The 134,915-nt window shown below is 39.1% G+C and overlaps 5 protein-coding genes across 6 annotated transcripts; 4 read left to right on the top strand and 1 right to left on the bottom strand.

Moving 5' to 3' along the window:
- The first annotated feature begins 21,636 nt into the window (after window positions 1-21,636).
- On the top strand, window positions 21,637-27,633 carry CCNG1 (cyclin G1). Of its 2 annotated transcripts, XR_001412707.1 has the most exons (8): window positions 21,637-21,837; window positions 22,488-22,751; window positions 23,859-24,112; window positions 24,718-24,796; window positions 24,879-24,977; window positions 25,221-25,415; window positions 25,496-25,712; window positions 26,086-27,633. XR_001412707.1 is itself a non-coding variant. In XM_014948119.1 (7 exons), the coding sequence occupies exons 2-6, from the start codon at window positions 22,488-22,490 to the stop codon at window positions 25,410-25,412; spliced, it is 888 nt and encodes a 295-aa protein (XP_014803605.1). In that variant the 5' UTR covers window positions 21,637-21,837; the 3' UTR covers window positions 25,413-25,415; window positions 26,086-27,628. The 2 variants fall into 2 exon arrangements, 1 of the variants encoding a protein (XP_014803605.1); XM_014948119.1 differs by lacking the exon at window positions 25,496-25,712 and having other exon boundaries at window positions 26,086-27,628.
- Window positions 27,634-28,381: 748 nt separating this feature from the next.
- Window positions 28,382-32,821, bottom strand: NUDCD2 (NudC domain containing 2). The gene is made up of 4 exons (XM_014948120.1): window positions 32,575-32,821; window positions 32,311-32,359; window positions 30,869-31,020; window positions 28,382-30,370 (listed from the first exon to the last, which is right to left on the bottom strand). The coding sequence occupies exons 1-4, from the start codon at window positions 32,761-32,763 to the stop codon at window positions 30,287-30,289; spliced, it is 474 nt and encodes a 157-aa protein (XP_014803606.1). The 5' UTR covers window positions 32,764-32,821; the 3' UTR covers window positions 28,382-30,286.
- Window positions 32,822-36,816: 3,995 nt separating this feature from the next.
- On the top strand, window positions 36,817-56,189 carry LOC106891288 (hyaluronan mediated motility receptor-like). Its single transcript, XM_014947738.1, has 23 exons — window positions 36,817-36,855; window positions 37,595-37,783; window positions 38,703-38,803; window positions 39,261-39,484; window positions 40,462-40,560; window positions 41,169-41,245; window positions 42,089-42,169; window positions 42,909-43,097; window positions 43,400-43,486; window positions 44,017-44,117; window positions 44,507-44,581; window positions 44,843-45,021; window positions 45,838-45,986; window positions 46,296-46,510; window positions 47,118-47,234; window positions 48,017-48,175; window positions 49,803-49,955; window positions 50,094-50,193; window positions 50,421-50,597; window positions 52,445-52,525; window positions 53,995-54,075; window positions 54,980-55,168; window positions 56,085-56,189. Exons 1-23 carry the CDS (start codon window positions 36,817-36,819, stop codon window positions 56,187-56,189), a joined length of 2,967 nt encoding a protein of 988 aa, XP_014803224.1.
- Window positions 56,190-56,827: 638 nt separating this feature from the next.
- Window positions 56,828-65,807, top strand: HMMR (hyaluronan-mediated motility receptor (RHAMM)). Its single transcript, XM_014948125.1, has 12 exons — window positions 56,828-56,925; window positions 57,650-57,724; window positions 57,986-58,164; window positions 58,981-59,129; window positions 59,439-59,653; window positions 60,261-60,377; window positions 61,160-61,318; window positions 62,947-63,099; window positions 63,238-63,337; window positions 63,565-63,741; window positions 64,259-64,421; window positions 64,731-65,807. Exons 1-12 carry the CDS (start codon window positions 56,849-56,851, stop codon window positions 64,748-64,750), a joined length of 1,584 nt encoding a protein of 527 aa, XP_014803611.1. The 5' UTR covers window positions 56,828-56,848; the 3' UTR covers window positions 64,751-65,807.
- A 3,978-nt stretch (window positions 65,808-69,785) lies between these two features.
- On the top strand, window positions 69,786-79,301 carry MAT2B (methionine adenosyltransferase II, beta). The gene is made up of 7 exons (XM_014948126.1): window positions 69,786-69,934; window positions 71,046-71,240; window positions 72,148-72,262; window positions 72,551-72,703; window positions 75,379-75,572; window positions 76,486-76,599; window positions 77,658-79,301. The coding sequence occupies exons 1-7, from the start codon at window positions 69,872-69,874 to the stop codon at window positions 77,826-77,828; spliced, it is 1,005 nt and encodes a 334-aa protein (XP_014803612.1). The 5' UTR covers window positions 69,786-69,871; the 3' UTR covers window positions 77,829-79,301.
- Window positions 79,302-134,915: the final 55,614 nt, after the last annotated feature.

Below are 134,915 nucleotides of genomic sequence, written 5' to 3'. Positions count from 1 at the left end.
AATCGCACCTTGCTCCTCCTGCCCCTCCATTTATTACTGGAGATAATAACACCCCTTCTCTGAAGGAGTTGGGAGGAGGAATCAGTTGGCTATTTTAAGGTAACCAGGTCCCATTATGCCATATCTGGAGGTAGTTTTCATGCTTTTAAAAAAAAAAAAAAAAAGAAAAAAAAAAAGAAAAATCCCACATGCTCATTTTCCAACAGCATTTAATCTATATACTCCTGATGCTCCACTCATCATATAATAGGGCTCTTCTGGGAAAAGATGCAAAGAGTATAAATGAAGTAGCCATACAAATCAAAATTAAAATGCAGTATTATAGAAGCAACTGGCATATCAATTTGAAAACAAATGAGAACCCAGCAAGCCATCCTACTGCAAACACATTAATATATGCTATATATCCACTTCACATTTACATATCAAGGAAAGCCAAAGAAACTCTAAGTTTCCTATGATTCTAAGTGTTGAGAAATTGTGATGTCTACCCCAAATGTTAAAGTAATTCCTTTTACTTCCATCAAAATTTTGTATTGACTGAAAAACTAAAAGTTTTTGAATAATGTATTTCAGTTAATCAACATCATAAGTTATTTTCAAAATTGCTTAAACATAATTCCTACAGGTTTTTTTTCCTAAATGTTGTTTCTAATACTGATTCATAGAGGGACAAAGGTGAAGTCATTTAGTAAACCATACATGTCTGCACAAGAGAAGCAAGAGCAAAAATAGAAATATTGAAAGAAGAAATCAAGATAGAAATTTAAACCCAAACATACTCACAGAAGAAATATCACATTTGAGATGAGGTGTGTGGTCTCCCCAGTGCCTACATCTTGCTTGGGATTACCTTTCTCTTAATTGTGAAAAACATTATGAAATTAGTTCTGTTTCTAGGACTGTAAAACCTTTACAGTAACACTGAAGTCCAACAAAAACAGAAGACAGCACAGGAGAGTGAACTTCCCAAGGGATGTTTTGCTTTCCAGAAAGTCGTCCCTCTGTGCAAGCTCCTCTGAAAACATTTCCCCACACACACTCTTTCACAATACAGAAAGAGGTGCTAATGTACTCTGTCTCCACTTAGCACAACTATAAGCATAAGTATACATAACTTCCTGGGAACAAACTGTAAGCTTTTTAAATTTTTTTTATTTTCTAACGAGGAGAGCTAGTCAATGAAGTAGAATACTTCTCGAATTCTCATGCCTTTTAAGAACTCAATAGCACTACAAAAGTTTCATAGCTTTTAAAAAGACAGTCGCCTTCTGCAAGAAATTATCTCCTTCTGGAAAATACCACACTTTCATAACATGAATTGAACCAAACACCGTTTCTGGCTTTGGTAAGAGCTCCTCTGTTTTCAACAGTGAAGTCTGATCGCTCCATATGTCAGTACCAGAGACACTCCACTGATCAAACAGCACAAGCATCAAGTGGTGTACTTCCCACACAGCGGAAAACTTTCCCTTAACATGAAGTTGACATGGCATTCTGTCCCTGCCCCCTCCTCCCCAAAGGTAAACTCCCCAATTCCTCTGGCACACACTTACTGCTTAACTGAACAATTTGTGTGTCAAAATAAGACATCAGTCTCTTATGCACAGCATGACAGCATTGGTTACTGCTGGTACCAACAGTAACTCCCAGCTTTCAGTTGGATGCTTGGTTGGAGATTTATACCAAGGTGGCCTCATCTGGACCATCCCATCCCACAGCTCCGTTCTGTGCCTGTGCAGATGGAGCCAGAGAGCTCTACAGGCAGCGCATGTCAGCAGCAGTGATCCAATTGCCTGTCCAAGCACGACTGCATAAAACAAAAGCTTCTCTGCCAGAAATGTGGCAGTATCCATAGTTTTTCCTGGTTGAAAGTTCTTACACATTCAATAGCACACTGCACTTTTAGTGGACAACTCTGAGCAAATGGATCCGATCCCTTCCCCGTAATTAGGTTCACTGGTGTACAGATTTCTATACCTTAGAGAAATACTTTTCTTCCCATACAAAGAATTTTATCAGAATATAGCACCATACATGAAAGGATTGGTTTATGTACATGGACAAATAAAATATTTGATGTTACCAAATGTGAGTAAATTTGGGGAGATTTTGGAGTATCTACATAGTACTTCTAAAGGAATTTAATCTATTCACCCGGATTTAGCTGTAAAGAAAAAAAATAGATTATAGTTGTACTCAGCTCTCCGGTCTGTATTACTGTATTTATAAACATAGAAGACTTGATTGTACAACCATACCCATTTTTCAAAAACCAAAGCTCAAAAACTTCACCAGCAGCCATATGAACTGAGCTTTTCAAGTCCACAGTGAAATAGGAATCCCTACTGCAAATAGTTTATTTTCAATTATTTTTTTAGATTAGTGAGATAATCCCTATTTTTAACTTGATATTTCAATAAAGTTTTCCATTGATCTCAGTTTTCCAAGTACACTTGAAAGCTTCTAAGAAACAGCAGTAGGCTGATTTTTAATTTTGCTTTCTTGCCACTTGAGTGGATTCAAATTCTATGAGGCAAAATGATATTTGGCAGCAAATGACACAAGATGCCACTTGGCATCATACACTGATTTTTAAACAGCAGCTGTTGGAAGGCTTAAAACAATTTCTTTGTCTTATTCTATGGTATCCGAAATACAGGTCTAATTTGTTAACAACTCCAATACTAGAGAGAGAAAGCTAGCACATTAAAATCTCCATTTTCTCTGTTCAGACGACATCGATTACATGAGTTCGGGCAAAGTTCAAAATATTGCAGGGTATTATGTCTGAACATGAAGATCTACTACATGATCAAAAAAAGCTACAGGCAAGTAAAGCTTCTACAATTCAGTGACTTATGATGGTCAGTTTAGTAACTAATGCAGACCTTTAGTCCACTGCAAACTCAAAGGAGAAATTGATCAACCTAGGTTATACCATGAACACCATTTAAATCAGTATATTTGACTTGGTTTTGTCTAGCCCATATAAGCACTTATTCTATTTCAGGCGACCTGCAGTGCCACTGAATACTATGAATATTATTTTCATGCTTCCCCACCCACCCTCACCTTTCACTATTCTGTTGTCCTCCCTTTCCATCTCAGTGACTTCATTTGTATGGCAGTTTTTTCTAATAGCTTTACTGATGCTTCTAGACTGTGCAAAATGCTAAACAAAGCAGAACAAACAATTTAGGTGCTTGGAATACCTTTAGGAGGACGACACAGTTCTTTATAAAGCATTAACTAAGCTCCTGAACAGTATTTATTTTGCAGATAGATTATCACTATGGTCACCGAATTCCACAAGATCCAAAAGCCAAATCAATAAGCAATAGTGAAGCATCTACAAGGAAGACCTTTTCTGTTGAGGGATCCCTCACTCATTGAAGAGTACACAACCAGAGTTAGGAAAGAGATGAATGGAAATTAATACGTTAAAGCAGTGCTAGTTCTTCCTTACATTTGCTTCTGGTAATCAAGAAGCTTATAAGGAAGAGAGAAGAAAAAAGTAGAGCACACCTTCCTGTCTTCCTCTGGTACTCCAGGGAAGGATCCATCATTAGGCACTGAAGTGGCCAGAAGTAGAACTGCCTAACATCTCTTGTTATTCACCCATAATACAGTGATGAAGGGGTAGAGTTTTTCACTTCTATATTTCACCAACATAGACATTGTATCATTAAAGTTGAGACATTTAGAAAAACAGTAACGGAATTTCGTTCTGAAGATCCAGAAGGACCCAGTATTAGTACATTCTTCACCAGGGATGTAGAAAAGACCCATTCAAAGCTCTACTTTAGAGGTGTCCAAATAATGTAGGGTTCAAACCAAGTTCCCCATAACTTTAAGTATAGAAGTAGAGCATGTGAGCTAATGATGGTAGGGATCTCTCCTTTGAGTTCTGACCAGAAGCAACACCTTGACTTTACCAAATCAAGCTTTTGGTGAAATCGGCCCATCCTAAGATGAGTTATTTCGTCAAAAGTTTCTTAACCAGTTCTCACCCACTAGTTACACATTTAGTTTCATAAAGGCAAATATATATTTTTTTGCTGTTGATACACCATACAGCTTCAGCATCAAAAGTCTTATTTCACTCAAGTAGCTCAAGTCACTTCTTAGCATGCCTTCACAAAACTGCCTAGTAGCTCAACACACACATTTGAGCACAATTCATTTTCACATTAAAAAGTGAGAAATAAGAGCCTGGCAGTCACAGTTTGCATATACAAGAAACAAGATTTATTTCTGATAGCTGACAAAAAGGTAGTAGGTTTAATAAATGCATAGATTTCAAGTTTAAACATCACTAAACAAACAGAATGAACCAAAACTGATAACCAGTTCAGACTGGCCAAACATCCCTTCATCTGTGGTTCAAAGTTATACAGTTGTTATGGTTTGGGGCTCTGAAACTATCCAGATCAGATATTGTATTAAAACACTGACTCATAAAAAAAAAAAGTGGATAAAAAAAACCAAACAAAAACACTTTGTGCCTACAAGTGACTGGAGTCCCATTGCAACTCAGGTCTCCAGGTTACAAAATAGAAGCTGGTTTCTATTTAAAAGAACCCCAAAACTACACTGGAATGTTTACTGTCTGCATCAAAAACTCTTGCTCTACTACTTTGCATTCAAAAGAGGCATAAGAGAATTCATCTACTCAAAGGTCTGTCCAAGAGCACTGAGAACTCTCTCAGGTCCATCTCCTATAATTACTTCTTTTGAACACTAACCAGAAAGCCTGGCTCAGACACAGTGCGCTGAACAGGACATGGAAGAGAGATCTGGGATAACTGCAGAGGGGAACAAGTGCAAAACAATCTCCATGTGATTATATATTCACCCACTTAATAGCAAGTGCCTGTCTGCTTTCTCTCAGAGAAAATCCCATCAAGTCCACAGTTTTTAAACCAATAAACAGCACATTTAAGTTCCATCATTTTTCACAGAACAACATCAAAAAGACCCAAACAAAACATTGCCACACATGCACTGTACAGAGCTTGTGCTAGAGGGAGCTCTCAAGTGTTACATAAAAAAAAAAAAAAAAAAAGTGGAAAAAAAACCCAAACAAAAACACTTTGTGCCTACAAGTGACTGGAGTCCCATTGCAACTCAGGTCTCCAGGTTACAAAATAGAAGCTGGTTTCTATTTAAAAGAACCCCAAAACTACACTGGAATGTTTACTGTCTGCATCAAAAACTCTTGCTCTACTACTTTGCATTCAAAAGAGGCATAAGAGAATTCATCTACTCAAAGGTCTGTCCAAGAGCACTGAGAACTCTCTCAGGTCCATCTCCTATAATTACTTCTTTTGAACACTAACCAGAAAGCCTGGCTCAGACACAGTGCGCTGAACAGGACATGGAAGAGAGATCTGGGATAACTGCAGAGGGGAACAAGTGCAAAACAATCTCCATGTGATTATATATTCACCCACTTAATAGCAAGTGCCTGTCTGCTTTCTCTCAGAGAAAATCCCATCAAGTCCACAGTTTTTAAACCAATAAACAGCACATTTAAGTTCCATCATTTTTCACAGAACAACATCAAAAAGACCCAAACAAAACATTGCCACACATGCACTGTACAGAGCTTGTGCTAGAGGGAGCTCTCAAGTGTTACATTGCAAGGTGCTAAAATTGTTTAAAGAAGCAAAGCAAAGTGACCAAGGTACAGAGGGCGTGCAGGCAAACACAGGCTAACTCTAGACAAGAGCCTGCACCGGAGCTGGGCAGGAACGCAGTATTTCATGATATTCCTACTCTGACTTTTGCCTCAATAGACTTTTTGACCTCAGTCCAGCTCCCACTGCTGCCAGCCTTTTCACTGATTTCAGCAGAAGTTTGACTGGGCCGCAGGGCTTAAGTTTCAGGCATGCTGGATGTGTGTTGACTTCAGCTGCCGTTGTGAATGCTTAGCAACACAGATCTGAAGAACAAGTCCTTAGCATGCAAAAGAATTCTGTGCTGGTCACATAATCACCTACAGAAGCATAAAACTATTTTACCATGAAAGAGAGCCCCAAGAAGCCTGGTGACCAAGAAAACAAAACAATCAAGAAAAGTAAGTGCTTTAGTAAGTAAGGCAGGCTTGCAGGAGGACAGCCCGCATTTACTAATTTGTATCAGAGGTTTCCAAAATATACTTATTATTCCAATTAAGTTCTGTTTTATAAAGTAAAGCACATTATGAATGGGGAGGTGGTAATTTCAATATATTGATCTTAAAAGCCAGTGTAGTTCTGAATGGCTTGCTGCAAAACCTTTTCTCTTTTTCCTGGCTTGGGAGTAAAATAAGTCATAACTTATATTTTCTTTTCCATTCGAAGATATCCAATATCTCAAAACACAATTTCTAAGCAGTGGGGGGAAAAGCAGAGAGTTCATTTCTCTATCAGGAAAAATAGTTCCAATAACTACATGTTGTAAATGCATGATTTATCTGACATAGGGAAAACAGGTCTTCTCGACATATCAACAGTTGTCTATTCAAAAAGTTTTATTTTAAAAGTAAAAAGCACCAGAACTAAAAACCCATCTCCATCTTCCCTTCTAAATCCTTTTGCCCTGCCATCAAGAAAAGCCTTTTTAATCACAAACTAAATGCTGCAATGAGTTATAGCATAGAAGCTCTCTGGAGTACTTATGAAACCTACTGGCTTTCAGTGTTGTCTCAGAGATATGTCAAGTGAGAGTGACTCACGTTAATTATGAAAAACCATAAACTAGGTTACAGGTATAGGGACTGCTAAGTAGAAATACTTGTTTGGTTTTTTTAAAGAAATATGCAAAACACATTTCCAATGAAACATAATGAACAAGGATTTAAGGAGTCACCAAAAAAGCTTCCATTTTACTTCACCCATAGTTAAGTTTTGACTAGTTACCAGCTATTCAAGATGGGACTTCTTGCATTATGTCTAGCCAATGTCTGGTACGCTGATTAGTACAGGTTCTATAGAAGAATGGGATTGCAGACTTCAGTGTCATAGATCCTGGCTTGATCCTGGGATGTTCATAACTTCCCACACACAGGGAAGAATTAAATAGCAGTGTACAAAATGGTTTCACTTGAGTAAACTCTGTTATCTATGGCCAATTTACCTGGTTACAAACTGTGTGCTGTCAGCACATTGATGTGCTACTACAGCTTAGCAGACAAGCAGCAATACTGATTTTGAATAAAGCTCTGGGTGAAAGGAAATAAAAAGGCAGAGCTGAAAATCTTTGGCAAAGCAGAAATCCTCGTCACGTTGCCAGTAGCCAAGCGGGCCTGTGCTACCACACAAAGTGGCTCTTGACCAAGGCGTATGGGTCCATCCAGATTTACCAGCACAACAAGCACTAGAAACTGCAAGTAAAAGCAAGAGGTTGAAGAGAAGTCTCGGAGCAGGAGAGGCAAAGGTGGATCCCACCAGCTTTGCTGCTTCTTAGCCCTGCCATAAACAGGGAAACAGACAGTTAGCACCATAGGACCCAAGAAACCACAGGTTAGGCTGTTTGTGGATCACATTCATTAAAGTCCCTCAGTTTATTTCTATTAGCCAGTTTTTCACCTTATTTGTTTCTTAGATATATTTTGAGATATTAGCTGCTACCAAGTTTATGGAAGTAACTGTTGATCTTGTCTGCCTTTCTGTTTGAAGTTTCAAAATATTCCTAACAAAATTAATTCTTCCTTCTACAAGACAAACTGGAAACATCTTATATTTTTCTACTGTAATAAAGAAAAAAGCTATTGATAATTCTTCTTTAAATTATTTTTCCTTGATAGAAATTAGGATACTCAATGGATGAGCACAGAAAGCAAGAAAAGCAATAAATCCTTTCATCATGCTGCAGGACTTTATCTCATGGCAATGATTATGAAGACAGCCTCTACAGGTCTCCTTCTGTCAATCTGAAAAAAAGTTCCATGTTACAATTAAATTAAATCAAGTTCCATGTTACAAATTAAATTAAGAAAAGCAGAGGCTGGAGAAACAGAAGGCTAAAGATGCTCATTACTCTGAAAGAAAAATGAAATTACAGTCACAGAGTAACTGAACAAACCATATCTTCTCTTGTCACCAGCCAATACAAGAGGGTTTATTGATATATATTTTTAAATCTGACATTAGCTTGAAATAACATTTTCAAACTATTTATTTCCTGTGGAATCCATTACAGTGAATGCTATCACCTTTGAGCCAGCTACAGGGTTTTAACCCTCCAAGATGTCTGGGAACACAAATATGACAGTTTTCCTGAGCAGTATTGATTGTTATGTTTAAGTTATTCTGAATGGGAACACCAGGAAAACAGCATAATATATAAGCTTATTTACAGGAAGCAAAGAACAAATTGAAGAGGGAGAAGTGACTGAAGAAACTGATAGAAGCAACAGTGATTTTGCTGAGATAGATCACGTCGTGGAAATTTAACCTTATGGAAAACTGTCTCTATATAGAGAAGACATTTGATAAACAGCCTTTGAATTTGCAAATTGAGCTTCCCAGAGATAACAAAGAGCAATCAAAACGACAAGAAATAGTATTGCCCATTGTTGCTGAGCCCACAGGAGACAGATAACCTGTCAAAGCTCCAAAACGCAGGCTTCCCTCCCATAAACCCCCACTGCACATGGAACATGGTACAAGGCTTACTGGACATTGATCATGAAGTTTGTCAATATGTCTAATGTTAAATAGAAGGTTTGCCAGCAGAACACTACCTTAATCTTAGTAATACACAAGCAAGATCTAGACAAACCTCCAGAAAACTGACCAACCAGTTCTCAGCCCAATCCAAAGAAAAGCAGCTCAAGCATGCACAGGAGTTTAGCTTTCCTAGTTTCTCCGTGTCTGCTGCAGTTCCTCGGACCTAAACTTGTGCTACACTGAGATCAGGTGCTAGCTTGGTGTAAATGCCTGCTAGAAAGGGCTTAACAAACAAAAATAAGGCTACATTGTGTTTCACAGTTTTAACCTGAAAACCACTTTAAACCACTATGCTACAATGTACCAAACATCCGGTCAGGAGTGGGCAAATATATAACTAATCAATTTAGGTTCTGTTTCAGCTACTTTACAACTTACAACTGGCATGCTTAATGAAGCACAGCTTCTCCAGGCAGTCACAAAACTCAGTCAAACAGGGGAGGGGTGTTTTCCCTGTCTACTTTTTAAGAAAGGATTCCCATACTCCTGTCACTGACCAGCCTGTCCTAACCATGCACGTGTACACCAGCCCCCAAAGGAAGCAGCCAGTCCCTCCTGGCTCCAGTGCACATATGGCAGACCGTGCCCTGTGCACTACTTCAGGCACAACAACTGACCAGCAAGGATGCTATAAGCTACACGTTCCTTATAAAGACAAGGTCAACAGAGTGTCGGAAGACATAAAGGCACTAAACCAGTGGCTTCAGAACACAATGTATATTTGTACTAGGAATAACTTCCCATACAAGAGTGCAAAATTCAATTAAGAAGTGCCACTTTCTCCTTTCATACATTATGAAAGCAGCAGCCACACATTACAATGCAATATGTAGCCTGCAGTTACCCCTTTGACAGCCTACAGACACTCCCCCGATGTTTTCCTTTTGAAAACTTTATTTTTTATTTGCCAGATTGTTTTTATTCAGATTTAATATGAATTCCTAACTCTACCCGTTCCATTGCTTACCACACATAGAAAGTGAGAAGCATGGTGCTTTGATACGTTAAGACCGCGTTGGCATATTGGCAGATAATCCAACAAAGGAAAATTATAGTTAAAACTATGTGCAAGAAAAGCTAATACTCTCATTTTTCCTCAGCCTAAAATAAAAACTTTGCCTAACAGTTAACACTGGAAACAGAACTGTGGTCTGTGCTCCCTGGCATGTCAAAGCCAATAACTCCACTTTACCACTTTTCATCATCCAGGGATTAGACATCCGTCTTTCACATTGCTTTATCAAAGCCTTCAGGAAACTCTCATAATCTGTGCTGGTGTTAGAAGGCATGCAAATGCAAACACCTTACCTCTGGCAAGTCAGCAGCAGTTGCAATCGCATGGAGTTACTCTTTCCACCTCATTGACTAGATCTACAGAGAGTTTTACAGAAAGACCTCAATTCACTGTTCTGCAGGATTTCTGGCTTGCATTTGCATGGTTTCCAGACTCAGTGGAGCACAAACACAATGAGCTTATGTGAAGCTAAGCAGACACAGAGAACAAACACAAGCAGATTGGACATCATATATGCAGTTCATTAAAACCATAATACCCAAATGCATAATAAATTGTATTATTCAATCAACTAGGCCAGTCCTCGTGCAAACTCAGCAAGGTACCTGTCCAGTTATAATGTCGTCTTAACTGCCCCCAAAATTGTGTTACTGGATAACATATCAAGAGGTCCTCAATCGGTAGAGAAGTCATGCTTCAAAAGATGACACTCACGAGGACATATGTTGATCTCTTACCAATCTAACGTTACTCAATACTCAAAGCCAAATAAGACAAGATGACAGCTTTCATGTTAAAGCAGAGGGAGGGGTAATTATAAATCTCATACTTCCATAACTGCTGCTGCAAGGCAACCACATGAGGGTGTAACAGTTAGAAGTACATAATTTAAGTACATATAAATAGACTTGGTGGGTATTGAACTAAACAGTAAGATTAAACATTGTGTATGGAAAGGAATACTTTGGTAAAAATTAAGTTTAATTCCAGTAAAAATTTACAATCTCCTGAAGACCTAGAAAACTTTAAATGCAGGTTTGCCAACTCTACTTGTCAAGACATAGCATTTTTTCCCTTCAGCAACTTGTCTTGCTTTTCTTTGGAACTTGAAAAATCATTCTAGTGGGAGGTTAAGTTGAAAGTCCTCTTTTTGAAAATATCTCCCTTCACAGTCTTTTCTGGTATTTCTCAGCTATGAATTTATAAAAGTAATTCCACAACACATTCACTGAAACACCTAATATAAATACACCAAAGCTCACAGTCTTTAATGAGTGTTACATTAAACATGAACAAGGACTATACAAATCATGTGCCACTACTGCCCTCATTTGGTAGAAATCGAAATCTGGCATTCCTCTTAAGAGACTATAGTTTCCCACACAATTGTTTTTATTATTGGTTTTGGTATTATAGATCTGAGCATATATACTGTCACTTACATTTTCTTTCAATTTGAAATGTCTTCTCCCAATAAGAAGGATTTCTATGAGATCCCTGAACAAGACAAGGAGAAAAACTTGCCAGTGCACTAAACCAGAAACAAAACAAGAAACCCACAGCATTTGCTGTGATCACAAGAGACTTCAGTGCTGAATCCATCTGTATACAAATGCAAGCAACAAATGTACAATCAAAAAAAACTTCAAAAGCTGAAAACAGCTCGGATTCAGATCGCATGGAGAGATGTATTAGAAAAAAATTAACAACAATGGGAATATTTTAAATATGCTCCACTGTTGTTCATAAAGGTATACTTGCTCAAATGTGGAGGAAAAACAAATCTAGTGAGGGCTAGGGGAAAAAAAAAAAAAGCTAATAAACAGACATGATCTAAAAACAACAACAAAAAAGAAAAGGTCAGAAAAGGCAGGGAGGAAAAAAATTTGGTTAACCCTAATTTTAAATAAACTGATGCCACAAATGACAACGAGTAGGATCAGTTTGAAGAAGCAGAAGGAATCTAATAGCCTTGGCCCACTATGACACAGAAACAATGGAATGATCAACTGACTAATTGTTGCTCCACTCTCCTCCTACGTCAGAGTAGATCGCAGCCCTATCAAAATAATTTTGCACTTTAAACAATATATTTTGGCTATTAACATTTGATTTATAGAAAAACACCTGAAACGGCTCTGTTCCACAAAATGTTCATTCATAAAGAGCATTCACTGCTATTACAGTTGATTTCTAAGCACTCCTAAACAAGCTGGAGTCATGATAATATTTTAAAGGAAATACAGAGTGTTTAGTCTAAATCAATCCCTAGTAATATCACTAAATATTTGCCATTTATTCTTTAAATGCACTACTCATTTGATCCTCTTCACCTGAAAGTTAAGTAAGTTATCCGTTTCCAGTAAGGAAAGACCAGTAACCCACTGTCTAAAACTGGCAGTAGATTCCAAGACTCACAAGCTAGATTTTAGCAGTTTAGTAATCAATGCTGGTTTCTGCAGAAAATACATCTCTCAGCTTTGTTTCAGAACTTGTAAGGGGGAAGGGGACACCAAGCGAGAAGTCAGTGGGATTGCTCACACACACATTTGATTTACTTAACCAAGGAAAAAAGCTTTCTGTGTTTCTATCCAGCACAGCCAGCAGCTTTGGACAGCTGCAAGTAAGTTGCAGGGCACTTTCGTAATTACTAAGTACTTCTACTGCTATTTGAGCCTGAACAAAGTGATGTCAAACAGATCAGTGACCAAAGAGCTTTGAACTTTAAACACTGTCATTTAAGAAAACTGTGCCAAAAATAAGTGGGAACATATATGGTTTGGGAGAGCAGGGTAAGGCACTAAGAGGATTGCAGTCAGCTCTTTCAATTACCAATTCTCAGAGCACCTCTGTAACCTATTTATTAAAAAGTTAAAATAAAATAAAAAAAAAAATACTACCTTCACCCTCCTCTGGAACCTGCTTTCCAGATGTGCAGTACCAGATAAGCAGCACAACAGGGCTTGTGTTTACCTCAGAGACAACACTGTCACTCCAGCTACATTTGTCTGACATTTTACATTCACACATTAGGAAACGATGACTATTTCTGGACTGCAAAATACTATCTGAAGGACAGACAGATTATATACCACGCATTCTAAAGTGGCAGGTTGCTATGGTTTCCCACTGCAAGAACAAAATTTGCTTCATTAGGTTATCTGAAGATATCCCCTGCTAAACCAAAAGACTCCATCAGGGAAGCAGATTGTCTTTTAATCACAGCTCTGCCTTTGTGAAAACCAGTCCATCTTTTTCATAAAACTGCTTTTGAAAAGAAGGGTGCAGTTCTGCACATGGACTGAAATATCCTAATGCTTCGTGTTCCGAGCTGTGTACCAAACACTGAGTTCCTACAACAGCATGGATGCTCACTGACTTACAAGCTGCTGCATTATAAATCTGTGGCTTGGAAAAAGCTATTTAACTCTTGATTGTTTAAACTACTACCTGAACTACTTAACCCATTCATTTAGTAAAGCACATTAGTAATTACGATCAATTAATAGACCCTCTTATCTTGAAAATCCAATACAGGTAACAGGAGTCAAACTATTTCCTCTTAAAAAAAAGGATGTAGCACTCTATTGGGGCACTGGGAGAATAAATTGTTCCAGTCTGACATGAAGCAATCTTCTGTGTACTCAGAGTATTTATGGGACACCTTGCAGAGTGTGACAGAGCTCTGCTTTTGAGAAAAACAGCAGCAAGATTTATTGGAGGAGAGTCTTTAGCAAGGCACAGATATAGGCCTGGCTTAAAAGGCTTCTTCCTTTCCACCAAGCTAAGACATTCACAGGATCCAACCCTTAACTTTGCTGTTCTACTGTCACCTTAATGCAATGATTTAGGAAATAAAAAAGGTTTTAACTGAACCTGCTCTCCAGTCTAACTTGCCACCTAAATGCTAAAGCTGCTTTTTTGTTCATGTGCAAGCAGGGACAACAGACAGCACATTAGTGTGGAAACACACTCTCAAGCCCGTAATTCTACAGGTAATAAAAAGGAATTTGCACTAGAATTATGAGACAGTTACATTTCTCAATCAAAAAGCTTAAAATAACTTCACCGTAGAGTTAACTTATTTGCAAATATATCTGAGTTTAATGGCTCTTGAGGTTGGATGGAACTAGAGTCAGAGGAAAAAGCTTAAGCTGTAAATAATACTTTATAGTGAAATCAAGACACTAAGTAATTAAAAAAAAATTGGCCATGAGATCAGATCTTTGGGGTGGGGAGGAAGATCAGCTCAGAACTGAGAAGTGTGTTCATCAAGGAAGCATGGAACAAAAGATCCTCAAATATTGCTTTTAGCAAACTATTTTCAACCATTTTTAATCCCCTGATTTTTGAAGTTGCATTCATTTGGAATTTACTGAAATGTCTATTTTTTTTTATTTTTTTTTTGTAAAATGTTTCTGAATTTGTTTACTTTGCTTCCTAACATTTTTTCCTGAAAAAAAAAAAAAAAAAGACAAAGCACATATTTCCATGATGTCAAGATGCAGCTTGGATACACAAACTGGTGTTTCCAGGGTGGTCAGGACCAATTAGCTCATTATCAGTAAGCCAAAAGCAACTGTGCAGCACCCACACAAGCATTGGAAACCTTTAGGCTGCAAGCCAAAAAAATTAAAATATTGAAACATGACTTTATACTGTCTTAAAATAACTGAAGTGTTTCAAACCGTTCCCAGACTGCTCCTCATAGGGTGATTGAAAAAAAAAAATCCAACGAAAAACTTACACACACCTTGGAAGGCTTATTAGTAATCATAAGTCCCTGGTCTCAGCTTTCCCTGACTATTCAGAAAATCACTGTGTTCTGAATCCAGCTGAAACTATTCTTCCTAGAAAAGCCATCCTGAATCTTTTCAAAATGGGAGGAAACACGTAGTTGAAAATTAAGGGCAGAGAAGATGTAATCATTAAGAGCTCAGGACTGCTGCTATTTTTTTCAGTTTCCACCACAGTATCTAAGATTTCATACCCCATGCCCTTTTCTTCTAGGACAACTAACTACACGCTGGTCCTTTTTATGGTACATGTTGACTGTCTTAACAAAGGCTGGGAGAAAGGGGTGTGAAACAGCAAAGAATTTATGCAAAGTATTACAATTGCCATATTCAGTCTGACAGTATCCTTCTCCCAGTTGATTTATAAAAAGGAAACGCAGAGCTCATTGCCTTTCTTTTTGGCCTATAGAGTTCTTTCTGTTTAAGAGCTGAAGAATTCAAGGGAAAGCAAAAGTCAAAAGAAACTTTTGAAATAATTCAATTTAATTTTCAGGCAGATCATTCAATGTTTCAATGTCAGGGCTAACAGATGCCCTCTATGATCTCCATGACCTTTCTTCTTCAATTAAGTTTAGACATCTAAATCCTTTGCATTAAGGATAGTGGGAGTTAGATGCTTAAACACCTTTGAGAACCTGGATTTCTGTAAGCTTAAATGAAGCCTTTGAAATTAGAATCCCACAGTTCCCCTGTTCTTATGCTGGATTTTAAATTATGAACAGGCTTTCCCTAAAGCAGGTCCAAATGACTTGGAGACTTGTCTCCTTAGCCTCCCAGGCTTCCCTCCCAGTATTCACAAGCACTAGTATTTAAATCTATCCAAGAGATCTTTAATCTCTCTTTTTTACATATTTGATACAACGAGCTTCAGTAAAGGAGTAACAGCAGACAAAGCAAATCTCTTACAGGGCCTCACATTTACTTGGACAGTTTCACCTCCTCCTTTTTATTTCCCTTTCTTTCTTATATGCACTTCTTTAGAATTATGTTAATGAACTAGCACAGGACAACTATTACAATAAGGGAACAAGCATGACATAACTACTGATAACTGTAATCAAAATCCTGATTCTCCTTGTATGCGTGGGTCTATCTGAATTGTACATGAAGTATAAGAGAAGGGGCAGGGAAGAAACCTTTCCAGCTCCTACAGTAATCTTTTTGTTTACTGAAATCCTGGGGAAAACAGTTTCAAGAAGCTTTATCTTAATTCTGATGCTATAGTCATATAAATTTATACGGTGAAGGTGAAAAGCCAACATTAACTTTAGTAGTTGTCTTGAAGACAGGGTGATATCAGATACACAGGGTGGAAGAAAAAAACATTTCCCAATCCCAAGGACTCAGACTGTATACACACATTTCTCCAAATAAAACCACCATGTTGCAGTGGTTCCTGACATTAATCAGGCGAGTTACAGAGTCGCAGAATGGTTTGGGTTGTAAGGGACCTTAGAAATCACCTAGTTCCAACCCCCCTGCCCTGGGCAGGGACAACTCCCACCAGACCAGGTTGCCCAATGCCCCATCCAGTCTGGCCTTGAACACTTCCAGGGATGGGGCATCCATGACCTCCCTGGGCAACCTGTTCCAGTGTCTCATTACCCTCACTGTAAAGAATTTCTTTCTAGTATCTAATCTAAATCTCCCCTCTTTCAGTTTAAAAACATTACCCCTTGTCCTGTCACTACACTTCCTGACAAAGAGTCCCTCTTCAGCTCTCCTGCAGCTCCCTTCAGGTATTGAAAGGCCACTATAAGGTCCCCCCGGAGCCTTCTCTTCTCCAGGCTGAACAACCCCAGCTCTCTCAGCCTCTCCTCATAGGAGAGGTGCTCCATCCCTCTGATCATCTTCGTGGCCCTCCACTGGACCCCTTCCAATGGATCCATGTCCTTCCTGTGTTGAGGACTCCAAAGATGGACACAGTACTCCAGGTGGGGTCTCACAAGTACAGAGTAGAGGGGCAGAATCACCTCCCGTGACCTGCTTTTTGTAGCCCATCACAAAATAACACTTCTGCCACAGTAGAAATTCCTCTAGCTGATAACAAGAGGTTTATAGTCTCCAAAGGATTTAACTATGGTATTTGTCCTCTGCCTTTTCACCATAAACTCTTGGTTTTGTCCAGAACAATTCACAGAAAAGGAAGCCCTATTCATTTCAGCAAATATCCTTACAGAAACATTTTTAAAGATCTTATATAAACTTGTGGGGGGAATCGTTAATGTTACTTAACATCAATACAGTAGAAGGATAATGAGAAAACTGTGTACTAAAAAGTACTAAGACTTTCCCATGAAAGCCTGCTTTAGATTAAAGCTCTTGTTTATAATTACACTATTTACAACAAGATATAAAGCATTTTTCCTTTTAATACAAGGCATTTTGAGACCAAGTGAAGTGGAAAGGACACAGAATTTTCTATATAATCAGACAAAAGTTTTGAGAATCAATTAATGAAGACGAAAGAGCCAGTGCACAGGATCACTCCACCAGGAAACACTAGCCAGAAGCTGAGGACAACAACCCTAGCAAAGGCAGGGCAGGACTTGGTGGCATGACACCACCAGAATTCCAATCAACCAGTGTGGACAAGCAGGCAGGAGGGCTGACTGCAGTTCTTCCCAGACCGTAGCTCTGAGCTTAAGTGAGGCTCCTGAACCCCTGGGCAGGGAGTGTGGATGGAAGTCCTGGATGAGGCTTGTCCAGGTAATTAAGACCTACTGGTGCTCTCTGATTCTGGCAGTAGGGATTGAACATACCTTTACACAGATTTCTGAAAGACATACAGACATAGATGAAACAGAAAAGAGGTGAAGATGTCACTCCCACTACTATTCACTCTGCTTCTATGGCAGGATCACCACATATCCCTGCAGCAGTCCCAGAACTAGCACACTCCTTAGTTTGGCTCAGCCGTATACATAGGGATCAATGTGTCTTCAGTCACCAGACCGATTCACAAGAATATCCGATGTTCTTGACTCAGGAGTGACAACAAACAACGGGGTAAAATAGTCATGTAGAAGAGAAGATGTAACACTTTTAGCCAACTAGTCTTAATCCCCTATCTCATATCTTCCAGATCTACTAGGGCACAGCTGCAGCACAGTTAAGAAATTCCCTCACCTGCTTGCTGCCACCCTCTTGAAAAGTATCGTACCCTGTCACAGCAGATTGCAGAGCAGATGGAGTATGTGCACTCACTTGAGTACAAAGTCTGGCACCTTAGAGCAAGACACTTCTCACAGCTACTGCTCAAGTGGCTAACAGCAGCCTAGACTCTGCACCAGGGATGAAGGTGTTTTGGACTTCCACTTGCCAAGTGTGTAAGCCCTATAAATGTTTTTAAATCAAAACCTATACATTACATTTAAATGTCATTAGTTGGTTTTCCTTGTTTCCACTTCAGTCCAGAGTCCTTATTGCAAGAACAGGAAACAGGCCAGTGGCTTTGGCTGCTGTCAGTGGCTTCCAACCAGCTCTATGGCCCACTGCTTTTTAGAGTTCTCAGTCTATTTTTAGCAGCAGTTGAAGAAATAAAAGCTATTTAAAACAAGCAGCATAAAAAGAAGTATCGTTTGCTTCACATGATTATTATGTGCATAGTAATGACAGGAAGACTACTGCAAATGTTTTCCAACTCAAAAAAAAAAAAAGAAGAAAGCTTCCTATGCAATATCCAATTTTGAATTTTAATTTAGATAACTCAGATTATTTACTGGCAACAAAATATGCATATTCATGAGATCTGATTTACTATAATCTTTATTTCTGATGTTCTGCATCTGTGAATACTTGAAGTACTTGAGTTTGCATTCATGGGTAATTATATAGGAATCTCAGAGTAGCAACAGATTGATTTATAGTTAAGAGTTTGTAGCACAGAAAACCAATTCATTTTCTTTCAGAAGGGCTGCAGCAGGAGATTTGGGACTGATGGCTTCCACCCTCATTTCTGAACAAATTACTTTTTATTGTCTAATAGACATTCAAATCAAGGTCATTATAATGATGGTCAAAACAGTGATTTTTAGATGCATTTACCAGTACTTAGCACAGGTCTGAAGAAGAAAGTTAAAAAGGCAGCAAGTAGAAATCTTTAAGTTAGCTTCTGTGAAAGTGAATGGTGCTTTAGAGGGGAAGCTAGACACACTATTTGGTCATTTCACCTTCACACCCAAGAGCTCCCTCCAGTTCCCTCACAATGACTTCTATTGAGCTTTCTAGAAATCCAAGCACTCACTATGCAAAACACATTTTTTTAAGAAATCTCTGCATCTCTAAGCACACTTATTTCTGGTCTTGCCTTTCTTGTCATTCATTCCAGCCTTCAAATGAAGGAGCACAACTAAAGGCTTCCCAGGAAAGCTACTCCCTCTTCTTCCTGGCCTTGTGTGACAATAGACCAATGAATACTAGTAATAACAGCCATTAACACAGAAACGTGGAGGATGTGCAAAGTACTTTTTAAATCGGCTTTGAATCACTGTATTTAGAGCCACTCAGGCTGTTACTTTGTGAGTCTAACCCAGTGAAAACACATACAGTGCTCTCACCAATACCTTGCAAATGTTTGTAAACAGTAAAAAAACCACACATATGAACAACTTTTGCTGAACAAAAATCTCTTGTAATGTCTATTTTCCACACAGTCTGCTGTAATTCTACAGCATTACTCCGAGACACGTAAAGATAATGACAACTAGAGTTTCTCAAAACTATAATGCAAAGACCTACCTCTGAGAGCAAATCCACGATGTCATTCCTTTCAGGTAGAAGTAACCAAAATTTATGCACACCAGATCATAGTTGTTTTTTGAGTGCAACTATGTCACAGTCTACTAGCTAAGAAAAGTACCTTGTTCTGAACAATTATTCTGAACAATCTATCACATCTCTCAGCTAAACTGTCTCAGGTGAGTAGATACATGCACTTCTTTTTTTTGGCCCCACAAATACTGTATGAATTTTACCTCAAAGAACTTTAAACCCATCTTGTCCTCTGCTGCTGGCAGATGTGACAAGCTCTAATGTTATAAGCATTATGAATAAAACACTGTGCTACAGAGGAGGGTAAAATATTGCCTGGAGCAGGTGTTGGCCGTTTGCAATTTGCCGCCACTTGAAGTGCAACTCATCCTCCCTCCATTTTGAAAGAAAGGCTTAAGTACTTTAGAAAAAATGCTTGCAACAAATGCAAAACAAACACGTTTATAAGCAGAAAATGTAGATATGGAAAAAACCCACTCTGTCTCAGAGTACATAGCATAACTTTTTTGACTTGTGTGTTGAGTTGTGGACTATCAGTAGAGCTAGCTAAACGTGATGCCAGGAATGCTGCCTAAAAGCTAAATAAATCATTCAACCTTCCTTTCAGAAAGATCCTTGAACAACAGATGAGCTGATAGACTTCACTGAAAAAAAACATTATTCTCAGAAAAGTTGTCACCTAAGTTGTACTGAAATCTTGGACTTCCTGAGAGAATTTCCAAAACCCATAAAGCTCACATGAATTTAAACTTTTTCAAGCCCTTCTGAGATCCAGAGAACTTCCTCCCATCTGTAAAATGCACATATCTTCAATAACTATATATTGAATGGTAAAAAAAGTTTAGGGTTGCATATCACCTCATATGTTAGTCACAAGTCAACATACATTTTCTTAGAAAGGTCAGAAGATCAAATATAGCTAAGAGGTTTGCCTTCCTAAAAACTTTGCACTACTGAAAATACCACTTCACTCCTTAAAAGAATTTTAAGCCTTTCAACCAGTAGACACTAATCATCACAAAAGAGCTTGAAAGTTTTAAAATGAAGTAGAAATAACACCCCAATAGTTTTAGGAAGGCAAGTACTTAAGCACCCTTAACCTGCTTGAAAGATGTAACATTCATTATAGAGCTGCAAAACACCTCCTTCAGCCCTTTCTCTGCCTTTATAAGAAAGTGGAGTCCACTTTCAATAAAAGAATAGGTAATGGAACATTTATTAAATAAATAATTAAATAAGTCTTGGGCCTCAACCATGCCCTAAACAGAAGCTCTCTGTAGTAAGCAACTCCCCTTACTTGCCTAAAGTCAGTTCAGAAGCAGAATATTTTCTGCTCCTGGAATAGTTTTAAACCCTGTTTTAAATGTTCTTCAGCAATACCATATTTTTTCCAGATCTTTTAACATAACTACTTATCTTAAATGAATCAAGCTTATACTTAAGTTGACCTAATACCTTCAGCAAACTGCAGTTAACATTCAGCGGCAACACGTCACGTTCCCCTACACATAACTCTGAGTAACTCCTGTAAGCTTTCTGCGCAGAAAGAATGTTTGTTATTTCACTCAACCAAACAGAGAAGGAAGATGAGGGCAGATGTATTTGTAAACAGCCACCTGAAGCCCAAACCAAGCTTGCCACCTCAGGCTGTTTTAAGCAAGAACTTGATTGGGTTCTTCTATAAGTCCTGACTTTCCATGAATAAACAAAAATATTTCTGAGGTACCAGAAAGTATTAAGAAAAAAAAAATCCTTACTGGTTTGTAGCTAAAAGATTTTGGTCCTGCAGGAGATGAGAGCAGTCACAGGGCCAACTTTCACCAGCCCTCAGTGCACCAGGACACGCTTCCAACATCCCTGACCTAAAAATGCAACAAAAAATTGCAACAAAAAATTGCAACAAACTTTTAAAAATCACTGATACAAGGTCTTGTGAGCACAGTGAGCAAACGTTCAGTCTCCCACCGAGTGGCCGTACCCAGCCTCCAGCAGCCCCAGGCACGGCCGCCTCAGACTGGGGGTGGTGGGACTAGGCCTTACCCTGGGGGCTGCCACCCTGGGACACAAGCTGCGACCCTCACACTCAGAGGAAAAAACTGTTGCAGCAGCGCGGGAACCCCACCAGGGCTCGGTCCGTCGTGCTCTCCAGCCTGCCCGCCAGCAGCGGGGTTTGAGCGGGAGGAGGTTACTCCGCACGTCGGTGCCCGCCACCTCCCGGCGCCGCCAGAGGCCGCCATCGTGCCGGTCCGTCTCCTAGCGACGGCGCTCCGCCCCCTCCCGCCATCCACTCCCCGTGATTGGCCTGCCTGGAAGTCTATCACCCCCTCAGCCCCGCCTCCTGTGCCGGGCGGAGCGGAGCCTGGGCCGGTGCGGGACGGGATGGCGGCTGTACGGCCTTCTCCCGGGGGTCGCTGGTGTCCGAGTGACCTGGGCAGTGCTTTAGAGTAACCCCTCAGTGCTTCCACCGCCGTCACCGTGGGTCACGCCGGCTCGGAGCACTCTTTGAGAGAGAAGGTAGCGGGGCGATAGGGACAAGGTAAGGGTGCGGGGTCGGGCTTCACTGGCGACGGGTTTGGGTTTCTCCGCACCGGGCCCGGCCCGGCCGTGAGGCGGTCGTGGGCCCTCCGCCCTGCCGTTGGAGCTGGCAGGTCACTGTCTCCCAGCGAAGCCCCTGAGGCGGGGAGGGACAAGCCTGGGCATGTCCCGGGGAGGCGGCGCCTGCGCGGCCCTTCTGCAGCTGCCGGCCCTGCGGGGCGGGGGGAGCTGGCTGCGGGCCGGGGGTCTGCCGCCGTCACCTGGGCTCCGGGGTCCGCGGCTGTGAAGCCCTCTGGCCTGGCGCCGGGTCAGCAGCTCTGTCACCCAGTGCGGTGGGCGGTGTAACTCTGAAGTTAGAGCTGAAAGATACCACTGCGGTGAGTAGCGGGGCGGCTGCACCCCCGGCCGCCCAGCTGATGGCTCGGGGCGGGCCCAGCTCGCTCTCTGCGGGGAACACGCTGGGGTCACCGCGGTGTGTGCGCCCCGGCTGCTGCATCTAAGCTGCTAATTAGCAAAAGTACCTTTAAATGATTAGGTCACATACCGACAGAGAAAAGAAAGTTTCAACCTTTACTTGGAAACAACTGTAACTTGTTAAGTTTTTTTCCCCTGTTAGCGGTTTGATACACTTATGTTTGCTTGTCCTTACAGATGATTGAAACACTTGTAACTACTGAAGCTCAGGAGCTGCTGTACCAGCTCACAGCCCTGCTGGAACAGGAGTTAAGATGTCAGCCGAAGGCCTCTGGCCTCAGACTAATTGAATCTACTCATGATAATGGTCTCCGAATGACTGCAAGGCTGCGTGACTTTGAAGTGAAAGATCTTCTCAGCTTAACTCAATTCTTTGGCTTCCATACAGAGACGTTTTCTCTAGCTGTGAATTTCTTAGATAGATTCTTATCAAAGATGAAGGTAAGGCTTCTTAAAGTATAAATTCTAAGTCGTTACCTTATGCTCATAGCAACATTGTTCCTCTTGTAAGTTAGAATGTCTTGGTTTTAAATGGCTAAAGGTTAAGCTCCTTCCAGAGATTCTGATTGTGTAAGAGCTAAAAAATGGCTTTCTCTGTTCAGATTTTAGTATTCTTAAGAAAGCTCTTTCCTCTGGAGAATAGAAGGAAGAGGGCATCAGTTTCAACTTGAGGATGTCTCTAGGCCTGGAAATGCAGGCCATATTAATGGGTTAGATCAAGACAGATTGTCTTCCCTGTTCCATGTATACAGCAACACCTTACATTACTTATTTTACTGCTGTTTCAAACTACCAATAAATTTTGTGTATATCAAGAGGCTTGATGGTCTTCAGCACTCAGAATCTGGTAAAACATTTAGTTAGCACGTCATTCTACTGTGTGTATGTGTCATGCTGACCTGGGTTGTTTTAAATTGTCTAACAAGACAGGATTACCAGTACACGATTTTGTCAAGAACAAAAGCTTGTTTTCCTTTTGTGTTAAAACAAAAATGAGAAAGCTAGATGGACCAGGTAGAAAAATAATTATTTGAAAGACTTCTGAATCCAAAATAGGCAGTAAAAATGGAAACTGTAGTTTCTGTAGATGATAATAGGTTCATTTATACATACTTGTACATATATGTGTGTGTATATATATAAAAAAGAGTAAAAAAACCCAACAAAACAAACAAATTTGTTTTGCATAACCCAGTATGTCCAACACTTGAAGTCCTAAAAGCTTGATTAGGCTATTATAGAACATCATTAAGAAACTTGTTCTACTTCAATCAGAATATATTGTTGTACAGTCTTGCTTTTTAGATGAATGAGGCAGAACTTGTAGTGTGTAATGGTCTTCTTATTTAGTTAAATAAATTCTTATCTAAGAACGTAAGCAGATAAAAGACTGATTTCTTGATCTTGGAAAAAACAGAACAACCCTCCCCACACCCCACAATTTTTTCCTAAAATAGACTGGTTCCTATACAGTTCCATACTTACATGTTGAAATGGGTGATCAAAGGCCTTCCTCTTTGAAAGTAATAACAATTTCCTGTTCTTTAGGTACAGCCTAAACACTTGGGCTGTGTTGGACTCAGCTGCTTCTACTTGGCTGTGAAGGCATCAGAAGAAGAGAGAAATGTTCCCTTAGCCACTGACTTAATTCGAATAAGCCAGTACAGGTTCACTGTTTCCGATCTGATGAGAATGGAGAAAATCATATTGGAGAAACTGTCTTGGAAAGTCAAAGCTACAACGGCCTTCCAATTTCTACAACTGTATCATTCACTCATTCATGAGAACTTAAGCTGTGAAAGGTAAAATATCTAATACTTACTTTGCTACGACTGCATATGATATGAACGCCTATGTAGAAAAAAAAGCAGGGAAATCACCCAAATAATTGGCCTTTCTATACTGAAAAAAAAACCAACACAAACTTCGTCCTTTATTGGTAAATATCATAAATGTGAGTTTCTGAAGCTAAATTTTATTTTAATTTTAAATGTTGTTTGCAGAAAGTGGTCTGAAGACTATTGCTCTCTGAGCCAAACCCCAAACTTGCTCAGTAATGATGGTATAATAAATCTCTGCTTATGCTGCACTAATTATTGCCTCACTGCAAAGACTTCAAAATGTGGCTTAGAAAGAGATTCCTTTTGCTAATAAGCATTAAAATTCCTTGTTGATAAGCCTATTTTGACAATGCAACTCTCCCAAATGTAACACGAGGTATATTTTTGGCACTAGGACTGCCAAAACTGAACACCTGTTGGACTGTAACCCTAGAACTTCTGGGACAAATGAGGCCCTTTTTTAGATAATGAACATTCTCTCTGCTTCTCTTGAGTTCCCAGGGTGGTACTGCTTTGATCAAGCTTGTGTTGTTCTTATACATTTGCTCATCTGTTTTTTATTATAGGAGAAAATACCTTAATTTTGAGAGACTTGAGACCCAGCTTAAAGCATGTCACTGCAGAATCATGTTCTCTAAAGCCAAGGTAAACTTCTTGAAAGCTCAAAGACAATGAGACTACTGAAACTTAACAAAGCAGTGTTTAAAAATGCTTTCTCTCTCCCCAGCCTTCTGTCTTGGCACTGTCTATCATGGCACAAGAGATAGAAGAACAAAAACTACTGGAGTTGACAGAGGCATTGGAATTTCTGCAGTCGCATTCCAAGGTATGTATACATTAAGTTTCAGGGGAGGAAGGAAACTAAAATGCATGCAAGGGCCTAGACAGTGGGGAAGGGGCAGGTCCATTGGCATACTGGTGTCTTTTGTGGCTTTGTTGGTTGGGTTTTTTTTCCCAGTTGGTTTGGGATCTTTAGCTTCCTATCTTACGTGAAGAAGCTTAAAATACATATGTGAAATAAAAATTTTATGAGTTACTAACATATGGGATTCTGTCTCACTATTTATAGATAAACAACAGAGATTTGACCTTCTGGAAGGAACTGGTGTTGAAGTGCCTTACAGAATATTCCTCGAGCAAGTGTTCCAAACCAAATGTCCAGAAATTGAAATGGATTGTGTCTGGACGTACAGCACGGCAGCTTAAACATAGCTACTACAGAATAACACACCTTCCTACAATTCCAGAGACCAGCTCATAATAGGTAATTCCTTGTAAAATCAGCTTCTGATAATGTAGAAGAAATTAGCTGTTAACTACCTCAAAGTTTCTTATTCCATATAGGTAACCTCTTGAAGACATGTAACATAAACGGTAATAGGCCTGTCATAGAGGCTGGTCTGTTCTCGTGTTCATGCTTGAGCCAGTGCTGTACCAAAAGAAGTGGCAACCTAATATGTGAACATTGGAGAAAGAACTGATCCTCTGGTGTGCTGTGGGAGCAGAAATGTGTTCTACAGGCATTGGGACCTCATTCAAACTAAAATGTGGAATAAAACTGGTAAAAAGGCAGAGGGAAAAAACCAACTTGGCTCGATCCTTTCCTAAAAAGAATCAACTAAGAGGAAACAGCTGCCTATTAGAATGAGTTTCTTGTAATTGTTCACTTAAACTACTTAAAAGGAAGATGGTTTTATATTTTTACTTGTATTACTGTCTGTTTACTAAGTCTAAAAACTGTAATTCCGTTACTCATATTACTGGTTTTTTGCTCTGTAGAAATTGTGAACTACTTCCTTATCTAGACCTTAATTCCAAAGGCTATGTATTTTCTGTAAAAGCTATCTTGCTGTTGTCTTGCTGCATGAAAGTCTGAAACTTTGGCTCTTGTGGAAAGCCCTTCAGTTGACTTTTTTTTTTTTCCCCCCTTACAGGAATACAATAAAAGGAGGAAAGAACTATCCTGTGACCTTGTCAACAGACACGTGAATATTTGAGAAACTAAGTTTGAAACGTGATCTTAATAATGAAGAACTCATGGAAAGAATGTGTAATGTTTGAGACTAAAGATCCTTCCAGAAAATATGTTCTTACTGTGATGATTACAAAAAATATTCAGTGTCAGTTTTCAGTCTTATTTGTTAGACTGTTTACTGTTCAGTGAAATACCACAATACTGATACAAGGAACTTTAACACCTTATATTTTGTAGAGCAGCTTGTGTAGTCTAACCTTGGTTTACTGTTACTGCAGGTGCTGAATTATATATTTAAATTTAAAAATCTGGTTCACTTTACAACTTTCCAAAGGTTACGTGACCGTAGCAGAGTGCTGCAGTGTCTCAGTCGAACTAAGGACTAATCCTGCTCGATATTGATGACAATAGCAAATGCCTGTCAGTCCCCATGAGACGCTGTTAGGGCAGTGTCATGTGTCCACATGTTCCTGCTGGGCAGGGCAGTGGCCTTCTACCCTAGACACATTAAAAACTAGGCTATGTGAACCCTCTGAAAGTGTCAAGCAGCTAGAGCAGGGGAAAAGAGAAACCTTGTTTCATTATCTTATAAAAGGTAGTCACTAACACAGCATCAGTAACTTCAGTATTTTCTAAAACATGTAGTTTACCGAGATTACAAATTATTTCACAGCATACAAACTTTATGCTACGTAATGAAGGCTGAAGGAAAGTACTGGGTCACCTGCCCCAGATCTGACATCAGTTTTCCAAAGTTTCACTGTACATTGCTGATGCTGAACAGGTGCATTTTTACAGGCACAGTAGGAGCAAGGCTAATGCCCCATCTTGGCCTGTATGTAGGAGCAATCTAGTGGAGAGAGATTGAAGATGGCTTCAACTCTGATCTCCTTTATGGTAAACTTTGCAAAATACAACTGTTTTTTCTGAAGACCAGGTCAGTACTTGAGACATATCGTGCTTCTGGAGCTAACAAGGAAGTGAATAATAAGAATGTATTATTGTATGTAAGAGGAATAGAGGGGTTGGGGGAATGTTGCTAATGACCTCTTGAGTTCTGCATCATGGTGGAGTAGAGGCTGTTAATTACTGATTGCTATATGAACTGACTTATTGGAGAAGGATTGATCAGAATGTTCTGAATGGTGCGGGCTTGGATGTTAGCCAACCAACCCTTTCCCCTTTATGGTAATAGCTGAGGGGAAAATCGTTCTTTGCATATCTCAAACTAGTGAAACCTTACACAGAAGACTTCATACCAAAGCTCTCTACTGGACAAATCAAGGCGTCTCGTGAGCTCATGGGAGGGATTACATCGTACAACATTAAATTGGGTTTTGCATCTGCCAGGGCTATCTGTGCATTGTGCTGACCTGTGAAAACTCTACCAATGACTGGGACAAAGGTGTGGTCAGCCTACTGGAGACATGGAGAAGATGCAATGCGCAATTCTAATTGTCATGGCTCAAGATATGTACCTTTCAATTAAACATTGAAATGTGCTTAACTGAGTAACTTTTTCCCTGTTTGTTATGAAACATCCTAGTAGGAAGTCTCTGAAGTGACATATCTGAACAGTACCTGGTAAACTTCAAGGCAGGAGGTAAGAGATTATACAGAGTTTTTGAATTCATTTATATAACTTTTTTTAAGAGGTTGAGGCTGCATGGGAAAGGGTAGAGAACCAACAGGCAAAAATCAAGGTCCTTGATAAAAATTATTTCGACTTGGCCCATGATTACTCCAAATCCTTTGAGATGTAAGTAAGTGTCAAGATTGAGAAGACTGACTGAAGTAGCTTAGACTGGTCAAATTTTACTGCAGCCCTCTTCTGTTATTTATCTAACAGTACGTATCACCTATTTCTGTACATTGCAGTAAATACGAGGATGGTACTTGCTTAAGAGAATCTGGCACTCAGATTTCTAATCCCAAGATATGAATTTTTGCACTGATATGAGCATCCCAGTTTGACTAGGTAGAAGTTTAGCTATACATTTCTGTATGTATGAAAAATGCCAGGCAGCTATCCTCCCCTCATTTACATAGCAAAGTAGCGCTCTCACTGAGTGCACAGGATTACTTCCTGTAGAGTGGGTTGCCCTGGATACTGTGTCACATACCCTAATTTATGCATCTGTCAAATACGTGTTACTGTTTGCCAGTGACTGAATCCCAGTGAGACTGTTGTAAGATGGAACACAAACCACCATTTGTTGAAGCATAGATTAAGAACTGAGAAGATACTCATCAAGGAAAGTCATAGCATCAGTATCTTTTTATTTTCATCTAGACTTTTACAAAATTAGAGGTCTGTCTACTTAGAGTAGAAAATAAAGTAGTTAACCGAGTAGTTAAATTCTTTCCTCTTCAAACAGTTCGGAGCCATGATACCCAAATACATACCTCACAGTTGTCCTCTTTCCTTCACATCAGCCTCAGCCTTAGCTGTAGGATGTCTCTCATGCTACTTCATAAAGCAGAAAACATGGGAATGAAATTTACCTTGGAAAGTGCATGTAGAAAGTGTAAGTTTGTGCACTGAAATGTCAGCTACTGTTCATAACTTCTGTTATAAGCAAAAAGCACAGAAAACGGTCCTGTGCAAATCAACTGCAGTTACAAAAAAACCCAAACAAAACTATTTCACTGAATAGTACTTCAGCATTTTGATGCACCATTAACTTTTCTGTCTTCCCTGTGTTCAGTTACTTTTGCAGCGGTCTTGCTTATTTCTTACCTATACCATCCACCTTCTATACTAGGATAATGATAAAGATATGAAATTTCATAGCCATAAATCAACATTTGATACTGCAATACTTTCCTTTGTATAGTTAGGCAAGTTCTCTAAAACCCAACCACAGTGTATGGACTTATTTTCTGTTCTGTAAAGATGACATGGGTAGAAGGAACATACCTGATTCCTTAAGGAGTATTAACATTTCCTCATACAAGACGACAGCAGTGGATATTATTCCAGTGAAAGCATTCTTCCTCAACTGTTGCTTCATTTTTGCCATATGCCAGCTGAAATAATGATAAAATTTTAGAAAAACGGCTCAGCAGTATGATGAACATCTGCTGCCAACTTATCTTCTGTGAGACTTCTGCTTAGGAGTTAAGTATAGGCAGTAGTTCCGCTGTTCAGAATACAATTGGATTTGGGAATCACCTTTTCTTCCTGTGGTAGTCTGTTTGACACAGCCTTATCATGTATAATGCTGTGGCTGGAGGTCTCTCAACTGCATCCTTAACCACGAGTAGAAAATTCCTGATAAATAATTGGCACATGCAAAATATTCGATTGTGCAGCAGTTAAGTTTAAAATGGGGCTATTAAATTTAAAACTATCTACAAAAATTTACAGCTGCTCAGATATACTATCAACAACTTGTGCTATATGTCAGTAATGAACACATGCAAGATACTGTTTCCTATTTAGGGACTTCCTATTCCTTTCACAAGTCATTATATTCCCTTTCAAAATCTTAAATATTCATTCTGAAAGGCTATATGTTAACACATAAGATTACTTATATCCAGAGTTTCACCTGACCTTTCAGTTTTCTAGTATTGCTTACCTGGTAGCAAGTATTAATCATTAGTACTATATTTGACAGCACAGTGGATCATAAAACCTTATTTGAGGCAAGATGCAGTAATTTCTTTATTTAAGTCACACTTTTAGAATGACATTTATGAGTTCTCAGAGGACTGCTACAGAGGGAAAGTGTAACTGTAGTCATCCCAAAATCCTTCCTGTTGCAAGTTAAGAGAAAATATTAAATATCTTGCTTATAACATTTGTTCTTCACCAGTAAATAAGATATTCTTGCATAAAGAGAAGTGGTGAATTTATGACTGACTATTTTACTAAGGTGTTTTTTTAAAAAATCATCAAACCCAACACTGCTTAATGATGTTACTTCTTTATGTACACCTTCCTCTATAGTTTGTCCCTTAGTATTAGAAAGTTATTGCAGCTTATAAATCAGCTGGTAACAGTTTGTCTTCATTCTATTGGAAGAGATCTTCTTTCTCTTCACTGAAGTAATTACTTGACAACAATCTGTTGAAGAGATCATTGAAGTCTTCCCCAGTTACATGATTCCAGTCCTTAAGTCTGTAATTCCTCTCAAGAAGCACAGATAAACAGTTTACTTCTCAAGACTAGAAAAGTCTGGTCCTCCTTTGCTGTAATTTCCAGAAATTTCTGCTCCGCTGAAGTCAAATCCAGGGTTCTGATAGAGATAAAAGAAAAGTTTAATAGAGAGATTATTCGTAATCAAAATGTTTAAAAAAACCCAACCAACCAAGTCTAAAACAGTTTCTGTTAATATTCTGTCATTGTAACAAGGACATACAACAATCAACTTGTCATCCAAACAAACATATTCAGTAGAGCTCGACGTTAAAAGTTTCTTCTAAATATGACTATGACAATTCTAATTAATAACAGAAACTGTTTGCGGCCTACATTACGTGAAAATCTTAGTATTATGCAACAAACCCTAAAGCAGCAATACCCTTCTCCCAACCTCATCTTACCTTGTCACCAAACCGTCAGACTACAGACAGACTGATAAAGCCCTGTGAGCCTGCTATATATACATAGATCTGTACCTTAAACTATATGTTTCTGTGGCACTGGACAGCGGAACAATTTTGCTCAGCTTTCGTGGCCTATGCTCTGTGTGCAAACACAAAATATAAGGAGGAATTCTGGTTCCTTAACTTGCCTCTCTTTGGAATCGCTCCAGTGTAAGTTTCCTTTGCATCTGGTCCTGTACCCAAGGGTCAGCAGCATATTCGTTTTCTAACAGAGACGTCCAACAATTTCCAGCATCTCGATTTGTCTTCATTAGAACAATTCGTATCAGCTTCCTGTCTTCTGTTGAATGCAAACAGACGCACAAAACAACCATTAAACTCAGTCCTACGTGCTAGGCTTTTTTGTTGTTTCAATGAATTCACCATTAACAACCACAGGATCTTTTTGGTGAAGTAATTTAAATTCTTAAAACCAATGCCAACAGGGTTATTGATAAATAAATAAACAAACATTAACAAGAAACAGAAAGGCTGAAGCAAAGACAGCCAATATGGCCATCTCCCCCCTTTCTAGCCTGTAAAATGCTAAAGCTGTTTTAAGGGATTAAAACACAGTTCACAAGTACTTCTATTGCAAACATAAACTAACCTTTTAGAGAGCTTCATAACAGAGCAAAGATTTAATCTATACGTATGTATGTATCTCAGCTAAGGCAATAATGAAGGATTTGAGGTCAGGCTTTACAGAGAGTTATTACCAATAAAAACCAGAACTAAATTTTAGCAACATATAGAGATCTAATTTAAACATAGACAGTACACTTATAGACAATATATTGGAAATACATGTCAACATTAACATGTAGAATGTTTAGTTCTACTTAAATAAATACAGCATTATAAAGTGTATTATGAAGATTATTCCCATACTGGAAAGAGTAGGCTTCATAATGTTTATGCTTCTAGTTTTTTGTGTTTAAGTCACAAAGTCATTAATCAATATTTAGAATAAATATTGAATGGAAAACAAAATCCATCACAGGAAAACACTGAGAGGCAGTCTCTTTTTTGACTGCCAAAACCCAAAATATTTTGAACACTTCACAATATGTATTATGCAGCCATCTGAGAAGCTTTTTTTGCTCATTTTCTGTAGGTGCCTCAGTGTGATTTTAGATTGCTTTTTGTTTCTTTTGGACGGTAGGTTTTGTGACCCATCTCAAAAATATAATGCATATAGTGTCACCTATTGCAAAAATAGAATGCATAGAAGAAGGAGAAAAAAAAACCAAGAGAAGCAGCAATTATGGAGAGGCGCAGGCCACACAACTGTACCATAACTGTCTAGCTTTGATGAGGGTTTGCAAAAACTATATGGAAGTGTTTGTAATCCACTGATTATGGACTTCCAAGATATGGCATTTTTCCATTAACCTTAACCTCTAGGGCTTTTATGCTCCCTCAGTTCCTTGGTCTGGCAATAACGATTGTCTCTTTTACAAAGCTATATACAAGGAAAAAATAATATTTCCCATTGAAAAAAGGGGTGTGTATGTGTGTAAACTCTTCTGCAGCATCTTGTGATAAGTTCTACTCTCCTGATAACGTCATTTGAAATGCAGGTTATTACCTAATGTCCATGTTCCTTCATCAGTTATTGTGGAGTCGAAAAGTTTACCCTGCAAAAGACACGCACAATATTACAAACCAGGAAAACCTGACCGGTATCCAGCTCACAGTGAATTGTGAAGTATCGATTTATCAAAATCTAGCTGTTTAAAGAAGGGAGGAAAGGGGGGAAAAGCCACCAAAGGGCAGACGGGTACTTGTAACCCCCTCGGGAGCTAGCGAAGTGCCCCCCCCGCCCCCCGGCCCGGCCCGGCCCGGCCCGTACCTGCAGCAGCTCCTGGCCGCTGACGGAGAGCGCGATGTGCCGACTCTGCAGGCTGCAGCGGACGTCCTTGGCTCGGGTGCCCGGCGGCACCCGCACCTCGATGAACACTTCCTCCAAGGTCTGGTACCAGCGGCCCCAGGGCGTCCCGCAGGGCACCACCCCGCTCCGCTCCTCGAAGGGAGCCGACATGGGAGACGGCGGCCCCGCACCGCACCGCAGCACACCGCCCCCCGGCCCGGCCCGGCCCGGCCCGTACCTGCAGCAGCTCCTGGCCGCTGACGGAGAGCGCGATGTGCCGACTCTGCAGGCTGCAGCGGACGTCCTTGGCTCGGGTGCCCGGCGGCACCCGCACCTCGATGAACACTTCCTCCAAGGTCTGGTACCAGCGGCCCCAGGGCGTCCCGCAGGGCACCACCCCGCTCCGCTCCTCGAAGGGAGCCGACATGGGAGACGGCGGCCCCGCACCGCACCGCAGCACCGCCCTGCGCATGCGCGCGGCACGGAGGCGGTGGCCCGCCCGGTGCGCCTGCTCCGTGACCGCGGCGCTGATTGGCCGAGCGAGCCTGGAACGGGAGGAGATGATTGGCTGCCCCTGGTGCGTGGCGGCAGCCGTTGGTGCCTTTGAACGCTGAGGCGGCCCTGCTGCGGCGGGTTCTCTCTGTCATGGCGTTCTCCAGAGCTCCGCTCCGCCGCTTCAACCACAGCTCCGGTACGTGTGGCGCGGCCTCCCGGCCTCGGGTGGTGGGAGACAGGGAGGAAGAGAGAGAAAGGGCGGGCGGGAGGGAGGGAGCCAGCCAGCCAGCCAGCCAGCCAGTCAGTCAGTCAGTCAGTCAGTCCGTCCGGGCCCGGTCGTGCCTGAGGGAAGAGGGAGAGGCCCGCCGTTACCTCAGCGTGTCCCAGCGCCTCTGCCTGTGCTCCCCCTGTGAGGGGAGTTGCCGGTAACGCCATGTAAGGACCGCGTAGCTGAGGGCTTGTAGGAGTCTCCTGAGGAAGAGAAATTCCCGTGTCAGGTCGAATCCTGGTCGGAGGAAAACGGCTACTAAATATAGCAGTGAGCACATCTGTGTATGTACACGCTGTGTAGTAAATAAAACAGTGACAAATCAGGTTTTGCTAGCCTCCTGGTATAATGATACAAAACTACAAAAGAAACATACAGAAATAGTTATAAGGGAAGCTACTCAGGGCATTTTCTAAAGTAAAAGCTTCTCACGATAAGCTTTTGGCCGTAGCTGGGTTCTTCTCTACTACTGTTACTTCTCTGCTATTGAAGTTGATGCCGCGTAGCTGAGGGCTTGTAGGAGTCTCCTGAGGAAGAGAAATTCCCGTGTCAGGTCGAATCCTGGTCGGAGGAAAACGGCTACTAAATATAGCAGTGAGCACATCTGTGTATGTACACGCTGTGTAGTAAATAAAACAGTGACAAATCAGGTTTTGCTAGCCTCCTGGTATAATGATACAAAACTACAAAAGAAACATACAGAAATAGTTATAAGGGAAGCTACTCAGGGCATTTTCTAAAGTAAAAGCTTCTCACGATAAGCTTTTGGCCGTAGCTGGGTTCTTCTCTACTACTGTTACTTCTCTGCTATTGAAGTTGATCTCATCTGCAGAAAGCTGAAGCAAGTAGATAAGCTTTTATTAGGCTTGAGACTGCCTGGCTAACAGCAATTGTATGTAGAATTTGTAGGCATTTTGTGTTCTCTGCTGTTTCTCTTAAAGTCAATTGTTTAAAAAACTTTGGTTTTTGATCTCATCTGCAGAAAGCTGAAGCAAGTAGATAAGCTTTTATTAGGCTTGAGACTGCCTGGCTAACAGCAATTGTATGTAGAATTTGTAGGCATTTTGTGTTCTCTGCTGTTTCTCTTAAAGTCAATTGTTTAAAAAACTTTGGTTTTTTTTAAATCAAAGTTTAAGTAACTTAGTTCTTTGGAGGATAAGTTTGGCATTCAATAACTAGTCTCTTCTAAACTGGAAGAAGATGTTTTTAAAGAAGTTGGCTTTTTATCCTTTAACATTTTAGACTTAGACAGGCTTTTTCACTAACTAGCATTAAGATTCTCTAACCGTCTTTAAATCAAAGTTTAAGTAACTTAGTTCTTTGGAGGAAAAGTTTGGCATTCAATAACTAGTCTCTTCTAAACTGGAAGAAGATGTTTTTAAAGAAGTTGGCTTTTTATCCTTTAACATTTTAGACAGGCTTTTTCACTAATTAGCATTAAGATTCTCTAACCATTTGGGTTTTTTCTTTATGGAAGTTAATGCATGGTTATGGCTATTAAGATGCTCTGTAATATTGTATATGTAAATCAGTTTCTACTTTTATTAGCAGTGTAATAAAAGAATCCTTCCCCCCATGCGTGCTGTATATTTTCTTAACATTTATGTAGAGATTGAGAACTGAGACTCAAATTGTTGGTTGTTTGGGTTGGGGTTTTTTTTCTTGCTTACCTTAATTGTTCTCTGCTTTTCTGAAAATCTCATTTCTAGTATGTACCCCACTGCAAGAAACCTGTGATATTAGATCTTCAGATGCACTGAAAAGTTCTCTGTCCTCTGAAACACACCAACGGATTAGGAAACAGAAGAGTAAGTAGTCTTAAAAGTTGCACAGAACACAATGGCATAGTATCTTTGAATGCTACAATTGTTAGTGCTTACATACTGTTACTATTCTGTTCTTGCTTAGAAACTGTTTTGTGTTGCAGAGGCTGCCTACTTTGAATGCTACAATTGTTAGTGCTTACATGCTGTTACTATTCTGTTTTTGCTTAGAAAATGTTATGTGTTGCAGAGGCTCTCTGCCTGCCTTCTAGCTCAAGGGGATAGCAGCTGTAAAACCATGCCTAACAATCTTCTGAAAGTAGCTTTATATGTGATTTCCCTAGTTAGGTTGACCTCTGGAAATCAAATAAATTATTTAACTATTTCACTAACCTTGTTTTCATGGATATTTTCATGGGTTTTTCAGATATAACACATCCCTCAGTTGAAAACTGACAGCACAGATCTGAATGGTGGGGGGGGGGAAATTGGCAGAAGCTGAATTCCCAAAACAGACTGTCATCTGGTAGTCTTTCTCTAAACTCTTGCAGGTGACTAATATTGAACTGCATGACTGTAATGAGAAAGCAGCTGGTATTGAGTTGTAAAGTGGATTGTCTAGTAATCAGGTGGCATTCTGTTTTTTGTTTAAAAAGCTGATTGAGCTTGTGTGGTTTAATTTCTCTCACCATATATGTGCACACCCTCTTCCTTCACCATTCTTTTCACTATCCTTCAGGTGAGACAAATTTGAGCAGTGAGAAGAGTGTACTTACCCCTGTAACTGGAAGGAGACTTGCATCTCTCGGAGCAACAGTAAGACTCTTCTGTGGTGTCTGTAGCACTATTAAATTCCAGTTAAAGCCCATTGTGACTAGTTAAATCATGTAACCCCTTTATACAGTTCCTATTAACTTACCTGAGTAAACTATGAAACACATTATTGTGTCTGTATTCTGTGGTAACTCAGAAGGAAAAATGAAATTTCAGGGTCTTTATGAATGGTGTGATTGGGACAGAGTCTTTTGTATTACAATGTTGGGGTGTTTTGCCTCTTGCTCACCATATAATTAGGGTGCAGCTGCTTCTTTTTAAGGAGATCGTGTTTCTGCTTTCATACAGTGGATGGGGCAGAGCAGAAACCTAGTGGTAAAAGAAACAAAGAGAGGATGATACTGTATATACAGGTTCTCAGTGCAATGTGTGAGGACACAGATTTGAAGATGCATAGCTGATCCAGTTGAAAAATTATAATCCTGACTTAATAATTCAGTTTACTAATACTCCTGTGTAAGATGTCCTGTTGTAGGATGAAATCTTGCAAACAAACCTGAGGTTAAGAGATTAAAGTGGGTTTTTTTGTAGAGTTATGGGGATGCTAATGTGTCAAAGCTTCTTAATTTCCTTCCTGTAACAATGGTAATGAACTCTCCATTCAGAATAAAGCTTAGAAGAAAGTACAGTAGTAAAACCTATCCTACCCTGATACACGTCTGGGTTGTGTGTGGGAGAAAGGCGTTGGCTTTGGATTTTGTATGTGTATCTTTAATAGTATTGTCTACATGAAGGCATTCACTCTTATATTTGACTGTGTTGTTAAATCAGTATCCAGCTAGAAATCAGCTCAAATATTCTTAATAAATCTGTTTTCAAAAGCCAGCTAACGGGACTCTGAAGCCTAAAAAAGATTTTATCCTTATGAAAGAGAAAAAGAAACAGAAGGCACTGGAGAAGGAGGTATGTGAGTGCAATCCTGTAGTACGTTTCCCACTTACTGTAATTAAAAATACAAGCTCATAAAATTAGCCTGGTTTACGTAACATATCCTACAAGTAGTTTGCAAACAGCTCTATGTAGAGCAGAGATTATCAAATGTTGTGGTATGTAGAAAACATTTGGTTTGTTAATGGAATTGCATGAATTCCTACTTATCGTGAACAGCTATGCAACCAGTCTTTTCTCTTTAAAAACAAAAAAGAGCCAAGTCCTGTGTTCTCAGCTCCCAAAAGGCTCTGTTTCATTTAACAACTGTTTGCTAAGATTTTTGCCTAGTTTAAATAATTTGAAAGTTTATGAGGCAGCTACCATTTCTTTATCAGTACGTTTCTCTGACCTAATCTATGCCTTGTGTCTCAAATGTCACATTTTGTCTTTCCATTCCACAGCCAGAGGAGAGTTGGCTTCTCTTGCAAGTTGAAGCTAAGACTGTTATAACTTTAATGTGTTGTACTGGCTCAGTAGCACAAAACTCAGATGAAATGCTAGGACTGCAAATCTGCAGTGTGTAATAATAAATGTTTTTGGTGATAGTGTTACATCCTTTCCTGTGAATGAAGATTAAAGATGTGTATTCTGAATGAAAGTTAATACAGTTTGGATACTTAACCTCTTCAAGGAAAAATAACAGGCATAAATTAGTGCTGGTATTTAAGAAGAACAATGGTAGGAAATAAAGAAAATGCCTCTTTTGTTGTAGATCCGTGCATTAGTGAGAGAGCGTGGAGAGCAGGATAAAAAACTTAAGGCTCTGGATGAGGATTTTGTTAAGACCGAAGCAAAGCTGAGTGCTGCCGTTCAGGAGAAAACATCTCTCCTGGCAAACATTGCATGCCTGAAAAAACAGCTTCTGGAGCTAACAAGAGCTAATGAACTACTGAAATCAAAGGTATTCAGACAAATAACCATGTATTTGCTTTGACTTTGCTGCTATTAAGCTTCCTGTGCAAAAGGAAACTCTAGTTGCTGATCAGCATCCCTGTGGCTCTTCATTGCCATAGGGATAGAGCAAGTCTGTTTTGGGATCTTATGCTCTTCTGTCTAAAGAGAGAGTGGGACCTGCTAACATCTGTCTCAAGGATGGGTAGAGACCAGTGCTGTGGGTGGGAGGGGATACTTTTAAAAGATTGTGTGAAGAGTAACTCATATGAAGAAGCTAAGCTTGGTGGTTTTTTCTTAATCTCTAATAAGCTGTCTGAAGATGGTGTGCAGAAGAAAATGAGCAGCCTATGCATGGAGTTAATGAAGCTCAGAAACAAGAGGGATGCTAAGGAAAAGGTATGACCATTTGCACTGCTCAGGGTAGTAATTCTGAGCTGCTCAGGAGCAGATAATGAAGGGCTTAAAACAGAAATACAGATGGTGTGTTGTTCTGTCCTCAACTGGGTAGATTTTTCTGTTTTTTGTAGAGTGAAAATAGAGAAACAAAGAAAGATCAAACAATGAGTGTTCTTGATTTTGCTGTTGATTTTGCTGTAAATCTGAGTTAACATAAGGAAGCCTAGAAATACCTTTATAACAACATCAATCTGTTGGTCAGATTATTAGTTTCTTTGAAAGCCAGTATAGTTTGAAGCTCGTATACATGTTTGCATTTCTTGGAGGGTGGTGTTTGTTTTTGTTTTAACAAAGGGCAGATAACTTTACAGAAGCATACTTTGAATCACATTTAGCATACTAGCAAAATCTCTCACTAAATTATAGTTATGAATTAATTTCAGTTTACCACTGTCTCTTAGACGATTGACTTAGATACTTCGTAAAAAATTCTTTTTGGAGGTAATATTTGGTTGTTTTTTTTTTTTAAGACTGCACTTGCAAAGCAGGAAGATATGGAAATGAAGCTGCAGGAGGTGCAACGGAATCTAGAGCATTCAAAAGGAAAAGTAGCACAGTTAGAAGAAAAACTGTAAGTAGTACGGAAAGGAATTGACTTAGATGACACTACATCATCTAGCTGTGCCTGCCTGCTTATACCTTTTAATAAGCACATAGTTTAGGGAAAAATGCAGGCTGTCTCCTTCCTGAGTAGGAACAGAAATTATTAGTATTTGTGACCTGGAACAAATTTGATGGATGAAGTTTTAGGAACTGCTGTATTGCTATAAAATGAACGTACTAGACAAACATATTTTGTATCTAACCTTCTTGCAAGAGACAAACCATATCATCTCAACCCTTTGTATTCCAGTGTGATATGTGTGTAGTTCTCTTGGGTAATGGGGTGGAGAAGGAAGATACATATCTTAAAAGATTTGAATTTAAGTAGATCCATCATGAAAAATCTCCTGGTTTTAGGTCTGCTACTGAGAGAGAGAAAGTTGAAGAAAAGTCTGACACTGAAAAACTCCTGGAATATATCACAGAGCTCAGGTAACAACAGATTGTTCATCCCGGCCTCGGGTGGTGGGAGATAGGGACGGAGGGAGCGAGCGAGAGAGGGAAGGAGCGAGCGAGAGAGGGAAGGAGCGAGCGAGAGAGGGAAGGAGCGAGCGAGAGAGGGAAGGAGCGAGCGAGCGAGCGAGCCAGTCCGCCCGCCCGCCCGCCCAGGCCCGGCCCTTCATGGTCGTGCCTGAGGGAAGGGGGACAGGCCCGCCGTTACCTCAGCGTGTCCCAGCACCTCTGCCTGTGCTCCCCCTGTGAGGGGAGTTGCCGGTAACACCGTGTGAGGGCCGCGTAGCTGAGGGCTTGTAGGAGTCTCCTGAGGAAGAGAAATTCCCGTGTCAGGTCGAATCCTGGTCGGAGGAAAACGGCCACTAAATATAGCAGTGAGCACATCTGTGTATGTACACGCTGTGTAGTAAATAAAACAGTGACAAATCAGGTTTTGCTAGCCTCCTGGTATAATGATACAAAACTACAAAAGAAACATACAGAAATAGTTATAAGGGAAGCTACTCAGGGCATTTTCTAAAGTAAAAGCTTCTCACGATAAGCTTTTGGCCGTAGCTGGGTTCTTCTCTACTACTGTTACTTCTCTGCTATTGAAGTTGATCTCATCTGCAGAAAGCTGAAGCAAGTAGATAAGCTTTTATTAGGCTTGAGACTGCCTGGCTAACAGCAATTGTATGTAGAATTTGTAGGCATTTTGTGTTCTCTGCTGTTTCTCTTAAAGTCAATTGTTTAAAAAACTTTGGTTTTTTTTAAATCAAAGTTTAAGTAACTTAGTTCTTTGGAGGATAAGTTTGGCATTCAATAACTAGTCTCTTCTAAACTGGAAGAAGATTTTTTTTAAGAAGTTGGCTTTTTATCCTTTAACATTTTAGACTTAGACAGGCTTTTTCACTAACTAGCATTAAGATTCTCTAACCGTTTGGGTTTTTTCTTTATGGAAGTTAATGCATGGCTATGGCTATTAAGATGCTCTGCAATATTGTATATGCAAATCAGTTTCTACTTTTATTAGGAGTGTAATAAAAGAATCCTTCCCCCCATGCGTGCTGTATATTTTCTTAACATTTATGTAGAGATTGAGAACTGAGACTCAAATTGTTGGTTGTTTGGGTTGGGGTTTTTTTTCTTGCTTACCTTAATTGTTCTCTGCTTTTCTGAAAATCTCATTTCTAGTATGTACCCCACTGCAAGAAACCTGTGATATTAGATCTTCAGATGCACTGAAAAGTTCTCTGTCCTCTGAAACACACCAACGGATTAGGAAACAGAAGAGTAAGTAGTCTTAAAAGTTGCACAGAACACAATGGCATAGTATCTTTGAATGCTACAATTGTTAGTGCTTACATGCTGTTACTATTCTGTTTTTGCTTAGAAAATGTTATGTGTTGCAGAGGCTCTCTGCCTGCCTTCTAGCTCAAGGGGATAGCAGCTGTAAAACCATGCCTAACGATCTTCTGAAAGTAGCTTTATATGTGTCTTTGCTAATTAGGTTGACCTCTGGAAATCAAATAAATTATTTAACTATTTCACTAACCTTGTTTTCATGGATATTTTCATGGGTTTTTCAGATATAACACATCCCTCAGTTGAAAACTGACAGCACAGATCTGAATGGTGGGGGGGGGGAAATTGGCAGAAGCTGAATTCCCAAAACAGACTGTCATCTGGTAGTCTTTCTCTAAACTCTTGCAGGTGACTAATATTGAACTGCATGACTGTAATGAGAAAGCAGCTGGTATTGAGTTGTAAAGTGGATTGTCTAGTAATCAGGTGGCATTCTGTTTTTTGTTTAAAAAGCTGATTGAGCTTGTGTGGTTTAATTTCTCTCACCATATATGTGCACACCCTCTTCCTTCACCATTCTTTTCACTATCCTTCAGGTGAGACAAATTTGAGCAGTGAGAAGAGTGTACTTACCCCTGTAACTGGAAGGAGACTTGCATCTCTCGGAGCAACAGTAAGACTCTTCTGTGGTGTCTGTAGCACTATTAAATTCCAGTTAAAGCCCGTTGTGACTAGTTAAATTATGTAGCCCCTTTATACAGTTCCTATTAACTTACCTGAGTAAATTATAAAACACATTATTGTGTCTGTATTCCTTGGTAATCCAGAAGGAAAAATGAAATTGCAGGGTCTTTGTGAATGGTGTGATGGGGACTACAGAGTCTTTCGTATTGCTGTGTTGGGGTGTTTTGCCTCTTGCTCACCATATAATTAGGGTGCAGCTGCTTCTTTTTAAGGAGATTGTGTTTCTGCTTTCATACAGTGGATGGGGCAGAGCAGAAACCTAGTGGTAAAAGAAACAAAGAGAGAATGATACTCTATATACAGGTTCTCAGCGCAATGTGTGAGGACGCAGCTTTGAACATGCATAGCTGATCCAGTAGAAAAATTATAATCCTGACTTAATAATTTAGTTTACTAATACTCCTGTGTAGGATGTCCTGTTGTAGGATGAAATCTTGCAAACAAACCTGAGGTTAAGAGATTAAAGTGGGTTTTTTTGTAGAGTTATGGGGATGCTAATGTGTCAAAGCTTCTTAATTTCCTTCCTGTAACAATGGTAATGAACTCTCCATTCAGAATAAAGCTTAGAAGAAAGTACAGTAGTAAAACCTATCCTACCCTGATACACGTCTGGGTTGTGTGTGGGAGAAAGGCGTTGGCTTTGGATTTTGTATGTGTATCTTTAATAGTATTGTCTACATGAAGGCATTCACTCTTATATTTGACTGTGTTGTTAAATCAGTATCCAGCTAGAAATCAGCTCAAATATTCTTAATAAATCTGTTTTCAAAAGCCAGCTAACGGGACTCTGAAGCCTAAAAAAGATTTTATCCTTATGAAAGAGAAAAAGAAACAGAAGGCACTGGAGAAGGAGGTATGTGAGTGCAATCCTGTAGTACGTTTCCCACTTACTGTAATTAAAAATACAAGCTCATAAAATTAGCCTGGTTTACGTAACATATCCTACAAGTAGTTTGCAAACAGCTCTATGTAGAGCAGAGATTATCAAATGTTGTGGTATGTAGAAAACATTTGGTTTGTTAATGGAATTGCATGAATTCCTACTTATCGTGAACAGCTATGCAACCAGTCTTTTCTCTTTAAAAACAAAAAAGAGCCAAGTCCTGTGTTCTCAGCTCCCAAAAGGCTCTGTTTCATTTAACAACTGTTTGCTAAGATTTTTGCCTAGTTTAAATAATTTGAAAGTTTATGAGGCAGCTACCATTTCTTTATCAGTACGTTTCTCTGACCTAATCTATGCCTTGTGTCTCAAATGTCACATTTTGTCTTTCCATTCCACAGCCAGAGGAGAGTTGGCTTCTCTTGCAAGTTGAAGCTAAGACTGTTATAACTTTAATGTGTTGTACTGGCTCAGTAGCACAAAACTCAGATGAAATGCTAGGACTGCAAATCTGCAGTGTGTAATAATAAATGTTTTTGGTGATAGTGTTACATCCTTTCCTGTGAATGAAGATTAAAGATGTGTATTCTGAATGAAAGTTAATACAGTTTGGATACTTAACCTCTTCAAGGAAAAATAACAGGCATAAATTAGTGCTGGTATTTAAGAAGAACAATGGTAGGAAATAAAGAAAATGCCTCTTTTGTTGTAGATCCGTGCATTAGTGAGAGAGCGTGGAGAGCAGGATAAAAAACTTAAGGCTCTGGATGAGGATTTTGTTAAGACCGAAGCAAAGCTGAGTGCTGCCGTTCAGGAGAAAACATCTCTCCTGGCAAACATTGCATGCCTGAAAAAACAGCTTCTGGAGCTAACAAGAGCTAATGAACTACTGAAATCAAAGGTATTCAGACAAATAACCATGTATTTGCTTTGACTTTGCTGCTATTAAGCTTCCTGTGCAAAAGGAAACTCTAGTTGCTGATCAGCATCCCTGTGGCTCTTCATTGCCATAGGGATAGAGCAAGTCTGTTTTGGGATCTTATGCTCTTCTGTCTAAAGAGAGAGTGGGACCTGCTAACATCTGTCTCAAGGATGGGTAGAGACCAGTGCTGTGGGTGGGAGGGGATACTTTTAAAAGATTGTGTGAAGAGTAACTCATATGAAGAAGCTAAGCTTGGTGGTTTTTTCTTAATCTCTAATAAGCTGTCTGAAGATGGTGTGCAGAAGAAAATGAGCAGCCTATGCATGGAGTTAATGAAGCTCAGAAACAAGAGGGATGCTAAGGAAAAGGTATGACCATTTGCACTGCTCAGGGTAGTAATTCTGAGCTGCTCAGGAGCAGATAATGAAGGGCTTAAAACAGAAATACAGATGGTGTGTTGTTCTGTCCTCAACTGGGTAGATTTTTCTGTTTTTTGTAGAGTGAAAATAGAGAAACAAAGAAAGATCAAACAATGAGTGTTCTTGATTTTGCTGTTGATTTTGCTGTAAATCTGAGTTAACATAAGGAAGCCTAGAAATACCTTTATAACAACATCAATCTGTTGGTCAGATTATTAGTTTCTTTGAAAGCCAGTATAGTTTGAAGCTCGTATACATGTTTGCATTTCTTGGAGGGTGGTGTTTGTTTTTGTTTTAACAAAGGGCAGATAACTTTACAGAAGCATACTTTGAATCACATTTAGCATACTAGCAAAATCTCTCACTAAATTATAGTTATGAATTAATTTCAGTTTACCACTGTCTCTTAGACGATTGACTTAGATACTTCGTAAAAAATTCTTTTTGGAGGTAATATTTGGTTGTTTTTTTTTTTTAAGACTGCACTTGCAAAGCAGGAAGATATGGAAATGAAGCTGCAGGAGGTGCAACGGAATCTAGAGCATTCAAAAGGAAAAGTAGCACAGTTAGAAGAAAAACTGTAAGTAGTACGGAAAGGAATTGACTTAGATGACACTACATCATCTAGCTGTGCCTGCCTGCTTATACCTTTTAATAAGCACATAGTTTAGGGAAAAATGCAGGCTGTCTCCTTCCTGAGTAGGAACAGAAATTATTAGTATTTGTGACCTGGAACAAATTTGATGGATGAAGTTTTAGGAACTGCTGTATTGCTATAAAATGAACGTACTAGACAAACATATTTTGTATCTAACCTTCTTGCAAGAGACAAACCATATCATCTCAACCCTTTGTATTCCAGTGTGATATGTGTGTAGTTCTCTTGGGTAATGGGGTGGAGAAGGAAGATACATATCTTAAAAGATTTGAATTTAAGTAGATCCATCATGAAAAATCTCCTGGTTTTAGGTCTGCTACTGAGAGAGAGAAAGTTGAAGAAAAGTCTGACACTGAAAAACTCCTGGAATATATCACAGAGCTCAGGTAACAACAGATTGTTCATGAGTTGGATTCATAAGTCAAAAGATGGTAAAAGACAGCCTTGCTTATGACTGGTTAAGTAGAACCTTGGCAACAACTCTGTTTAACAGTATTGAAATAGAGGGGGGGTAAAAATCAGGTATTTTGCAAAAACTTGTCTGGAAAAGTAGAAGGCAGTTTTCCTGTTGGAAACCAACACTCCTAAGTGTTTTTGTTTTCTGTAAGCTTACAAAATTTAACAGATGCCTGAATTTTTTCCTACAGTAGTGTTGCAGAAACAGTTGAGAAATACAAACTGGATGTTGCCCAGATGGAGGAGACAGTGATAAAGAAAGACCAAGATATTGGGGTCCTGAAGGATACCCTCAAAACAAGAGAGGAAGAATCTTTTAAACTGATAAAAGAACTTAATGAAAGGTGTGACTTGCTTCAACAAGAAAAAGGTAGTTGTTAGTGCTTGGATGCTGTTCACGTGTGTGGGATCTCTGACATAGAATTATAGAGCTGTTAGAGTTAGAAGGGACACTTAACATGTCTTAAGACATCTCAGATAAGTTTGTTTTAAAATGTCAATTTAGACCAGTTCGTTCCAAGTTAAAAGTCGTGTCTCTGAGCTGCAGCTGAAACCATGTAGTCATATTTCCAACAATACAGAAACTACCTTGGATCTGACATTTGTTAAGTCTAAATTTGTATTTCCATGGAGGGTTAGTAAGGTAAATAAAACAGAAATGAAATTGTTTCCATAGTAGGAATGGCTTTATTCTGTAAGCTGAACACATGGTGTTCCTTACTCTTCACTGAGAAGCTGTACAATATCGTCTCAATCCACTGTTAGCAGCTGGTGCACAAGTTCATTGAGATACTGTTAATGTGTGTAGGAATCCTTCACCAGTGACTCTGAAGCCTGAGACTGGTGCTCAGTTCTCTGTCTGCTAGTTGGCTTGTGTGTGCTAATACTATGTGGAAGAAGCTTTGGGGAAATCATTTAGTTTGTTTTCCACAGCCACACTGCTGTTTTGATGAAGGCTAATGACTTGATCCAAAGATTCTTGCAGTTTAAAATTATTTTTTAAGTTGTGTACTTTGAGCCAGTTTTGAGGAGTTTTCCAGATGGGTTAAAAATGTAGTTTGGATTTATTTCCACCCTTGCCTAATTAATTTTAAAACTAGAATGGAAGTACTATGAGGAATAGATGTTGTAGTTCTTTGAAGATAGAGAAGGGAATTTATGTTATATTGGCAATTCCCCTATGCAGAGAAAGAGTTGTCTGAGAGCAGAGAGAAACTCCTGAGTATGAATGCTGAAATAGAAGACCTGAAAAAAAAAATTGTCTTAAAAGAACAAGAACACCAAAAACTTCTTCAGAAACATGAGGAGGTGGTCTCTCAGCTGCAACAAGAGAAGGTAAATACACACTGAGAATTAGTCTGAAAGTAGACTCTAATCCCAATGACTGGCACTAAAGGTTCTGGTTTTGGTTATACATGAGATTGCTGTGTTGTTGAGGGTCTTATCTCAGGAATGTACAAGTGGGTGCTGGCACGCAGAAACTCTGTGGTTCAATATCTTGAAGAATCATAGCTGGTATGATGGGTGTTTTGGTTCTTCCTGTTGACCTTATTCTCATGCTTTAAAGTTTAAACACTGCAAATTAGACTTCAATATCTAGAAAACTACTGGTAGTTATAAAATCTGTGATACTCTGGCGTGCAGGAGTCATCTGCATCAATGCACCAGAAGTTACTGGAGTTCCAAGATGAGGTAACAAGTGAGAGACACCTTCTTGAAGAAGAGCTGAATGATGTAACGAATGAGCTGAATAAATTACATGCTAAGGAGAAGAAAGCTGAGAAGTTGGTGAAGCGGTTGGAACAAGAAATCAAATCTCAAGCTCTTGAACTTGCACAGATGGAAGTAAAGTTGAAAGGGTTTGTGAAATAGCTTTCTGATTCTAAAGCTTTGGAAGGAAAAATGTTATGTCATGAGCATAAAAAAGCTTTGGAGCCTAATTTGGGTTTTAAAGAGACCTGAACAGGTCTAAATTTTTCTTGCTGGCCATCACTTGATAGTGATTACACCTAATCTAGCTGAGTGACTTGAATCAGTTTGCTACTGTCTTAAAGCTGTTTAATTAGTGTGCTTGTACTTGCTTGAGATGCCAGTACTAAAATAAAATGACATTGCTGTGAAGGGGAGGGTACATGCATGTGGTATTGGATGTTTCTGCCCTGGGCAGGGCAATGACTAGCAAAGACTTTAAAGCAAGTTGTTTCTTCCTTTCACATATTACAAGTTTACTATTAGGTATTCAATCTATTCTATAGATATCTTGGAAAATAAGGGGAGGGGGAAATGCTTCATTAAATCTGCTATGAAGATATGCTTTAATACATGAGAAACTGTGGCAGAGAAGTTACTGGTTTGTCACAACTAACTTATTGCTGCCACTGTGAGCCTTCTATAGCTGATAACAGCTTTTGCTAATGTGTTCAGACGTGCTTACCCCCAGCATGGAATGCTGAATTTTTATTTCAGGAAGAATGCCGAGTTGGAGCAAATCAATGACAAGCACAGCAATGCTGTTTCGCAAATCCAAGAAGAACATAGGAATACATTGCATAAACTTGGAGAGACTGTTGATGAGTTTGAAAGGTATTTAACTTTAATTAAGACCTAGGATGTGGACTCTATGTGAGCATTGGTACAGCATTAGAGCAGAGGATTTTGTGGTGGAGTATTTGATGGCATTAAAACATTAATTTATTCCTTTGGAGTACTAGTCAAGTGTAACGACATAATCAGTATCTAGTTCAGAAAACTGGGTGTTTCGTCTTCCGAAGTATAACCAATCAGAATGCTCAAGTGCTCTTGAATCTCAATGAGAGTTGTAACTGGTAATGGTGTTCTCTTTGCACTAAAATCTGTTGCGAAAAAGGCTTTTTGTTTAGGCTCTAAAATGTACCAAATTGAGATGATTTTTCTACAGTTCTTGCAGATCTTTACTCTCAAAATAATCAAGTTGTGGAAATTCTTAAAAAACGATACTGTTACTGAGAAGTATGCAAGGCAGCCATGAAGGATCCAGTGGGATATTTGCCAATGCAAGCTGTATTAGTGGGTCTTTAAGTGTTGAAAGTGAGCTTCAGATGTAGTAGGTCTCTTGTATTTGAAAAAATCTACCAAAATGTGAAAAAATCTGTATTGCAGAATTTGTCATAATGTTACTGCTTATGGCTTTAGAGAAAAGTTTGTGTGTTTGTTGGGTTTTTTTAAATTGTGGTTTTTTTCCAGTGCCAGAACACTGTTACATCTCCAGATAACAAAACCTCTTTTCTATTTGTTAGAATGAGCTTGTATTGCCTTTGTAATGCCTGAACAGTTCAATCTGTATTTTTTCCAAAGTAACAAGATTTTTATTTGCATTGGAATACTAGCTACAAGAAAACAACAGCTGAAGAAATATGCAGTCTTAAGCTGGAGAACACCTCTCTGCAAGAAGAAGTTGCCAACCTAAAAAAAACAGGCCAAGATAACCTGCAGCTGCTTCAGGAAGCAGAACATGCTAAAAACAAAGCAGAAGATGAATGTGCAAGGTACAAGATAGACAAGCTTTTCCTTAAGCTAAAGCACACCAGCTAAGGCCTGCCTTCTGAGCTAGAACTTAACATGCTGCTCTACCAAATGAATTCAGTATTTGGCTTAAGTTTCTTCTTTTTCCCAGTGCAGAGGGTTGAAAATGTCAGACAAAATTAATTTTATATGTATGAGAAGACCAATTAATTGGTCATCAATTGCTTTTTCCTTTATGTGGAACATAAGAAAAGGGAAATCCTTAACTATGTTGGAATATTGTCTTTATTGGAAATACCAGTTACAGTAACTGCTCCACAAATAAAATCCCTGGGGGCAGACAAGCAAGTACTTAATGCTGAGGTGGTAAACAAAGGACATGCCTCTGCCTAATTGGAAGCACCACAGTGCAGCTGCTAAGTAGAAGCACCCAAGAAGTTGCCTTAGGGCACTGGCTGAGGACATGTTTCTCGGAGTGTCTGACAGCACCTTAGTGATGTATGTTGTTCTTCCAGCTCCCTGCACACAGCCTGGGGAAGTCCCTTGCTGTGGGCAAGCAACTATTTGAGGAAGTGGGGGACGTTTGGTCTTAAAAGGTCCTGATGTACTATCACCTGTACTAGGCGACTGTGGTCACTGCTCATAGATGAGCTGCTTTAGGAACATGTTTTGTATGTGCTGGAAGACTTCTTTCCCTACTTCTTTTCCTGTAGTTCCCAGCTTGCTTCTGGATTGAAGTCAGCAGCTCTAATCCTTTCAGCTGTTCAATGTGGGTAAATGACTTCCTCAACTGCATTAAAACACTGTTTTGGCCAAACCTAATTGGGCATTTCTGGTCTTCCCAACTCTGTTGTCTTAATTTCTAAAACACCTCTCTGAAGTTTGGTAATGCTTTTGCTGTTTTATTTACCCACAGCCAGTATACTAAGAGTGTCCAAAGAACAATTACATCTTAGCCCAGGTTATTTTAAAACACAGCAGCTGAGGCTGGAGAGGGAAGGCAGTACTTTAGGTATCGAGTCTTTGAACCCTTGAGTACATAAACACTGAAGAGTCTTGACTAGTTTCTGCTTGAGCAAACATCTGCATGTAAAATCTAAATAAAGTGTCTTCCACTAAAAGCTGCTGACATTAAACAGTCATAATTAACAAACATATGAACTTTCCTTGCTTGAAAAACATTGCTTGCTTGCTCACAGGGGAAGTTAAAAAATCTGTACATGTTGAATTTGATTGCTTTCTGTATTGTTGTTCTTATCTCTTAGCATTGGTTGTGCAAACCTGTATTTCAGTTCTTCTACTAATTGCGGTCTACTAAATGCAGTTAAGCATTGGAATGGGCTGCCCAGGGAAGTGGTTGAGGCACCATCCCTGGAGGTTTTCAAAAAACAGGTTGATGTAGTGCTTAGAGACCTAGTTTAGTAATGGGGAAAGTGTGTGGGGGTGTTGTATGGTTTTCTTCTGTTTTTTCTATCAGAGTTAGGTTGATGGTTGGACTAGATATTCTTAAAGGTCCCTTACAACCTAGACAATTCTATGATTTCACTAGGAGCTTCTCAATCATGGTTACTTACATTTTCAGATTTTAAGTAGTGTAAAAAAAAAAAAAAATTGTAAGTGTTCACTAAGGATGGATGATATTTTCCTCAGGATGCTTTTAGAAGTCCAGACTAAGTTTGCACTAAAAGAAGCAGAAACAGAGAGAACAAAAGAGTCTTGCCTTGCCCAAGTGACTAAACTTCAGGAAGAACTGGAAGAGAGAACTGAAGACCTGAAAAGACAACTTGAAGTGGAAAGATCAAGGTGACTTTTCTCAAATGGAACATGCATGTTATGTAGCACATTAAAGTTTTAGTGGGAAGACATGCTGAGAAATAACAATGAACATAATGAAATTCTTGCTTTTCCTAAATTCTTTTCCTAAAAATTCTTGCTCTTTAGGAAGATCATAAATGAAGATGTGACCTCTAGCTTAAAAGAAGAGATCAAGACCTGGCGTAATCTATACGAAGAGTTACATAACAAAACTAAGCCTTTTCAGGTGTGTTATGAAGTAGATGTTTATTAGTATCTATTAACTTGTGCAGTTGCATCAAGTTCTACTCCTGAGCTATTTCCCATTCTAAGGGATTTATCTGGCAATGGCTTCCTAAGTTAAAATCCCTTGGGCCTGCTATTCCCCTTCCCAGACACATCTTTCTTTGTAGATTTCAGTTCAGTAAAAAAGCTGTCTTTAAAGATTTCTAAAAGAGTCAATATGTATTTCAGCAACAACTAGATGCATTTGAAGCAGAGAAGAATGCACTCTTAAACGAGCATGGTGCAGCCCAAGAAGAACTGAATAAACTCAGCGATGCATATGCTAAACTACTTGGCCACCAGAACCAGAAGCAAAAAATCAAGCATGTTATGAAGTTGAAGGAGGAGAACACCCACCTGAAGCAGGTTGGTGAAATAACAAGATAGAAATCTGTAGGTTACTAATTTGCTCGATTCCTTTGTTCGTTGCCCTAAATATTTCTAGACTAATCCTGCAAACTGCTTGCTTTCTATGGTTCTTAAATTGCTTGTAGGAGCTACAGTAGAACAAACCACCAGCCTCTAGGAATATTTTTGACTGAATATGTGATATACAGAGGGATCACCAGTGCAAATAACTACCCCTACTCTTTGCTCTGTTGTGTTTTAATACCTTTTTTGGAGGTTTTAGACTACCTTTAGGTTGACCTCTGGAAATCAAATAAATTATTTAACTATTTCACTAACCTTGTTTTCATGGATATTTTCATGGGTTTTTCAGATATAACACATCCCTCAGTTGAAAACTGACAGCACAGATCTGAATGGTGGGGGGGGGGAAATTGGCAGAAGCTGAATTCCCAAAACAGACTGTCATCTGGTAGTCTTTCTCTAAACTCTTGCAGGTGACTAATATTGAACTGCATGACTGTAATGAGAAAGCAGCTGGTATTGAGTTGTAAAGTGGATTGTCTAGTAATCAGGTGGCATTCTGTTTTTTGTTTAAAAAGCTGATTGAGCTTGTGTGGTTTAATTTCTCTCACCATATATGTGCACACCCTCTTCCTTCACCATTCTTTTCACTATCCTTCAGGTGAGACAAATTTGAGCAGTGAGAAGAGTGTACTTACCCCTGTAACTGGAAGGAGACTTGCATCTCTTGGAGCAACAGTAAGACTCTTCTGTGGTATCTGTAGCACTATTAAATTCCAGTTAAAGCCCGTTGTGACTAGTTAAATTATGTAGCCCCTTTATACAGTTCCTATTAACTTACCTGAGTAAATTATAAAACACATTATTGTGTCTGTATTCCTTGGTAATCCAGAAGGAAAAATGAAATTGCAGGGTCTTTGTGAATGGTGTGATGGGGACTACAGAGTCTTTCGTATTGCTGTGTTGGGGTGTTTTGCCTCTTGCTCACCATATAATTAGGGTGCAGCTGCTTCTTTTTAAGGAGATCGTGTTTCTGCTTTCATACAGTGGATGGGGCAGAGCAGAAACCTAGTGGTAAAAGAAACAAAGAGAGGATGATACTGTATATACAGGTTCTCAGTGCAATGTGTGAGGACACAGATTTGAAGATGCATAGCTGATCCAGTTGAAAAATTATAATCCTGACTTAATAATTCAGTTTACTAATACTCCTGTGTAAGATGTTGGGGTGTTTTGCCTCTTGCTCACCATATAATTAGGGTGCAGCTGCTTCTTTTTAAGGAGATTGTGTTTCTGCTTTCATACAGTGGATGGGGCAGAGCAGAAACCTAGTGGTAAAAGAAACAAAGAGAGGATGATACTGTATATACAGGTTCTCAGTGCAATGTGTGAGGACACAGATTTGAAGATGCATAGCTGATCCAGTTGAAAAATTATAATCCTGACTTAATAATTCAGTTTACTAATACTCCTGTGTAAGATGTCCTGTTGTAGGATGAAATCTTGCAAACAAACCTGAGGTTAAGAGATTAAAGTGGGTTTTTTTGTAGAGTTATGGGGATGCTAATGTGTCAAAGCTTCTTAATTTCCTTCCTGTAACAATGGTAATGAACTCTCCATTCAGAATAAAGCTTAGAAGAAAGTACAGTAGTAAAACCTATCCTACCCTGATACACGTCTGGGTTGTGTGTGGGAGAAAGGCGTTGGCTTTGTATTTTGTATGTGTATCTTTAATAGTATTGTCTACATGAAGGCATTCACTCTTATATTTGACTGTGTTGTTAAATCAGTATCCAGCTAGAAATCAGCTCAAATATTCTTAATAAATCTGTTTTCAAAAGCCAGCTAATGGGACTCTGAAGCCTAAAAAAGATTTTATCCTTATGAAAGAGAAAAAGAAACAGAAGGCACTGGAGAAGGAGGTATGTGAGTGCAATCCTGTAGTACGTTTCCCACTTACTGTAATTAAAAATACAAGCTCATAAAATTAGCCTGGTTTACGTAACATATCCTACAAGTAGTTTGCAAACAGCTCTATGTAGAGCAGAGATTATCAAATGTTGTGGTATGTAGAAAACATTTGGTTTGTTAATGGAATTGCATGAATTCCTACTTATCGTGAACAGCTATGCAACCAGTCTTTTCTCTTTAAAAACAAAAAAGAGCCAAGTCCTGTGTTCTCAGCTCCCAAAAGGCTCTGTTTCATTTAACAACTGTTTGCTAAGATTTTTGCCTAGTTTAAATAATTTGAAAGTTTATGAGGCAGCTACCATTTCTTTATCAGTACCAAGTAGTTTGCAAACAGCTCTATGTAGAGCAGAGATTATCAAATGTTGTGGTATGTAGAAAACATTTGGTTTGTTAATGGAATTGCATGAATTCCTACTTATCGTGAACAGCTATGCAACCAGTCTTTTCTCTTTAAAAACAAAAAAGAGCCAAGTCCGAAGGAGGTATGTGAGTGCAATCCTGTAGTACGTTTCCCACTTACTGTAATTAAAAATACAAGCTCATAAAATTAGCCTGGTTTACGTAACATATCCTACAAGTAGTTTGCAAACAGCTCTATGTAGAGCAGAGATTATCAAATGTTGTGGTATGTAGAAAACATTTGGTTTGTTAATGGAATTGCATGAATTCCTACTTATCGTGAACAGCTATGCAACCAGTCTTTTCTCTTTAAAAACAAAAAAGAGCCAAGTCCTGTGTTCTCAGCTCCCAAAAGGCTCTGTTTCATTTAACAACTGTTTGCTAAGATTTTTGCCTAGTTTAAATAATTTGAAAGTTTATGAGGCAGCTACCATTTCTTTATCAGTACGTTTCTCTGACCTAATCTATGCCTTGTGTCTCAAATGTCACATTTTGTCTTTCCATTCCACAGCCAGAGGAGAGTTGGCTTCTCTTGCAAGTTGAAGCTAAGACTGTTATAACTTTAATGTGTTGTACTGGCTCAGTAGCACAAAACTCAGATGAAATGCTAGGACTGCAAATCTGCAGTGTGTAATAATAAATGTTTTTGGTGATAGTGTTACATCCTTTCCTGTGAATGAAGATTAAAGATGTGTATTCTGAATGAAAGTTAATACAGTTTGGATACTTAACCTCTTCAAGGAAAAATAACAGGCATAAATTAGTGCTGGTATTTAAGAAGAACAATGGTAGGAAATAAAGAAAATGCCTCTTTTGTTGGAAAGTACAGTAGTAAAACCTATCCTACCCTATACGTGTCTGCGTTGTGTGTGGGAGAGAGGCCTCGGCTTTGTATTTTGTATGTGTATCTTTAATAGTATTGTCTACATGAAGGCATTCACTCTTATATTTGACTGTGTTATTAAATCAGTATCCAGCTAGAAATCAGCTCAAATATTCTTAATAAATCTGTTTTCAAAAGCCAGCTAACGGGACTCTGAAGCCTAAAAAAGATTTTATCCTTATGAAAGAGAAAAAGAAACAGAAGGCACTGGAGAAGGAGGTATGTGAGTGCAATCCTGTAGTATGTTTCCCACTTATTGTAATTAAAAATACAAGCTCATAAAATTAGCCTGGTTTACTTAACATATCCTACAAGTAGTTTGCAAATAGCTATATGTAGAGTAGAGATTATCAAATGTTGTGCTATGTAGAAAACATTTGGTTTGTTAATGGAATTGCATGAATTCCTACTTATCATGACTTACCTTACTTATCATGCTTTTCTTAATCTCTAATAAGCTGTCTGAAGATGGTGTGCAGAAGAAAATGAGCAGCCTATGCATGGAGTTAATGAAGCTCAGAAACAAGAGGGATGCTAAGGAAAAGGTATGACCATTTGCACTGCTCAGGGTAGTAATTCTGAGCTGCTCAGGAGCAGATAATGAAGGGCTTAAAACAGAAATACAGATGGTGTGTTGTTCTGTCCTCAACTGGGTAGATTTTTCTGTTTTTTGTAGAGTGAAAATAGAGAAACAAAGAAAGATCAAACAATGAGTGTTCTTGATTTTGCTGTTGATTTTGCTGTAAATCTGAGTTAACATAAGGAAGCCTAGAAATACCTTTATAACAACATCAATCTGTTGGTCAGATTATTAGTTTCTTTGTTGGCTTCTCTTGCAAGTTGAAGCTAAGACTATTATAACTTTAATGTGTTTTACTGGCTCAGTAGCACAAAATAACTCAGATGAAATGTTAGGACTGCAAATCTGCTGTGTGTAATAATAGATGTTTTTGGTGATAGTGTTACGTCTTTTCCTGTGAATGAAGATCAAAGATGTGTATTCTGAATGAAAGTTAATACAGTTTGGATACTTAACCTCTTCAAGGAAAAATAACAGGCATAAACTAATGCTGGTATTTAAGAACAATGGTAGGAAATGAAGAAAATGCCTCTTTTGTTTTAGATCCGTGCATTAGTGAGAGAGCGTGGAGAGCAGGATAAAAAACTTAAGGCTCTGGATGAGGATTTTGTTAAAACCGAAGCAAAGCTGAGTGCTGCCGTTCAGGAGAAAACATCTCTCCTGGCAAACATTGCATGCCTGAAAAAACAGCTTCTGGAGCTAACAAGAGCTAATGAACTACTAAAATCAAAGGTATTCAGACAAATAACCATGTATTTGCTTTGACTTTGCTACTATTAAGCTTCCTGTGCAAGAGGAAACTCTAGTTGCTGATCAGCATCCCTGTGGCCCTTCATTGCCATAGGGATAGAGCAAGTCTGTTTTGGGATCTTATGCTCTTCTGTCTCGAGAGAGTGGGACCTGCTAAAATCTGTCTCAAGGATGGGTAGAGACCAATGCTGTGGGTGGGAGGGGATACTTTTAAAAGGTTGTGTGAAGAGTAACTCATATGAAAAAGCTAAGCTTGGTGGTTTTTTCTTAATCTCTAATAAGCTGTCTGAAGATGGTGTGCAGAAGAAAATGAGCAGCCTATGCATGGAGTTAATGAAGCTCAGAAACAAGAGGGATGCTAAGGAAAAGGTATGACCATTTGCACTGCTCAGGGTAGTAATTCTGAGCTGCTCAGGAGCAGACAATGAAGGGCTTAAAACAGAATTACAGATGGTGTGTTGTTCTGTCCTCAACCGGCTAGATTTTTCTGTTTTCTGTAGAGTGAAAATAGAGAAACAAAGAAAGATCAAACAATGAGTGTTCTTGATTTTGCTGTTGATTTTGCTGTAAATCTGAGTTAACATAAGGAAGCCTAGAAATACCTTTATAACAACATCAATCTGTTGGTCAGATTATTAGTTTCTTTGAAAGCCAGTATAGTTTGAAGCTCGTATACGTGTTTGCGTTTCTTGGAGGGTGGTGTTTGTTTTTAACAAAGGGCAGATAACTTTACAGAAGGATACTTTGAATCACATTTAGCATAGTAGCAAAAGCTCTCATTAAATTGTAGTTATGAATTAATTTCAGTTTACCACTGTCTCTTAGACGATTGACTTAGATACTTTGTAAAAAAAAAAAAAATTCTTTTTGGAGGTGATATTTGTTTGGTTTTTTTAAGACTGCACTTGCAAAGCAGGAAGATATGGAAATGAAGCTGCAGGAGGTGCAACGGAATCTAGAGCATTCAAAAGGAAAAGTAGCACAGTTAGAAGAAAAACTGTAAGTAGTATGGAAAGGAATTGACTTAGATGACACTACATCATCTAGCTGTGCCTACCTGCTTATACCTTATAATAAGCACATAGTTTAGGGAAAAATGCAGGCTGTCTCCTTCCTGAGTAGGAACAGAAATTATTAGTATTTGTGACCTGGAACAAATTTGATGGATGAAGTTTTAGGAACTGCTGTATTGCTATAAAATGAACGTACTAGACAAACATATTTTGTATCTAACCTTCTTGCAAGAGACAAACCATATCATCTCAACCCTTTGTATTCCAGTGTGATATGTGTGTAGTTCTCTTGGGTAATGGGGTGGAGAAGGAAGATACATATCTTAAAAGATTTGAATTTAAGTAGATCCATCACAGATTATTAGTTTCTTTGAAAGCCAGTATAGTTTGAAGCTCGTATACATGTTTGCATTTCTTGGAGGGTGGTGTTTGTTTTTGTTTTAACAAAGGGCAGATAACTTTACAGAAGCATACTTTGAATCACATTTAGCATACTAGCAAAATCTCTCACTAAATTATAGTTATGAATTAATTTCAGTTTACCACTGTCTCTTAGACGATTGACTTAGATACTTCGTAAAAAATTCTTTTTGGAGGTAATATTTGGTTGTTTTTTTTTTTTAAGACTGCACTTGCAAAGCAGGAAGATATGGAAATGAAGCTGCAGGAGGTGCAACGGAATCTAGAGCATTCAAAAGGAAAAGTAGCACAGTTAGAAGAAAAACTGTAAGTAGTATGGAAAGGAATTGACTTAGATGACACTACATCATCTAGCTGTGCCTGCCTGCTTATACCTTTTAATAAGCACATAGTTTAGGGAAAAATGCAGGCTGTCTCCTTCCTGAGTAGGAACAGAAATTATTAGTATTTGTGACCTGGAACAAATTTGATGGATGAAGTTTTAGGAACTGCTGTATTGCTATAAAATGAACGTACTAGACAAACATATTTTGTATCTAACCTTCTTGCAAGAGACAAACCATATCATCTCAACCCTTTGTATTCCAGTGTGATATGTGTGTAGTTCTCTTGGGTAATGGGGTGGAGAAGGAAGACATGTATCTTAAAGGATTTGAATTTAAGTAAATCCATCGCACTACATCATCTAGCTGTGCCTGCCTGCTTATACCTTTTAATAAGCACATAGTTTAGGGAAAAATGCAGGCTGTCTCCTTCCTGAGTAGGAACAGAAATTATTAGTATTTGTGACCTGGAACAAATTTGATGGATGAAGTTTTAGGAACTGCTGTATTGCTATAAAATGAACGTACTAGACAAACATATTTTGTATCTAACCTTCTTGCAAGAGACAAACCATATCATCTCAACCCTTTGTATTCCAGTGTGATATGTGTGTAGTTCTCTTGGGTAATGGGGTGGAGAAGGAAGATACATATCTTAAAAGATTTGAATTTAAGTAGATCCATCATGAAAAATCTCCTGGTTTTAGGTCTGCTACTGAGAGAGAGAAAGTTGAAGAAAAGTCTGACACTGAAAAACTCCTGGAATATATCACAGAGCTCAGGTAACAACAGATTGTTCATGAGTTGGATTCATAAGTCAAAAGATGGTAAAAGACAGCCTTGCTTATGACTGGTTAAGTAGAACCTTGGCAACAACTCTGTTTAACAGTATTGAAATAGAGGGGGGGTAAAAATCAGGTATTTTGCAAAAACTTGTCTGGAAAAGTAGAAGGCAGTTTTCCTGTTGGAAACCAACACTCCTAAGTGTTTTTGTTTTCTGTAAGCTTACAAAATTTAACAGATGCCTGAATTTTTTCCTACAGTAGTGTTGCAGAAACAGTTGAGAAATACAAACTGGATGTTGCCCAGATGGAGGAGACAGTGATAAAGAAAGACCAAGATATTGGGGTCCTGAAGGATACCCTCAAAACAAGAGAGGAAGAATCTTTTAAACTGATAAAAGAACTTAATGAAAGGTGTGACTTGCTTCAACAAGAAAAAGGTAGTTGTTAGTGCTTGGATGCTGTTCACGTGTGTGGGATCTCTGACATAGAATTATAGAGCTGTTAGAGTTAGAAGGGACACTTAACATGTCTTAAGACATCTCAGATAAGTTTGTTTTAAAATGTCAATTTAGACCAGTTCGTTCCAAGTTAAAAGTCGTGTCTCTGAGCTGCAGCTGAAACCATGTAGTCATATTTCCAACAATACAGAAACTACCTTGGATCTGACATTTGTTAAGTCTAAATTTGTATTTCCATGGAGGGTTAGTAAGGTAAATAAAACAGAAATGAAATTGTTTCCATAGTAGGAATGGCTTTATTCTGTAAGCTGAACACATGGTGTTCCTTACTCTTCACTGAGAAGCTGTACAATATCGTCTCAATCCACTGTTAGCAGCTGGTGCACAAGTTCATTGAGATACTGTTAATGTGTGTAGGAATCCTTCACCAGTGACTCTGAAGCCTGAGACTGGTGCTCAGTTCTCTGTCTGCTAGTTGGCTTGTGTGTGCTAATACTATGTGGAAGAAGCTTTGGGGAAATCATTTAGTTTGTTTTCCACAGCCACACTGCTGTTTTGATGAAGGCTAATGACTTGATCCAAAGATTCTTGCAGTTTAAAATTATTTTTTAAGTTGTGTACTTTGAGCCAGTTTTGAGGAGTTTTCCAGATGGGTTAAAAATGTAGTTTGGATTTATTTCCACCCTTGCCTAATTAATTTTAAAGCTAGAATGGAAGTACTATGAAGAATAGATGTTGTAGTTCTTTGAAGATAGAGAAGGGAATTTATGTTATATTGGCAATTCCCCTATGCAGAGAAAGAGTTGTCTGAGAGCAGAGAGAAACTCCTGAGTATGAATGCTGAAATAGAAGACCTGAAAAAAAAAATTGTCTTAAAAGAACAAGAACACCAAAAACTTCTTCAGAAACATGAGGAGGTGGTCTCTCAGCTGCAACAAGAGAAGGTAAATACACACTGAGAATTAGTCTGAAAGTAGACTCTAATCCCAATGACTGGCACTAAAGGTTCTGGTTTTGGTTATACATGAGATTGCTGTGTTGTTGAGGGTCTTATCTCAGGAATGTACAAGTGGGTGCTGGCACGCAGAAACTCTGTGGTTCAATATCTTGAAGAATCATAGCTGGTATGATGGGTGTTTTGGTTCTTCCTGTTGACCTTATTCTCATGCTTTAAAGTTTAAACACTGCAAATTAGACTTCAATATCTAGAAAACTACTGGTAGTTATAAAATCTGTGATACTCTGGCGTGCAGGAGTCATCTGCATCAATGCACCAGAAGTTACTGGAGCTCCAAGATGAGGTAACAAGTGAGAGACACCTTCTTGAAGAAGAGCTGAATGATGTAACGAATGAGCTGAATAAATTACATGCTAAGGAGAAGAAAGCTGAGAAGTTGGTGAAGCGGTTGGAACAAGAAATCAAATCTCAAGCTCTTGAACTTGCACAGATGGAAGTAAAGTTGAAAGGGTTTGTGAAATAGCTTTCTGATTCTAAAGCTTTGGAAGGAAAAATGTTATGTCATGAGCATAAAAAAGCTTTGGAGCCTAATTTGGGTTTTAAAGAGACCTGAACAGGTCTAAATTTTTCTTGCTGGCCATCACTTGATAGTGATTACACCTAATCTAGCTGAGTGACTTGAATCAGTTTGCTACTGTCTTAAAGCTGTTTAATTAGTGTGCTTGTACTTGCTTGAGATGCCAGTACTAAAATAAAATGACATTGCTGTGAAGGGGAGGGTACATGCATGTGGTATTGGATGTTTCTGCCCTGGGCAGGGCAATGACTAGCAAAGACTTTAAAGCAAGTTGTTTCTTCCTTTCACATATTACAAGTTTACTATTAGGTATTCAATCTATTCTATAGATATCTTGGAAAATAAGGGGAGGGGGAAATGCTTCATTAAATCTGCTATGAAGATATGCTTTAATACATGAGAAACTGTGGCAGAGAAGTTACTGGTTTGTCACAACTAACTTATTGCTGCCACTGTGAGCCTTCTGTAGCTGATAACAGCTTTTGCTAATGTGTTCAGACGTGCTTACCCCCAGCATGGAATGCTGAATTTTTATTTCAGGAAGAATGCCGAGTTGGAGCAAATCAATGACAAGCACAGCAATGCTGTTTCGCAAATCCAAGAAGAACATAGGAATACATTGCATAAACTTGGAGAGACTGTTGATGAGTTTGAAAGGTATTTAAATTTAATTAAGACCTAGGATGTGGACTCTATGTGAGCATTGGTACAGCATTAGAGCAGAGGATTTTGTGGTGGAGTATTTGATGGCATTAAAACATTAATTTATTCCTTTGGAGTACTAGTCAAGTGTAACGACATAATCAGTATCTAGTTCAGAAAACTGGGTGTTTCGTCTTCCGAAGTATAACCAATCAGAATGCTCAAGTGCTCTTGAATCTCAATGAGAGTTGTAACTGGTAATGGTGTTCTCTTTGCACTAAAATCTGTTGCGAAAAAGGCTTTTTGTTTAGGCTCTAAAATGTACCAAATTGAGATGATTTTTCTACAGTTCTTGCAGATCTTTACTCTCAAAATAATCAAGTTGTGGAAATTCTTAAAAAACGATACTGTTACTGAGAAGTATGCAAGGCAGCCATGAAGGATCCAGTGGGATATTTGCCAATGCAAGCTGTATTAGTGGGTCTTTAAGTGTTGAAAGTGAGCTTCAGATGTAGTAGGTCTCTTGTATTTGAAAAAATCTACCAAAATGTGAAAAAATCTGTATTGCAGAATTTGTCATAATGTTACTGCTTATGGCTTTAGAGAAAAGTTTGTGTGTTTGTTGGGTTTTTTTAAATTGTGTTTTTTTTCCAGTGCCAGAACACTGTTACATCTCCAGATAACAAAACCTCTTTTCTATTTGTTAGAATGAGCTTGTATTGCCTTTGTAATGCCTGAACAGTTCAATCTGTATTTTTTCCAAAGTAACAAGATTTTTATTTGCATTGGAATACTAGCTACAAGAAAACAACAGCTGAAGAAATATGCAGTCTTAAGCTGGAGAACACCTCTCTGCAAGAAGAAGTTGCCAACCTAAAAAAAACAGGCCAAGATAACCTGCAGCTGCTTCAGGAAGCAGAACATGCTAAAAACAAAGCAGAAGATGAATGTGCAAGGTACAAGATAGACAAGCTTTTCCTTAAGCTAAAGCACACCAGCTAAGGCCTGCCTTCTGAGCTAGAACTTAACATGCTGCTCTACCAAATGAATTCAGTATTTGGCTTAAGTTTCTTCTTTTTCCCAGTGCAGAGGGTTGAAAATGTCAGACAAAATTAATTTTATATGTATGAGAAGACCAATTAATTGGTCATCAATTGCTTTTTCCTTTATGTGGAACATAAGAAAAGGGAAATCCTTAACTATGTTGGAATATTGTCTTTATTGGAAATACCAGTTACAGTAACTGCTCCACAAATAAAATCCCTGGGGGCAGACAAGCAAGTACTTAATGCTGAGGTGGTAAACAAAGGACATGCCCCTGCCTAATTGGAAGCACCACAGTGCAGCTGCTAAGTAGAAGCACCCAAGAAGTTGCCTTAGGGCACTGGCTGAGGACATGTTTCTCGGAGTGTCTGACAGCACCTTAGTGATGTATGTTGTTCTTCCAGCTCCCTGCACACAGCCTGGGGAAGTCCCTTGCTGTGGGCAAGCAACTATTTGAGGAAGTGGGGGACGTTTGGTCTTAAAAGGTCCTGATGTACTATCACCTGTACTAGGCGACTGTGGTCACTGCTCATAGATGAGCTGCTTTAGGAACATGTTTTGTATGTGCTGGAAGACTTCTTTCCCTACTTCTTTTCCTGTAGTTCCCAGCTTGCTTCTGGATTGAAGTCAGCAGCTCTAATCCTTTCAGCTGTTCAATGTGGGTAAATGACTTCCTCAACTGCATTAAAACACTGTTTTGGCCAAACCTAATTGGGCATTTCTGGTCTTCCCAACTCTGTTGTCTTAATTTCTAAAACACCTCTCTGAAGTTTGGTAATGCTTTTGCTGTTTTATTTACCCACAGCCAGTATACTAAGAGTGTCCAAAGAACAATTACATCTTAGCCCAGGTTATTTTAAAACACAGCAGCTGAGGCTGGAGAGGGAAGGCAGTACTTTAGGTATTGAGTCTTTGAACCCTTGAGTACATAAACACTGAAGAGTCTTGACTAGTTTCTGCTTGAGCAAACATCTGCATGTAAAATCTAAATAAAGTGTCTTCCACTAAAAGCTGCTGACATTAAACAGTCATAATTAACAAACATATGAACTTTCCTTGCTTGAAAAACATTGCTTGCTTGCTCACAGGGGAAGTTAAAAAATCTGTACATGTTGAATTTGATTGCTTTCTGTATTGTTGTTCTTATCTCTTAGCATTGGTTGTGCAAACCTGTATTTCAGTTCTTCTACTAATTGCGGTCTACTAAATGCAGTTAAGCATTGGAATGGGCTGCCCAGGGAAGTGGTTGAGGCACCATCCCTGGAGGTTTTCAAAAAACAGGTTGATTTAGTGCTCAGAGACCTAGTTTAGTAATGGGGAAAGTGTGTGGGGGTGTTGTATGGTTTTCTTCTGTTTTTTCTATCAGAGTTAGGTTGATGGTTGGACTAGATATTCTTAAAGGTCCCTTACAACCTAGACAATTCTATGATTTCACTAGGAGCTTCTCAATCATGGTTACTTACATTTTCAGATTTTTAAGTAGTGTAAAAAAAAATAAAAATTGTAAGTGTTCACTAAGGATGGATGATATTTTCCTCAGGATGCTTTTAGAAGTCCAGGCTAAGTTTGCACTAAAAGAAGCAGAAACAGAGAGAACAAAAGAGTCTTGCCTTGCCCAAGTGACTAAACTTCAGGAAGAACTGGAAGAGAGAACTGAAGACCTGAAAAGACAACTTGAAGTGGAAAGATCAAGGTGACTTTTCTCAAATGGAACATGCATGTTATGTAGCACATTAAAGTTCTAGTGGGAAGACATGCTGAGAAATAACAATGAACATAATGAAATTCTTGCTTTTCCTAAATTCTTTTCCTAAAAATTCTTGCTTTTTAGGAAGATCATAAATGAAAATGTGACCTCTAGCTTAAAAGAAGAGATCAAGACCTGGCGTAATCTATACGAAGAGTTACATAACAAAACTAAGCCTTTTCAGGTGTGTTATGAAGTAGATGTTTATTAGTATCTATTAACTTGTGCAGTTGCATCAAGTTCTACTCCTGAGCTATTTCCCATTCTAAGGCATTTATCTGGCAATGGCTTCCTAAGTTAAAATCCCTTGGGCCTGCTATTCCCCTTCCCAGACACATCTTTCTTTGTAGATTTCAGTTCAGTAAAAAAGCTGTCTTTAAAGATTTCTAAAAGAGTCAATATGTATTTCAGCAACAACTAGATGCATTTGAAGCAGAGAAGAATGCACTCTTAAACGAGCATGGTGCAGCCCAAGAAGAACTGAATAAACTCAGCGATGCATATGCTAAACTACTTGGCCACCAGAACCAGAAGCAAAAAATCAAGCATGTTATGAAGTTGAAGGAGGAGAACACCCACCTGAAGCAGGTTGGTGAAATAACAAGATAGAAATCTGTAGGTTACTAATTTGCTTGATTCCTTTGTTCGTTGCCCTAAATATTTCTAGACTAATCCTGCAAACTGCTTGCTTTCTATGGTTCTTAAATTGCTTGTAGGAGCTACAGTAGAACAAACCACCAGCCTCTAGGAATATTTTTGACTGAATATGTGATATACAGAGGGATCACCAGTGGAAATAACTACCCCTACTCTTTGCTCTGTTGTGTTTTAATACCTTTTTTGGAGGTTTTAGACTACCTGCTGGAAGCAGCACTTGAAAACGTCAGTCTGCCAAGCTGCTTAGTACAGTACAAATTGAACTGTTGTTCAGCAATTATATGGTGGTGCCAGTTTTCTCTACACCTGTATGTTTGGTTTGTTTTTTAATGCCATCAGTAACTATGTATGTTTGTGTAGCATAAGTTAAAAGGGCTACATCAGTAACTTACTAGACAGGCTTTTCTCCTGTTCTCTTTTTAACTTCCAAGTATTATGTTTACTTTAGGAGGTCTCAAAACTGCGTGCATCACTAGCAAAAGAAAAGCAAGAGAACAGAAATCTTCAGCAGCAACTAAATTCGATTCAGGGTATCAGGCGTTTTGCTCCTTCCAAGGCTTTCCAGCATGATAGCAAGGAAAACGTTCCTCCAAAACCTCCTTTGAAAGAAGGTAAGCTTAAATATTGATGTAACTGTGTCCTTGTACCTCTTAAACTTAACTGAAGAAGGTATGACAGCCTTGCGTAGTCTGCTGCAATGGGGAAGGAAGGAGATTGGCCTCTCTCGTGCTTCTCCACAGATGTTGGAAGGCTGCATCAATGGGGCGCTTCCAGTGTACACTCTGCTACTGGGTTTTACAGCCCAGTTTCCTGTAGCCTGAGATGGGCAGGTGGTGTGTCTGGTCAGACAACAGAAAGTGTGTTTGGTAGGGGGATTTGATGTACAGTGTTTTTAACTTAGTAACACTTTTCCATTGCAGGTAACAAAAACCAAATTTAATCTCTTCTTGGTATTAAGAAAAAGATGATAAATTGCAAATAAATTAATGTACTGCTGCAGAAGACTTCAACAGACTACTTGTTCAAGGGGAACTTGGATGCTGTACATAATGCAAATCAGTAGGAGTACTACAGAAATGGTCTAAAATGATACATTTTAAGAAAACCTATGCTTGGTTATACACTTAGTGAGAAGCCATAGGGGACTGTGTTCTTCACTGCTGGTGACATCACTGCACTCCAAAAAGTGTTCACTGTTTCCCTTTTTTGTACGCTGAAGCTCCTTTGTTTTTGACAAGCAGCTCAAGCTGAGAATAGGTGAATAAGCACTGGAGAATAAGGATGATAAACATAATCCGACTCCGTAAAAGATTTTTATGCATCTCTCATGTTAAATTAATATTGCCCTTTATGCATCCTTCAACACCAACGGCAGGAATGCTGCCAAGATGCCTTTTTTACATGATAATAGAACTAGTAGAAAATTGAACTGATATTCTTAATGGGATCTGTATTCAGAATATGCTAATTTAAATCCTTAGCTAGATATTGCAGCTGTTGATCTTCAGAAGAGGTTTTTCAGGTCAAACTCAAGGTGACTGCATTAACATAAATGTTTGTGTACAGTGGCTAAGATCAGTGTGTTAAGAGAAATGTCTTTTTTAATAATTCTGTGCTCACTGGACTCGTAAATTATGTGTGTAGACAACTATGGTAACTGATCAATGGTACCTAAAGGGGAATAATAACAGAACTAGTCTTAATTGGGTTGTCGGATACCCACTGTACACATGTTCATTGTACAGACTTGAGTTTTGGCAAGGTGGAAAGAATCTGTTTGCATCTAATATTAAGAAAGTTTTAGCACAATAAAAGTTTTTAATCAAAAAATTGTTTATTTCCTTCACAAACCAGGGATAAAAACCAGAGCCTGTGTTCTCTAACTTTACAGAAATCTTTGAGTTGAACTGTAAAACACAGAACCTGCGATTCCCTTATCCTCTCATTTCCTGTGAGTTTCTCATAATACAAAAGTAAATACTGGAACTTAAGTGAAATGTAGGACTCTGTGTTCTTGTTACTGTAGCTACTACTATCCTGCAGATGGGCGCTGCGGAGACACAGTACACAAAGCTGAGCATGGTGAATATATTGCTGTTTCTGCTGCCGTTGTAAGCTTAGAGAGAACTGATAACACCTAGGAAAGGAGATACCAGAAATGCATAGCAAGTCCAAGGAAAGAAATCACTGCGTCATCTTCGTGTATTTGTGGGATTACTCTAACCTCTAGAGGATGAAGATTAACTTCAGGTGTTTGAATTGAGCAATACTTAATGTTTAATTTAGCAGCTTGCTTCAAGTGTTGAGAGGCATATTTAAATAAGGAAGTTGCTGAAAGAAATTACTGCTGGAATTATCTCTAAAAGATAAGTTTTATTGTCTGAAAGATGTAAATGGGGTAAAAGAAAATTGTAGAGGAAATGTGCATTAGTCTGACTCACTTGATGAGAACAAGGTCTTACTTGAAATTCTGATGTTACACAGCCCCTGTAGCCACTGGGCCCTGGATGTGAAATGAACTGGTTAAACCAGACTCTGCCTGGTGAGCAGTGGGGAAAGAGCAATGGGGTAGTGGTGGGGAATCTGTCAATAACTGGAAAGGGAAGTAACGCTCTACAGCCATTACAGTAGAGTTTCCCTTGTAAGGTGGCATCTTTCACACAGTGTTGCTGAAAATTGTGCTCTTTCTGTGCTGTTTTAGTCATATGGGAACTTTCAAGGCAAAAATCTCTTTTCATAGATCAATGTCAACATTTGCTGGAAAGTCTTAATGCCAAAAATTAAAGACATCCTTAGTGTAATGTGTTCTTAAAAATGTACATGAGCCTTCTGTGTTAGGAGAGATTAGGGCAAGTGAATGTTAACAGAATGTTCCACAGAACTCATACACAGAAATGGGGACACTGAGTAAAACTACACTAAACTGAACCTCATTTTTTGGAGTTTAACGTATCATGCATGAACTGACAAGAGTTTGTCAGAGGATGAAAGTATACCTAGTGAAGCAAAATCCTGCAGATATTGCAGGATTGTCTTTTTATCATGGCTACGGACTTCTTTTATACAGCCTTAATTCTTAAAACTTCATACCTGAATTGACAGTTTTGCTGAAGTGTAAAGTTGAATGCTTTCTAGGCCTGCAAGAGCATGGTTGGATTGACAAAAAGAGTAGGGAAAGTCTTGCAAATAACTATGCTGGTATAACAGTAATGTCCATTTTTTTTGTTTTAGCTTTAAAATATAGGTAAATAACAAAGAGCACTCTGGGGAGAGAAGTAAAGAGTGGAATTAAAGGGGAAACTTTGCAGTGCTTCATGTCAACTGCAAGTGGTTTTGCCAGTTTCATACGCATATGAAATACATATTAAAAACAAAAAACCTTGATACTGGTAGTTCAACTGCCTTAAGTATTCCCTGTAAGAATCAATGATTTCCTTGTTGTGAAACATAGGTTTTTTTGGTTGCTGTTTAAAAAAAATATATAATTTAGTGAGCAATTATTTTTCTGACCATCCATCTCACTGCACTGTAGGAAGATCGGGGTTGTACTTAGTTTAAATGTAAAATGAAGAGCTGCTTGAATCCTCAACCTGGCTGCCCTAATTAGAGCCCCCCTCCTGTTTCCTGTGAAAGAGGAACTGCACAAGACTCAGCGCCGGTGCTTTGAGTCCATTTCATGCACACAATGGCTGCACTGGCTCCTGGGGGCTGGTGTGAAGGGAAAATTTTAAGTTCATACTGAGCTGCTTAAACGGTACCATGGGGAATAAACCAAAAGCTTAAGGGGCTTCAGAGGCACACGTGGTCCAGGGCTTGGATTAGCGTTTCAGTTTCAAAGGTCAGGCCCTGTGCTCTCTGCAGGCACCAGCAGACACAGGGGCAGACGCGCAGCTGAACTGCAATAATTTCCTGGGCTGGTAACTCCTCCTGTCGTTTTGGGCGATGCCCGAAATGCTGGTGGGAACGGAGCAGGTAAGGCTCGGGGTATTTGCACTTACAGATTGCTGATACGCTTCACTTACAGAGCCTAGGGACAAGGAAACAGGAGGAGGGAGATACTCAATTACGCTTTAGTCTCTGCGAGTTACAGTCTGAAATGTTAATTGAATAAATGGTGCATTTAGTCACCCAGTGATGCATTACACTTAAATGACTGTGATATGGGGTATAATAAAATTTTTGTTTATCTGCTCCTGTAAATCATAGTGTTTCACAAAGTAAAAACCTTTGTGATTAAGAGATTTAAAATATAAACTAGAATGCTATTGAATTCAAATTAAATATTTCAGTAAAAAATATACTGTCTTCTCCCATGAAGATAACAAATTCCATATAGTTTTTTTAACTGTTATGTTAGTGACAAAACGTGAAGACACTTTGCAGGGTGGTTTGTGGTTCTACCTTGAGGGCAGGGTGTCAGTGCTTTCCCCGTTTCCCTCTGCTCCCAGGTGCCTGGTTTTGTTCAGCTGCAGCCGGAGCTCTGGCAGCAGCGTGAGGAGGAGGAAGGGCTGGGACATGGGCTGTGCCTGGTGGGGTCGCCTTAGTGCCCCTGAACTGTTCGCTGTTTCTTTGTAGATTTTACTTCTGAATGTCAGGTTATGAATTACTGATACTTTAAAATAGAATTCTAAGGTTAATGAAAGGGAATAACATGTCCGTAACTTATTACAAAGGAAAATAGGGCATCTGTGTTCCATGAAAGCAGAAACTGGCTAAAGTGGTTTACACATGTATAATTTTTATCCTAGAAATGTCAATTCTTTGTCGTGAGTAAAAATTGCTTACAACGTGATTGATTGTATTCAATTTTTGGTAGATTTTCTGATTTCCCTTTAACTGTTTATTAATCCCTGTAGTGTCAGCTAGTTTTTCCCATTGACTATCAATTAAATACTGTTTTAATCAAGTCTATCTGAAATTAATTGATCAGGTCAAGATGTAAGTTTAAATGTAGTTAAAATAAATTCTAGCCACTAATTCTTAGGCATCTACTTAACTTCAGTTCTGTTTCGAAAAACAATGTTAGGCCAAGGCCTTTGTGTGGGTCAGAAGTAGTGACAGGGAAGAGCTTTGTCTCCAGCTTCATGTGACTTGGGAAGATTGCGTTTATAAAAAATCAGCTTTATCATCTTGTGAGCATAAACTCACCTGTGTAGGGAGTGCTAGGAGCAGTGACTGCTGTGGGGCAGGCAGCCTCTCCTCCTCCCTGGCATTTACCAGCCCCTTTTCTACAAAGCGATGGATAAAGGCACTTAAAAAACATGTTACTTTCTGTAATTTTCTGCTCTTTATATATTCTAAAAGGGAAATGAAATAATTGAGTATGTGCCAGAGCGATATTAACAGCAACAGGTATTAACATATTAACAGCAATAAGGTATTTCAGTCTAATGATGACGTTTCACTTGAGAGACCTGGCCCTGCCTTTATGTTTTTTTACAAACGAAGACGAAGCTTCAACGTTCGAGCTCGGTGACGCGGGACACCGATTGTCACAGCTGTGGGTGAAGGGGCAGCTGCTTCCCTTCTCGGCGGGAGGAGCTGAGTCTCGGCAGCCGCCCGGGATGTGTCCGGGAGAGCTCGGACCTGTTGAGCCGGTAACTTCCCCCTCTCCCCGGCGGCTGCGGGGCCGGTCGGTGGGTCTGCGCCAAAGCGCCGCTCAGGGACGGTTTTCACACCTCGCTTAATATTTCCAGGCGCTTGGGCGCGACTTCCCGCTGGGCGGCGCTGCTCAGCCGCTCCCTCCGTCCCAGGTGTCCCGGCCCGGGCCTCGCCCTGCGGCGCTGCCGCCGCGGGAGTGACGCCCCCCCCCCCCCCCCGCAACCGGGGCACCGTCGAAGCCGCTGTTTCCCCTTTAAAGCCCCCCTCGGGCCCCGCCCTCTCAGCCGCTTCTCAGCCAATGAGCGCGCGGCGGCGGGAGGCGCCTGCGCTGGCTGCGTCCCCGCGGCCCAATGAGGGCGCTCCCTGCCGCGCGGCACGTCCGCCTCCCGCAGCGCCCGCCGGAGCGGAGCAGGAGTAGGAGCAGGCCCTGGCCGCGGCCCCGCCGGCCCCCGCCGCCGCCATGGTGGGCCGGGAGAAGGAGCTCAAGATCCGCTTCGTGCCGGGGTGCTGCGAGCTGGTGGAGGTGAGCGGCGAGAGGGGGCCTTTTCTCCGGGTGCGCAACCGGGGTCGGCGGGGGCTCCCGGGCCGGGCCCTGCGCTCAGCGCGGGGCGGTGTCGGCGGCTCTGCCCGCCCGCGGGGCCTGGTCTGCCGGCCGTGCGGGGGGCCCTGTGCCTCGCCGGGGCTGCCCGCCGGCTCTGGGGACTCGAGCGGTCGTTTATCTCCTGGCGTTACCCCCCGTGCGGGTGGTGTCGGTGTGTAGCAGGAAGCAGTGTCCGGTTTGCCCCTCTAAGGGTTAACCCGTTACCGCCAGCGGCCCCGCCGCACGGGGGAGGCTGCTCTCCGCCCGGGAAAGCGGGTTTCTCCCGCCCCGGGGGCGTAGCGGGGTCCGCGGCGGCGGAGCCTCCCGCACGTCGGTTCGCGCGGAGCAGTCTTCCCCCGGCCTCCACGGGCGCGGTCCCGGGCCCCGCTGCCGCCCCGGGGCTGTCGCGGCTGCAGGAGGGGGCTGCGGTGGAGTCGTTGCCCGGGAGAGGCTCTTTGGCCACACGGGATGTTACCAATCTGTGTTACCCCAGTGGCTTCCGGTGTTTGCGGGCGGTCTTTAAAATTGAGGTTTTTGAGTTCATCGTGATTTTGTCAAGTTTGGTTTTTATATAAAGCTTAAAAAGTTCTTGTATCTCAGTTTTTGTATTAAAAAGGTTTTTCGACTTCTTACCTTCGCACTTTACTATTTCTGTAAACTGTATCTTATTTTCTATTTGGTAGCATCTACAAAGTAATCTCAGATTTTATAAATGGTAACTTTTAATCTTAGGGTGTTATTGCTTGGACATTTTTCTGTGAATGAGACTGCCAAGTCCAGTTTTTTTTTCTTATGTTAGTTTTTATTCAGTGTTGAGCACCAAGTAAAGCAAAATAAAATTGGAAGCTTTATTATAAAGCTCAAAATAGTGCATTTAAATAGTGGGATTCAAAATGAGTTGCTCAGGTAGTGAGCAGGTTAATCCGTATTCGTTTGTCAGTCTGTGGACAGCTGTGAGGCAACAGCAGTAGCTTCTGTAACCAGCAGTGGAGCGTACCTCTTAAGAAAAAAGAGCAATAAATAACAACGTAAAGAAAATTTCTCTTTTCCCCAGGAAGATGTTGATATTCCCAGTAGGCGAGTTTTGATCACTGGTGCTACAGGACTTCTGGGCAGAGCCATGTTTAAAGAATTCCGTGAAAATAATTGGAATGCAGTTGGCTGTGGATACAGGAGAGCTCAGCCCAGGTTTGAACAGATCAATCTTCTGGACTCTGTGGCAGTTCATGACATCATCCATGACTTTCAGGTAAGCTCCTGGAGTATGAAGTAGAAGGACAAGGTACTTTCTACATCCAGGAATCAGCTGCAGTGCAGTTCTGATACTAAGTTCATGTGGCTTTACTGGGGCTTATGCTTTGGCAGAGCTCTGAAAAATTACACGCTGCCTTTTCTGCCGCGTCTGGAGCGTAGGTTTGCTCTGCAGTTACAGACAGATCTCAACTTTGCTGTCGTTACCACAGACGGGCTGCAGGTAACGGACGGAGGTGTCAATACACGTGTGTTGACAGGCAAAAGAAAAAGATGAATGTGAGTTACTGACACAGTAACACGACACGGTTCTTTCAGATTTGAAGGATACTTGAATACATCAGCAGCAGCCACGTCTAGCACACAAATTTACTGTTTTTTCAATGTGATTTGCAAGAGGAATACATAAAACCTGAACTACTTTATGTGGGGTGCCATTCTATAAAATAGTTTTAAATGCCTTGTTAATAGTTTGCATATGTCAAGTGTGTAAATGGCTTATCTAAAAATAGTTTGGCTAATGTTTTTTTTAAGTACTATTATGCATGCATGAGATAGATATGACAATTATATTTAATATTATTATACCAAGTTAAAAAGAAAAAAACCAAACAACTTTGATGGTGCTGTAAAATCAAAGCTACTGAAAGTCATAATTGCAAAATTAATTATTAATTGTTTTGGTATTCTAATACAAAATCTTCAAGCAGCATCGTTCTGTTTTACTTCATAAGGAAAACATGCTCCTCAGAATCCATGATTAAAAATACTACTACTACTACTATTATTACTTCTCTCCACTTAGTGGAATGCCTTTTTGCCTGAGGGAGTTCATCACTAGAGTTACGGTGCAACTGCAATCTCTTGACAACGTTTGTTGTTTAAAATTAGTCTTTAATTTCCAGCCTCATGTTATAGTGCATTGTGCTGCTGAGAGAAGGCCAGACATTGTGGAAAGTCAACCAGATGCTGCTTCTCAGCTCAATGTGGCTGCCTCAGGGAACTTGGCAAAAGAGGCAGGTAAGGAAACCATCTAATAGATTTGGTTTCTTGTTAAAATACTGCATTTATTTATCCAGGAACATCAATACAAACAAGTTGTATTTATGGCTGTCATTTCTGTGCTCAGTGTGCAGTGGATCCATTTTCTGTGGGGGTAGGATGCGTGTCTCTGGAGGATCAGTGAACAGACCAAGTGGGAATGAATGGGGCTAGAAGATGAGGTCCTTCAGAGATTGTTTAAAGGTTTATTGGGTTTTCAAACAAGGCATGAATTAAAATAGACTATTTATAAATGTATTTTCCCAGCTGGAGTTGGAGCGTTCCTGATCTACATCAGTACAGACTATGTATTTGATGGAACAAGCCCTCCTTACAAAGAGACTGACGTACCAAATCCCCTCAATTTATATGGTAAAACCAAACTGGAGGGTGAAAAGGCAGTCCTGGAAAACAACGAAGGTAAGAGTACACTCAGATATTTTTAATAGAGGCTTTTTATGTAGTTGTATATAAGCTTAATAGACTCATAAGTCAGCAGTAAAGTTGCAAAACCATGGAAACGAGATTTAGAAAAGAATGCGATTACGAGTCAGTCTCCTTGCTCTTAAATGGTTCCTACTGCTTATAGGTTGCCTACAGCTTTATTTCTTACTTGTTCTGATCTTCATCTGTGTTACCGGTCTCTGCTGATGGACATTCATGAGCCTTCATCTGCTGTGAATCAACTGTTCCTACAGAAGGATAAAATAGGTGGTCAATATATTGTAACAGCCCGAGCTTTCCCACACGTAATATATAGCTGCTGTTATTTAGGGAAATGCAGTGCACTTGATCTAAATGTATATTTACTTAAAGGGGGAGAAAACAGACTTGTGATTCAGTAATAATGCGGATAAAATGAAAATAGGCTTTTGTTGTTACTCTTTTGGTTTTGTTGCTGATCTCCTGTCTTGCTCTCATGACGTATCATTGGGCCATTTGCACCCACCTGGCTCGCTTCACACATCACATTCCTGCTTGTTACACTGGCCAAAGGGTTAGTAACACAGTTCAGGTTTTAAGCAAACATTTTTTCTTTATTTAGGTCTCTTCTTAATGAAAATGTGCATTCAAAATATACAAACATAATTTAAAAAAATTCTACGTTCGCTTGTATTTAAAAAGAGAGGTTTGGTTGTTTCTAGGTAGTGTGCTGTCAGTCTCCAGTACCTGATTATAAGGAAAGAAGCATTTTTATTGTCTTAAAGAATTTGAAGAAAACAATCTCGGAGCACTTGCAGAAGAGGCTTTTGATATGACAACAGGACAATCACCCACACTGTGATTCTGCTGTGCCTAACCAGAGAATTGTATAGTTCATAAATTAGTGTGATGGTCTTTCAGTAAGTAATTACATACTGTATTTGAAAATGAGAGGCCTTAATATAGGTTTGGCAGTACTAGTAAGAAACAGACTTCCTAAAAAATACTTTAAGTCAGAATCAATTTAAATAAAAAGTCACTGACTCCACCTCATACATAAGTACCATCTCTGAAAGTGACTGTGGTGCTGTTTGTTCCCCCTTCCAGACTGGTCCTTCCCCCACTCATTGCCTCAGTTCTGTTTCACAGCCTTTCTGAGCGTGAGCTGCCGGACAGGTGTGGGTGCAGCGGTGGTATTATTAGCAGAAGGAATTTCGAGGTGGTGCTGAGTGAGATGCTTGAAAATGTTAATTTGGTTGTTTCATACAAATATAAATATTTTACATATATTAGTCATACAACCACTAATTTGCTAATACTGTATTAGGTAGAACTCAGTCTATCAAATGTCTGTAGTTGCGTGAAGAACTTCCCTGCCCGTTTCTGTTGTATAATGCAAGAATCTTCACAAATAATGTGGGTTTTGCCTATTTTTTAAAAAAAATGTTTTTCTTTGGTTGGGAGAGGATACAAGTTACATTTAGTACTTATGCTTATACAATGACAAAGTTTCAGTGCATCTTCAGAACTGAAAATAATGAAGGTAACGCTCCCCAAGTCTCAGCTCTCGGAGAACAAAAAAGGCAGTCTTTTTCTCAAATAATTAATATTTCTAAACATAATAAAAAAGAGATATTTCAAGCAGTATTTAAAGACAGGAAGAACATATTTGTTGAGTGACCAAATAACTGTTTTTAGAGCAGGAGGAAATCAGTGTCATGTTTGGTTTTTAATTGTATTTGTTTTTCTTGTGTAAGTGCTTGTTTCTGTTTATTTTTTTCTGATTTTTGTTTGCTGCTTCTTTTTGTTTTTCTAATAGCTATAGCATTTTTCCACCCATCTTTAAGAATTGCAATGATTTGGTGACTTCCACTTCCAATTTCAGGACTGATTTATTTATTTTTTTTCTTTAAGTAAAAATAGCTGTATTGCTTCTAATGAATTTGTCATAGCCCTCTTGGACTTCCCCTCAAAGAGGCCTTTTGAGTCTCCATGGCTGAGATAGACTGGTACGATGTGTTCCACCATAAAATATCCTTCTCTTTGCACTTCTTTACTGTTACTTTAATTTCTCAAATCACAATCTTGAAATCTTAATATTGTTTACTACTGTATCCTGTGAACCTATTCCTTATTTGTCAAGCTTTCTGTTAATTCCAAGGTTCATGTCTTTTTTCCGGGTAAATAATATCCTCCTGTGTGCAGGAGGCTTCTGCATGCTGGGCGAGAAATCTTTGTAATTGGTGCCTGAATATGGTGATTTGTCATTGGTGGGAATTGCTGTTCTGGCTGTTTCCAGGGAGGATGGGGAGTGCTGGAGTAACTGCATAGGGCACTTGGGGTTTTTAAATTTTTTAATTTTAGTTCTAACCCAAACAGGCTGCCATTTTTCTCCTGCAGTGTTAATGAAAGCTTGTTAACTTTATAGAAACCAATGGCATAAACAAAAACAATTTTACATAAACTGAAGTGTTTATAAACTATTTTAATTGATATAAATTAAAATTATATTCTGAGGGCAAAAATATTAATTGCATTTTCATTGTGCTTTGTAGATGCTTAATATCACCAGCATATTTCTTAACGCTTCCAGAACACTTTTCAGGTGATGCTACAGCATTCATGCCTAGTCATAACAATGGTAATGCTTATTAAAATAATCTTTCTTTTAGATGCTGCAGTACTTCGGATTCCTGTCTTGTATGGAGAGGTAGAAAGACTGGAGGAAAGTGCTGTGACTGTTATGTTTGATAAAGTGCAGTTCAGTAATAAATCTGCCAACATGGACCACTGGCAACAAAGATTTCCTACTAATGTCAAGGATGTAGCAAGTGTTTGCAGACAACTCGCCGAGAAGAGGATGCTGGTAAGAATTTAAATCAAGGTAAAATCAGTTCAGGTTCTTGGCTTTGTTTCTGAAGAACTGAGAACTTCATGTAATGTGCATTATTCTTTGCATTTCTAGAACAGTGGGAGGGAAGAATGAACTAGCTGTAATACTGCAGTATCTTTACATGACAGTGTGTGGATATTCTGGTATTTGAAACAAAAGTCAGGAAACTGATGGAACGTCCATCTGAAAATTGTCATGTGTCTCCTAGTATACAGGACAGAAATGTAAATACTTAATGTCATATGCCTTTTACAAATTGCCAGTTTGGACTCAAAAAACCTATGGTGGTTGAATGTAATTCTCAAAGATGCTGTTGTTTATTGTATTAAGAACACTGAAGTGGCAAAAAAAAAAAGCCACTGGACTTAAATACTTTATTGTATTTATTCACCAGAGCACCTTCAGATTGCCACATTCATTTTTCACACATATACCTTTGAAAAAAATGAACCACGTACGGTGGATGTGGTGCAATCAGTTTGATAGGATTTGTACATGGTTTGCAGATGAACATTCAGAATGTGTGTGGTGCCTTTTGCGTTTGTTTTTGAGTAAGTGAATAGCATAGAACAGCCGAGTTCCTCCTCCCCAGCTATTTGACTTCACCTGGTTGGCTTGGTCCTTACCCTCCTGTTAATTCTACACAATACAAGTTCTTTGTGAAAAGGCAGGTCAGATACACGTAATACCAGTTTTCAGGTTCAATCCCTAGTTGGATGTTCTCTGAAAACGTGCAAGACATTTCCATAACATCAGTGAGGTACTGAAACATTCCTTTCAAGATAGGATCTTGCTGGAAGATTATTCTGCCCAATTCTTGTGCAGGAATTAGTCGGAGTGCTAACTACCTTCTTTTTTTCACCTGTGCTTCCTGTTTCTTCTGTAGGACCCATCAGTAAAAGGAACGTTTCACTGGTCTGGCAATGAACAGATGACTAAGTATGAAATGGCGTGTGCAATTGCAGATGCTTTCAACCTTCCCAGCAGCCACTTGAGACCGGTGAGCCACGTGTTGTTTGATGTGTAGAAAGACGGATGTGCTCTATCCTTTCAAGCAGTAGGTCTCATGCTAGTTGTACAGGGGAGCTTCCTCTTCAGGAGGATCTGTGTGCGTGTGTCTCGCACAGCAGATGTATTGCTGAGGATGCTGTCTGGTGTCTTAACACAGGAAAACAGCAGCTGTTTTGACCTGCTGAATTGGGAAAATTGCCCAGTCCGTCAGTAACCAGTTTCGCAGTCTGTAGTGTAATGGTATTTTTGTAGAACAGTTCCCCTTATTCAGGAGTAAATTCATATTGTTGTATTTTGTCCTTAAAACAACTTAAAGATTGACAAGCCATTAGCTCGATGCTAGGAACCTGCAAGAACTTTTCCATGATGTCCAGATTTTTTTCTGAATACCATGCACTTGAGAACTTCACATCATTTTTGCTTAAAACAGGTGGTCTTCAGTTTTATTGACACTTAAAAGTAAGACTGCTCTTAAAGACATACTGGTAATGTTTTGAGAAACCAGCATGTAAATAAGATATTTATATCCAAAATGAATTCCAAGGATTCTGAATTAGTAAAGGGTGGAACTGAAATGTGGCTTGGAAGATCGAGAGAAAAAGAATGGAGAATACTAAGTTAGATTTGGACAGAAAAAATTCAGACTGTTTCTCTTCCAGTATATGGATTGAGACATGGTTCTGTCAACACTTTAGAGCGTTTTTTACCTTGTGATTATAGTCATAGGGTGAAAGTAGGAATAAAACATAGAAAAGCATTACTGGTAAGCAGTAATCGAGTGAGAAAAATTTAAATTAAGACACCTTGTGTCGATCTGCCTGACATTTCTTAGGTTGAAATGTAGTTAACCACAAAAGAAGCAAACAAACAAAAATACCCCAACCTGAAACCAAAAACCTCCCCAGTAGTTGGGAGCGAGGAGGGGAATGTACCTTTATAGAAAGCTAGGAAAGGAAAACCACTAAATGAGCATGTATAAGAAAAAATATTTTTCTGTCAGTTCTGATTACTTGGTGTGTTGGGGTTTTTCTTCTGTTTATTTTTCAGATTACCGATTGTCCAGTTGTGGGTGCTCTTCGTCCGAGGAATGCTCAGCTAGACTGCTCCAAGCTGGAGATGCTGGGGATAGGTCAGAGAACACCATTTCGAGTAGGGATCAAAGAATCTCTTTGGCCTTTCCTTGTTGACAAGAGATGGAGGCAGACAGTCTTCCATTAGTTTGTAACTTTTTTAGTAAAAGTATGGTATGTGGCACTTTTTTAAAAGAAAAAAAAAATAGTTTTGTATGAGTGTTCTTAAATTGTGACATATATGAGTTTTCATTTAATTGGGTAAACATATGGTCTTGCACTAGTGAAATTGTTACCCTAAAAGAAGTTCAGTGACAAAACCTGAGCCTATTTGATGTCATGGATCTTTCCTTTCGTTTGTACCAGTTGAACTTAATGTCTATTCCTAGCGGATTATGGTTCTTAGTACCATTTGATGCTGAGAATGACTCATCACTTGTACACTTACTTTTGGCTGAAATATGTTGTTGATGCTTAAGGTCTGTGCCATTGTTGTATATACCATTTCTCTTCATTAAAAGACATGGTCAGTTACTTTATTACCACAAATCTGAGGTTTTTGTTTTTAACTTCTGGAGGTGTTCTTATGAAGTTAAACTGAAGTAGGAATTGTTAAATGTTTGTTTTGCTTGAGCTCTGATCAAAATGTTTTTTTAAAAAAGTGAAACTTTATTTTTGCAATTATCAAGTGTACTTTTTATGCTTGAAATATTTTCAGAATGTTCTGTAACTTGAATGCTTGCAGCTTCATATTTGTACTGTAAGTTGTATGCATTTGTTTTAATGGTGACATATTAAAGCTAGGAGAGGGTTGGGAGGGTGAGGGACAAATAGTTTTGACCTGGGTTTTTTTGGGCAGGGGAACTTGAGTTGGATGATTTTGTTTTTTTCTTGAGCGGGGGGGGTTGTTTGTGTTTTGTATAAAAGCATGTAATACCTTCATCTTTCTATTTCTTTTGGGTAATATTTGGGACTGGTGAAATTAGGGGGAGGAAGATGTTTGTTAGTCAACATGTGCGAGAGGGAGAGGAAAAGTATTTGAAGAATTTGTAGCACTGCGGCTTCTTTTGCACAGACTCTCAGGTCTTGCACTGATGTAGCTTGTTCTGGAAAAGCAAAGCATGTATGATGAAGGTTTGCACCATAATAATGTAACTGCAATAGTTTAATATAAGCGAATCTTTAATCTGCTTTAGTCTAGTCCTTGAAGTTGGACTCAAATAGCCAGGTAAAGTGGAGGAAGAACATGGTTTGCAAAGGTTAACTTCCTTCTGAAGTTGTAGAATCAGCAATTGAAATGTTCTGAGATAGCCAGCAGATGATTGTTAAAACTAGGAAAAGCTGTATTTGAATGATCATTTATTTTTCTGAGGTTGAAATGAAGGGGGAGGGGAAGATGTTCAGCTTTTATTTAAAGAAAAAAAAAAAGGGAGAGGGGCACAACACAAAAATAAACCAAATGAATATCTTCTAAAGGTCAGCTTTATATTCAGTCATTTAATTTCCATCTGGCATACATTAAGAGTTCGTAATCCCGTTATGTTTTTAGTCTGAAGTCCTGATATACACATGGTAAACTATCTCCCAAATGACAATAAATATATATTGCCAGCATGAAAAATGGTTGTTGATTCTTTCTTTACCATCAGCATTTGTTTATCTGAATCATAAATATTTGCAACTTTTCTTGAAATCTGTGCACTCTTTCAGTGATTTCCACACCCCCCGCCCCTCCTTAATTCAATGAGATGAAGGTTTGAAAATCTGAGCCTGAAACATGCTGTGCCTTAGTGCTTGGTCAGGAGGATTCTGAGTACATCCTATCCACTTGCAGGCAGCTAAGTTCATATTAAATTTGAGACTATACTTTTTTTAAAAATCACAGTGAATTTAAAACTGATATGAAAAATCTGGGATGGGGATAATAAAAACCACAGGAAGAAAAAAAAATTTACTGTTCCCTGAGGTGGCATATATAATCAGAAGTGACACATTAATTAAAATCAAGTAGCTGAGTAATTTTCTAAGTGGTATTGTTTTTATTTCGTTTCCATTTTAAAAATGTGGGAATATACATTAATATTTGGAAGGCAGTATATGCCATTCTGGATTAACTGCTGATTTTTGTTAAACTGTTCTCAAAATGCTTACTGCTATACTGACAAAAAGAAAAGTGGTTGTTGCAATACTGACTAGGGCAGTATTCAATCCTGTACTTTTTTTTTTTTTTAAATAAAGGGGCTTTTTTTCAACATGATGCAAAACTGTCTCTTCTACCTGCAGGGAAGTGCTCTAACCATCCATTCCCTTCCACTAGTACAATCTAATTGGCAGTGCATCCATTATTGTAAACAGAGCAGTTTGACCAGGAAGGAAAAAGGACTTTTTGCCCATACATAAAGCACCCATTAGGGATGAGTTGGGCATTTTACTGGGAGAAGAGAATTGGAATTTTGAATTTTTCTCACACAGCACTTGCTGAAGTTCTAAATTTGCAGAATCATTTTTTGTGCCTAGTAAAATCTGTAATTGTTCAAACAGTAAAGGTGGGTTTGGGGAACTCGGTATTCCAGATAATATTTTTGTATAAGCTATATGATTTAATTCACGTATGTTTTGCACCTTGTATACACTGTTCCCCAGCTCAATATTTAATTTTTCCGCTCAAAAAGAGGGAGTATGTATTCATTTGAAAAAAGAAGGGTTTAGAGGTAGTTACTATACTGTTTTAACTCTGGAGTAAGTTTCAAAGGATGACAGTGTGATTGGAAGATATAAAGATGACAAGAGATGTATCGAAAAAAAAGGGATTTTTCTAAGTTGCACTCTTGATTAGTCGGATGACCAAGGACACAGAAAAATCAAATCTTAAGGCAATATGAGTTTTCCCACCTTTTACTGCATCCCTTTCACAAGAAGTTGTTTAGATATATTAAAAGGCTATGTTCAATGAAAACTATATTCCCAGCTATACAGCAGTCCAAGGGTTTTGTTACTAGTGTGTTTTAAAAATGTCTTGGATGCAATTTTGACAACTAAAAAGTTATTTTGAAGTTTAAGGAAGGTTTTAAAGTAGGTCACACTGACTATAATTGAGTTAAAAGGGTAGCTCCTTTCGTTCATTGACTTTGACAGCATGGCTCAAAAAGTATAACAGATTGAAGATTCACTATGTTAATCCTTTTGACCAGGAATTTTGGGGTAATTGTGTCTAAATCCTGGCAAGGTGATCATGAACATCAAGCTGTCATAATTAAGACGTGGGAAGTCCCAAGCTGAGATATTAAATCCTTTTGTATAAATGCATGTTAAGGTCTGGATTCTGCTCAGGTAAATATACATTTTATTTCAGTATGTTCACGATTAAATTTAGAAATCTATTTAGTGATGTATTTTCCATTTTGCTCTGTATGTAGTTTATGAAAAATAAACACCAAACTCCATCTGGCTACCATTTCTTTATTTTAATACCATAATCCGAAGGCTGTGACTGACTACAAAAACGAAAGGCAAGTATGTTCTTAAATGTCATGTCTGTTCATTTTGTAGTTTTCCAGCCAAGAAAAAATGTTTTTAATGCTTAAAAGGTGAAAATCATAGCTTTTACATATAAGTTACAAAATCAGTTACAGTCTATCATCTTTGACAAAAATATTTAAACCAAAATACAGAAACAACAGTTCCTCTTACCTTTTTCGTACCAAGTCAAGAACAGGGAATCATTATTTCCAGGGTTCCATTAAGAAATGAAAAATTAGTTAACTCGGTCATTTCTGTGAAGGGAATACTACCGTTCAGTTAGATCTCGTCAGAGGTTATCTGCACCCTCAGCATCCCCCCACCATAAGGCAAGAGTACAAGTTGCCCCGGAGAAACGTAGTCTCCAAGACACTTTATTACTAGACAGACACCTTTCATGACATTTCCCTCCTTTGGTTATAGATATCCGAGAGCTCTTGATATTACAAGAGACAGTGAAACTAGCCCTGTAATTTTCCAATCATTTTTAAGCTATGCTGTTGTTGAAAGATTTGGTCATACTCTTCCCTTTTCTTCTCTGGCTTTGTGTTTCTGGCTCCATGGCTCTGTAGGTATTTGTGTCAGTCAACAAGAGCTCAGGAACCGCTTGGGGTCAAAATCATTGTGATTGCATGAGACACAATCTCTGTGCAGAGGAAAGAATGGCTTCTTTTTACAGAAGCAGTGCCAATTTCTGCCAGCTTAGTGATTGTGGAAGTATGGCATTACAGAGTCAGTGCTGCTTGAATCCTCATTCTAGGGTTATTTGATGTTTATATTCATTTATTCATTGTGCTCTGTCAGCCAAGGGGATAAAGAAAGAAAAGTCACTGGTTTCAAAGTCTCATTTTCTGTGTAGACTGCAAAGAGGCACTTCACTTTTTATCTTCCAGGCCTTCTAAACTTCTAAAGGACAGATTTTCATGAATGAAACGAGGTTTCTTATCTCATCTGGTCTCTTCTGATTTATTTCTACATAAAGGTGAGATAAACAACATATGGATTTTTCTCTAAACTGAAAGTAAAATGAAGTTGAACTTAGCGTTTTATAAATGATTCAGTTCTTTTCTAGGTCTCCACTATTGTTAAGATGAAATACAATATTGAAATTAAAAAATATTAATGCAACCTATTTACTTAATTTCAAGAGAAATGTGACTTGTTGACCTAGTGTTGTGCCCTTTCTCTACTGTCTAAAGCTAATTTTATTAGCATGGTTTCGTAGCAGCGATATCTGTTAATAGCTTTGCAAAGAGAAGAGTTTAATGTAGTTCTTCAGTGACAGAACTCTGTTTTTAAACTCAGTACTTTCTGGTTTATTGCTGGGCTGAGGCACCGCAAAAAGGTTGTCACTGTAAACCTTCACAAAGTTGCCATTCTGTCCACTTGCTGCTAAAGTTTGTTGTAAATAACTAAAGTATGGATCAGTTCCAAAAATGGCATGCTTCTCTGCTTGTAACTGATAAACTGAAAAGCCATCAGGGAAAGGTAGAGAATTCTTATTAGACCAGTGGTCTTGAAGCCATGAAGCAATATCTGCTACCAATTTCCCAGAAAGTTGGGCTCCTGCGAGTTCAATAGGAACCTGACATTTTTCAGGAGTGAGTCATTTGAGGAAATTTCTTGGCTGTTTTGGGAAGCACAAAGGTATAAGAAGTGTTTTGCTTTCCAGTAGAAGCTCTGTAGCAGAAGTGCCAGTGATGTAATCTCCAAGGGCTTTTGTGCACAGCTGGACCTTCATGCCCATCAGATTTATAAAGCAGTTTGTTGCCAGTTTCTTTCTAAAAGAAGCTACTCTCTCCTTCCATTCCAAATTTCCAATTTGCTAATACACAAATTCCCAATTTGCTAAGGATTTTGCAAATAAAATAAAATAAAATAAAATAAAATAAATGTATGAACTTGCTAGATTCTCTTACATTCCAAAATTCAATATTTTCTCTGTTAAGTGCTGAAAGACAAGTAAAACTGATGTAATAAGCTCTACATACCCACTCTGCTTTGGTACTCTGGCAATCATAGTTTATGGGAAGAAAGTGAAACAGGAAAATCAGATAATGTATTAAATCCTTTTGGTTATTAAGAGCCACATTTTGGCAAACTTATATGAAAATCTCTAGGAAAACATAATTTCAGTCCAAATCTTTTAGCTTCTCTCATTTCCTCCTATATGTTATACTGGAGATTTCAAATAAAACCAGGTTGTCAGAAGTTGGTGACATTTCTCATCACACAAAAAGAAATGTAAGTTACAAAATGGCAGATTGGCATTTTTCCCATCTTCTGCCTGCTGTCTGGAAGAGGATCTGGCCACGTGATCAATGCACCTGTCAGTTCCATATTAAATTACTATAGCTGAAAGAAGGCAGAAGCCATTTGCACCAAATGCTGCATCCCTGAGCAAAGGATGGCACTCTGATACACTAGGCTACAGTTGTTCTGTTGTCCACTCAAAACTAATATACTGATTCGTCAAGCTATAACTGGCTTAGGATGCAACCACATCAGTAGCCTTTCCCATACCCATTATAAGCCTTTGAGAAGACACATTTAAAAAGCTATTGAGACACATGGGTACTACAACTTAAGCAGTGGAGTTGGGGATTTTAATGTGTGTATTTATGGGAGGGATACCGCTCAGAGAACATCTCAGATTCTGTGAAATGCAGTGAGCAGATTACTTCATAAAATCCAGTCATGTTGCTGCCCAGGCTTTCTTTGCTGTGTAATGTGTTAGTTCAGTTCTTAATACAGATTCACAGGAGGCTCAGAAAGTATGGTGGCATGAAGGCTAACTTTTGCTCCAAAGCACCCTAACACACCTTCAGGAGGTACCTGCAGGAGCTCCATGGTGCCCTATGCCTGCCTGGCATCTGTCCGAGCGGGCAGAAAGCAGGACAAACAGTCGGAGGGTATGAAGGCTGTCATGGATGTTCTCGTGTGCTGCTCCGTATGGACTGGTGACAGTGCCAGGAGCTGTAGGGCCACGAGGATTTAGGTGTTCTCTGTGTATGTTGGGGGTGGGAGGCAGGAACTAAAGTTTAAAAACAGTATTTAAGCTTGCTTTAGAATTTTTCTCTCTTTGATTACGGGCTGCAGTGACATGCCCAAATGTAATCCAAATTTAAATCTAATGTAAAGAGAAAACTCATTAGTGAACTGACAGACCTGTGCATATAACAGACACAGTTTTTGATGAGATTTTGGAGTTCAGAGATAAACTGAATGGTAAGCTTAGCATCATCTTGAGGGACCTTGAGTTGTAGCTTTGGGCTCAGGGAACTTGAGGCTTTGCAGTGTTGTTTGTTTACTTTACAACTTGTATTTGCCTGAATTTGTATTTAATTAAAACCTTAGAGAAATGAGACTCCTATTTGAAATGGCATCTTTATAACCTGAGAAAGGGCTCTTGAGGAGGATTGGCTGTTTTGTGACACTAGCTCCCAAAATAATGACTGCTGTGTAATGTTATAGGGCATTTGCCAGCATGAAAAATTGTCCTTAATAGTTAAGGAAAAAGAAAATGTGTGTAGACAGCAGAGATTAGGAGTTACATTAGCAAAGCTATTACAGAAAAGATTTCTGTCTGTGCTTAATGTTCCACTAATTTCACTAGGGTTCCTTGCCATGTTTACATTTAAGCACAGGCATAAAACTTCAAAGCATCAGTGCTAGGGAGTATCTTGATGAGGGGTGAACAAGGATACAGATTGTCCCCCTTACAAGTATTTTTAAGTTTTGATAATACTCTGTTGGAGTTGCTGTAATTCATGTCAGTATCAAAGATTGGAGCAGTTAAGTTCCAAATCTTTTTATTGCAGTCTAGGAACTGGTAGTGGTGGCAGTGAGTGTAATCACAGGGGCGTGGACCTGATCAGATCCCCAAAGCCACTGCTCCTACCCCAGCCCCAGTAACAATTCTGCTCTGGTGAGAGTGGGTGCAGATAGGGCTTCCACTGCATTTTATGGGATTGTTGTGTTGGTAAAAGGCAAAGGAGTGACTAAACAGCTTGTAGATTTTACTTGAAAGAAATTTGGGACAGCTAATTGCTCACACAGTAGCAGAGAAATTAGAGAAACATTTTATAGGAAAAGGTCCTCTTGTACCAACACACACACTTACACGATTCGAGCTAAGGGAACAGCTTAAGTGATCAGCAGTTGTGATAACCGGCTCTTAGTCCTTCATGCTGGCCCATTGCCAAAAGACAAAAAAGACACATTTGGCCCATATGTCCAGGGGGAGCTTCTTTTGAAACTCCAGGGTTGATGCATTTATAACCCCTGGTTGTACATAAAAACATTTTCTGAGCTGCTGCTATGCTCTTCTTCCCTCCACCACCACTGCAGCACACAACTCTTTATAGTCATCAGTAGGAATTTTAATTGCTTGGAATTCCTTATCCTCATTTTATTTATATATATACTCTATTTGCCTGCTATGTTTGATGCACAGCTTGTTGTGCTTGTTGCTTCTGTGACGTTTCCAAAACAGCCCTGTACTTTACAGTTTCAAATACCAGGTTCTGTTGTTGACTGTTGATTCAACCACTGTATTTTTAACTCAACAAGTGAATGATCTAATTTTCAGAATTACTGATCATCACCTAATAGCGACTGGCCTGGCAATTATGAATCATTAGAAAATAGGAAAATGAAGACAGCAGTTAGTTCTGTTCACTCAGGAGATCTAAAGAGCACAAATATCCCATATAAGTTCAGTTAATTCAACAGTAACCTTGAAGAACTCATCTCCAAGGCAAGCACCAGCCCTGAAACAAATATTGGAAGGACAATGCCAACTGCACCATTTCCGCTGTGAAGAAAATGGTGTCCTTCTCTGTAACAGCTGGAAGAAACAAATGGGATCAATTTACAATCCAGGAGAGGTGATGGAGGGCATGCTCAACAAGTCTGCAGATGGAACCAAATTGTGAGGAGCAGCTGGTATGCTCAAGGGCACGGCTGCCATTCAGAGGAATCTAAACTGGCTGCAGGAATGGACAACTGGGACCTTATGAAATTAACCAAAGACAAATGCCAAGTGTTGTCCGTGGGAAGGAAGAGCCCTTTGCAGTTGATCCAGGCTGGAGAGCAGCTCTGTAGGAAAGGCCCTGGGGTTCTGGCAGACAGGGAACTGCTGAGAAGAGTTGCTGAACAAGAGACAATGGACATAAACAGAAACATGAGTGGCTCACACTGGACATAAGGAAAGCCATTCACACCATGAAGACAGTTGGGCACTGGAACAGGTTGCCCAGAGAGGCTGTGCAGTTTCTATGCTTAGAGATTTTCAAGACCAGGCTGAATAAAGCCACCTGTTCTTACCTCAGAGCTGATCCTGATTAGAGCAGGTGGTCAGATTAGAGACCTCCTGTGGTCCCTTCTGACCTGAATTATCCCATGACAGAAAAATGTGAAGAGAATTACAAAAATATAGAAATAAATGAAATGTTATTTTATATTTATAAGCAGCAAATAGCCAGGAGGAAACTCAGTAAGAAAAGATGAAGATGAATGATGCTGGCACTGCCAGTGGCCTAAATGAATTTATTTGTCTTGTTATTCATGAGAAAGGCTGAAGAAGGTCAAATTCTGGAAACTGGAGTAAGTGAGATATTAAAAGGTTTTATGATTATGCAGGAGCAGAGAGGCAATTAGAAGTATTAAAAGCTGACAAGGCACAAGGTCAAGATGAATTATATATTTCGGTATTCTAGCAGGAGTGGCAAGAGAAACATTTTGAGCAGCACATGGTTTGCAACAGTGGAGCTTCAAAAGATATGTGTAGGTCTGAAGAACTGAAAATAAACAAACATGCCCTTGTAGACAAGGGGACTATTTTGCCCAAGTTCAGTTTCACAGGAAAACAGCAGGAAGGGAAGAGTTTGCGAAAAGGAGAAGAAAGGGTCCAAATACAAGCAAAACATGTTCCTCTCTGTGACGTTCTGTATATTTTCTCAAAATAATTTATCTAAAACATAAATCAACAGTCTTGCAATAGTTTTACCATTCCTTTCAAGAAAAGGCAATGCAGGCACACATAACCCTATGCGTGACAGCAGCAGGTAATTTTTTATCCCCTCCCAGGTGTGTAAACATGAAGGAGGCATTATGAAGCGCTGCTTGATTCACATAGGTGAAGCAGTAGCTTCAGATCTTCTCCATGAGGACCTAGAGCACCATACTTCCTGGACTGTCAGGGACTATACTTTCTCTGATTAGCTAAAGGTAAAATAAACATTCTGAGCAAGACTGTTTCAAGTCTTTAGTGGATACTTATCTCAGATATAAATGCAACTGTGTACACTGATGACAGTGCTACACAAATGCAACAGATACCAAGAAGAAAAAAAAATACATAGAGACACAGTGAAAGTACAAGATAACCAGTATCCATAAACAGTCCTCTATCTGAAAACAAACTAAACAACATTAGCATAAATGAAAATATACTTAACTCAATAACTAAAATATTAACGAGTAACATTCATCCTATTTTTTCATGCAAACAAGTGGTAAACAACCATATTGAAAGAGCAAAACTCTGAATTACAGAGATACTTCATCATACTGAGATGTAACTACTGTTCAACACATTTAACAGGTTTTTTTTACAGAGGCATGTCAAGGCTGTTTGGAGCCAGGAACTGAGTGGAACACGCAAATAGCTATCATACACACTAAGTCTCTAACCATTCTGCAGCATGCAGTGCTTGTCTTAATTTACACACAGCCTTCGTGTTTTACGAGGATACTGTTAATTTCAGTCTGACTTTCAAAATCACAGGAATATTATGTATCCAGTCAATGTGAACTGGAAGCATAATACATTTTTGAACCTTTACTTGTACTTTTGACATACCTTCTCTTCATTATCTACTCATTGCAATTAATTGGAGAGTTTTGTACAAAGTCCTCCCTCCTGCTGAGAACTGTTCTAGTTTATTCTATCAGAAGAAATGTACAGTTTCTTCTAGAAACCTGATTCATGGAACTGTGACCACAGGGGCATTCCTGGTAAGTGCCTGATTATCACACAGACCTAGAGGCTTCACTTCTGGGAGTTAAACTAATGCAGAGGAAGGGAAGAGAGCGAGTTAGAAACAAGAAGTCCAGTCAAATGGAGGGGAACTCTGGAAATACTGGCTCTGGGGCCCTCACAGTACAGAGCAAAGGACTCTTCCTCTTCTCTCTGGAGCAATACACATGAAGTTGGGTGAAAGTTCAGCAAAACATTACCCTCTGTATTCAGTCTTTCTTTTATTTCTATTTTAGTTTCCCATCTCAGATTATAATTGGTTTCTTTTTTTGTTTGATTTTTAAAGAGGACTTCCAGCAGGGGAAGAAGAGATATAGCACAGAAGGCTAACAGTAGGGAAATAACTACTAAGAACAATATAGGAAACAGAAAGAATACCGAACAGACAGGAAAAATGCAAGGGAAATTATTTAATAGTAGAGTGACAGGCTTTAAGATAAGATTTAGAACATGAGAATATACTGCAGATAGATGTCAGGGCCCTGAGGGTACCACTGGCCCTGCAGCCCCTTTTCGCTGGCCGTGACAGGGTTTGGCTGCCGCGCAGGGTCAGCCCTGACACCCTACAGCTTGCTCCAGCATCAGGCTGGGGTCAGGGACGAGCTCTGACCCCAGCTCTCTTCCTCCCACCCCTTTGCTCCGGGGCTGACTGTGGTTACCCCACCACCCGCTCTCTCAGCCAGGTGGGGCTGTGACCAGCCCATGAGGAGTTTGGCCAGCTTGTGGGCAGCTCCTCATGCTTCACCCTGACCAGGGAAGTGTGAAGAAAGCCACTTTCAACTTGGCTTTTCCAAATTGTCAGGCCTGTATAAAAGGAAAAGCCTCTAGGTTGGGTGAGAGTAGAGACACAGATCTTAGGAATTTTCCCTTCTTGAGTCTTAGTGGTGGTCATTTTGACTTTCTCTTCAGAAAGTAAATATTTTACTGATAATTTAGTAAAAGACAAAGCATGGCATTAGGCACCAGTGAGCATCTAATATAAGCGGAATGACTAGAAGAAGATGGAAAACACTGCAGGCTTGTAAAACGGATCTCAGTGGCAGAAAATACATGGAGAGAAATTACGCACACAGAACATTTAGATATATGTAATTGCTTAAGGGTTAGTCAGCATGAATCCTGGAAAAGAAGATTAGGCAAGATAAACGTGCTTGCTAGCTCTGAGTAGGCAGGACAAAAGAGTGGGCATCATTTATCTGGGTTATGGGGAGGGAGGGGAAAATTTCTTAATCCTAAATAAACCAAAAGATGACTCATATTCAAAGCCCATAAACATAGCTTGAGAAAAAATACCTGGCGGACTGGATTATGGCAGGTAGAGACAACAGGCATAAATATATAACACTTTTATTACAAAAATTCTCAATCTGATTTTCAGAGACTGCTGAGTGGGCTCCTGAAGCATTGTGTTTCTCTCTATTGCATGTAAGTAAACTCTACTGACTTTAGTCCTAATGTAACCCAAGTCACTGCACCAGTTTCTATAGTGGAGGCTTGATCTTGTATTTCTTTATGGCTATCTACTTTCACAGGAGTTTGGAATAGGGGAAGGGCTCCAACCTGCCATCAAGGACCCTGGTAGCACTTAAGTCACCCATTTTAGGATGTGGTAGAACATGTCTTAAGATCATGTATTGCATTAACTCAGTGACAGAAACTACTGGAGCCAGCCAAATCTCTGGCCCTCCATCTTCATTTTCATTTCCATCTCCAGCAGCCACTTAAGACTTTGCTTTTACTCTACATGAAAAATTTCAAAACTTAGCTCAGCAGGGACATTTTTACCTTAGACTCCTTTGGCTGGGCTGGAAAACTCTTCCCAAACTGGACCCCAGTGGGTTTTCCATATCTTCAGTTGCAGTTGGTGCCCACCTAAGGCACGTGCTGTGTCAGGGCTCTCCTACTTAAGGCCTTACTGCTGGCACTGCTGCTACTTCTAGAGGGAGGCATCCAGCACTCCTCGGGGGGAGCATCCTAGGACTGGAGCAGCTGGAGCTTTAAAACTGAAATAACTTCAAAAGCTCATTTTAATTCTGCTGAAGACTTCACTCAGTTTACATAGGGAAATTAAATTGGTCAGAGTAACTTTCATAGTTGACAGTCCCATTTTCTAGTTCTCAAGCACGAAGTGAACTGTTTCATGGGGGCTTCTAGCATTATGAGAAAATGTTTAAATAAACACACCACCTGCTTCTTGCTGCCCATACTTTAACGTTGTAGGCACTTCTATCCAAGTTGTGCTTTACAATTACTTCCATGTGAGAAACTACTTTTTTGTACAAACTGATCCTCAAGCATGAGGCCTAAGTCAGCTTTAGCCCTTAAACCGCATAGCAGCAATTAGTTAAAAAAGATTAATTCCGCAAGTTTGGGTTTTTTTTCCATTTTTCTCTTCTGAGAACGAAACCTCATAACGTGCACCACAACCACCAGCAAACGAGAGACGTGAAAACAGAAAGCCAGCCCTGAGGCACTCACCTCACACTGCCAGGCCGCCGCCATTTCCTCCTTCCTTCTGCGCCCCCTGGCGGGCTGCGCGCGGCCAGCGGCAGGGGATGGTTCTAGAACTCAAAATGGCGGCGGCCCCTGAGGGGAGAGGCGTGATCTGGGGAACGCGGCGGTGCGGCGTCGAGGGAGTGGTTGCAGGTTTGTTTTTACTAGTTTGTTTTTTAATTTTTTTTAATTATTATTACTTGCTTATGTGCATGTAGGATTCTTTCAGGTTATGTTCAGGACTGCTGTCTTTTTCTGGTTTAAGTTACCCTGTCTTGAGAAAATTTCAGGAGAAATCACTGTGCTTGTTTAGATACTATGGCCTTAATTTTTTTTTTTTTTTTTTAAAGTGTAATGGTTTAAGCTGCTTACTTAAAAGGAGTCTTGAGCAATCTTTTTTTTTTTTTCCGGTCTTTTAATACTTCTGACTTCACATTGTAAAATGAGGTGAATGTTTAGGTATGACGCTTTATGTTTTTGCAGTGCACTTGCTCCTGTAACCTCTGTGGGTACTGAGGTTGTGGGACGTTCTGTGGGGATGTAGCTGTGCGTCTAAGGCCTCAACGTGCTGTTTTTGCGATGAAAAGCATAGCTCTTGCAGGTATTGTAGGTAATGGCGTGTGCTGTTTTGAGTTGGTCTGTTCTATGGCTACAAATGTGTCTTTATCATGGTTTCTATTTGGATCATCTGTTTCTGCAGACAGTGGGTTACTGTAATACTGCTTATAGGTATTTTGCATTAGTGTATCATTATACTCTGTTTGCTCCCTGTGTTTCCCTTTATTTAGATCAAATGAAGAAAAAGAATAAAATTCCTCAAGAATTTAACTGAGTCTCAGGTTTGTTCCCTGTATCTGCATGGCAGTAACCCAACATAGCCTGTAGCAGCGACGAAGGTTCTTACTGCTGTGGATGATGTGCATGAAAACTGTGGATGAAGTTTCTAGGCAGTGATTACACTCCTGTTAAAGGTTAAGGCTAAGTCTTTGGAATAAGTGTTTGTTCTGGTTTTGTGCTGGGAAGAGGTTACAGAATGGAGAGTTACGAACATCTTTCCTTCAGGTGGGGAAAAAAACCTGCCCCTTCTCCTTGGCCTTGTTCCCCAAGTTAAGTGCATGTAGCAATCCTCTTGATGCCTACAAAAACAGTAGCAGCTCTTTGTCTGTAGAAAAAAGAACAAGCAATGCAGGATAGATGCTAATGGCTTCTGGTAATGCATCAAGTAGTGCAGCTTAATATGTCATAATGACACGAACAGCCTATGAACTACGGTAGCATGGAATTTGTGTAGGGCTAAGTGTATTTCAGAGTGAGTGAGGTACAGCTGCTGGCTTGGGAAGAAACCTCCTTTACTGCTTAGTCCTAGTGCAAGAACAAGCACAGCTATTCCTGGAGGAGTTGACCAGCCCTGTTCTGGAGACCAGCCTGTTCTGAAAAGTGTACCATTGTTGACCAGTGTAAATGATCTGTTCTCGTGCTTAACTGTTCTATTGTGAGAAAGGTGGTTGGTGGGGTTTTTTTGTGTGTGTATATTGTGCTGCATTTTGTTTGTTTTGTTTTTCTTGGGTTTTTTTTGGGGGGGTGGGTGTGTGTGTCTGTGTCATTGGCTTGTTTAACTTAAATCTCTGTGTGCATTACCAAGGACAATAGATGTTACAGACTGAAGCAAGGCAGTAAAATAACAGCTTTTCCTCTTTGAGCATTGCTAACTTGTTCGATCTGTCCTTAGGAGCTGAGGTGTTCGCTTTGACTTTGAAGTGTGTGTCTGAGGCCAAAAGCCCCTGCCTGTGACTATGGCTTTCTCGTGTTGCTGCAACAACAGTGGTAAATGATGAGGATAGTATAGCGGAAAATTCCCGCGTTTTCAGAAATGAGCAGTTTGCTTCTGGAGTTGTTTCTTTGCAGAGCTCCCACAGGAGGTCAGTATTGTCTCATGTAACTGCTGCTCTGGTTTATCAGGTTTTTCAGACCAGATGGCACATTTGTTAGACTTCCTTGAGTATATTTTTTCGTTTATTGAAGCGTGAGGGAAGTTCATGTTTGAAGGTAGAAGCAGATAGGTAGTTAAAAATTTATAATGTTTATTATTTCTCTATGTATTTACATTGATGGAAGCAGCAAAGTAGCTGATTTATCTTCATTTGTCTATTTGATGGACACATGCTGATGGTGCGAGGAGGACGTTCATTTCCTCTCTGATGTAACACTTGTAGAATAGATGATATTTAGTTGTGTGTATGCATCACTTGCTAGAGGCTGCCTGCCAAGCCTGTTATTAAGATTTCAGGTGTGTTTTTCTATGTGGAGGTTAGAATGGCTGGAGTAAATAGATTGCTTTTGGGATGTGTGTATGGAAATGTGTCTGCTTGTTCCTTATGTGCAGGATAGCTGAGAAGCAATAACAGTGGCCCAAAGCCTAAAAAAATTTTGTGACTTCAAGCAAGTTGTTGCATTGTACTTTTCTCAACTGGTAATAAAGTCATGATCGCAATTGGTTTAGGATTTTACTTCTAAAACATACTGAGATCTTGGGGTGGAAAACACTACATGGGATTTAGTTTTGTTTATCTAATTAAAATATAAACGATCTCATTTTAATAATGTGTAAAATCTCTTTGTTTTAAATGGAATGTTCACCTGCTTCATGTGGAAGTGCCAGTTACTCATACACGATGACAGAAGTGCATCAATAAAGAAGCCAGGAAAAAAATACCAGAGCCTTCTCATTCTGTCTCTTGACACCCTGGAAATCCTAGTGTTTAATTTTCTCTTACTACAGCAGATTGCGTAAGCATTGAAAAGAAATGCACCTAATCCTGAAGTGCACTTTTGACCCCTTGTCTTTGACCCTGACATACGTGCTGGCATTGGAAATAAAATTCTGGCAGTTTTGCTTGGTTCAGTAAAAGACAAGTTTGCAGAGACAGACAGGAAATCCATTCCTACTCTGTAGATTTATCACAAAAACGCCTAAAGCAAACAGCAAAGTAAGTTTGCTTTACTGGAGACAAACTCACACCTTTGCTCTTTCAAAGACCCTGTTTACAAGTTAAAGCCATGGCTCAGTCTGTCTGTCTTCTTAAACTACCAATCTATAGGTGCTGCCTGAAGGCACTTGCAAAGAAAGAAATTGGGAGATATCCTGCTGCTATCATGGTTTAACAGAAGCGCTTGATGTTCTGAATATAGAATGATTGTGTTTCAGTAGTCTGAAAGCCTGGAGAGCTGAAACTGAAATGATGGTACATGCGTGCTGTCACCAGCAAAATCTGATTGCTCTGCATAGGAAAAGTCCAATTGAAGTTACCCAGACCAATATAAATCTTTCTGGTGCAAAATGCATTCCCAATAAGCCTATTAATGGGCTATATCATAAAAAGATTTCAAAAAGGTCAGTTGAAATGACTCTTTATGTTATCTTCCTCAAAGGCTCTGCCTACGCTTGGAATAGAGTTGTATTTGAAAATGGTGTTGAGGCACAGTTTGAGTTCAGCTCTTGCTGTTCCATTACGACAATGATTTGGCAGCCTGGCAAGAGCTTGGATGAGATGTTAGAAGCTATGTTTTTCTCTTGGAGGAGGAGGGGAAGGGTTTTACTTTTATTATATTTAAACAAAGTGCTGTCTGGCACAGGTACTCCTATTTTTTAATTTTTTTTTTTCTTAATATGTCTGGTTTTGTGTTAAACATTTTTTCTGTGTCATGGATGACGTGGAATCCATCTTGAATTGCTTTTAAGACTGTTTTCAGCATGGCTTTCCTTATCAGAATCGAGCTGATCTGTATTTGCAAGGGGCAGAGATAAATGAAATGATTATAGATTATGAAATAGGCCTAGCAATGCAAGCGTGCTATAAGGACATAACAAGAAATTGCTCCTGTCACAGTGGTTGTGAAAGTAAATGAACAGAAGGAACAAGGAAATGAAGAAATAAAGGTGCAGATTTGTTACACTGGCTAGAAAGTGACTGCAACAAGCTTGTAGTACAGTTGGAAAGAAATTTTGATACCCCGTTCCATGCTCTGTTGCTGGAAATGATGGATTTGTCTTTAGGCACCCAAAGGAAATGATAAGTGGTGGTTATTTGTTAAGAAAACAGGTAACTTATCAGTTTTCCTCTGGGCACTGTTGTTGGTGCTGTGTTTGTTATGAAGCTCTGTTTTAAATATAGGAACAGATACATTAAAAGAATTTGCCCTTTCTGTCTAGGAAAATGCTGTTTGTGTTTTTCTCACTGTTCCCTCTTTCCAGAAGATCTCATTAAGGTTAATAAAATAGGTACCATGGTGTGGTAAGAAATACCAAAAAGAAGCAAAGCTCCAAAATTCTTTTCTGTGGAAGCTGCTGCTGACTGCTTCTTTCTTTGTATTGCTTCTTTATGCCTGGTTCTGCATCATCACTTGCTTGGGTGTATATATATTATATTCTCAGTTATGTCGTGGTATTTTTCTTTGCATTGAAAGATCACTTACAAATATAATGGAAATGAAAGAGTATTGTTGCAATTCCAAATCCAAATGTTTGCTCATGAATAGGTGCCTTATCTTCAAAATCCTCTTGATGGCACTGGAGCCTTAGATATATATGCTCAGAAGCCCTTTATTTTGGGTACCAAATCTTATTATCTGGGTTAGCTCATCTGTATTCAAAAGATCAATGTTGCATTATTACAAAGATCCTTTCATGTGTAAAAAGGATGGCACTTCATTACAGAAAGTAAAAGAAACTAATCAAACTTTCTTGGTGAAATCATTGACTTTTTTAAGTAAAGGGCAAATTTAAAAATTTGAAAGTCCGAAATGCAAGAGTCTTACAGTTGAGGCTCTGTGCTGCTCTAACTGAAATCTCATGTAACACAGTTCTTGGATTTTCATGTAATCTGAAGAAGAAAGTAGTGTGACACAGCTCTCCTGATGGCTTCCGATTAAGCCAAGTTGCCATTTGCCCTCCTGAAATCTTATGGACTATATAGCTTTAGAGAACTGTCCAGTATGTGAAGAGGGTCCTTACATGAAAGAAAAGAGGAGATCTTCTCTTCATTTAGGCAGTTAGGCTATGCCTTAGCACTGCACAGATTTTCAGTAAAACTGAAATCATAGTGGATTTAATTTGAGTCATCTGGGTTGTCACATGGAGTTGTGCAAGTTGTCATATCAAATAATCATCTATTTTACCTTTTTCTTTGTTATTATTCCATTTGTGAAAGAACAGCAAACAGTTGTAGAGTTCCCTCCTTTATTACAGATAGCTAGCTCTTCTATCTCATGCCTTTTGCTTGGAGCTTTCCAAATACTTTGTTATAGGAATGGTTATTACCACTTTACATTGCCTGCAGATAGATACAGGGCAGAACCCAGACCACTGAACTTCCACTCCTCAATGAATTGATACTGATTAGGAGCTCATCTGTGAACACCTCACTGTGAATATTTGTAATTTGTGCTAGATTTACATATATTACTGGTTTGTTGGGTTTCTTTTTTTTTTTTTCTTATTTCCCTTGTCTGATTAGGTGACTTGTGTAGCTCACCAGCACTGGCAGATCTTACCATTGAAAATGCAGCTCAGAATTCCCTTTTGGTAACTGAGTGCTCAGTTCATTTTCATGAATAAATCTCTAGCATCTGATCAACCACAGAAATGAACATAAATGGGTTATGAATGCAGCCAAATCAAAATTCAGCTTTAGTTTGCATGCATATTCATGAATGTTTCTTCCCACCGCTTCCTTTCTCACTGATAACTTACAGGAGTGTAACTGAGTTGCCAAAGTTCAGTGCAGTGCCAGTTCTTGTAGATATTTAAAGCAGATGGGTCTGACCAAGGTGTAGCAGTTTTTACTTTGAACTTAAGGGAAGGTGGTTTGAATTCAGGATGTAATTGGAGGCTTAATTAAGTCATTTGGAAAAGATAGAAAATATGCCTTAAAAATCTGAACCAACTGAATTGATTCAGTGATATACTGGGAATGAAGCAGACTAGCTTTATTGGCTTCCACCCCTCTTGTTGGGGTTAATAGTTAATAGCATCACAGTATCTACCCTCTCTATACTTCAGGGATTTTTTTTATCTTTCTTTTTATTGAGTTTCAGGTTGTCTAAAATGACCTGCAATGCGCATGCTAGGAGAAAGCTAAAGAGTTGTTTTAAAATAGGAATCTTAAAAAAATTATCTTGTTATTATCCAGGAAGAACTTGCAGAAAGATGTGACTGTAAGGTGTAGTCTTGGATCCTGATGTATCCACACTGAGCTAAAATAATTCTTCTGGTTTGTTCTTATCTGCTATTCGTTCGGTTGCTTTCAGACCCCTAAAAATGGGTGTTGTTTGTGGTTTCAACATGCAGAGTGCTATTAACATCGCCTCGAAAAATTAGTTTGGACATCTCTTGTTTGTGAAAAGAGACCTTTTTATGCCTTTGATATTATTTAAGCCAACCTATTCCTGAACACGCAAAGAGCTGAGAACAGATCTCAGTGCTATAACAGCTTCTTAAATCAGAGAAACTTTCCTCACTTGGATGGTGCCATTTATTGTAGTTGTAAGTTGCTCATTCAGCCATACTACATGGTGGCATAAGCAACCAGTTACAAAATAAATTAGTCATCCCTTTAAAATTATGTGCAACATAGCCCTCACCTTGGGAGGTGTGGTATGGATTTGTTAATGTCAGTGTGTTCTGCATTATATATCTAGTAAATCGGGGTATAATGTATTTTTGCTCTTCAGTTTGTTTAAAAAGCAGTTTTTAATTGAAAAGACAAAATTGATGAAATATGTCCATGCTTGCCTTCATATACATGGAGTCTGGCAGGAATTTACAAGTGGGGAATCCAGGTAATAAATACATAGAAGTCACAGCGTGCTCTGGAGCTGGGTAGGTAACATTTTAGGGCCAGCACCACAGTACTGTGATAATTTTCCTTTGGAAGCTCTGTGAGGTTTTTAACTTTCTGACTTTTTGTCTAGAGATCAGAAAATAGTGAAATTTCACACGGAATGATACTGGATGTAAGTTGTGGTTTTGGTTTTTTTTTTTTTTTCCTAAAGGAGAACCAGTGTTTAGCATCATTTGGTAGCTAATTGTTCAGACATGCTTGGAAGCATGCCATTTATGAGCATGTAGCTCCTCATCATGTCTTTCTTGCTTAAGCTGCTGAGAAAAAGTCCTAGACATAACCTAGATAGTCCTTATATATCAGAAGTGGGTGTTAGACCAAGAATGTGTATTTTAAAATATGTCAGCAGTTGCATGTATTATCTGCCGAGGTTGAACTGTCCTTGGCATCTGCCACTACAAAGCTCTGTCCTTCCTGTTGGCTTTTTTTATTCCTGTATTTTCTTTTCTTTTGCTCTTTGTTACTTTCCAGGTGACACTGGGTATGACCAGGCTCCTGCCTACCACTTTGAATAGTCAGCCTCCCTTGTTCAGACCTACATATATCTATAGGCTGCTTTTTTGTGTTTGTCATTACCCTCATGACTGAGGAACAGGACTAGCTGAAGATTGGAGCTAATGCTGTAGTAAAATAAAAGACAGAAAAGAAAAGAAAAGGTGGCTCAAATGAGGCTCTAATCAGATGCACTGGCAGAATTTGCTCCCTAATTTATGATGTGACTGCTCTGCTCACAAGGAGCTTGAGTTGAGAGATAACATCTCCTGTAATATGTGCGGTAATTCTAAATAGGACTGTGAGTTTTGCTACTGCAACTTCAACAAAAAATTGGAAAAAAGTGATTCTGTGTCCTAGTTCTTACTCCTTGTACTGCCACAAATGCAGCTGTTGGTTGGGTGCCTTGATAGATTTCCATCTCATCTCAGATGGTATTATATCTCCTTTGCACAGAATGCTAAACTGCCTACTTTATGCTCTAGGTGAGGTGTTGGAGACAGCAAATCTGAAATTAATTATTGTGAATATAATGTTTGATAGTCTAACTACTCTAGCCTCAGTTCTCCACTTCAAGCTAATAATGACCATTGGAGAAAAGTGAGCATAAACTAGTATTTACCTGAAGGAGAGAAAGAAGCACCTTTCCTTATGTGTTATGATGGGTTCACCTTGGAGTTTCTGTGTATTTTCTGAAATACCTGATTTTGGCTGCTGTCAGAGAGGAGATGCTCACTTGGATGAACATTGGATAGTTGTGGGTTTTGGTTTGTGGGGGGTTTTTGTGTGTGTGTTTTTTTTATTTTTCTTCTTCCCCCTCTGGAAGACATTAGCAACAAATATAGTGCATGGGTTGTGCAAGTGTATTAAAGAGTAGAAACATGTCTTGGGCTGAGGTTTTGCATTATTAACTATCCCATTAGAGAAGATTTGTTAGAACACATGCAAATGTAGTTAGTAATTATTAGGCTGTTGGTGGGCAATAATGGAAGGACAGTAAAAACTACTTTGTTTCACTTAGCAGTGATTGTATCTACACTTTGTAACATGATTTCCAAATTACCTGTTAGATGTGCTTTTATTCTCTTCTATTTTTTGTGGGTATTTGCATTTTATCTAGTTTGCTCAGGTCATGTAACAGTTCTGTTACAAGTGTCCTTGGCACTTGTGCCCTAGGACACCATGTGCTAAAGAAAATAAATTGAAGTATCCTTTTTTTTTTTTCTTGTGGCTTATATTTGCCATTTCTGTCACTGTTATATTGCAGCCTTAGAGGATGCAGGACTGAAATCCTCTGCCATTTTACTGTGAGTTATGAAGGCTAAAGTAGAGTGCACAAAGCTATCAAGCCAGATTGCAAGTTCTTTTATGGTGCTGTTTTCTTTACATTTCAACATTTTATTTGCTCACCAACTGTTTCGACTTATTCATCATCTTCAGGTGTTGATTTCAAGGGGAATGCTGTGCTTGATCTAAAGGACACAAATAAATGTGGACTGTACCTGTAGCCTAACTTTTTTTTTATTAATACTCAAAGTAGTTTTGCTCCTCTTCTACAAAAGTAGCAAGAATTGAGGGGGAAACAGTTGTTTTTTTTCACTGCAAATGTATGTTGTTATTATCCTTCCTTTGTAGAATATGAGAATATGTAGAAGAAAGAGGTGTAGTAAAAAATACTTTTCTGTATTTTTAGACACCATTTTCTGACTTGTACCAAACCTAATGAAGGGCAAGCCAGATACAACTGGCAAGTGGATTTATTTGATTTCATAGTAAATTAAGCTATGATTTTCTTTTATTTGTAATTTAATGTAAGGAAATGAACCCACTGTCTAACTTTTAATCTCTTAAACGTATTGTCCATAGATTAAAGTTTGCCCTTGAACTATCTGACTCCTCTTCCTGTGTAGTGATTTTTTTTCCTGGTGCTGTATCCCGTGCGAATTAGAGCAGCTAGGGCTGATTCCTAAGTTAAGGTACATGATACTAGAGGAATCCTCTGTTATCAGGGGATTTTGTTTGACAAGAGCAGCATGTTTCTGTATGCCTTAGCTTCACTGTTAGGAAAATAATATTTTTATTTTAATAATAAAGTTCAAAAGGTGCACTCCTTTGAATGTTTGGGGAATTATAAAGACTCTGTGCCTGATGGGTTTTAAAAACATTAAGAGCATGTGTATAGTTCAGTTATATCAGATCTTCATTTTGTTTAGCCATGCCCTTTCCTTGGTATATTAGCCATGTGTCAGGGACCAGCTATCTTACCATGCAAAAACAGCACAGGCCAAATACCTAAGAGCCTAATTTTCTATTTCATATGCATTGGTGAAGGGGTCTAGAGTACAGTCCGAAAATAGCTTTGATTCTGGTAAAGAGCTGTGTCTGGCTAAAGTTAATTTTCTTCTTCGTTATGATTTTGACTCGTGTGGCCCTGATTGTGTCTGGGTTTCCTGTTAATCCTTACCAAAAAAATAACACGGGATGCATCCACATAGTCTATTAAGTCTGTCTTCCCATCACTTTATCTCATTAACTGCTTGATCACTGTTGAAAAAAAAATAATCTTCCATTAGCTCTCAACTTCAAAAGACTCAGATTTTCAGATCAAACAGTCCTTCAACAGCTTTTTAAAAATCTTTAAATCCAAGAGGTTAACTTCAAAGAACACCTTGTGGGTGTTCTGAACCCAGTTGACAGGTAAACAGTAATTTATGACCAAAGATACGCATTAATGAAATGCCTTTAAACCATGGGCAATCTCTTACTCTTTCCCTTTTGATTCTAGTGGGAGGTTCCTAGATTGACAGCAATACAAGTGGATGGCTTAATTAGCTATGGAGCAAGCAGTGACGTTCCAGCATAATACCACGCTACCAACACACTTAAGATACGTTTCCTTTAGAGTGACAAGCTACTCTTCTAAATAAAGGAATAGCTAGAACTTAATTTTCACTTGTTTGTAGGCCCTTTTGTTAAAGCTATTCAAACCTAATTTTGAGACCAGTTGGCTGATGCAGCAAGGCTTATCAACAGCTGCTGTTCTAGGAGATACTGGGAAGGAGGAGGAAAACTGGATGATTTTATGCCATCCCATCCCAAGAAAAAATGGGTCACGCTGTTATTTATTCTATGACTCATGAGGGCTAACTGTTCCTTTTGTGATGTTGCAGAAACCCATCAATTGATTATGCAGAGAATGCACAGAACAAGTGGCAGTTGACAAGAAAATGTGGGTGTTTCGGCACAATTGCCCTTACGCAAGTCTAGCCTGTTTCCAAAAGCTTGACTGAGAGTATCCAACGAAAACTGAAATACTGTTGAATGTGATTAAATTAATTTATTCCTTTTGTCTGAGATTTGAAATCCCTCACCTGGTACAGTGCTGGGAGTTGTGGATGTTTTAAAGCTTGGAATTGGGGCAGCCTGCTCAGTGCCACACCTACAGGCACAAAAGGGAAGACTGTAGGTGTGAGAGGTGCATTTTCTAAGTGAAAAACTAGAACTCATGTGAAGAAAGCAATAGGAAACATTAATCAAGCAAACTGTAAGAGACAGACTGTTTCGTGCTCAGCTGGATAGTTCGTATCAGGATTTCACTTCTGTCATGCAATCATTATCTGGTCATTATGATAATAAAATGGGGTACCAAAATAGTACCCTGTCAGTTAGGATATTCCTAGTTAGTCACCCAAAGGAGAGGTAAAAATACCTTTATTTATGATACCTAAATCATTCAGTAGAACATAATCCACAAGGAATCCAGGCCTAAGGAAAGGAAAATAGTAAAGGCCATAGCAGGTCATTGCTTCTGACATTTGCGATTGTATTATCCTGAATGGAAATGTCTGAATTATATTATTCTGGAAGACAGATATTAGTATGTCCTTGTGTGAGGATGGGGGAAAAGAATATTGCTTTTAGTGAGCAAGAAACATTAATACTACTGTTTTAGACATCTCCTCTTTGAAGTTTATGCTGTTGCATAAGTAGTTTTCTCAACATGCTATGGGATTTTAATTCTTTGGACTTTGATGCCTTTTATGTAACAGCTCAGTCTTGTGTAACAGTAAAGGGGGGAGAAATTTCTTCCATGATCACTGCAAGTTCAAATGTGATTGTAAAGTGAGATACTGTCTGACATCAGCTTATCAGAACCATAATGATCCCATTGCTGGAATGGAGTGAACAGAGAAAAGATTTAATCAAAGACAGTTCTATAGAGGAAAACCTTAAGCAATTTCACCCATAAGAATACTTTTGAGCTGAGGATCATGGGAAAAATATTTCAAAATCTTTCTTTCTTCCTTCTTAGTCTTTCAGACTTACAATATTTTAGATACTAGACTGAGCAGAAGTAACCCATCGTGCTCCTCAGTCTTAATGATACAAATGGTTTCAAGCAGGGATTAGTCAAACATCCTACTATGTGGAATCAAGATTTCCATGCACTAGGCTGCTGGCACTCAGCAGAGAAAGGTAGTCTTACACAAAAGATCCTCCAGGTCCTACCCTTACAGCTGTATGTCGAAGTAGAGGCTCTTATTTGGGTTTATACCTAAATAATTAAGTAAATGGTCAACCAATTTCTAACATAAGTGGAATCCAAATGCCTCTGAGCTGAACAGTGCATCAGAGCTTATACCTTCTTCAAATTCACCCCTATCGTTATATAGTGCAAACTGCATGTACCATCAAGCTCCTGGTGAATGGCATATGACAGTAGAACAAACATCTGTGTTTATTTTCTTCATAATATTGTTTTTGCATTGAGTTGAAATGATAGCATGCGATATGTCAGTGAATAAATTATAGTTCAATGTGAATATTTCCTATTATTTTAAAGGCTGGGCTCTGCCAGCTTAAAATGTTTTAGTCAGTCTGAACTTGAAAGCATCCAAATCTTGAATAAACCCAAAGGCATAATTTAGGTAACTCAACTGGGTGATGTTTTCATAAAAATCTGCGACTGCAGATTCATTTTTATTGATTATTTTCAGCAGTTCACATATATGGTATAGTGGGATTTTTTGTGTTTGATTGGGTTGGTGTTTTTTTTTTCCTTAATGATACTGGGACTTAAGGTTTTTTTTATGTGGATGTCTGCCATCTGCAAAGTGACTAGTTCCTTTTGCTTTCAGAGGTATTTATCCACTGAGTTTCTTTTGACCTCGGTGATAATTAGTTGCTAATACTTTCAGGGAATTAAAGTTAAGATTGTATTTTAAGAGCCAAATAGCCATTAAAATCTGTTAGGAAGTAGTCTCCTGAGATGCCTTTGAAATCCAAGCTTACTTTCTGTGGGTAAGTGATTGGGTGGGAGTAGTCTGCGGGTCTCTGAGAGGAGTGCCTCAGTCAGCAACATGGGCAGAAAGAAAGAAAACCAGGTGAGAAGGAAGAACACTTTAAATCAAATAATGAGACATGGATACCATGGAATTATTAAAATGTAGTATGGTGCTGCAGAATGCAAAACCAGTGAGATTTGTGTTATAAAGCCTCACTGTGGGTCTGGCTTCAAGCAGGAACTTCTTTTGCAGGGTAAGAAAATCTTTGTAGATTTTGGGGGATAGCTGAATCAGTGCACTTTCTTACAGACGCTTAGGATATTTGTCAGAATGGCATATTCATATCTGGAGAAGGTTCAGATAGGAAGGTCACCTGAGTGATAGTTTAGTTAAAATGTGGATCAAGATGAAAACAAAGGGAGGGAGATCCAAGAGCCTGACTTTGAGTTCTAATAACAAGGCTACAAGTATCCTAGTCCGAATAGACTTTTCTAGGTCTTAGTATGGATCATAACACTTACTGAAAGAAAAATGTTACTTGTTTATCTGGGCTGGGTACTATTTGGTAGCAGGGATTGGAGTTTGGAGTACCGTATTGAGGTTTCTGTTGACTGTTGTCCACAGCAAGAAAGGGCTCCAAATACTTGGCTGCCACTGGCAGTTTTTGCTTACGGTTGTTCAGGCATGTTTTGACAGAGTTCCAAAGTCTGTTTGCTTTTACAATGCGTTTCTGGGATTGTTTTGTGCTTACTTTTCAATTTGTGTTTGTTTGTTTTCTTTGTCTTTGAAATGGGCTCAGCTTCTGCTTAGTGGTATGACTTTTTTTTCTGGTAGGTGGAATACCAGTAGCCATTATTTCTGTAGGAATATATGAGCATGTGACCAAAAGAATTGTTACAGAAGCAAAAGAAGGACACATATTTGACAGGTAAAACCTTCTATGCCACCGATAATGAAGTCACCTAGAAGTTAGCAGAAGTCAGAAAGTCATCCATACTTGGCTTCTTTTGCTAGTGGTCCCATACTTGAACGCAGAAAAATAAGTGTGCAAGCAGCTGTGGTTTGATGATAGCTTTGTCTCTCCTGAGGGGCTCTGGCTTCAAAGGTGTTGACTCAGCAGCTGAAAGTTCAGTGACATGGCATGCTCTCGGCCATTCGACCCACTGAGGATTTTCTTTTCCCCAACTCCTTAAAGTGTATAATCATGCTCAGACATAATCATGCTCAGACATATTTCTGTAGTTGTACAGAAGTAAATAGATTATGATCTTTACTACTAAATAGATTTTCCCTCACTCACTTGTCAGCAACGACTTAGAAGTGACTGGAAAAAATTGCAGTGATAGCAACAGAATGAAAAGAATAAAGGTGGCAGCTGATAGGGTGTGATGAGTAAAAATAAAGTATATCCAATTCGTGTTTGGATATTAAAATATGTGGTATCTGCACAGGTATTCAACCATAATTAGCTAACTGAATTGGGCAAAGTGGTATGAGGCGTAATTTGCGACTTACTATAGTCCTTTCAGCCAAGCTACCTCTTGGGAAAGAAAATATCCTTAAAATATCAACAGTGTATCATGCATATTCAATATTTCAGTTTCTATTGTTTTTAAGAAGCAGAATGGAATGAGAAAAGTCAAAGCCAGTTCAAAAGGAGAGTTGAAATCAAATTTGTGGATACAAGATGCTTTGCTTGTATCTTGTGTTTTCCTTGTTCTCTAAATCTGATTTGCTCATGGTAATTAGGCAGGTATTTTCACTCTGTCAACTTGATTGTTGAAGTCCTGTTTCTTAGTTCACTTCCCCCCCACCCCCCGCAGTGTTCTTGCATCTGGAACTCACTCATCTGTGGTTCTCAAGGTTCAGGTTCTAAGCTCACAGATCATTTGCTACCTCGGCCTTTACTGTTGTGTTTAATCTTCTTGGGCAGACTACGACACATCTCTTGGCGGTCAGTATTGCAGGAAGCTGGCATAGGGAATTTGAATGCAGGATCAGACTGGTGCAGATCAAGTAGCCATTATCTCAGACCAACAAGTAAATGTAATCATTAAGGTCCTTAGGGCTTCTTTTTATGTTTGGTGTTTTTGTGCCTGACGGTGTCATATTTAAAGCTATAAACTGTTTCTTTGGTTCTGTGTTACTTCTATGTGATAGCAATATAAACCTGGGGATAAAACAGAAATGAAAGCAGTAACTCCACAAGTTAGCGTTTTTTCTGATAATTTGAATATAGTGAAATACAACTATGCTGCCATCCCAGCTGTAGTGAGATAGTGGTCAGGTATAAGCCATAAGCTGGCAATTTTCATTTTTATATGCTTATAAGGAACTTCCATGAAAGTTGCAATGTATGAACAAGGAGAATAGAAGCTCTCTAAGAAGACTTTAATCTCTTCTTAGATATTTTCCTACACCCCAGTATGAACTAGGTTGAAGCCATGAATTGTAACATGCTGCAATAAGCTTCATGCCCCACTGACAATGTGTTTGCAGAACAGGGCTCTAAACGTGGTTGAAATAGTTGTTATTCAAGCAGTATTCCAGAAAGCCTTTTGCTGTAGTTTTCAATTACAAATGAGTTTACTTTTTTGTTTGTTTGTTTCTAACTGTCCGATTTGACGTATATGAAGTTATTCTGACTGGAAAGAGATTCTCTGTTTTTGATCAGAACTTTTTGGTGTTTTGTTTCAAGGAAATGACTTTACCTTTCCAGAGCTTTAACTTTACACATTGACTTGCAATAATTTGTTGCTTCCAAATGTATTTATTTTCTGTTGGTGATACATACCAACACACAACCCTTAGTGAAAACAGCCTCCCTGATTCTACAATAATAGCGAATGTAAATGACTTGAGATCAAAGTTGTGAGTGAACTTACTTGTTCTATCTCTTCCATTTTTCTTTAGCTTCTTTCTTTTTAAGTGAGAACTGTCTATTCAGAAATCTTACTAAATATCAAAACTGAACAGCAGGTTTTTTTCTGAGTCCCAGAAACTGTTTTAAATAGGGGCAGAAATCTTTAATCTTTTTTGTAGGATTGTGACAGTTGTTCCAAAAAACATCTCCTTCTGTCTTCAAAGTATAATGGCTTTTCATTGAAATAGTTCATTTTCTCACTGAAATTTTTTCCCTCTTCTGGATCTTGTTCTTCCATCTTCATTTTTCTGGACTTATTACTGCTTTGGTACTGTGTGACTATTACCAACATAGTACTACTGATGCTGTTTAGTCAGATGACTTATATTTTCTTTTGGCCTATGTATTTGATTATAGAAATTAGATCATCTGTAAGATTTCTGAAATACCTAGTAAAGTCAAAGAATACCTGCCCTTTCAAAAATACAGTTTATTTTTACCTGTCCATGCAGGTGGCCCACTTTGATAGCTGAAGTGCTTGTATCGCATGGGGAAAAGAACAAATCTCTTGTACAAATTTATTAATCTTGAAGAAGAAACATCTCTTCGAGTTTTGAAGGGTTGCTGTCTAACTGTGTATGAAGAGTAGAAGCTTAATAGTCCGATTGTAACAAAACTTGCCTATCTGAATCTGTTCTGCTTCTGCATACCGATCAACTTCAGAACGGTGTTTGTAGCAGTTTCAAGGCTATTAGGCCATTTGCAAAAGGGTATTTAGGCACTTTAGCTGACAACCAAGCATGCTAAATAGTGCTCTAAAAATAATCTTTGTATTTGACATTATGGAAAAAAAAATTTAAGAGGTGCATCAACTAGATACAGTATCAAGAAACAAAAGAATCATGTTGAGAGTGATGTACCATACCTGAGAACTACAGTGTTTTGCTGGTCTTTGATGTAACTACTGCATAACTTTTGCTCATGTGATATGGAGTATGCCAACTTGGACTTTAAGGCAACCTGTTGATTTCAGTAATATTTGGTTTAAAATTTATGTCTAGTGATATGATGATACACCTGAATATTTTTTGTCTTGCTGTACAGATTTTGTTTTCCTTCCTCACTTGTAATATTATGTGTTTCTTTAATATGTATTGTTAATGCATGTTAATATGAGAATTTAGTTTTATGATTCCTCGACAGTCCCACCTGATTTTTTTTTTTTTTGGAGGTGATTCTCCATACTTGATATGGTGCCTGTGGCTCAATTACTTAGGTAACTGCTTTATTTTTTGATGTACAAAATTTTTCCTTGATATTGTCTTCATTTGTATTAGCAACATCTACCCATGCAGCTATTGCTCTCTGTTCATAGTGTTATGGGACCCGGACAGAATTCTTTAAATTAAATAAATGTTTGAAAAGATATTAAAATAATATGGAATGCTGGTTTCACTTCTTAAAAGCATAATCCACTTTTTCATTTTTTGTATTAATGTAAGTTAGAGTTTTCTGTCCCTGTGAAGGTTAGGTTGGAGCTAGACACCTGTGGAAGCTCTTCACAATACTTTAGGAACTGGTTATGTTCAGATGAGTAAGCCAATCTTTGATGGAGAGGAGTGTAAAAGTAGAAAATTCCCATCTCCTAGCTAGAGTAGGTTGCAGAATTTCCCACTGTACTTTGCTTCCACTGGAAGGATACCAGTTCACTTTTAAATTAAACATTTTGAAGCAACATCTCTCTTCTGATTAATATTCAGTAGTGAGGTGTGTCACAGGAAAGTAGGCTAATTTTTCTCTGCCTCCTTAATAGCCTACCTTAATAGGTAGAGTGGAACCCCAGCTTGACCAGGGCTTTTACTATTTCTAGGTTTTCCAGTATATGGTGGAAGAGTTATTTGACAGGTGAGGATTCTTCAAGCCACACTTAGCTATCATCTTTTTCTTTTCCTTCCTGGACTTAACTAACTGTTCAGGTTTGGGTTTTGTTTCTTTTTTTGTGAAAACACTGCAATTACTTGGAAAGGAAAAAAAACCTATGTGATTTTTGAGGTAAAAGTTAAAATAGTTTTACTAATAAATTCAGAAATACTGGAAGAAGCATTAGCCTGTTCCTGCACCCTTTCTATCAGAAGACATACAGATGTGCTGCTTGACTATTGGACTTTCAATCACAGATGCCTTTGCTGTTACTGCGTTGCAGGCAGAAGTCCAGCGGAAAGTCAGCGTGGGTATCTCTGTCTACCTTATCCTAGATGCCATGAGGTGGCCTTTCTGCTGTGGAGTAGCTGCAGGCATCGCTAACCATTTTTCTTCTGGCCCCCTTTTATATCTGGCAATGTGTGTGTTTGCGTGCCTTTTAAAAACAAGCCTCTGCCGAATCCATAGGAAGTGTCTGGTGTTTTAGTAGCCTTATTTATGTTACATAAAAGAGGCCGAGGGCAGGGAAACAACACTAACGCTTAAAGCTTCTTGCTCCATGGGCCATTAAATCTCTAGGTTGTTTTTAGTTAGCAACATTGTGTAATGTAAATGATGACACTGTTGAGGCAGAGAGGTGTGGGAGACAGATAAGGTGTCTGAAGTGATTAATTAGTGCTCTAGTGACAATACTAATTGCATGTGATGTTGAACCCCTGTGCATGTTGTCTTGTCTGATGGCAACAAACACAGACATATCCTCTTCCCTGTTCCTTTCGTTTAATTATGGTCCGTAACAACTAATCCCTTTCCCTAGCCTGAGAGCATCCTCCTTTGTGAAAGGTTTGTTACTCCTTTTCTTTCTTTCATGTACTTTGTGCAACTGTGTGACCCTTCAAGGTAAGGCACGAACACAACACACACACAATTGTGTCTGTTCAGAAAAAGCACAAAAGCCTTGTGGCAGGCAATTGGAAGTACTGGTCAAGTTCTTTTAAGGTGGGTGTCAGTGTTATTAAGACCAGATAAAATTGCCTGTCCTACTGCTCTTCAGCTGCACAAGAAAAGTACATTTAATTTAGACCCAACAGTAGATCCATTCCACATAGTCATATTGTTAGCAGACTCAGCAGGGAACTCTAAAACTGCCTACACTCAGGTGCTTAAGTAGCCTCTCCTTTTCTGTGATCCATCTCCATCCAGAATCCAGGCATTCTGATGGGGCAGTACTTGAAGGCTTACACCATCCTTGCCTATGTTGTACCTATCTTCTAGATTACTGGAGAACTTTTGGTTTCTCTTGCTGTCTGCTGCTTTTTTCCAACACTTAAAAACCAAAAACCTTTTAGAGTGTACTTGTGTTATCTCATAGCTCACACTGATCAAATTGCAGTACTGAACTGCTGTTTAATGCAGATATGATGACACTGTAGGATGGTGGTGTTCAAATGAAAGACTAGGTCATGTCAGTAAACATAAGGGGAGCTTACAAAAGTGTGGTACAGAAGAAGAGATGAATCTTAAGGGTAAGCCTGGGCTAAGCATTGTTGGGAAAGACATTAAACTGCAAAAGAAAGGCAGGTGACTCAAAGGCAGTTGAGAGAGCAGAATGAGTCAACAGCTGGATCACTGAAAGTTATTCAGAGGTTAATTCAACAAATAAATTTGTATGGAAGCTTGTTCATATTTTCTCACTTTCTTGGGGAGTTTTGCCTGAATAAGCAAGATTGATTGAGCCTGCAGGTGTTGCATTACTATTAAAATTGTTATTTGCATTATGTGATTTGGATATTAAGATCCCTTAGGAAGCTTGGAAAATGTCATCCCTCCCCACATAATAAATATGACCCATATTAACCTACTATGGGACTTTGTTTCCCTTGTTCCTGGACTCCTGAAAGAGACTGTTAATGCCTTTGAGATAACTGTCCTGGTCTCAATTCAGGCACAGAAACCTCTGCATTTGTGTACAAAGGTCACAGATTCAATATGACCAGATATCCTTTGTGTACAAATGCCCAGAACTAGGTTAAGTCAACCCAGTTTATTAATGACCAAGCCACACAGACGGTACCCTGTTATAGGAAGGAATCTATTCCTGCTGCATACAACTTATGATATACTTAACAAATTTAATTATCTTTATAGTGATTCACAAGAATATGACTGAAATGTTAAAAAAAAAGCAAAGTAGGTGATAAATGATGAGGAAGGCTGAAAGGGTTCAGTATTTAGGCTGAGCTCAGGAAAAAAAATGGTCTGAAACTATATCCAGAGTTTGTTCAGCATACCTGCATTTTGTGTAGCGAAAAAGCTGAGAAGTTGTCTTGTTGTTGCCTAAGTTTTCTTTTTAAGAGCTGCGAACTTGACGTTTCAGGTTTTTTGACTGTGTGTGTGCACGTCTTGTTTTGTGTCTTTTGAAAAGATGTGGACTGATTTCCATGTCTATAATAAGAAAAAGAAATACATAGGCCACAGCTTGAGAACCACCTGTGAGTAACTTGCTCTTTTATTTTCAGCTTGTTTTGTTTTGTGATATGTTGGCATATATTGATTACATGGGTAGATTTTTAAGATGATGAGCTAAAGAGATTGAGCAGCACATGCGGTTAGAATAAAACAGTTTAATGAATAATGCTATTTTTATCTTCAATGCTACTTGCATTTTGCCAAATTCCATCTTTACCTGTTCAGTGCTTAAGTGCTCTGTTGTAATCTGATGTATAAAATCAGAATTCAACATGACAAAACTACTTTTTTCTTGACTTTGACTCTTTACTTACTTATTTTACTGTTTTCAATTTAAACTGACTCCTATACTTCTTTCATGGTTTATAATTGTGAAGTTTTATCTATACTTATTCTAGCTGAATGATGTGGAATGGAAGTGGTAGGATAGTCAAACCCTATTGTTTAAGGGTTGAAGGGGGGAAATTACAAGAATGCTTAATACTGTAGAAATTAGCACTGAATGTTTGATGGAATAAGAATTTTTCTCACTGCACTTTCTCATCTCATTGAAAATCTAATAGAATATAAGAATAACAGCACTAAAATATGTTAATCAGATAACTTGCAGAATAGAGAACATGGATTTTCACAGGAGCACGCTGAATTTTAGGAAGGACAGGCATGAAACTAAAGATCACCTTTACTATGTTTTAAATCTTGTATATGTTTTTTTTTGTTCTTCCCACTTACTGATTATTTTTTGTTCTTATTGTTCTGAATGGAATTAAATAACTAAACCAATTTAAACTGCCTTAGGATTTATGGGGAATATACTTAAACAGGTTGTGAAGGTTGATAGTATTAAATATAATAGTCTCCCCTGTGATTTGAACATGTAGGCTTGCTCTTTAATTATCTTAATGTCTGGTGCCAGGAACCACAAATAACTAGTCAGGTTGTTGGAGTTTCTTTTTCCCCCCCTACCATTTTTCTTTCTTGTGAAGTTTCACAGTTAAAGCCTGTAGCTCATGGGGTAGGGGACTGCAATCTTTGTGGCTCCATTTGCTCTAGTGGAGATGGAATGATTTGCTCATAAGGAGTTATTTGAAATAAAATGAGCAGCAGTTGGAGGAAGCCAAGGGGAAAAATATATTAAGTGCTGTGTATTACACTGTGTATGACGGGGGAGGGGGTTACAATAATTTCCTCTGCCGGAGGAGTTTTGGAACCCACATCTGTGAGAGAGTGTCTTGGCTTGACCAAGTGTGTGCACACAGGAAGGTGACTTTCAGTCCCTGATGTTGACCTTGCTGCATAAACTACTGAGAGTGCCCTGGAGCCATGACTGGGGTCTGATCCTCCCAGGTACATCTTCTAATTGCCAGGGAATAGTATTGGTTTTATGACAATTTTGTAATTTCCACTACCACGCTCAGACCTGCTTTCCACTAACTACTCTGTCTCTGCCAGCCTTCTGGCCTCTAGGCAGTACGAATGACTGCAGTGAAACTAAAACAGAGGCTGGGCCCATTCTGTATGGTGAGTCTGCATGTTTGAGCGGTGCTTTGAAGAAAAGGTTGGTAAGTCCAAAGATGAAGTCTGCAAAGAATAAGTAATGTAGTATAAGCTAGTTGATGGAATTAGAATTTAGGGGAGCTTGTAGGTACTGTGTGTGGGCACCTGAAGTGCTCTCCTGTGTTCTGGAACCTCTACTACCATAAGTGCTCCAGCCAAGCCCTGTGCTGTGAGTACAGCACATGCTAATAGCAGTCGCTTTCCCCAGGTAGCTGTACTGTGTTGCAGACTACCCAAGCCAGAGAAGAGCTCTTTTTCTGTTCTCTTATGTTTTCTCCTCTAGTCGTGCCACAGTAGAGGTTTTAATGAGGTGACAGAAATTTTTGAGATCCAGATTTGAAATGTAAAAGGAGCAAAGCCAAAACTTGTTTGGCTTAAAAAGTAGCCTGAGATGCTGGTTATGAAAATTACATCTAGTGCTCTTACAGTTGAGCTGTGTAGTTCGGTGCAGTAACAAAGCTCTGCTAGCCCTGCTTTAGCTCTGTGCCGTGAACACAAACCTAAAGATAATGCAGAGAGTGACTGGAGGCAGATGACTGCTTATTCTGCAGTACTGCAATGTACTATTAGTTTCTGCAGCAGGAATTCTACAGCTTTATACACTCACAACCACGTGTACACAAGACCACACTGAGTTCCCTCCATCATCTCCTGCTTGTGATTTATTTTTTTTTTCTTCTATACTTAAAATTTCTTAGAAGTACTTAGAATGCTTGTATCGTGTTTTAATACTCAAAATCTAGGCTTGGCACTAGTTAGCCTCTACAGCAGCCTATCCCTCACTATGCAGTAGTATCAAATGGGGACCATGTCGGCAGTCGTCCCCCGCCCCCCATATCCCTTTCTTGCTGATTGCTGCAGCAGTCTATAATCAAGTGCTCAACTATTGTGAGCATACTTCAGCTTGTTGTAATTGCCCTTTGTTTCAGTCAAGAGACTGGTAATTACTCCTGTGGGCCATGCCTTTTGCTTTCGAAGCATTTGATTGAGACCAGTCATTTATTGTGATAAAATCGCATGGCTTTTTTCAGTGTTTACAGATAAGCTTTCTGTGTGACAGTCATTTAGTCTACCCAACCATCCATATATTAAAGATATTGCACATTTTCCCATTCTGTATTCAGACAAATCAACTGCTGTTTTCAGTTTGATTACATTTTCCTTCATAGGGATGATGCTATGAGTCTCTTCTCCTATCTTCTGCTTGAAGCAGGACTGCCTTTTGCTGGGCCTGTGCTATTTTCTTGGCTGTTGGAAGTTTCTGATGTGAAACTCATTAATAAAATGAACTAAATAGCTTTATGTATACTTTATTACTATTATTATTAGTCCCTTTTCCTTAACGCTGCATAAAAGAATATACTACTACTTTATGAGACCTTTTAAATATTAGTGGTTTGGAACTTGCCGATGCTTGCTTCATCAGTTACTCCAAAATTATTGACTATAGTTAATTTACAGCGATATGAATCTTTTGCTTATTACCAAGTTTTCTTGGTAATCAAATACTTTCAGACATGAAGTGCTTTACTGTTTATGAAGGAAGCCAGAAAACCTTAGAAGAAAATTGGGATGGAATTCCTCTGAGTACACTCAAATATTGAGATGGCTGATATGTGTCAGAGGGTTAATTAAGTTGTTTCTGGGGTGGATAGTGTGGGTAGTAGAGGATGTTTGGGTGATTTTATGTCCCAAGAAATTGAAATGGGCGTGTTTCACATTACTCGTTTAAAATTGGATTAAAGGTAAGCATTGATAACTTGAATCTTGTTATAATCTAGAAGTAAAAAAATGCACAAGTTGGATTAAGTGGCCAGTGGGCCATTAGGAGCTCTTCCACTCATCTTGTTGAACTTTGCACAAGGCATTGTCTGTTATTACTCCCTCGGACATCTAGGGTTCTCGATCCCTTTAAAAAGAGAGCATTCAAAAACATTATAACTTTTCAAACTTTCTTCTGTAAATGAAATAGGCAGTAGTTCAGATTTTGACATTTGAGAACTGAACCTTTTACTATGCATATCTTTCCAAATGATTCGTAGCAGTTACAGTCTGTCTGTGCCTCATTGGTAGTCAGAAAATTTGTGGCCCTGAGGGTTACAGCCTGGATATTTTGCTTGAACACTCAAGACTTTTGCTTTTAGATTGTGTGTAGCCATTTTCCAGGTTCTCTTAGATTGGGATCACTTAAATCTGTAGTTTAAAGTCTGTAAATTACGAGTCTATGTGGACTTTTTAAGTCTGTATCATCTGTCACATTGCAGCACTGAGGTACATAGTGTGTGTATGTTAACGGTTACTTTATGAGCAAGTTGTCATTCCATTTCAGTTTGTTTGACCTTTGCATAGCATTTTCTTTAGAAGCATTTTTGGTAGATACCTGTAACATGCCGCTTTTGTTGGCGGGGCTGTTCTTGAAGGTCATGAGTTTGTAGAATACTTCACAAATTAAGTAGTTAAATTTGATAAGTGGTGATTGAAACTGGCAGCAATTGTATTTGATATATCTCACTGAGACTCAAATCCTTGACTGTCTTGATACTGCAGAAGGAAGTTGTATGCAATCAGTGGCTGATGCTTTTTGGTTTTATTGCTGACGTGCCAGCAATTACATAATGGCCTTCTGTATCCTAATATTCTGCTTTATCTTTGTGGGAGTTCTCACTGCTGCAGTTACATGTCTGAAATCTGGCTAGTGATATACAGCAACATGTGGGGTATCATTTTTGTGATCAGTTTACAGAGTTTTTGATCTGTTTTTACCATTGTCTTTGTTGTAAGTAAAACCATTCCTTTTGGCTTTTTTACTACCTTGGCTAGTATAGTGAAGATTAGAACAATAACTAATTTGAAGGGCATAGCTGACATTTCATAGACAAATTGGATTACTTCTTGGAGCCCAGCCTCAATGATCTGTCTTCCTTTGTTGTGCTATGTAAAGGTGTGATATAAGAATTAGCAGATGGATGTGACAGAAGGTACAGTGAGAATTTAACTATAGGCTGTAGCTTTTTGCCATTTTTAGATGTGTGTTGGTGTTTTGTTGGTTTGTCTGGGTTTTTTTCGTTGTTTTTTTTTTTTTTTTTTTTTTTTTTTTTTTTTTTCTGTTTGTGATTCTGTTTTATGGCCTGTGCCTATTGTGCGTGATTGCAGGGGATTGAACTTGAAAATGCAGTAGTAGCTTCTTGCTCCTTTTTTTCATGTGTTTTTTGTGTTTATTTGTTTCTTTATTCTAGTCCTCCTTTCAGGTTGTACCTAGTGCTGTCAAATTTGCATGTTGCTGAACCCATGGGATTTGTTTTGTCATAAAGGCCCAGCCTTTCTGTCACGGAATCACAGAGTTGTCAGAGTTGGAAGGGACCTCTAGAGATCATCTGGTCCAACTCCCTTGCTAAAGCAGGAACAACTAGAGCACATTACTCTGGGCTGCATCCAGGTGGGTCTTGAAAATCTCCAGCTATCCTCTCCCTTCTTCCAGAGCTGGGTTTTTCTTTCAGGAGTTTTGTAGTTCCAAGGTCTTACTCGGTTTATAGGAGACAGAAGGAGAAGATGGGAGAATATAGTTTGGCCAAATGAAAAACACAGAATGTTCATGTCTACATTGTGCTGTGCAATACTAATGATAAAGCTGACAGAAAAAGCTGTGGCTATGAAGATGTGCTTCCACTGAAGAAATTTTCCTCCAGTGTTGCATTTTCTGCAAGTATTTCTGGTATTATAGAAATATTTGATTAGTAAAATAGCTTCTTTTCATATATTTGAAGTGGCTGCACTCTTGCAAGTTTGTGCTTATTTTCTTGTTTGAAAATAAGAGTGGAAAATTAACGTAAATATGTATATTGTTGTCTCTGACTGGTTTGCCACTCTGGTACGAGTATGTAATGCAAAATCTCTCCGAAAAGGCTTGACAGAATAGTTAGTAGAAGATGGGATTTAGGATTGAATCTCTTCTTCTTTTGTTGTTAAGTAAAAATCAGTAAGAGTCAGAGGTGAGATCAATTGCAATGTTCTGTAGATCAGTCAAGTTAGGCTTTGCCAGTACGTGAGGAGTATATGCAGTCTGTGGCTCATGATGCCATTGCTACTAGGTCCTGCTCTGAATTACACTAAAGTATTTAGCAGCAAAACCACCTGGAACACTGGTAGTGTTTTCCTTTGTGAAGGTCTAATTAGATGTTTTTCTCCTTCAAGGTTTTGATAGCTCAGGCTAAGTGAATAAAGTAAAATACTTGGGCGTATGAGAGTTGTATTACTGGTTCTAAAAAGAAACTGTTGTGACAAACTATTAAATAGAAGACTATTTTAAACAAATCAGTCCTCCTTAGCAGAAAGACAGGTCTCAAACTATTTTCTACAAAAGGAACGAAGAGTCTGATCAGCTTATCAAAGCTGTGGTATTTTTCAGCAAAACGTAAATACAGGAAACGGTAACAGTGCTCAAGTAGGACGCCCTTGAAAGTGCTGATGAAGACTAACAGGTAAACAATGCTGAAAAATGTGCCAGAAATACAGTAACAGGGAGGACATGGGAACTCAGCCATATTGCCAACAACTATCTACTTGAATTACTACTCTATATATCTTCATCAGGAATATTGTTGCTTGAACAGTAGAGTTGTTATTGTCAGAAAAACCTTTTTGGTTACCGTCATGTTTACTTATGTCCTGGTAGACTATTATATTGTGTAAGAACCCATCAACTGTGTTCCTGCTCCTTGGTTGTCATTGCAATTGTTTGGAACTAGCAATGGAATAACATTTGTGTATTTAAAAGAACCAAAACCAAACCCTAAGCCCTGCTTTCCCCCTCACCCCAACCTAAAACACCCCTTTCCCCTTTAAGGACTTGGCTAAAAAACAAACAGCATTTCAAACAAACAAATAAAACTCCCAACAACGTTGCCACCTCTTCATCCCCAAACCACCTATTTACCTTAGACTTTCAGGGTTATCTTTGTTAAAGTTGACACGTTTGTGTGTTCTTGCGTGCGCTGATCTTATATGGAGTGAAATTTGGGCTTAGTAGCATGATTCTGCATAAGAGAGTAGGCTTGGAGCAGAACTGAGGAAAGAAAGGTGTTTGGAACAGAAAATCCCTCCCTTGCTACTCTGGTGTTTGCAAACACAAGTGACTTGGCCAGTCATACACTAGCTTTGGTCACCATGGATTTTAATGAGTGTATTTTGCATGTTTGATTAGCTAGGGTTTTTTTTATAATGCTAATTTTTTTTTTTTAGTGAAAAACTCAGTCTTGCATTAACATGAAATTTTGAAGTGTTCAGATTAACGAAATTCTAATGGATATACTCTAAGGAATGATCGGGGCCTGGCAGAGAATGTTTATTTTAAAGTCTTCCAATTCTACCTCTTAAAATGATAATTGTTAATAAAACGAGACTCTAAGGAGCATGATACTGCACAAACAAAAGGCTGAACGTTTACAGTCTGGCTGACATGAGTTCATACTTACACATGTATACAAGTCAGTTTACATTGACAGTGTGTTTTCCTACCTGCACTAGTTTAACTTCTATAATGACCTTGCAGTTCTCTGTACATGTGCCAACAGCGCCGTATAAACTACCATGGCTGGTTTATGGGTTCTGAAGATCTTGCTTGGGAACCGAGAAGGGGCTCTTTGCAGGATTCAGATATGGAAAGGAACCCGTTCTGGAAGTAATTACCCTGTATTTTTGTGGAAGCATATATAGTCGATATACATTTAGATAAAAAGAGAACCCTAGCTCAATATGTGGAAATTAAGAGCATTAAAATGAGCAGCATCTGGACTTGAGGAAAAAATGAAAAGTAATGAATCAGAGACATAGTGAACCTTAAATTATTTAAGCTCCTCCAGTGGTAGTGCTCTGTAATTGCTTTGCCTTTCTGTAAATGTTTCACAGCTGTGAAGTTTCCAAGTGAAGAGCTAAAGTGCTGGCTATTGTACAAAAATTAAGGCCAATTTCTGCTTGCCTTGCTCACTTAAAAATCTCATCAGGCCTGCTTCTCCCCATCTTGTGCTCTCTGCAGTCAATTACACCTGTGCAAAGTGGTTGTAAATTGCTACTATTTATGAGCTGATAGAGTTTTATCTCACGTTGTGCCCTGTCTATAAGATTACAAAAAGTAGCATGCAGTGCAGAATCAGGCCCGCTTTTCTTACCACCTAAGGAGTTGTACTTGATAACAAAGACCCATAGGAAAATATGTGAAAACAGCAAGAACATCGGGCGGGTCTCTAAAAGATTCAAACCCCCAAAATGCCGAAGACAAAAGAAAATAAAAAACAGTAGCAGGTTGCTTTCCTTTCTCCGGACAGTTCAGAGAGATAGTGCAGATCACTCTGTTAGCGATTTGCTTGGGCAGTCAGGCTCCGGGAGGAATCTTCAGTTAGAAGACTTGAATGTAACTGAGCACCTTTCATATCTCTATGGAGCGTTAAGTGTAGGAAGCTTTATTTTTGATTTAGTCTTTCCTACTAATTGGTCTGGAGTAACGTCAGCAGTAGATTCCTTCTGCACTGTTTAAGAGCAGGATTTTTTTTTCATGCAGCATGCAACAGCCTGACATAATTTCTGTTGCAGTCTCTGCAGAGGATGTAGAAGGATGTCGGCCAATCCTGAGTAGTTGCTTAGGTGGTTATGTGGTAAAACAGGAAAAAACCCCCACAAGCTCTCACTCCCTCCCCCCAAAAAAAACAACCAGCAACACAAACCCAACAAAACCCCTCCAACAAACTCAGTAAAAGTAAGGCAGTGATTCTTGATCCTCGGAATTGTCAGAGACAGACAAGAAATAGGAATACTCATGTGTTGGCCAACCAAAAGCATCGTGCAGGGAAAGCTGCCTTGTTGCCTCTGCACAGCACTGTAAACCAAAGCGGAATGGAACAGAGGAAGCTAATGACATGGCCATCCCCATCTAAGGTACATCATGTGGATTGTTTGGTTTTGAACAAATGGCATTGAAAATGGAGGTTTCACCTCTGGCAATGTTTATACTACCAGCTTATTTTATCTCTTAAAATTGGCAGTCTGACCAGCTAGTCACTGGTTTTCTTGCAAGGGTTACATATGTTTACTTTTCTGTGTGCGTCACCTTCACTCTCTGATGTCAATTTCAGTGCATTTCTGCTCATGATAGTTATGAATTCACGTGTTAGTGTTCCTTGTTAGTAGAAATTCTGTCTTATTATACGTTATCATTTTTAAATTAATTTGTTGTGCTCTGATTTTTAATGCAGGGAATTTAAAACAAGCCAGATAAGTTATAAAGCAAGTAGGTTTATTGTGATTGTGTGTGGACAGCCACCATTTTGAGAAATAAAAGAAAATTCAGAATCCTAATAAGGTTAGGAGATTTGTGTCCTATTATTTGCCTGATTTGCCTTATGTCTCTCTGAGTTGTTTGGCATTGGTGTACGGTTTATCTAAGCATGGAAAAGTTCCAGAATTTCTACTTCCTCTTCCCTTGCAAAATGTGCACCTTCGGGCCAACATCTCGAGCAGTGTCCAGTGTCACCTGCAGGATGGTAGCAATGCTTATAACATTTGCATCAGATGTGGCATGTAATTTGCCACAGAGATGATTCATATAGATAAAAGTTCCAAATGACATGGGAGGGATTGAAAAGTACATCTCTTTGAGGCAGCAAGTGGGGAGAAAGAGAGTGGCTTGCTTTTATATGATTCCTGGGCTTAAGAACAGATACTTTTGTCAGCTTTGGGGACAAGGACATTGTGGTACTTGCATGAGGATTGCTTTAATTTTTCTATTTCAGCTAATGTAGATTTGCATTTTCTTGAGGGGTGACTCAAGAGGACATCTGTCGTGAGGGGCTGGTTACATTTCCACCAGTAAGCAGCCTGGGTTTTGTTGCGATGACCCAAATGTGTATGTGAAGATACGTAAAACTGTGCTGGTCAAAGGCAGGACCTACCACAACATGTAATGGCATAAAGATTCGCTTTGCATAACTCTTCTCCAGCCACTATAGAAAGGGAATGTAGCATTTGGTTGCTTGTCTCCTGTGTTCTTTTTACTTGTCCTCAGCATTTCTTCTTTTGGAAGGTGAATGGTTGCTGTTATGCAAGATTTTGAGTATCTTGGAATGTTTGTGTCTTTGTTTTTTTAAAATATTGCCTTTGCTCTGTTGCCAGTGATCTACTTAAAGAAGGTAGAATGTAATTTTAAAAAGGTAAAATATATTTTAGAAGGTAGAATCTCTCACTAAGAACAAAGAGCTGTAAAAAGGTTACAAGGCCGTGTGAAACTGGACACTTGGTATAAACAGTAAATGCCTTGCTAATGAATATACCCTTCAAGAACAAAAGGCTGATAGCAAGGGAATATTCCTCCACAGGAGGTGCCAAACGGATGAAAACCGGACAGCTCCTGGATAATGCATAAAGTCAACAAAGACTTGCAGTAATTGGGGGAAAGGTAAAGGTGGCAGTGGGAGATTGTGACCACCAACTCTATTAGGGCTGCACTAGACGTCTCCCCCTCCTTCCCCCCCCTTCCCTGGTACTGGTGCATGTGCACATCAATCAAAGGACCTTGTAACCTTGAATGAAAACAAGAGACTGTGCTAACCACCTCTACTCTGTGTGTATATTGGTGTCTGCACACCAGGTAAATGACCCTGCTTCGGGACAACACCAGGTAACTGTGTAAACTGTAGAAAAATCCAACCTAACAACTGTACTGAGAACTTAGAATGCTATTGAATCTTGTAAGTGCTGTAAAACAGTTCTCTATTTTTAAGAAGTGCAGCCCATTGACACTACAAAGAAAATTTAATTAGTTGGCATTTATCACCCCTGCCCCATGGTAGAATAAGCTAAAAAGCTTTATATAATCAAATAATCTTGAATTTAACAAACTTGTTTATTTAAACAGAGTGTATTTTTTAGTGAAATCCATAGTCTACTTTGTAAATTCTTTTCAGATCATTTTATTTTTATTGATTTTGATTAGCCAACTAATTTGTACTTAATAAGTGTGATTCTGATAAGCTCATTTTGAACCCTTAGCGTAGAAGGCTGAGATGAAGAAGGGATTAGCTAAGGGTTTTGCTGACATTACAATCTATTTTAAGTGAATGCAAGCTTTCTAATAAATATTTAATGGGTAGTTGTTTGTGGTTTAATAGAATTAGATAATTCTATTAGAATCCTGTTCGGAGATTTACATGTACCATACATCACTGCTGAGGACGCGGTTAATAATTTAGGCTGACTAGTAATTAGAAACACAGTCAGATTAAGCACGGACTTTTTTTTTTTTTTGTCATTCAGGGATTTAAATGGGTATGTGTTTGCTATGTAACTGCAACTCTGTTCTTAGGTTCTCTCTTGAACAGAAGAACTAATTTGGTGAGTTTGGGACAAGCCTTAAATGTGATAAAAAAGCATGAGGCCCCTGGGGTTTATTTAATATCTTATCCTCTGAGTTAATGAGTTGGAAAATAGTTCACTGTTTATCTCCAGTAGATTGAGCAGATGTTGCCAATTCAATTTTATGGAAAGTAATCTCTGAGAGATTGTCTTCTGCCCATTATTTTTTCATGGTTTGAATCTCTGCTGTCCTCTTCTCAGCTTCAAGGGAACGTTTCCCACACTGGTCATGGAGTTGACAAAAGATTAGTGCAGCAGAACTTGGTAAAGCTGGTTAATATGAGGAGGCTTTGCAAAGATTGTTTGAAAATATCCTGAATTTAGTCTTGTAAACTGAATGGCAAAGGAAAAGATAAGCAATTGAGAAGGCACTGAGGAAAGTTAAGAGTCAATAAAATATTGTGCAATTATTTCTTTATTGCTGTCACATCAGCTTTGGTTTCAGGTGACGCTTTAGGAATGGTGATACAATGTGCACAGAAATCTCTGCAGATGCTTAATTTAGGGCTAGTACAGACAAAACTGCGGGCGGCTGCAGTAGGGTACTGGTTTTAGTCTAGACCTATCTCACTGGATCTAAGTGTACGTGGTTTGACAAAAAGATGTTATTGCATCTACTGCAGCAGTCTTAGAATGTGAACATTAGAATGCATAGCTGAGTCAAGGGGACATGCCCAGCAAGAAGCTTTGCATCCCAGCTGGCCCCTTTGTCACTTGAAATGAGGAGGCTGTCACTCATCTCTTGCACTGACCAGTAGGTGAGCTCTTGGTCTTTCCTCTGGTTACTTGTATTATAATATCATCACTTTTGTGCCTCTCTCATGGATTACAGAGTATTCAGTTACAGTCAATCCTATGAGTGTAGGAGATGCTGACCATATTTTGTGAGGCATTTGTTCTCACATGTCTATGTTATTTTCTCTCATTGGAGAGCCAGAGGCTGATGTTTTCAAGTTGACCCAGCACTTCTTCAGAAAACACTCATTTTGTGAGGCTGTGTAGTTAGGATTGTGGTATGTGAGCATTTGATAAAGGCTAAAAATTCAGTCTTTAAAAAAAATAATTAATTTTTTTTTTTTTAATTAAAGGTAAGCTAGTTGATCAGTGTGACTAAATAAATATGCAGATTTGGGGAGGAGCATGTCATTGGCCAGTCACGCAGTAATGTCATGTAACATACAAGAGGATAGTTTCACAGGAATCTTTAACTTGGAAATGGCTGCTTTATGATATAGGAATGTGGAAATTCAAAGTAGCACTGACAGTATTTTTTGTTTTGTTTGCATTTTTACCTTTTCCCATCGTTGTATTTTTAGTTCTCAAGGTTCACTAGTGTGTTATTCCATAAGTCTGCTAATGCAGTAATACTGGCTTGATCTGGACATGTGTACTGCTCTGAAGACTGCCAAGCTCAGAATTAGACAGCTGTAGTTTGGACAATGGTTTCATTTCTTGACAAGTGTGGAGTCACTTCTCTGAAATTGCTGTCATTCCTTGAGTTAAATCTACTGGAGCTGAGACTTGAATCTGGTCCTGACTTCTAGCGGATGTATATATGTGCACATGTTCGTAAAGCAGGTTTTGAGGCATTGCTGTTAATGGTGTACTGCCTAGGAAGAATGAGGTTAATTGGCACTGCATTGGCACAAAAGATAGGATTAAAACTATTATTTTGGGATGTTCTTCCTTAATCTTCTCTTAGAGTGATTCTAGTCCTTGCATGGATAAAAGCACCAGCCTGGTTCCTTTGCTCATCATCATGAGTTTGTCTGCTTTGTTCCAGTTTTATTTCTTACGAGGTAGTGATATGTATTGTGTTCTCTGGAGAACAGTTCCATTATTGTGAGCTGTTAGTTCCACTCAATATTCACTCCTTGGAAACAATGGTTTGATGGGCTGGGACACAGTTTGTTATATTAAGCAAGAAAATAACTTGAACTGCTCCTGTAATTACTTTGCATGCAGTCAGAATTTTTGGCAAGCTCACCTTCATTTCTATGTATGTAATGTTACAGCACTTAGCATTTCTGTAACATGGCTTTACACCTTCGAATTGTTTTATAGTTATTAACTAATTAATCTCATAACACCCCTGTAAGGTATATCTGTTTGTTTCTGCTTGGGCGACTATGTGGAGGATAATAACATGTGGCTTGAATTTTAATAAACACTGAAGTAGTATACTGCATTTGTGGTTGCTGGTTTGGTTTTGTGTGTTTTTTTATTTTTTTAATCAAACATGCTGTGTTAAATTTTGTTTCTGGTTTAACACTAATGATTACTGTCAGAGGCAATGCCAAAATGTGGGTTTTAGAAGATATATACGGTCTAATTTTTGACTAATGCTAATGGTTGTTTGCACTGCTCCAGTAATAAGTCGGAAAAGGTAAACATGCTGCAATTGTAGAATCTGGTCATTATTATTAATTAGGAACATTCTTTTAGAGGTTTTTTGATTTTATTTATTTATTTTTTTAAATATAAAGGGGAATTTGAAAGCATGGAAGATTCTTCCTTGAGAATTGTTAGATTTGACTCTTCACTATTTTGTCAGTTCCTAGAAAATACCAGCTTATTATGCAGACATTTTATGACCCTGCATCACAGTAAGTCTGTGAGTTGTAATAGTTGAAAGTGTGGCTGGGCAAAGATTTTCATGAGAAAGATTAAATGATGGGTAGGCAAACAATGAGGGGAGGTATTTGTTATGGTTTAACCCTAGCCGGCAGCTAAGCCTCACGCAACTGCTTTCTCACCCAGCTGGATGGAGGAGATAATCAGAAGGGTAAAAGTGAGAGAACTTGTTGGTTGAGATAAAGACAGTTTAATAGGTAAAAACAAAGCCGCATGAACAAATCACAAAGCAAAATAAGGGATTAATTCACTACTTTGCATTGGCAGGCAGGTGATCAGCCATCTCTGGGAAAGCAGGGCTTCATCATATGTAATGGTTGCTTGGGAAGACAAATGCCGTATCTCTGAACATCATCCCCCTTCTTTCTTCTTTCCTTCAGCTTTTATTGCTGAGCATGATGTCATATGGTATGGGATATCTCTTTGGTCAGTTGTGGTCAGCTGTTCTTGCTGTGTCCCCTCCCAACTTGTTGTGCACCCTCGGCTTGTTCACTGGTGGGGCAGTGTGAGAAACAGAGAAAGCCTTGAGGCTGGAGTGAGCACTGTTCAACAATAGCTAAAATATCCCTGTGTCAACACTGTTTTCATCACAAATCCAAACCACAGTGCCATAGAAGTTACTATGAAGAAATGGAACTCTGTCATAGCCAAAACTGGTACAGGCTTTAATTTCAGTTAAGTTACTGTGTTAGTACTCATCTCTTGGAAGTCAAATAGTCAACTCACCAAAGTGAGTTAGATGTTTGCTTCCCACCAGCATCTTTGCTTCGAATATGAAATATTGACTTGTCTGTCCCTAAAGGCTGAGCACAAATGTGCTTTTTACCTGAGTAGTCCTGCAGAAGTCAGTCTGCCACAGCTGTGCAAGGGAATATTCTTTAAGAATATTCCCCTCACAAACCCTCACAAAACCTCCCTTCTCTTCAAAGGAAAAAAACCCAACCAAACCATAAAACAAAACAACAAAAGGACCCCAAAAAACTAAACCAACAACCCCACCTCCCCAAATTGCAGTATAGCCAGACTTGAAATGTAGAAAGCACTTTATTTTGTAAGTCAAGTTCTTTTGTATGTGTGGCAGGAATCTTATCCTGGTGTTTTCCTGACCTCACCCCTCAAAACTGGGAATAATTTGCCAGCTTTATGTACAATTTTGGTGTCCTCAAAATCTGAATCTTTGCCATCTTTACTTCTGTACAATGCCCTTTTGCAGTAAAATTATAATTTCAGATAGGCATTGGGTTGCTGTTATAAGCAATTAACTGAAACCAGTGGTTTTTTGTTTATTATTTTTAGAGTTTGTATGAAGTAGCACCATTTATCTTCCTGTAATCCAAATAATAAAAATTTGAGGCACTCGGTGGAACTACAAAGAATTGTGTATTAACTATGGAGGACAGAACAAGGGAGAGCGAGAGGAAGTATTGACTTTCATGAAGTGCCATGGCAGCTGTGTTGATTATTGAAGAATATCTGTTTTGGCAGGTGAGTTGCAACTGAAGTTGCCAAGGAGTAGTTTAAGTAGAGACAAGCATCATTAGACATTATTCTCTCAAAGGTTTTGGCTAGGTCACTGGACTAGCTGTAAATTTGGGTCAAGGACCTGAGTGTGTGAGGTAGCCTCATTTATCATTAGCCAAGGTTGAGATAATAATCATCAGTCCCTATGACTCTAGCTGAGAAGCGAACAACTTATTTTGGTTTAGTAATGATTTGAGAGACTCATCAATAAAATCACCAATAGTCTTCAGTGCAGTAATCTGTCCATGTCTCAGTGGCCAGCGTGATTTCTTGGCAGTGGAGAAAAGAGAACAAAGTGGGCAAGGTGGTTAAGGTTCCTTTTGTTTCCTGTCGCTTCCTCTGCATAGAGACACCTTGAAATCTCAGGACTAATTCAACAATGTCATCTAAGATGGGATTCTCTCCTACAAAATGGTCCTATCTTGTTGCATTGAAATAATTGAAACCTATGTAAGGTATGCATACTGTTTAGTTTTATGCAGAAATTGTTCTTAGAGTACTGGTATTGACACTGCCATTCCTGCTTGTTTGTTGAATTACGAACAAAATGTCTTCCTTGGAAATATTTCCAGTTCATGTTGACATAGGCATAAATTTAGCTAGGCCACCTCAGCAGGACACGGTGTTTTGCTAACGCAGCTGTGGAACTCCAAACCAGGTAACCTCTGACCAGCTTGGAGGGCAGGCAGAGCAAGTCTGCATTTCTTTGCATGTAATTTGCTGTTATAGCCCGACTGCCTCTGCGTTGAGCTGTAACTGTAGACAGAGACACACTTGGGTTGATTTGAACTAATTGAGTTGATCAAGTGTTGCCGATTAGTTCAATTTGCACCAAGTCCCACTTGTCTTGTCTTCACTTGGAACAACAGCAGCAAATGAATTACCACATCAGAGCACATGTTACATATGGACAAGAGAGGGATGCATTGTTTCAGTATTGGGAGAATGACTGACAGGCTTTTGAAAAAAATTTGGTCATTTTCAAATTTGACTGACCCATAAAAGGTTGTTTTGCCTTTTTTTTTTTTTTTTTTTTTTTAACTACCATGGAGAGTTTTCTTTTCTGTAGACTACTCGTGTCCCAGATGTAGAATTTAAATAGTGGTAGTTGAGTAGCTATTGTACACTGTATTTGTCTGTTTGGCAGGTGTTGGGTGTTTGTATTTCAATCTATGCTAATTGTAAATTTTAATCTATGTTAATTCTACATTTATGCATTTTTTCATTCATGGCCCTGCTTCCCACTCTCCAAAGACATCAGTAAAATTATCTTCATATTTTTGGTTTGATTTTTGCTCTTCTCAGCTGATACACTGCAAGGAAGAGAAAACCACTTCACAAATGCTAATTATAAAAGTTGTACAACATCTCAAAGCATAGAGGTAACATACTAATATTCTGATTATACAGATGGGGAAACTAAGACAAAGAAGGGGTAAGTGTTTTCCTTTAATGCAGGAAGATTAAGTTAAAGATGGGAATAGAAAGAAGCTAGATAATACACTGAGTCCGGGGAGATGGCCTTCAAACATTAGTTCTTCATTTCCTCACTAAGACTGCCTTGTTACTGTATCTGTCCTCATATACTACAGAACTGTCATATAGGGTTAATCTTCCTGACATAGTTCAGGGTAACTAATAGGTTAAAGTGTTGGGGTTTTTTTTAGCACTGGAGAAGGGGAGCTCTTCTAAACCCTAGTAGGCCAAAACCATGAATGACCATAAATGCCAGAGAAATTTTCTTCCAAAAGTCCTGCTTCTTAGCTGTGTTGCACTCATTTAAAAAGAAAGCTGCAATGGCAATTGCCTGTACCAAGTGAAGGGCCTTGGGCTGCCTTACAGCAAGCAGGTGCTCACTGCATCCGCTTCTCCCTTGGCTAACGTGATACTGAAAGAGTTTGGGATGCAGCTGGATGAGTGCAGAAACACACACTCTCCACCGATTTTATTTTTATCTGAGTCTTTTTCATGTGGATTATTTCGGTTGATGTCAAAACAAGCTTTACTACAATATGTGGTACTTGAGAGTTGTCTTGCAGTCATACCTCCAGTGGAACAAGGATTCTTCTCCCAAAGTACCTTCGAAGCCCCTTGTCCTTTTTTTGCAGTGGAAGAGTTTCATGTCACCTTACTGTTTAAGTCTATACAAAAATGAAGCACTTTTTAAACATAGCTATAAATGAACAGAGGTCAAAATTTCAGTAAAATTACTTTGTAAGCACGTGGTAATGCACACAATGCTACATTTTATGATCTTTACTCATGATGTTGAGTACTTATATTCATTGATCTATAGTTTTCTATTTAGTGGGACTTTGGGGGGAACAGAATTTGTACATGGGAGTAAATGTTGCCTTCATGCAGATCTGCCTCTTTTCTTGGGCAGGGTGAAATCTTTAAGGAAGAGCTGTAAAACTCAGCTTAAAATCAATGTACTGAAGTTTTAAATTTGCACTGGAAAAAGTGTTTTCAGTAAAGCCAGTTTGTTGGAAAAGCAAAGGCAATTGTGGAGTGATCTGTTTCACATATTCCTTTCTTAAGAAAAAGAAAATAAAGCAAAAGCTTCTACTCCCTTGCCTCCAAGTGCTTCTACTGAAAATAAAAAATATTTGGAAGTCTCATGAGAGCTGACATTCCGGTTGTTTTACACCTCTCTTCTCTAACTGCATTTCCCATGTTGCAAAATATTTAAACACCTTGTGCATTGTGGGAGAAATAGTCGATACGTTTTAATTTTTGAGATAAATATTTTGGATCTTCTCCAGTTAGTTACCCCCAAAAAGGATGAAATTGCCTAGAATTATTTCTCCTTTTGCTTATTGCTGTTTTTCTTCTTCTGTTTCCATCTCTGAACACTTCTCCTTCCGCGTTTATGAGTAGTGCACTTCCTTTATCTTTTCTTCAAGTTCATTGTATCTGGAAGACATTTTTCTTCCCACTTTTTTCACTTTTTGTGTTTGACAGAATTCAGTGCATAGGCAGTGTTGCTATTTTTGCTTTATGTCAGTAAGCCTTCTGTGGGGTTTTTTTGGTTTGGCTTTTTTTTTTTTAATCTTTCATGTGGTGGCATAGGAGACAAAAATATTTAGAAAAATTACAGAACAGTGATATTTTGAAAATGAGGAACCACCGTTAGGAAGACCTAAGGGCAAATGTAGTACATAAAACTACCTCAGACTCTTCTTTAAAAAACAAACAAATTAATTAAAAATGCCTAACCAACCAAAATTTTACTAGATTACAAATTGTCTATGTCGTTTTAAGGCAAATGGAAACTCCCTCTGAAAGGAGCAGATGGCTTTGCCTTCCATTAAGACTTTTTTTTTTTCTTGCCAGTATGTACAGCTGTCTATAAAAAGATGTGCTTGTGCTTTTGCTTCATGAAGCAGTTATTTACAGGTGGAGTGGAATGTACTGCATATGAAAATTTGGGGGAATTATTTATTTACAGCTGTGGTGAGTAGACCCTGGCTGGATGTCAGGTGTCTGCCAAAGCTGCTCTGTCACTCCCCTTCCTCAGATGGACAGGGGAGAGAAAATACAACTAAAAGCTCGTGGGTCAGATAAGGACAAGGAGATCACTCAGCAATTGCCATCACAGGCAAAACAGACTCAACTTGGGGAAACTAGTTTAACTAGTTTAACTTCTTAACTATATCACAGGGTCACTACCACTGTTGCTGATGGGCTTGGCCAGTGGTGGGTCTGTCTTGGAGCCAGCTGGCATTGGCTCTATCAGACACGGGGGAAGCTTCTACAAGTTTCTCACAGAAGCCACCCCTGTGGCCCTCCTGCTACCAAAACCTTGCCATGCAAACCCAGTAACCCAGTACAGCAACTTATGTGCTTATTGGCACCCAGATACGTTTGTGCAAGAAGAGTCAACCTGAAGCTGAATCACAGCTGATCAGTAACTCCCTCGTGCTCGTCCACATAAAATGGGGATGGGACATATTCATGTTCTGAGAAGATGAGGTAAGCCTGAACGGTTGGCCTTGCCTGTCTCAATGCTACAGAGAATGGGAGGAGTGGAGGTGTTACCATGGTCCCTGCTTTGTGCAGTAACTGTGAAGTGGCAGCACCGATAAAAATTTGTCTTCTAAGGTGCTGATACAGGAGGCTTTGGATGTTAATGGTGTTTCTTATGGTCTTTGGCCCAGGGCAGCTGCTTATTTTGCCTATTTGAACAGCCAAATGTTGCCAGTGTTATGTTGGAAGTGGAATGAGTTTGCGGAGGAGTTGGGAAGTAGCTGAGATATGCTTAAGGAAGTTAAGAGTAGTTATCCAGTGGATTGAGCGCTGATTGCAGTACTTTGTGCCTGCAGGAGCAACTTAGCCAAACGGAGCCTCTTATGCTCGTGAGAAGTATGCCTGGTCATATCTGTTCAGGAGGGACGGACATAGGGTTTGTGCCATGCTTTTTCCTATGACAATAGTGTATTTCTGGGTGCCTTTTGTGGGAAATACTGTATTGTCTTCCTGAAGTGTATATTCAGCCCTCCAGACTACCACATTCTTAGAGCTGTTATTAACAAAAAAAGGTACTATTTTTTGTTTATGAAATAAACACTAATTATTAATAACACTGTTTATTATGAAATAACCACAAAATATTTCATTTAATTTTGATCTTTTTATGCTTTGGAAGTAATCTCTTTTCAAAAATTGTTTGTTAAGGTGGAACAAATGTATTACTACAGAAGCTTTAACAGCACGGAGCTTGTGTAACCTGGTGGGAGCACTGTCTTGCGTATCACTGTGCCTAGTCAATACTCTATTATTGCACATTAAGTGCTTTGCTACAGTATCCTGTGCACAGGGTATTAGAAGGGAAGTTATCTAATTTTCTAAGCAATAATGGTATAAAAAGTATGCATTTTTTATTATTAAAAAACCAAACTATTACCTCCACTGAGTTAATGTTTCTTTTATATACAGTTAGCACCCGGGAGACTGACTCATAAATCAACAGAGAATTAAATGGAAAGCGCAAAGTTTTGGAAAACTAGAATTTATTATAAACTCAGAGTCTTTGAGTCTACCTGCAAGCAAACTTTTACTTGCTTAATAGTATTTTTATTTGGCTATTGTGTTCTTTATTGATTTTGGTCAATTAGAAAGAAGTCCAAAACGAACCCCCACCAACCTGTAACAAATAACAAAATTAAAATGGAGAGGGAAGAAAACCAAACAGAATTCTATATTGGATGCTTACCGCTCCTTCGAGTGTTCTGTCAATTTCTATTTGGATGGTTCATACAAGCACCGTTTTTATATGTTTGTTATACTATATAGTAGGATCTTTCTTCATGGGAGTAGTGTGTATTATTTTGAAATTCGTATTTATAGAGGTTTTTTTATCACTCCCCCCAATATAATGGCATACAAGTGAAACAATTTGTGATCTTAAGTTTTATGAATTTAGCTGAGGTATGTGGTTTGTTCTGTACAACTAGTGTTTCCCATCATAGGAATCATGAGACATGAAAAGTTAAAATGTTAATGTCAATATGAGTGTGTTTTGGATTTGTTACTGGGGGCCCAGATAAGGGAGTCCTAATGTTTAAAACCTCAAATTTTCTAAACCCTTATCTTCTAGTTTCACTGAAGTTAAACATTTTGAGTTCAGTTTTTTTCTTCTCCCCCCTCACCTCTATCCTGCTCAGGTTCATACTGCTGTTAGAAGTGGGGAGGCACCTAAAGAGCTCCTTGCAATTTTCTGTTTTGTTACGAATCATGGTTTAATTTTAGGTGAATCTGAGGAAGGTCATGGATTTGCAGTGAAAAATCACATGAGTGTTTGCAATATGGAAATAATACATGCTGGTAACTTGCAGGTAAAGTAATAAAAACTGGTTTTAAAATGCAGCTTTTTCAACTAAGTAATTATAATTTGGAAAATGTCCTTAGTGAGGGTAAATCCACCCCTTCAAGTTTCAGAGCAGTAATTTGACTTGAAAGGATGTGTGTCTGCAAGACAAATGATGGTAAGCTGCTGAGCTTGATGGGAGTATGTTCTTCTTGGTTTACAAGTGGGATGAACAGTTCAATCCAACCTTTATGCTTTAATAGTAAAAGCAGATAGAAAAAAGGCTAAATATACACGGGAATCAAGGTTGTTTTGGCACCTTGAAGGAGTGCTAGTAATGGCTGTAGAAATGTCATAAATCAAATATACAAAACAAAGGTTGACCTTAGCTCGAGATATCTTAAGTTGGTATTTTTTTCCTGGAAAAATACAGAGAAGCTGCTATTAAGAGAATACCTTCTGTTACACCTACCTTTATGGCAAAAAGCCTTAGTTCGTTGAAAACCTGGACTCATTTTCTAATGAGTTTCTAGAAGCTAATCCTAAAGCCTGTGCAGATGAAAATGTGTCATCTTAGAAAAGGCTTTCCAGGGGAAGGGCTGGCTGTCTGCAGCATCAGAACGCGTGAAGGCTTTCTGTCAGAGATTTCCAGGACTCCAGGTGCATTACTTTCTGAGGGAGGACTACAGTAATTTGCCAGGAGTTTGTATTTTAATTACCTCTTCCCAATGCAGCTTCTTCATCTTAAAACAAACAAATAAAAAAGCCCCAATGCTAAACAAACAAGAAGACCATCCCAGAACAGCACCACCTGCAAAACTATTGGTAAATGTCTTGTTTTAAAACTGCACCAATCCAAAGGGTTAACATAATCTTTAAAAGAGCCATAAGGCAAAGGGAAGAACTGTATATGAGAAATGGTGTCAACTTAGTGAACTTGGAAGTCTAGTAACTGTGTACTGAAGAGAACTAGAAATGCAAATTCTGCCAGACTTACAAGACTGGAAGAACTGGGGAGACCAGTAGGAAAAAGAAATATGGTGAATTCCATGATACTTTTTTTTTTTTTAACTTCTTGCAGGCAGGTAAGATTATACTGGTTGTAGCGTGCTTTTGAGTTTGTCAGAACATGGTTTATATTTTTCCAGTTGCATTTGTGTGACAGGTTGTTATATCACTTGAGCAGTAGTTTGGGAATTATACACAAACTTTGCTGAGGAGCAGAAAGAAAGACATAGGCTTTGCTTGGAAAGGCTGTCATAGGCAGTGATTGACTTTCTGATATGTCAGTAAGACTCCAGAAGTCCAGGAGAACCCCAGGAATTTTATTAGAGTACCGAAGTAATACTGGTTGCTGGCAGTACTGAAGGAAGCTTTGTTTGAGTAATGTACTCTGATCTGATTTTGTGTCATCAGCAGTCCTGTATTTTACAAAAGGAAGAAATTCCAGCCAGATGTGTGCATCAGCCGGTGTGTGTGGTTACCATGGCCCACAGGACAGTATAATTCTGTGCTTTGCTCAGTTAATCACCATACAAAATGCCTTAATACTTGACCAGCTTGTGAGAAGAGAAGAGCATAACAAACGGGGTCTTCAAGGCAATGCAGCTGAGGTTTTCAAGGTGGACAGGCAGGAAAACAAGTCACATGCCTGTGAGGACATTACTTCATTACACAATATGTTAACTACATCTGGATTTAGCATAATCATCCTTGACTAATTTGAAGAGAAGGGAGAGGGTTTAAGTGCTGAATAAATAAATTACTTAATTACATGTTATCAGAGAGGAACAGATGGTCAGTTTAGTGTGTTTTCTGACTGCTTATGCTTTCAAGAGAGGGTAGATCTACGGTGATTCTTGTACTGAAGACTTCCCAGTGTCAATAATTCATCTGTGGGTACACCAAACAACTTATTACTGTTACCTTTTATGTGTGCCTTACCAAGATCTATTTTAGGTGACTGAAGGGTCTCAATGTCATCAGGAACTAACATTTTACAAGGCTTTCTCCTTTCCTTATATAGTAACTGTGTATTTATTGTAGTGTTATTCTGAAAGATGAGAAATGGCTTCAAGATACAGAGAAGAACCTAATGGGGTTCAATAAAGGCAAGTGTAGGGTCCTGCACCTGGGGAGGAAGAACCCCAGGCACAAATGTAGGTTAGGGGTGGACCTGCTGGAAAGCACATCTGAGGGAAAGGATCTGGGGGCCCTGATGGATAGTAAACTATCCATGAGCCAGCAATGTGCCCTTGTCGCCAAGAGGGCCAATGGGATCCTGGGCTACGTAGGGAAGAGTGTGAACCAGGAGGTTGAGGGAGGTCATTCTCCCCCTCTACTCTGTACTGGTGAGGCCACAACTGGAATACTGCGTCCAGTTCCGGGCTCCCCAGTTCAAGAGAGACAGGGAACTACTGGAGAGAGTCCAGTGTAGGGCAACCAAGACAATTAAGGGATTGGAGCATCTCCCTGATGAGGAAAGGCTGAGAGAGCTGGGGCTCTGTAGCCTGGAGAAGGCTGAGGGGAGACCTTATAAGTATCTTAATGCTTATGAGTATCTAAAGGGTGGTTTGAGGGAGGATGGAGCCGGACTCTTTTCAGTGGTTCCCAGGGACAGGACGAGGGGTAACGGGCAGAAGCTGGAACATGGGAAGTTCCACTCAGATGTGAGGAAGAACTTCTTTCTGGTGAGGGTGCCAGAGCCCTGGAACAGGCTGCCCAGGGAGGGTGTGGAGTCCCCTTCTCTGGAGGTTTTCAAGCCCTGCCTGGATGCCATCCTGAGAGATGTTCTCTGGGCAGCCCTGCTTTGGCAGGGGAGTTGGACTAGATGATCTCTAGAAGGTCCCTTCCAACTCCAACGATTCTGTGATTCTGTGATACCACACTGGAAGAGTTGGATAGCTGCGTATCTTGTCACGTGGATATTGTACTGTATAACCTTTTGGTCTGTCTGTGGCCAAATCGTAATTTGCAATCCACATTCCAGTTAAAGGAAAAATCTGAAATGGATTTTAGTTCTTTAGATTTGTCATGTGATCTTCTGCTAGCTCCTGAGAAATGCTTTTCGTCAGAGTTTTCTCAGATCCAGAGTTCAGTGCCTGCAGTACTTTTGCCAGTTGACCTAGCCTGCTGTTCCTGCAGCCCTTCTTCTAGCATGGGTTGAAATCCTGGTTAGAGGTGAAGTGTTTCTTCTGAGAAGTGAGAGTAGGATATGGTCTGAAATTTTTTTCTTTTTCCTTTTTTTTTGTTGGTTCCTCCCTCCTTCCAGAATTGAGGTGTATTCCACTTTCATTTTCAGGTGAAAGAATTCTAAAAGTTTAGTCCTTTGTA

Source organism: Calidris pugnax, unplaced genomic scaffold, assembly GCF_001431845.1.
Source record: "Calidris pugnax isolate Ruff unplaced genomic scaffold, ASM143184v1 scaffold27, whole genome shotgun sequence".
Lineage (NCBI taxonomy): Eukaryota > Metazoa > Chordata > Aves > Charadriiformes > Scolopacidae > Calidris > Calidris pugnax.
The sequence above is the reverse complement of the archived record's forward strand: the minus strand, read 5'-3'. Positions and strand labels throughout refer to the sequence as shown.

Bases quoted from the DNA above. Each gene is read 5' to 3' on its own strand.
- CCNG1 (XM_014948119.1), top strand. From the start codon at position 22,488: ATGATTGAAACACTTGTAACTACTGAAGCTCAGGAGCTGCTGTACCAG. The intron at 22,752-23,858 runs GTAAGGCTTCTT...CCTGTTCTTTAG, and splicing joins GATTCTTATCAAAGATGAAG to GTACAGCCTAAACACTTGGG. The intron at 24,113-24,717 runs GTAAAATATCTA...TTTTTATTATAG, and splicing joins GAGAACTTAAGCTGTGAAAG to GAGAAAATACCTTAATTTTG.
- NUDCD2 (XM_014948120.1), bottom strand. From the start codon at position 32,763: ATGTCGGCTCCCTTCGAGGAGCGGAGCGGGGTGGTGCCCTGCGGGACG. The intron at 31,021-32,310 runs GTAATAACCTGC...TGCATTCAACAG, and splicing joins TGAAGGAACATGGACATTAG to AAGACAGGAAGCTGATACGA. The intron at 30,371-30,868 runs GCAAGTTAAGGA...TATCTCTATCAG, and splicing joins TGGAGCGATTCCAAAGAGAG to AACCCTGGATTTGACTTCAG.
- LOC106891288 (XM_014947738.1), top strand. From the start codon at position 36,817: ATGAAAGAGAAAAAGAAACAGAAGGCACTGGAGAAGGAG. The intron at 43,487-44,016 runs GTATGACCATTT...TTTTTTTTTAAG, and splicing joins AGAGGGATGCTAAGGAAAAG to ACTGCACTTGCAAAGCAGGA. The intron at 44,582-44,842 runs GTAACAACAGAT...TTTTTCCTACAG, and splicing joins GAATATATCACAGAGCTCAG to TAGTGTTGCAGAAACAGTTG.
- HMMR (XM_014948125.1), top strand. From the start codon at position 56,849: ATGGAAATGAAGCTGCAGGAGGTGCAACGGAATCTAGAGCATTCAAAA. The intron at 57,725-57,985 runs GTAACAACAGAT...TTTTTCCTACAG, and splicing joins GAATATATCACAGAGCTCAG to TAGTGTTGCAGAAACAGTTG. The intron at 59,654-60,260 runs GTTTGTGAAATA...TTTTTATTTCAG, and splicing joins ATGGAAGTAAAGTTGAAAGG to GAAGAATGCCGAGTTGGAGC.
- MAT2B (XM_014948126.1), top strand. From the start codon at position 69,872: ATGGTGGGCCGGGAGAAGGAGCTCAAGATCCGCTTCGTGCCGGGGTGC. The intron at 69,935-71,045 runs GTGAGCGGCGAG...TCTTTTCCCCAG, and splicing joins GGTGCTGCGAGCTGGTGGAG to GAAGATGTTGATATTCCCAG. The intron at 76,600-77,657 runs GTGAGCCACGTG...TTTATTTTTCAG, and splicing joins CCAGCAGCCACTTGAGACCG to ATTACCGATTGTCCAGTTGT.